The sequence below is a fragment of the Nuphar pumila genome, chromosome 15 (genome assembly GCF_984573655.1).
Source record: "Nuphar pumila chromosome 15, dmNupPumi1.hap1.1, whole genome shotgun sequence".
In the NCBI taxonomy this organism is placed as follows: domain Eukaryota; kingdom Viridiplantae; phylum Streptophyta; class Magnoliopsida; order Nymphaeales; family Nymphaeaceae; genus Nuphar; species Nuphar pumila.
In genome coordinates this window covers 35,848,409-35,992,587 of record NC_143263.1, presented here as the reverse complement: position 1 = coordinate 35,992,587, position 144,179 = coordinate 35,848,409, and the positions used below count along the sequence as shown (strand labels likewise).

The following is a 144,179-nucleotide window of genomic DNA, read 5'->3' as shown; positions in this document are numbered from 1 at the left end:
AAGAACACTTCACACACTCCTTCAACTTGGAGGTGATCAGGGTCTTCCTTGTCCCCAGAAATTGATAAAAATGTCTCTTTTTGATTGAAATCTTTTGATAATATGAATCCAATATCTTTTAGGGATTGGCGGGAGGTTCATCGTATCAGCCTTCAACTTGGCTATGATTTGAACTTTCCCTGGAAGGACACGTCATATACTTCTTCAACTACGAGATATTTCGAGTCTTCTTTGGCCCCGAGGGTCTAACTTGCATATCAGTCTTCAACTTGACGATAATTGAGATATCCCTTTTGCAGATAATCAATTATACTTGCTTTATTGAATGAACGTTTTATTGCTCAGAGTATTTCCATTGCTTTCTTGCTAGAAGAATCATCTTTTAAAATGCACCATATCTTTAATCAATATCAATCCGCTTCTGGCTTTTCAACATCATTGAATATTCTCTTCGCTTATTATACCAAGGATATTTCTTTCATCCTTTTGGTTGATCAATAGGGAAAAAGTTTTGAATTTTGCTCTTTTTCACAAAAAGCTTCACCTTTTTGGAAAGAATACTAGAGGCAATATGAGGTGATTCTTTTGTGCAGTAAAATATTAGAATCAATGAATGTTTTTAAGCAAATTGGCAAAGTGTTCAAGAATCCTTTGTAAAATAATTACTCAATATCAATCTTGATGGGGCCTTTGGGTTGAAACTTTGATTTTGGAAATCCCGACCAGTAAAACTGGATTTGGCAGCACTGATTGAAAATTGGGTTTGGTAAAGGGCTAGTGTTGAACTGGGTTTGGTTGAACCAACTCAATGTATTTTGGTAAAGAACCAGTGTTAAACTGGGTTTTGGTAGGACCAACTCAATGAATTTTGGTAAGGGACCAGTGCTAAACTGGGTTTTGGCAGAACCAACTCAATGGATTTTGGTAAGGGACCAGTGCTAAACTGGGTTTTGGCAGAACCAACTCAATGGATTTTGGTAAGGGACCAGTACTAATCTGGGTTTTGGTAGGACCAACTCAATAAATTTTGGTAAAGGACCCGTGTTAAACTGGGTTTTGGCAGGAACAACTCAATGAATTTTGGTAAAGGACCCGTGCTAAACTAAGTTTTGGCAGGACCAACTCAATGGATTTTAGTAAAGGACCAGTGCTAAACTGGGTTTTGGCAGGACCAACTCAATGGATTTCGGTAAAGGACCAGTGTTAAACTAGGTTTTGGCAAGACCAACTCAATGGATTTTGGTAAAGGACCAATGTTAAACTAGGTTTTGGCAGGACCAATGCAATGGATTTCGGTAAAGGACCAGTGTTAAACTAGGTTTTGGCAGGACCAACTCAATGGATTTCGGTAAAGGACCAATGCTAAACTGGGTTTTGGCAGGACCAACTCAATGGATTTTGGTAAAGGACCAGTGTTAAACTGGGTTTTGGCAGGACCAACTCAATGGATTTCGGTAAAGGACCAGTGCTAAACTAGGTTTTGGCAGGACCAACTCAATGGATTTCGGTAAAGGACCAGTGCTAAACTGGGTTTAGGCAGGACAAACTCAATGGATTTTGGTAAAGGACTAGTGTTAAACTGGGTTTAGGCAGGACAAACTCAATGGATTTTGGTAAAGGACTAGTGTTAAACTGGGTTTTGGCAGGACCAACTGAATGGATTTTGGTAAAGGACCATTATAGAGGGTTGCGCTGCTTCTATGAATGGTTTCAAGATTATCTCTTATTCTGAATGGGAAGCTCATGTTTATCCCTTAACATGAATAGGAGTATGAATATTTGATGAAAATTATTGGAAATTGACAAAGAATTGTTGACAAAAATATTTTGCTCGATCCTACCTGTATATGGGATCTTTATAGTGGGAAGAGGATCAATTGACAGGTTGATTTTAAAGAAAGATCAACACAAGGGTTGATTTTGAAGAAGGATCAACACAATGGTTGATTTTGAAGAAGGATCAACACGAGGGTTGATTTTGGAGAATGATCAACACGAGGGTTGATTTTGAAGAAGGATCAACATGATGGTTGATTTTGAAGAAGGATCAACATGAGGGTTGATTTAAAGAATGATCAACACGATGGTTGATTTCGAAGAAGGGTCAACACGAGGGTTGATTTCGAAGAATGATCAACACGAGGGTTGATTTTGAAGAATGATCAACACAAGGGTTGATTTTGAAGAAGGATCAACACGAGAGTTGATTTTGAAGAAAGATCAACAGGAGAGTTGATTTTGAAGAAAGATCAACACGAGAGTTGATTTTGAAGAAGGATCAATATGAGAGTTGATTTCGAAGAAGGATCAACACAAGGGTTGATTTTGAAGAAAGATCAACACGAGGGTTGATTTCGAAGAAGGATCGACACGAGGGTTGAATTTGGAAGAAGGATTAACATGAGGGTTGATTTCGAAGGACCAACACGAGGGTTGATTTTGAAGAAGGATCAACACGAGGGTTGATTTTGAAGAAAGATCAACATGAGGGTTGATTTGAAAGAAGGATCAACATGAGGGTTGATTTTGAAGAAGGATCAACACTAGGGTTGATTTCGAAGAAGAATCAACACGAGGGTTGATTTCGAAGAAGGATCAACGTGAGGGTTGATTTTGAAGAAGGATCAACACGAGGGTTGATTTCGAAGAATATCAACACGAGGGTTGATTTTGAAGAATGATCAACACGCGGGTTGATTTTGAAGAAGGATCAACACAAGGGTTGACTTCGAAGAAGGATCAACACGAGGGTTGATTTTGTTCATTTTTGTCCCGTGGAATTCATGGACAAAAATTTTCACAATAATCATGTTTTCCTCATTCTGTCTCGTGGAATTCATGTAATCCATTCCCCATTCAGGTAAGGGATAAATCTGAGATTCATTTTGAAATATTTTAGTCCCATCTCGGTCACCACTTCTGTGATCGTTGCAAAATTTTTCTCTTTCCTTTTTCTCTCTTTCCGCTTTCTTTTTTTTCTTGCATTTTTCCCTTTTTGAAGGGGAAAAAGAAAGAAGTGAGAAGAGAAAGAAAGAAAGAAAGAAAAGAAACCCTTTTGCAAGGGCTCACTTGACTTTTATTTGAAAAGATATTTTGAAAAATTAACTCGCCTTCATTTTTTAAATATTGCAGGAAAAATGGAGAGACGAGTTTCGCTCATCTGTATGAGGTTCAACCATTCCTGACGCCTTTACCAGGAGTAATTGAACCAAGGATCGAATCAGTGTCTTTTGCTTTGCCTAAATTTTTCTAAGTAATTAACCAAAAATCCTAAATGCACATTGAATCATGCTAGTGCAATGAAAATGCAAAGATATATGCTTTTGAGAAAATGCTTCAGAAATTTTGTATTTTTTCAAGTGAATTTGAAATAAGTTTTAAAAACATCTTTGAAGAAATGGTTTAAAAAGTTGAACTTGATGTAGAAAATTGAAATTTGAATCTAAACTTGAAATTTGAAGTGAATTCGAGATTTTTAAAAAGAGTGATTTGAAATTCTGAGGTTGAAATAATCAAAGATTTGAAATAGATTAGAATTTGAATTAAAGAAGGAAGATTTGAAGAAAATAAAATTTGGAACTTGAAGTGAAATGGAGATTGAAAATGAGAGTTGAATTTGGAATTTGATACTGGAATTGAGATTTAAACTTTAAAATGAAATTGGGAATTGAAATTAAAAATAGAATTTGAAATCAGAATGGAATTTCAAAGTTGAATTGAACCTTGAAATTAGATTATTGAATTGATTTTGAAGAAAATATTATCCTAACTTGAAATTGAAATTGGTACATCCATTCACGGTTTGCAGTCATTTTGTCTTATGATATTACGAATATTATCCTAACTAGTTAAAAGAGAATCATCAGAATGTTATGATGAAGAAAATATCAAATTTATCATGCATTTATGGTAGATGTAATGATTTGATATCACACACACACACACACACACACACACATATATATATATATATATATATATATATATATATATATATATATATATATATATATATATATATATATATATATATATAATGTCATTCAATCACAAGAACTATGATGCATGCATTGATAACTTAATATTTTCATGTGCAAAACCATTCATTCAACGCATGTTTGAAGCATTGCTAACTTATCATTCATTTTCATGTGCAAACTCATTTATAACACGATACATTCATTTGAAGCATGTTTTTATGATACAATTTCACATGGAAGTCATAATCAAATTGAAAGTAACTTTATGCAAGTATGGATACAATCACATCAAACATTGCAATACATTCAAATCATGTATATCAAAACAATGTCAAACATGTACCTGCAGCAAACACACTCCAATATCCTGCTAACTACTACCACGACTAGCATAGAATCCAAACTTCAAAAATAAGAACACTTCTATTTTCATACATTAAAATCATGCTCAGCATGATCTCCGAACTCTATCAAAGCAGTCCTAGATATCCACAACTAAGTGAGTGTGTGAACAAAAAAGTGTTGCATCCAAGAAATTAAATAACTTGTGATGCACATGCATCACTTACTCACCACGAGTATTTACCCGATTTGCATTGCTTTTGTCACTTACTTACCACGGGTCGCGGGGCACAAGCGTGATTCATTGTAGAATCTGCAGGAGACACTTTGTTAAAATAAAGTTTATTACCCGATGACAAAGAGAGTGATGCCCTATGTCAGAAATGAGCCCGAACAAGGAGACACAACCCTCTGTTGAAAATGAGACAGGCAGAGGCGCTGCCCCTGCCAGCAGTATGGTCAAGACAGGAAGCGAAACCCTCTGCTGAAACATTCACAGGAGGCAGGGGGTGGGATCCCCCGAAGAGAAGCATTGGGAGGCAGGGGCTGAGCCCTCTGCTGGGAATCAATCAAGAGGCAGTGGGGTTTCGCCCCCTATAGAGGCAAAAATTTTTGACAGGGAGATCTGCCCCCTGCCGGAAAAACAGACAAGGGGCATGGGGGTTTCGCCCCCTATCGAAATTATCAATGACAGGGTAGCGAAGCCACCCCCTGCCAGGGAAAACAAAAGGGCAGGAGGCTTCTCTCCCTGCCAATCATTCTCCGACAGCGGGGCGGAGCCCCACTGCAGGAGAATTCTAGAGGACAGGGGGGCCATGTCGGCATTCGAAAGGACAGAGACAAAGCCCCCTGTCCTGCCAGAGATCGAGGCAAGGGGAGGGTCTGGCATAGGCGATTGGGGCCTCTGCCAACCCCCGCCGACTACAGAGGGGTGGGGAGGGCCCGACAGATGTTGTGGGGCCTCTGCTGGCCCTCTAGCAACCATAGGGGAAAGGGGGAGGCTCCAGCATAGGAGAAAGGGGGAGGGTTACTTGCAGGCGAGCTGAGGTCGTCGCGGGCTGGGGTCGTTGGCCCTCCCTTAACTAGAGGGGGAGCAACGAGAGAGAGAACGGGAGAGGAAATGAAAGAGGAGGTTGCCAGATGGGGTTCGTCGGAAAACATAGAGGGGGAGCAATAGGAGAGAGAACGGGAAGGAAAAGAGAGAGGAGGTCGTCGGGAGGTCAACGAGTGGCGGGTGAGCGATGGGAGGTCGACGAGCACTGATCGGGCGGGCGACAGGAGGTCGACGGGCGGCGTGCGGGCAGGCAACGGGCAAGCGGACAGGTGACGGGTGGGCGACAGATGAAACAGAAAGGGAAAAGGGGCTCGCATTAGGGATTTATGAGAAATCTAGCGATGGATTCGCTATAGCAAAATTCCATCACAAATGTGCGACGAAGTAGCGACAGAAAAATTTTTTTGTTGAGCCATCGCGAAGTTGCAACGGAGTTTGAGACGGAATTGTTTCGTCGTGAATTCGCGACGGAATTTTTTCCATCACTAATTCCGCAAATAATTCAAATGTTAGCGACAGATAGTTTTCTCTAGCTAATCCATCATAAATTTGCCGTGAAAAAAATCCGTCGCAAATTTCCGTCGCTAATTAGAGTTTTTATTGTAATGGGGTGTCAACGGCTTGGGTTTACTTGGACCCGACCCTAACCAAACCCTATAGGTTCCAGGCATGGTGATAAATAAGAAGACCCGATTAAGACCTGGGTTGGATCCTGGTATAATTTGTGAAATTTTATACCAGACTCTAACCTGACCCGAGTTATGATTAAGACCCGCAATTTTTCAATATAAAAATGATAAAAAAAAATATGGTTTTGCCAGGTATGGTCCAGGTCGGGTTCATGTAGTTTTTATCGGGATCGGGTATGATTTTTCTTATAGTAGACTCAAATTGACACGGTTTTGGATATGATACCATACTCGAAAATTGGGTCCAAGTCTGGTTCTACCTGAGTCTGAACCAAACCCGACCTATTCAAAAGGTGCTTTTTATCATATATCGTGTTAAAATGCATAAGGTCACACACGTGTCTAATAGGGTGGTTATAAAGGCGAGAGATCTAACCCTACTGAAGCATGGGTGTGTCACTTAAAGACAGGGTGGTCATGGGCTCCACTCGGGGTTTGCCTCACGGGAGAGTGGGTTCTTTAAGTCACCCGATTGTCGGTGAGGGTTTTCATCACTATATAAAAAAAGTAGATGATATCTCATTTTTTCAATATAATATCAGACTTTAAACATCTCATGAAAAAAACATGTTATTTTCACAATAACTTGTTAGGCTTATGGTTTCTTTGCTTGATTCTGCCCAATACTCTCCCTCTTATTTAACGATTCAACTCAATAAATCAACCAAATAACAATCATAATTTTAACGATTCTCCCTCTTATTGTTGTTATTCTTATCACTATTTATGCAACTCGTGAAGAGAGATACAATACATGATACAACTGCTGAACCAATTGGATGTTCCATAATATATGACAAGTGAACAAAATGCAGAATTACAGATTCAATAATCATTAATCATTAATCATTAATCATAACCATGCCATTTGTTGAAGTAATACCATGTTACTGCTATTTAAGTTTACTGTGGCAATGAAAAAGTTATCACTACAAGAAACCTGTGGATTAGCGATGACCTAAATTCGTCGTCAATCCATCGCTAAATAGCTTAGCGACGGATTAGCATCGGATTAGAGACGGATAGCTTCCATTGCAAATTTTTCATCGCTAAGTAGCAACAAAACTTATCTGTCGCTACTTTTACTGCTAATTTACGATGGATTAGCGACAGAAATGATCTGTCGCGAGTCTATCACTATTTTAAATTAGCAATGGATAATATCCGTCGTGAGTCCTTTGCTATTTTAAATTAGCGACGGATAATATCCGTCACTAATTCATCGCTAAATTAAAAAAAATGCTCCTTGTCAGGCGGTATTCTGGCAGCAATAGGCCGGACTTGGACCGATTCGTCGGCGGCGGCGGAGGAGGAAGACGACCCACCACCGGATCCCAGTAATTCGTACTCCCTCAGCCCCAAGATCTCTGATTGGGACTTGTAGAGGTCGGAATGGATCGCCCGCCACCCGCATTTCCCCAATTTCGTCTCCCCCGGCAAGCCTCAGGTCTTTCTCATCACCTGCTCGTCACCGAAGGCATGCAAAAACCCGATGGACGACCATTACCTTCTGAAATCGATTAAGAACAAAATCGATTACTGCCACCTCCACGGCATCGAGATCTTCTACAACATGGCCCTCCTCGACGCTGAGATGGTCGGCTTCTGGGCGAAGCTCCCGCTGATTCGGAAGCTCCTCCTCTCGCACCTGGAGGTCGAATTCCTCTAGTGGATGGACAACGATGCCATGTTTACTGACATGGTCTTCGAGCTCCCCTGGGATCGCTACAAGGACTCCAATTTGGTGATGCATGGGTGGAACGAGATGATCTACGATCAGAAGAACTGGATCGGATTGAACACCAGTAGCTTCCTCTTGCAGAATTGTCAATGGTCGCTTGACCTCCTCGACGCCTGGGCTCCGATGGGGCCGAAGGGGAAGATCAGGACGGAGGCAGGGAAATTGCTCACAAGAATGCTCGTTTGGGAACAGTTTAAATCTCACATCAGTTTAAATTTCGAACGGGGGAGAGAGGGAAAATTTTGCGCCTTAGGTGGGACGGTTTAAATCGAAAAGTAGCGACGAAATTAGCATTTTTTGTAGTGTCAGCGACGGATTTGGCGACGGCCTACTTTCGTCACAAATTTACATGACCAGTTAGCGACAGAATATTTTCGTCGCTAACGTCATCACTACGTAGCGACAGAAAAACCTCCGTCGTCAAATTCATCGCTAAATGCCGCGGGTATTGCGACAAAAACCTGACATCGCTAAGTCATCGCTAATTAGCTACGGATTTGGCAACGAAAGTTTTTACGTCGCTATTTTCGTAAATATTACGGATTTTAGCGACGAATTTGTTTCTCTTGTTATTCTACCGTAAAGTTGCGATGGAAAAAAAATCTATCGTAAACTTCCGTCGCTAATGATAATTTTTCTTGTAGTGTATTCACTGTTATCTTATCATAGAACACATGTAGGTTGTCTGATGAGAACGTAACAAAACTGTGGAAAAGAAAAAAGAATTATTGGGACATCAGATGATCAGAAAAGCAAGATCCAAAAGAATATGAAATTACTAAAAGGAACAAGATGCAATACAAGTAAACAAAGCCAAAACTGCAGAAGTCATGACTAAGCTTATCAAACAGCTACCACTGATAATTAGAAGTTATGATCCTAAAGCATTTTGAAATTCTTAAAAAACTGCAGAATATAGAAATGTGTTGGTTCTGTGGGCAGCAACATACCATCAGAACATTGAAGTTGCAAAATTGCACATTGTCTATGACATGTTACCAGATTGTTCTTTCGTCACACCAAATTATGTAAGCTAACAAAGGTGATCATCCTTGGCCTTCTTTTCCTGTAAAGATTATTGCCTTCAGATTCCAAAAAGAGCATGGAAAATGGCAATGCGACTGGGAGTTAAACATGTAAAAGTTGCAATGCTGCTTGTTGCTGATGCTATTTCCATATATATCATGTAACTAAGACTCCTCAACCGGACCTTGCTACCTGTTTCTAAAGCTTGTCAGACACTTGTGGGCTCACATATGGTTTAATGTTTACAAACCTTACCCCAGTTCAAACCTCCCTTCATACCAAAAAACACAACTGTGATTTAAGCTCACCAAATCAAATTATGATTTTAGACATAATTTAGTAATTGGATCCGTATGTGGGCAAAAAACCATAATAAACTTGTTAAAACATTTAAAATGGTGGATGGATAGGATCATACGATCCAAAATGAAGTAATTCAACCCATTATCCATGACTGTCCAAGTTGTTCGCACATCATCATCAAACAAGGAACATTTGAAACATAGCATTTGAGTATGGTCCAAACAAATGTTGGACTTGGAACAATTACTAAACAGTTCTATCCTTTTTTGTTTGTTTGGTCTAATCCTGAACAAGCCATCAAATATACCCTTAAGGTACATTTTATTTCATGCTAAGGATGATACACTTTCCCATCTTTGGGGCCCACATTGAGAAGGGATTTTCACATGGGGGAAAGCGTGACTAAGAAACGACATAAAAGGCCAAGCTCAAATTCAAACAGACCATGGACAATAATTAGCTAAAGCAGCAGATGCTGTAGCTAGGGATGGCAGTGGACCGAGGGAAAGCGGGGGCCCGCCTCGCCCCATTTGGACCGGGGATGAAGGGTATGAATCGGGGATGGAGGCGGGAACGAAGGTTAAAATCCATACCCGTTCGGGGGTGGAGGCAGGGATGGACGTGCACTTTTCCCCGTCCCCGCCACGATCCCCTCCTCATCCCCGCCCCGACCACTTTTCCCCGCAATATCCTCGCCCCGACCATTTTTCCCCTCAATATCCCTGACCCACCCCGCCTCATCCCCGTTTGAACCGGGGATGGGGGACATGAAATGGGGATGAAGGTGGGGGTGGAGGATAAAATCCATCCCCGCCAGGGAGGCGGGGCGGGGGTGGAGGATAAAATCTTGAGGCGGGGCGGGGGTGGAGACCTTGTCCCCCGCCCCGCCCCACTGCCATCCCTAGCTGTAGCAAAACTGATACACCCTTAGCGTACGTTTCGTGCTAGGGATTTCCCATCTTTAGGTCCCACATTACTGTTAACATAGACCAAGAACGAGAAAGGATTTTCATATGGGAGAGACTTAGCGTAAAAAGAGGGAGTAGGTGAGAAAAGTTGGGGCTCGCACCTGCCAACCCATACTTTTCCTCTCCGTGGCAATGTTGTTTCTTTCGTCAATAGCTGTAAAAGTATGGACTTTCCCATAAAAAATGCCCTGAATTAGACACGTTTGAAAGTAGGAAAATGCTAGAAAAATATACAAGTTAAAAAGAAAAAAAATGGAAACTTTTCCAACCGTATGAAGCAATAGAATTTCCCTCCTTTTTCCCCTGATTTTGGTAGGAAAAAATTCTCCATCTCAAAGATGGAAAAAAATTCCTATTAAAAATTTTCAGATTTAAGGCTGTCACCATAATAAAAAAACTCTATTTTCCCAACCTGTTTTTTCTCATGTCACTCAAACATGAGAAAATATTTCGTAAAGAAAAGTTCTCATATGAAAACTTTTTATATGCAAAAATTTTCTTTTTTGTGAGATTTTTTCCAATTCAAAACTTGTCGTATGTTAGCAAATTTACATGGGAACAAATATCCTAGCTGGATCAATGTACTACCCCAAGGGTAGACTCTAGGCATGAATCCAACTGGAGGATACTTACAACAGCTTAGCTACTCTACAAACAACCAAATAAAACAGTATCACGTGTGGGCTACCAGGGGCAGGTTATATCCCCCCCCCCCCCCCCCCCCACAAACCCCCACCACGCACTGTACATGCATTGTAGCTACAGTGCGTGTTTCGGGTCCGGACTGAGCACCGCGTGGTGCTCAGTCAGGTGTACAGTCACGCCGTACACCTTCTGTATATCCTGCAGGTAGGTGTACGGCGTGCCCGTACACCCGACTGAGCGTCACGCGGAGCTCAATAGGGACCCCGGAACATGCACTGTAGCTAGAGTGCATGTTTCGGGGAAAACACGCAACACCCTCTCGTTTGGCCCGAGTTATTTATTAGTTTTTTAATAATATAAAAATAAAAAATTTAATTATTGTATAGTAACTTGGTAACTATTATTATTTACCTAATTAGTTAGGTTAATTTTATAAAAAGTAGAAAGATAATGAATTGGGTACATGAAAAGTTGAGAATTGTTAATTATTACTGTTTACAAATGGATTTGGGTCAGACCGGGCTGGACCCATCTTGCTTCACATTAACCCGTTGGACCAACAGGCCAAAGCCATGAGCTGCTCTTCAAACCCAAGCAAGTTAATAACTGGGCCAAAATCCGGTCAGTAAGTACACGGGCCAAGCCATCTCCGGGTCAAGCCACACTTAAAGTCTGGCGGGCCGAGTTCTAAATGCGCCCGATGCCCACCCCTACCATAGGATGCTTAGGTAGCTCTCAACACTAGATTATGTCTATGTCCTAATGCTATAATAAATCCAAATCCAGGAGCAAGAACACCTGAATGGTTCAAACAAGTTAGGGCAGACTTGGTTAGTCTATTGATCCTTTCTTCCAAGTGCGGCCTTAATTAACCAGCAAACTGGGGAAGCTCTTAAAATAATGTCATTTGGGCCCATTTCTAATGCATAGTAAGTGAAGTTTCCAAACAGGGGAGTTCGTGTGGGTGAGACCAACCCCAGCAAAACCAAATGTTCAGCATTAAATTAACCCCCAACTGGATATGCATACATAATTGCCACGATAGTCGTGATTGAAAATTGATTTAGAGGCAGTTTGGTGCAAAATTCATTTGCTTTATGATATATTCAAAATTGACATCAAGATTTTATTTTATAGTTTCATACTCTTTTTTTGTGGGTGGGTGTGTTTCTTCTAATAGAGGCATGTACTCGTCCATACACGTGAAACGGATCATGGATGTCCGAATCATGGTTACCGGAAGCACCTTCATAAGGAAGCAGATCAGGTCATGCTGAACATCCTTTAATCTCCCTACTTTGGTTCTTGAAAAGCTTGAGCATATCATGCAAACCTTCTTAAGGCAAGGTTCTCAAAACTCTAAGCATTTTGGTAAAGTTAAACTGTGGTTCGCAAAACTAAACTTGTCATTTTAAATGAAAATTTCAAAAACAAAACAAAAGACTTTTTCCGAAATGCTGGTAAATAATTACTTGTTGTTTTGAGAGAAGGATTTACAACACGAAATAAAATAAAATAAAAACATTTCATGAAAAACGCAAACATGAGCCCCCATTTTATCCCATCTCGGGTTTGGATCATATTTGAGCCTTGAATTTGGATCCCATATATGGTTCCTATAGGCTAGAATGATTTTACAAAAAAAAAAAAATTAAATCTCATGTTGACATCCGTTTTTTAAATTCAATTGTACATGGCCCATTTTTTAAATAATTCCTTATACCGCTTTTTTTCATACGAAACCTACAGCTTTTTTTGCAGCTTCACATAATGTGAAAACTATGAGCTTTGGCATTGACTGACTTGCCAGTATAGCTGCATGACCAAGCCCACAAGGGTTCTGCTCGTCTGGTAGGAACAACTTGTGAATGTCACTAAGTTGACTGGACGTCACAAGTTTGAAATCCATGGGTGGCATCCTTTGCCGCAAGGTCGAAGCTTGGCATATAAGGAAGGGGAGACCTCAATTATCAACTGGAGGCCAGCCAATGTAAATGTCCTGTCAGTGACCGAATGACCGACCGTAGTACTTAGAAGTCACAACACCCTTGTGGGCCCCATAGTTTAATTTTGGGGAGCCTAGTGGAATCTCGGTTGCCCAGGCTGTCCGGTCCGGGTGGACACCATAGTGACAAAAGTTTTTATCGGTAATTTCTTGTTTTTTAAAAACTCGTGAGAAATTGAAAAAAATCCATAAATCTTGCATTTTTTTGCCAAAATCTCTGCAATAAAAAATAAATTTAAAATATAAAAAATAGTTTTTATAAGAAAATATTAATAAAATTTATTTACAAATAAAAATGTAGGATTTTTTTTCAATAAATAGCTGTTTAAAACATAAATATCGTGTTTAAATCACGGTATTTATGTTTTTTCATAAATCTCACGATATTTTGAAAATCTCACGAAAAAAATGCCATTTTAAACTTTCAGGCAATTTCCCACGATATTATCGCAAGAATTTCATAAATCTCGCGATATTTGTCACACTGGTGGACACTCTGGCGGGATGAGTGACTAGGGTGCTAGCTGGTGTCTTGGTATGAGGTAAATGCAAGAGCGACACATGTCTCGTAGCTGTTTGTGGGGACCATGACAAGTGTCACGACAATGTAACCCACCACTCTACCTGATCTGCTGTCTTGAAAGTGAGAAAGACGTAGAAAAAGTGATACAAGGTGAGAAAAATAACACGGGTTTTTTCACCTTTTCAAATGAGAGAGCTGAGTGATTTTTCTAAAACAACACATTTTTTGATAGGAAGCTTAAAAGGGTGGAGGAATATTTCCTACCAAGAGAAAATGATAATTTACACTCTTAGCTACTGATCTCACCACCACACACCTGGCAAAAAACCACCCTGAACACGATTTTTCACCATCGATCTCACCACTACCACTACCATCACTCATCTTTCAAAAAGCTGCACCAAAAAAACTCCACCACCACCCTCCCAGCATCATCACCCACCTCCTAGAAAACTGCCCTCCTCACCATCCATCACCAGCCACTATCACTCACCTCTCATAAAACTGTGTCCTAGAAACTAAACCACCACCGTTTACGATGATTTTACACCACCATCCATCACGCCACCATCACCTACCTCCCAGAAAACCACCTCAGAGAAACTCCACCACCCTCCTAAACCTCTTCTCATTTTTTTTTTAAGATTTTTTATTCTATTTTTCTCATGATAGCTAAATAAGTAAAAACATATATATATATTTTTAAAAAAAAAATTATAGTAACAAAATTCTCATAGGAAATTTTTCTTTTTTTCCCAGGGTCTTTGATGGGGTTTGTTGAAGAGAGGCAGTAGAAGCCGTGTCAAGTTGCAGGACTTTGGACCATTTCACGGAAGCTTGCACGTTACAAGGAAGAGAGAGGATGGGGTTTGTTTGTATATGAACCCATAAAACGCCAATTGGATTTTGCATGCTTTTATGGTTTTGTGAGTACTTGAAAGGACATTGAGTGCAGGAGATGGAGAGAGAGAGAGAATGCAAATTTTGACACGAAAATAGTAACTCCATGTGATGGTTTGTACTTGGTCAGTAAATTTTTTTTTTTTTTTTGAAAGTCAAGCTGGGGTGGCGGAGCCCTGCCAGAAAACAGCCGTCTCATGTAGCAGAGGGCAGCTTGACACAGGACCCCGATTACCACCTTGGTCAGCATTGGCAGTCTCATTCATTCTCTTTTTGTGAAGTTGCTACTATAGTTTGGACCAATCGGTCCTTGAACCGTTGGGCCACCGATTCAACTGTATATGCCGATACCCATACTCAGGTGAACCCTTCTGCATCAACCAGAAAAAAATTTTAAAAAAAAATTTTGTGTCAATCATAATATGACACGTGTTAAAACCATCAAAATAATATTAAAATAAAAATATATTTTCGTACTTTTGTGTTTATTTAAAAAATAACCGATTCAAGGGTGAAGTGATTTTGTGCCGATAGATACGACAGTCTATACAAGCCGACCGATACTGATTAACATTGGTTTGAACTATAGTTAATTGGAAGGAAAATGGACACGGGAAGCAATGCGTGAAGCTGAATCATTTTGAAAGCATGTGAGAAGAGAGAAAAGGAAACTGGAAGAAAATGAATGGGAAGCTAAGGTGAATTGAAAAAATAAATAATAAGAAAAAAAAAACACAAAATAAGGGAACCAGGGAAAACGAGTAGAAAGTAAAGAAAAAATGAGTGGTAAACGAAAAAGATCCAAGAAGGAAGCGATTTGAGAAGCGAGTGAGAAGTGCACTTATCAAGCACACACTACCTCCTCTAGAGAGGCTTTTTCAGTAACTATGGTTTGGACATCCCATTATGGATAGAGAGCTGTCATTGTTGACCATGGTCTTATTTGTACTCCCTTCAACCCTATTATATATAGTTTCTTGTTACCAACGGCTTGTCTGGTAGGAGCAGCTAGTGCACGTCACCTTGTGTTGAGACATTGCAAGTTTCGAATCCTAATGGTATCGTCGTCCAACTGTTACGGGTCTTCCTAACCCCAGCTTGCCTTTCAGAAAAAAAGACAGTTTCTTGTTAACGCAACAAAGAACATCACCTCAGGTATCAAACTCTTGATACAAGCGGGACTCTGCTTGGCTGGTAGGAGCTGTCAGTGCACGTCTTCCAATAGTGGGGCATTGCAGGTTCAAAACCCCAGTGGTATGATTGAATAACAACTGGTCTGCCTCACCCAAAAACAAAAATATCAAACTCTTGATGTTCTTCAACTTGAATGCACAAGCCAACCCACCTAGCAAGGTAAGTGAGGACCTCACCTTGTGGGATCATTTTAGAATATCTTGTCTTTTTACTATCTCACAGTCTTAACAAATTTTTATATCTGTTCTAAAATTTCAAAAGTTAAGAGCCAAACTTTTTTGTTATGCTTTCAAGACTCGCTCTTCTTTTAGTTTCAACTATAGAGTTTTTCAAATGACTTTTATTGTTACGAGCTTAGCTTTTTCAATAAGCTAGTGCGGCATGATGGTCCTTCCTTACCATCGCAAGCCTTTCTATCGTTCTGTCACGGGCATAGATTACTTCGTAAACCCGCAACGCGCCAAGCTGCCTAAGTTGGCCAGCCTAATGGCCAAAGGCCGCGTACCAATACATTTTTATGTGTTGAATCATTTGCATTGGCCTTGTGCACCACCCCGTGCGTAGCTGCCTAGCGGTATCTGATCAAACACATTTTCAAATGTGTATTCTATATAGTTCATGCCGCTTAGTACATAGTCGTCTCATACCAACTATTACTTCTAAAAAAGACACAAACTTTGTCTTAGCCTTACGTGCCATGGAGCGTATTGTGACTCCATGAGCACAACACAGCAAAGCTTTGCTACCAAAGGAACAATACCTTACGGCCTTCAGTCCGAAGACCAGTTGATGATTGAACACTATAGCGAAGAGCACCACCCAAACTCATTCGCCAACACCTAGGCATTCACTCGTCAAGACCCGAGTCATCATACTCGATTGGAATAATCTAATATGATTTCTGGGAAAATTAACCCTAACCCACACACATCCACATGCATCCAACTGCTATGCGTGTGACATCTTATAAACCAAGAGGTCCTTAACCAAATCTCTAAAGGCAACATCCTCTGATCCGCTGGCACTGCTTAACCAAACAACGCTCCACGTCTGTGCCGCCACACAGGGATACACTAACGACGATACTATGTCTATCGCATATCGTGCTACCACTGCATGTCACCGATCAAGCGAACAAATATCACGTGTTCTTACACTCGATGTATTTTTTACTCAGTAGAGTTTCGCATTGCTGATATGTCAATTTTTTTTGTACTTATCTTTAGTTTATTTTTTTTTCAGCCTACTCAACTTATTCTGGTTTACATCCATTATTATAATAACCTTTAACATGCCAAATCTCATTCCTTAACGCATCATCGATCACTTAGGCAGCAGTCTTCTGCTTTATCAATATTGAGCATTCTCTACTCGTGAGACCTCAGTGTAGTTTCAAACACAATGGGTCATCCACGTCCGCACGACAAACTTATCATTTTTATGCTCATGTCTGGAGTACCTTCCAACTCCAGCAAAGGCAATTCCAAGCCCTTCGTGGTCCTTACAGAGAAAGACGACTATCAATGCGTATCGCATAAACATCAATTCCCTTAAGCACCAACTTGTGGTTTTACAATGATCCAAACTAGTCTTTAAGTGAGAAATACCTTCTTGCATATTACCCAAAAGTGGTCCTTCAAAGCGTCTTCCTGAGCACTCGTCCTTACATTGTCACTTTTTACCCAACATTGCAACTCCCCTCTTGAAACCAACATGCTGTAACACTTTCTCAAAGTCAGCAAAACGTTCCTGTAGGAACCAACGAGCCACGAATAATAACTTTTTCTACGTACACAATCCATTAAGGATCTGTCAACTCAAGGAACCAAAACAATGAACATTTTGCTCAACGTGGACATTCCGCTAACCCACAATTTTGAGAGAGAATCTAGAAATTTAGTTGAGTCTCTCATACCCAAAGGTGTAAATCCATTCAACCGAATCCAACGTGTATTCTTTGCATGCACAAGGTAAATGGCATGCTCTACCTATGAGCCTAATGCACAACTGGTAGGAATCTTTTGACTTATCTATGTTTCTTTAGCCAACTGAATAACAACCTTACACTTCTGCTTATCATCGACAAGATGTCTCGTATCATCTTACCAACATCTTACTTCTGTACTCGATCAATCACACTTCAGCTAAAAAAATTTGTGTAACAAAGATAAATTATTATTGTCCTCTTCAGTGTCACACACAATAAAGAATAAGGTTTTCGTGAATTTTTTTGCTCTGATGTCAATTGTCATGAGTGTATTTCTTCAACAAGCCAGTGCGATATGATAATTCTTCTTTACTATCATAAGCCTATTCGATTACTCGCTTGCCACTACGAATGTTTTAAGTATAGAAAGTATAACAGAGCGAAAGAGAAGAGAGAGAAAAAATTGCAATCACTTGACACAAGGAAGGTCAACAAAGAAAGCTCATTTTATTTGCATTCATTCGTTATTTTGCTTGTAAGCATCTTACCGTTCAGAGCCAACCTTTATGAATCAAGGTACAAAAGTTGCCTAAAAAAGTTACAAAGTGACTTAACACTTATTATGACTCAGACAAAACATTAGACACAATTATAAAAAGTAAGTCACAAGAAAAGATATATAATGCAATGTATAATAAAATGATAAAAGGGAAGAGTTAGAAAACATGTATAAGTCTTCTTTATATTTTACTTTAAATTCAGGTAGGATTAAATTTTTGTAAATATTGATTGGATTCTCTCTTGGTTAAAGAATAACCATTAGACACCACAGTAAAATTTTAAATTACTCAAATTTTAGATAAGAAATTGTGCTATTTAAATGGCCTTGCCACCTTGAACGTGCGGACTTGTCATGTGCAGGAAGCATTGTCTTTCCTAAAAGAAAGGGACAAGACAACATCATTTAGGAGCCCCCACTTAGTTTGTACCTTCTTCTTAATTAAAAATAAAAACGTTAATGTCCTTTTGTTATGATTACTCTCTTCCCACGATGAAATCCATGTCACGTTGTCAGTAGATCGATACGTGTCGTATTGGCAGAAAATCGACACAATAAGCTTGAATCGGATAAAAATATTTAAAATTAATTTTTAATATTATTTTAATGATTTTAACACCGATGCCGATACCGACAACATTGCCTGATATTATAGTCTCACTTCCAAGATACAACGAATAATAAAATCAAGGCGAATCACGCCCTATAGAGGATACTTTGTTCCATATCAGCAGGGTGTTTTTCAATTGTCATTGGAAGGCTGAAAATTTTGAAATCTATGGGCTCTCTCTCTCTCTCTCTCTATATATATATATATATATATATATATATATATATATATAGAGAGAGAGAGAGAGAGAGAAAGAGAAAGTAATGGATAATGAGTTGCTGCTAAACCGACTTTGTGCTAAATCTTGTGTTAAATGGGTTTTTCGAGTTTTTTTCATTTTATTTTTAAATTCTGACACATAATCTATGTACTTGATTTTATAGGGATTAGCTCCTGAAGAGTTTGATTACAGCATGGGTGAGTTTTTATAAAGTTTGAAAAATGAATGATCCAAAATCTTTATAAATTTTTTATGCTCCAAACATCATTTTTTCCATCCAAAACACATGATTCTGTGGATTCTTAGTAAATCGTTCTTGCCCAACACATTTGTAAGCCCTAACTGTGTAAAAAGCACCCAAGAAGCTGAAAAACCCATTTAGCACGCGGTTTAGCACTGGCCCATTTTCGTTATATATATATATATACTAGGCTCACTTTTCTCCCGTTAGGTTCAATAGTTTGAAGTGTTTTATGGTAGATCTACACTCTTGGACCATGTTTTTTTTATGAAAAAATGTGATTTTATGAGATTAAAAAAAACTGATGCCTTTTATAGCCATTGATTTTGGATCACCGAAAAACCCTGTATCCAAGTCAGATTCCTGTGATCCAAATGCAGGTTTCCACTAAACAGAACAAATCACATCTATGATGGTAGATGTGAGAAAAATTGCAAAAAAAAAATATGATTTTTGAAGAGGCCTAACGGGGCAGAACCATAAAAGGAGCAGCACCAGCTTATTACTCTCTCTATATACATATCCTTTGATATTGGATAGAGAGATCTCGTAGATTGAAAGATTGAATAGAAGCTTGTCCATAAAGATCTATTATTCCATTGACTCATGAAATAGCTTATCAATCCAATTTCTTCATTCTTATAATCTCTCTCAGCCATCCACCACCAAATTGACTCCCAGCATAGTTCATTAACATCGTGCAGGAAGGTGGCAAAGTGCCATTCAAGAGTGTAAAGGGGTGTGGAGCAGTACGGACACTGCACTGGATCCCGCTGGTGCCACCTATAAAAATGTGATATATATATATATATAGAGAGAGAGAGAGAGGGGTTAAGATTAATTGCTACAGTAGTTTTTATGTGCAAATAACCTAGCAAATAGGGAATAACACCATAAATGTGATCTGCAGATTTTGTTTAGTGCGAACTGACTTTTGAATTATTGAAATCTGGCATGCATACAGGTTTTTTTTATGATAAAAAAATAAGTGGCTAAGAAGGCATTGTTTTCTTTCAACTCATTAAAACAAGTTTTTTCATGGAAAAACATATCCAAAAGTTGATTCTCAGTAAATCGAGCGTGCTGAAAACATCTATGAGGTTAGACTGTGTCAAAATAACTCGCTTTATAAGCTTCAAACTTGATTGTAAGTACAATTGATGATTGTACCAAATATAAACCATGATTGCAGTCTTGGAAGGCCCGATATTTATCTTTTGCGGGACGATTGACGCTCATTCGTCATGTTTTGGTCAGATTATCAGACTTTCGTATGAGCATGTCCATTATACCAACGACAGTAGAACGAACGTTTAACCGTTTGCTTTCGCACTTTCTTTGGTCTGGGAATGCGTCTCACAAAAAGTACCCGCTTGTTTCTTGGCAGCAGATCGTTTTCTCGAGGCAGCGAGGCGGCTTGGAGATTCCGGCTCTGAGAAAGAGGAGCATCGTTTTAGTCTTGAAGTGGGCATGGGTCGCTTCCACATCTCCATCTTCTTGGGCTACGTTTGTTAGGGAAAAATATGGTAGTTTACCTGACTCTCTTCTTTCGACGCCCAGTTCAGTGTGTCATTCGTCCCTTTGGTTGGAGTTGCGGAAAACACTTCGCTCCTTCAGTGACAGGGATTTTAGGCCTGACCATGGCCGCCCGTGGCTTCACTAGGCCATGGCGAGCGGAGATAGGTTCTCCATTAAGCAAGTTTACTATTCCTTGTTGCCATCCGGGATGGACTGGTTTTCCATTGATTGTATATGGGGTAAGGGGCCCGCTCCGATGGCAAAAACGTTGGTGTGGCTAGTGGTTCTGGATCGTGTTCAAACCCAGATTAATGTCAGGAAACGGGGGCTTCAATTTTCCAACATGTGTGTTCTTTGCGAGAAGGCAGTAGAGGACACGACTCACCTATTTTGGTTTTGCCCAGTAGTTCTAGACCTATTCTTTCAAACTTGGGGTGCACTGTCTGTTCAAACTCGTTCGAGTTCTGTTATTCGGGACCTCTTGTTTGGTCCCATAAGTTTACGAAACAAAAAAAAATGAGATTATTGTGGCGGGTATGGTTGTTTTCAGCATGGTGGGTGATATGGACTGAAAGAAACGATATCTTTTTCAGGGGCATCAAATTCAATTTTGGAAGGCTACGTCAGCGGGTTATGTCTGATATGTATCTGGCTCTTAAATTACATAGTAGAGACGGGAGGTTGGATCTACGTGTACTCTGAACTGTGCACAATCACCATCTAGATGGTGGCTGTCTTACTCTTATGTTCCTCTCTCATTCAATATTAGGTTGGATGTATTTCGGTAACGTTGAATGATAAATGTTCTTTCTCTCTCTCTCTATATATATATATATATATATATATATATATATATATATATGTGTGATAGAAGCATTAGAATAAACGTATAAGCAGACAACCTGCATGTTGCAGCATACATGTTCATGCGTGCTATTGCTCAATTAAAGATCCCACTGCATTATTTGCACAAATTTTTTATTTTGCAATGATGCATTTAAAAATGAAGAGGGCAAGAAGAGAAGGCTTGTCGAGTCTCAAGATAAATAACTGACTTGGTAATACTACTCTCTCTCTCTCTCTCTCTCTCTCTCTCATAATTTAGTAATGGGAGTCGCAATCATACACCGTGTTTCCACGTTGCATGAAAATGGATTTCATGCATATGATGAAAACAAGGTAAGTTTGATATTAATTTATGCAACAAAACTGGCATTTAGGGCATCATGAATGAAAGTTAAATCTGAAGCTCCAATTTAATTACGAGTCCCTTCCTTCTACCATCAATTCTGTCTTATTTGGGGGCTCTTGGTGTTATCTAGGAATTGAAAAAAAAAATTGAATCACTTCCTCCACATGAATAGGGGTGGCAATCGGCTCGGGTTGGCGGGTCAGTATACCTCAACCCGAACCCGACCCATTTATTAAACGGGTCGGCTGTGGCAAACACGAACCCGACCTGTTTATTAAACGGGTAACCCGACACGACCCGCCAACCAGTTTAGCGGGTCGGGTAGGGTTGGCGGGTTGACCTGCCTGCCTAACCCGTTTATTAAATGGGTCAGCCGGGTTGGCAAACCCCTAACACGAACCCGACCCGTTTAATAAATGGGTTAGGTGGGTCAACCCGTTTATTAAACGGATTAGTTTAAGCCCAACCCTAATCGGCCTAAGGGGTGGGTTGGCAGGTAGTGTCAGGTTTTGCCACCCCGATCTGAGATCCGAGTGAAGGCTCATGAGTCACTGCTAGTGCACATTTTGGTATTTTGACCATAGTTGGCAAATTCGTACTGAAGGCCTCAGTCTGAGCCGTGCCAATTAGGAAAACCTTTTTGAGTTCAAACTTAGATCAAAACTAGTGGACTCCGCACACCTGGCTAGGTGGGTTGGTTTAAAGTCTTCAAATTGAATGATGTCATGAGTTCGATAACCTGAGTTGGTGGCTGACTTGCCTAGCAATTTATTCATTCATTCGACTTATAGGATGTAGGAAAAAATATTTTTTTACAAAAATAAAATTACTATTTTTATTAAAAATAATCATAAAATTATATAACAAGAGATTTTCTTGCTAAGAAGAATATCACTATACTTTCTAATTGGTGACAAATTAGTTTTATAATAAGAGACTCCTCAACTGATTGGGCCTTTTAATATATGGTGATTGGGTCGCATTCATAACTCATATCCAAAGATTTTCCAAAGATTTGAGCTAGCGTGGAGGTCACTGATGTGGCGTGGATCCTACACCAAAATCCTAATGCATACATCAAACAAAAAAAAATGAGGGCCCTTAAATTCCTAAAACAAAGGGCAAGAGAGAATCTTTAGTCCAACCCCCAAGAACCGGATGAGAGATCCGAGGATCTTCCTCTTCGATATCCCTCAAATATGAGCCAATTACACCCTTAATTTGGTATTACTTTCTTTCATCCAAATCCCGATCTAATTAAGCGATATCCAATCAGGTCACGTTTAACATACACTGACAGGCTTTGGATCGATAAAGCCTTCCAAGTAGCGGTGGCCACTGGGCCAGGCCAGCCCAGCCCGATATATATATATATATATATATATATATATATATATATATATATATATATATATATATATATATATATATATTCAGCCCCGACCTGCCCAACCCGACCCGTTTAGGTCACTGACCTAATGGGCAGACTGTGGATTGGCCCGAACCTAGCCTTTAGCCCCACCAACTGACTGGAGCCTGCGCCTTTCCTTTAAATCAAGCTCTGTTGATCATTCACTGCATAATGACAAGAATATCCATTAATTGCTCTTATCATCGAGTGTATGACAGGTCAGAGCGGCCTTCTTCGGTAATCCATCAAAGGTCACCATGATGCCGTTCATCCATGCGATGAACGGCATCCCAAACACGATGACTGAACACCATGTTTTAAACCGTTCATTTTGCAAACACCAGATGCCGTTCATCTAAGACATGAACGACTCCAAAAAAAATGTGGGGCCCACATATAAGAGATGCAAAGTCCAACCATGGTATTTTGTATGCCGTTCATCATCAAGGGTGATCTCCAACGGATGATGGATCCACATCCACCCTCACATCACATGTGGGTCTGACCTGATCCACACTCTCCATCACCGTCGATGGCTCCAATCCTATAGAGAGGGTGGTGTATGTTCGCCCCCGATGATTCACTGAATCCCACGTCTCTGTTCGGGGCTTTGAATGAGCACCACGTATACAAGCACATGGGGCTCGTATTCCCGTGTATGTTGACATAACTTTGCATCGGACTCTGGTGTTGTTGTAAAGACTTAAGTACCCTTTCTTGCTATTCTTCTCATAAAGTGATGGTTTGAGAAAATGACAAAAATGCCCTTCATTCAAAAAAGAAAAAACAAACAGTTCAAAAAAAGGACAAACATGTCCTTCATCGAGAAAGTTGAGGATGATGTTGACTCTTCAAAGTCTTCTTCTTTTTTCTCCGTTCAAAAAAAGGACAAACATGTCCTCCATCCAGAAAGTCGAGGATGATGTTGACTCTTCAAAGTCTTCTTCTTCTTTCTCCGTAAAACACTGTAAAACCATCTCTCTCTCTCTAGAGAAGAAATCAAGGGAGGCAAAGAGTTCTCCCTAGAGAAGGTCATGAACATCAACCATCTCACTCTCTCTCCCTTCTCTCTCTACTTCTGTGCCTCATTTAGAGTTTTTGCCCTTACAGGAGGGGGGTCCGGGGGCTCCCCCCGGCTACTATAGTGATTTGGTCCAGGGGGGGCCGCCCCTGATGGGGGCTCGGGGGACAGCGCCCTCCGAACCAATTTTTTTTGGGCCTTCCAACAACGATTTGTAGTATTATCGGGCTTTCCTACAATAATTTGTAGTATTTTCGGGTCTCCAACAAAACGCTATAGTGATTTGCGGAAGACACTACAAATCGCTATAGCGATTTGGGGAAGACACTACAAATCGCAAATCGCTATAGCGATTTGCTGAAGACACTACAAATCGCTATATCGATTTACGGAAGACACTACAAATCGCTATAGCGATTTGCGATTTGTAGTGTCTTCCGCAAATCACTATAGCGATTTGTAGTGTTATTCAGTAAGCAAATCATTGTAAATCGCTATCCGAATTAGGTCAAACTTGTCAGGGTCATATCTCCCTAACCAGAGGTCATATTTCAAATCTGTAAAAAGTGGTGTCTTCGTTATTGAGTCTAGTTTATTTCTGTAAATTTTCAGCTATTTTTATTTTCATTTCATTCTTCATTTTAACTAAAAACCAGACCCTATTATTTTGTGTTATTTGAGTTGCACAACACCATTCTCGCTTGATATCCACATCTTGATTATGGCATGCTCCTTGTTGGATTTTCCATTGATTTCTTCAAATCAGGCTCCACAACAGTCAATGTGCAGGTCAGCCGGTGCTTGATGGAGCAATATAAGATCTTCTGTTGGATGTGCATAGAAGCAGAAAGAGAAGGGAGAGAGAGAGAGAGAGAGGGTTGATATTCATGGCCTCCTCCAGAGGAGATTTCTTTCTCAGATAATCCTGCAGTGCAGAGACTGGGTCTTAAATAATCATCTTCGGGGCACAAAAATATGTTTTTCTCACCACGATACCCTGTGTATTTTTTTACCACGACACCCGGGACTCGTGGCAGGGGGAGCCCCCGGACCCCCCTCCTGTAAGGGCAAAAACTCTAAATCAGGCTCCACAACGAATCAAGTTGAATGATGCTACCCACGCTGGGAGGAGCCCCCAAACCCTCCTCCTATAAGCGCAAAAACTCTAAATCAAGTTCCACAATGAATCAAGTTGAACGATGCTATCCACGCTGGGAGGAGCCCCCAAACCCTCCTCCTATAAGGGCAAAAACTCTGAATAAGACTCTACAACTCATCAAGTTGAATGATGCTACCCACGCTGGGATGAGCCCTCAGACCCCCCTTTCTGTAAGGGTAAAAACTCTGAATCAGACTCCACAACTCTTCAAGTTGAATGATGCTACCCACGTTGGGAGGAGTCTCCAAACCCTTCTCCTGTAAGGGCAAAAACTCTGAATCAGGCTCCACAACGAATTAAGTTGAATGATGCTACCCACGCTGGAAGGAGCCCTCAACCCCTCCTCTTGTAAGGGTAAAAACTCTGAATCAGGATCTACAACTCATTTAGTTAAATGATGCTACCCACGCTGGGAGGAGCCCCCAAACCCTCCTTCTGTAAGGGTAAAAACTCTGAATCAGACTCCATAACAGTCAACGTGCAGGTCAGTCGGTGCTTGATGGAGCAATGTAAGATCTTCTCTTGGATGTGCATAGAAGCAGAAAGAGAAGGGAGAGAGAGAGAGTGAGAAGGTTGATGTTCATGGCCTCCTTCAGGGGAGATTTCTTTCTCAGATAATCCTGCAGTGCAGAGACTGAGTCTTAAATAATCATCTTCGGGGCACTTAAGTCTTTACAATCACTCATTTTCAAGAATCGTTATTTTTTTTTGCACCAATAGAAGAGAGGGTACTTAAGTCTTTGCAATCGCATCAAACTCTAATGCTAATTAATGCTGACAAACATGAGGATACGTGACGCACATGCTTACGTACGTGGTGCTCTTTGAGACCCCGAACATGAGATGTAGCTATCTGCTTTGTTCGGAGAACATATAACCTTCTTTGAGCCTTATATGCGTCAATCGACTAGTCACGAATGACTAGGTTCCACGTTGCTATCTGTCACGTTTCGTACACAACTGACACGTGGCGGTGATACCGTCTATCCACAGCGCCTATAAAAATCGCGACGCCTTCCCTAACAAATTGCGGCTTCCCTCCATTCTCTCTCTTCCTCTTTCTCCGGCTTTTCTTTTGCCCCTTCGCCATTCCTTGATCACAATCGGAAGGTGAAACCCAAATCCAAATTGGGTTCTCGTTTCTCTGTTTTTCGGCTTCTGTTTCCGGCGTTTGAATCGTTCCTCGGTTGGTTGGTTTGATTCCCCTGTTCGTATATAGAGAGAGAGAAAGAAACAGAGGAGAAAATGGTGAACAAATCAGGCGGTGTTTTGCCTCTCACCTCCCTGAACCATATTTCCCTCGTATGCAAATCCGTTGAAGAATCGATCGATTTCTACCAGAACGTTCTCGGATTCATACCCGTCCGAAGGCCGGGATCCTTCGATTTCGATGGCGCGTGGTAACTAGTTTTCTCCTCCATATAAATCAATCAAAGAGTACGTATTTCCATCATCTCTTCTGGATGAAAAATGTTGGGTTTATTTCTGTATATGGTCGTTAGGCTTTTCAACTACGGAATCGGCATTCATTTGCTCCAAGCGGAGGACCCGGAAAGCCTGCCAAAGAAGACCGAGATCAACCCCAAAGACAACCATATCTCCTTTCAGGTAAATTCCGCTCATGATTACTTTGGGTTCTCGAATTTGTGACCAAAAGATCATCGCGTTTTCTCTTTTAAGATCAAGAAATAATGGTGGGCTTCGAGTTCTACTAATTAATCTCATGTGGTGGGAAGTGTGAGAGCATGGGGGCGGTGGAGAGGAAGCTGAAGGAGATGGTGATCGATTACGTGCAGAGCATGGTGGAGGACGGGGGGATCTACGTGGAGCAGCTGTTCTTCCACGACCCTGACGGGTTCATGATCGAGATCTGCAACTGCGACAACCTGCCGGTGGTGCCGCTGGTGGGAGGCATCACCGCCTGCTCCAGGGTGAACATGGCGAAGCAACAGCAACTTCAACAGCAGATGAAGAAGGTTCAACACCAGCAGCAGGTAGCTGCAATGGTGCAGCGTCTCTCGGTTCCTTCGGCTAATGACATGGCGTATACTTGAGTTTGGTAATTTGCCCTGAGGGCAGTTGTAGTCATATACAATATGAGAATAATTGCTCTCATTTCCCCCCCTTGGTTCGGAAACTTTGTAGGGTTCTTGTTTGTTGTTATTTTTGTATCTTTACAATCAAAGGCAATAAAATAAATGGAAGTTTTCTTTCCTTTATTGTTTTATTTTATTTGGATTGATCGATGGTGCATAGCCTAACATGAAAGGTTGGCAGCAGAGAGAAAGAGACAGATCCCAACGTCCGTACCCTTGTAATTGTTTGTATGTCCAGAGGAGTCTCGTGTCGTGCCTCTTTAATTTGAGCGGGGCCTGAGGGTTTGGTAAAGGGATTAATATGAGGTACAACTTTCGTGTTTCTCGTGTACCGAGAGGATGGGATTGGACTATTTTGAGAGATGGAAGGGAACAGGAGGGCCTGATGTTGACCCACAAATTGAGGGTTTGCTCCAATTCTAGCACTTGGCATTGTGTTAGCATAGGTGTTAGAAGAAGTACAACTTCCTTGTTTCTGCCGTGTTAGAAGATGGGATGGACCATGTTGAGAGAGAGAGAGTAGGGAAGAACCCTGTACCAAGAAGATGGGATGGACCATGTTGAGTGTGTGTGTGTGTTGTGTATGTGTGTGTGTGTGTGTGTGAGAGAGAGAGAGAGAGAGTAGGGGAGAGAGTAGGGAAGAACCCTGTACCAAGAAGATGGGACGGACCATGTTGAGAGTGTGTGTGTGTGTGTGTTGTGTATGTGAGAGAGAGAGAGAGAGTAGGGAAGGGCCCTGTACCAAGAAGATGGGATGTACCATGTTTAGAGAGAGAGAGAGAGTGGCGGTCTGTTTTACCCAAGATAAGAGGCTTGCTGCATTTCTAAATTGAATGGAGTTGTTAATGAGAGAGAGAAGGGGGTTAAGGGTGGTGGTGGTCTATTTTTATTTTACCCAAGGTAGGAAGCTTGCTGCATTTCCAAATTGTGTAGTTGTGGAATTGAATAGAGTTGTTAATGAGAGAGAGAAGGCGGGGGTGAGGGTGGTGGTCTGTTTTTATTTTACCCAAGGTAGGAAGCTTGCTGCATTTCTAAATTATGTAGTTGTTAATGTGTGTGAGAGAGAAAGAGGTGGTGATTTGACCTCCAAGTTAGGAGCTTTGCTGCGGTTATAAATCGGATAGCCGTTGTTGATTATTTGATCGAGTTGAATGACAAGGCTTTAATCAACAATTTATAATTCAAAGTACCCTTTAACAACCTAAATGCTCCTGCTGAAAATTGCCACCCATCTTTCTTCCTTGAGTGTGGATTCCTCCCACTTGCTGTGGTATTATCTCATAAGCACGTGGCACATCCTCGTTACCTATAGGCTTAGGCGCCACCCATGGGCCATAGTCCTGATCCAAGTCTTGGGTCAGACCATCCGTTGGCTCGGCCTGGATGGGCTTAGCGCCTTGGTCTAAACTCACCTTGGGAGGCTTGGCCCACTCAAAAGCAGACATGGACTGAATTGGCATGTTTCTTGGAGCAGCTGACAATGTGTACAAGTTGAGGGTATCTTTTGCGTGTGGGGTAACAAGACCGGGGGTGTGGGGTACAACTCAACATTGGCATCTAGAAAGATCTTCTCTCCACTTCGGATTCATTTCATTTATGTATGGCTTACGGATTTCTCTTGACGTGTCCATTTCAATTGTATAGGTGACACGACCCCACACCTAACTTCATCCTTATCCGCCATTAAAGCTGGGCACCGATGCCCCAGGTGGCGGAGAGAGAGTGCTGACCTCTTCGTCCCAGTTTCGAATCAACTGGTAGGCTTTGCAAGAGCGAGGCTGGATCAGGTGCAATCACATTGCAAAAAGTATATGTGCCGCTGTACTCATTTTTCTTACACAGCCTGTGAGCTGTGGGACCCAACAACTGATGGATGGTGGTGGAAAGGTGCAACAGCACATGCACTTTGTGCGATGTGATTGCACCTGATCCAAATTCTGTAAGAGCTTAGGTATCGATGCCCATTAACTGACTCAGTTCTCGGTGAGGATTCTTCATCTTAAAAAAAAAAGATTGAAAACTGTGACCAGCTGCTCATGACTCGACATGCAAGAGCTGGTTCGAAGTTATGAAATAGGCTCTGCAAGTCGAAAGATGATGCAGTGCACAGGAGGATAGCTCTTGAACCTTGCATGAATCGGCACCTCAGGGCAGTTATGAATCTATGAACTATAAAAAAAACAAAAATAATTACAAAAACATAACAAATAACTAAAAACTTTCAGTTATACAATTATATCATAGGGATTTGAACTTGCAACGTCCCAACACAAGGTGACGTGTATTAATCACTCCTGCCACACAAGCGATCTCCCATTCGTAAGAAAAAACAAAAAGTATTTCAGAATTCATTCATTTCCTCTTTTTTGTCTCTATAATGAATATATATATAATAAAAAAAGGAAGACCCTAAAAACCTTATTAATATTATGAATCTAAGATAGATCTAACATGATTCTAAAAATCAATATGAATATGAGATAGATTCAATATTAAATAAAATTTAAAATATAATCATAAACTATGTAAATATAAAAAAACCAAATAATAAAAATAGATCCTCTAGACTTGGTAGTGACTAGCTCCCGCTCCTGCATCACTAAGCCAACAAGAGAGAGTAAGGAGTTAGTTACATGAGCATGGGGACGAGAGACCCAGCTTTTCTTACAGAACAGTCTAACTAAAATTGTGGCTCTTGCATTTTCAATTATTTTTTAGAATCCTATGAGTTATGGGCTTCACCACAATGTTTGTGATCCCTCATGATTCCATACGTGAGACCCTATGATTATATTGAAATTGAATCATACATTGAATCTAGTTTCTATGTTGAATCCAGTATCTCTCACTTGGCCATATGGGGTGAACACCTATATTATATCACAATCGGTGCATCATATATCATATATAGCACTTTATGATAAAATAGACATTGAATAAACTTGCACAATTCCTTAGGTTATTTATGATATTTTTCTCACATGTTAGAGGTTATTTTCTACATAATCATATGTATTTTTTCATCATTCAATTTCAAGTATAAGGTATTTAACATGTTATGAGTTATTTTCTTCATAGTTACGTGAAACTTTTCATCATTCATATTCAAGTATGAGGTTTTCACACATGCTATTAGTTATTTCTCATATAGTCACGTGAATTTGCTTCGTTTTCAATTATAATATTTTTTACACATGTTATGGGTTATTTCTACATAGTCATATGGTTTTTTTATCATCATATGAATCATGATACTTTCCACATATAGTATGGTTTAGCCATGATATTTTTCTTGCATGCAATAATTTTATATGACCATATAGGTTTCTCATAATATCATATTTTAAATAATAACCCTTAATGTGCAATATCATATTAGAATTTTACTTTCTTAGTTAGTCTATGGGGTTCTTATGAGTCTTCTATGACTATATGATAGGACATTATTATGTCTTCATTCACATTAGTGGAGTACTATGAATTTTATCAATTCTTAGATCCATGGTAAAACATGATTTGTCAAATATAGCAAATACTTTCACTTTTAAAAATTTCACCATAGTCAAATACTCTTACTATCCATGTGCATCATCATCACATATTTAAATTCTCATCAGGTTAACTACCACATGATCATCTTGAATCAATATATTTAACGAATAACCATGTAATATGAATATCACTATGTTGCATACCATGCACACGCTTCTAACGCATAAAAAATATCTTTTCATGCATTCATACAAGCATACCATAGGAAGCATTATTTATGATGATTATTTATTATCATATACAAATAAATATATCCACATGCATGTGTAAAAATATAATTCAACTGCTACTTTTTCAGTGCATTGCATTTAAGCAGTATGTAAAAGTAATTAAATTGAAGTCCTTATATCCAAATTTAATTTGGATATACACCAGATCCATATCCAATGAGAGTTATTATATTACCATTTAGATATGCCAAATATGATAAGCTAAGTTCAAGGCTTTAATCATATGATAAAGACAATAAAAAAAATAAGTATGCCTACATAGAAGTTCAAATATATTATCGAATCCACTAAAAAGTATATATCAAAATCTGACTTGAGTTGTTATTCATCAAGTACAACATGATCCATATTAAAAATTTAAATGAATCCACACCACACATCTAACATTGTACTTATCTAGATCTATCTGGGTCAAACCAGGACCCATATAAAATATATTATTAGGTTTAAATATATTGCTAGATACTATTCAGATCCATCATAAAACCTTGAGCAAATCTACATCTATATCCAATATATTCGCATTATCCTCTCTGACTCTAACATAAACTCCAAATCAAATCTGGATCTATATCCCATATCTATCAGTATATTTTTAGATCCATCTTTGGATCAAATCTGGATTCACAACATTATACTTTATCTAATCTCATTCAACACGATCTAAACTCATTCAATTGAATCCATACAGGTTCAACCAGATCCAAAATATTTTACTGGATCCAACTAGGTCTATATCACCTTACTAGATATAAACATCTTATTTAATACTGATCATATCCAATATTGATCCAAACATCAGATCTAATATATCATAGTTCAATTAAACTTGATCCATCATAAAAACTGGATTAATACTAAACCACAGTAGATTTAGATCTATATATAATAGGATCTGAACATGAACAAAAGTATATACTATATCAAAATCACTATGCAATTACATTAGTATTTCAGGATTCAAAAATATATACATATTAAAAATTTCTCTTCCATTCCAGGGTAGAGATCCAAAAGAGATCATAACTAGGTCTAAAAAATTTTACTAGATCCAACTAAGTTTATAAGAAACTACTTGTACCGACTTGATCCAATCCAGATCCAAACATGTTTGGATAAAACTCTGAGGGGTATTCCACAAGCAAAAAATACTTTTCTGTAAAATTAGAAAAGTCAAGAGGTAGTTCAACAAATCAGAACACTGGAACAAAATATTTAGAAATTTCTGAGTTAAACAAAAAAGCTCATGTGATTTTCTATAATTTTAGAAAGTTAAGAGATTGTTCAAATATAACTTTGTCTTATGTGTTTTTCAGAGAACATGTTTGTTTTTAAAATTTTCTAGAAAATAATTCATTGTTTGATAAAATAGAAGGGCATAGGAGAAATAAATTGAAAAGATCAAGGGTAATTACATAAAATTACTCAAAAACCCTCGTTTTCCTTTTTACTTTTTCTTTTTTTTTTCCTTTTCATTATTTTCTTTTCCCCTTTTTTTCTTTTTGCACTCTCTCTCATAAAAGGGAGCCCAGATAGGGTTTCCCCCTTTTACGAGAGGGAAGAGGGAGTGGCAACAGCTGCCCCCTTTTCCTTTGTTGTTTCCTCTGCGGTCGCCACTGCAGTTTTTGGCAACCGCTTGTTCGGCGGGCTGCAGGGGTTGCCCATTCGGTGGTGGTATCTTCACCATCTTTGGCTGCTCCACCCACTAGGGAAGGTAGAGACTGCTTTAGAAGAATGAACCTTTTGAAGCCTCGTTCCTCCCCTATCTGCTTGAGGATCACAAGCCTCTGCATCTCGCCCACCGTGTCCAGGTCCACCACCCTTCCTCTATTTCCCTCGTTGGAGTACCACTCATTGATGACCCTCACGGCTCCTGACGACCTCCCTTGCCCAGTCCCTGAGTGGTAGAACAAGTAGATCAGGGTCTTTATGCAGTGGCCATTGGAGGAGTCCCATATATGGTAGAGGTCATCGTAGCTGCTTGATATGACTCCCTCATCATGGTTGAAGTTGACGGTGGTAATGGGATCAGAATAGGCGACGAGGATCTTGAAGTACATGCCAGTCTTGACATCCTAGAGTCTGATAGTCTTGTTGAAAGAACTAGAGACTATCATGTTGGACTGGGGATTGCAGTTGGAGTGGCCCTGCAACATCTTGACGGGTGGTGTAAGTTTTATAAAATAAAATTTTAAAAGATTTTTTTTGATAAAAATGATTTATTCAAGCGAGACACCGAATAATAAAAACTGGCTCACACTAGTGGTGAATCTGAGCCGAACGTAGGGAATGAAAAAAAACTTTGTATTCCACAGAAATCTACTCTTTATTGCCTTAAAAATAAAAACATTTAATTAACTAATCAAATGAGAGTATGACCCTCTGCGGAGGACTTAAACAAATAATAATTAGTTGCAGGCCTTTTACAAGTTTAAATGAATAAAATAAATAAACTTAATCTAAAAGAAAAGAAAAACAAGGTCTTTAGTGCTTGAGCTTCTAGTCCTTCATTTCTTCTTCTATGCTTTAGCTGGTTTTCTTTCTTCTGAGGTCTTCCCGAGGAGCTCAAAGGGTCTTTTTGGGGAGCCTTTTGGGGACCTCAGAAGATCTTTGGGAGCTCATTTGAGGGCTCACCGCATGTTTAACCGCTTCCTTGCAAAACAAAATCACAAAACAAGAACAAAACACAGGGAAACTAAACAAAAATCTAATATTAGTTTAGGCGAAAATCACAAAAACAAGAATATAACTAACCTATAACAACTAATTACATATAACAACTACTTCATTAAAAGACAAAATAGCAAAACTAACTAACTAACAATCAAGAAATTAATCAACTACTAACCAATTATGAAACTAACAATCAAACTAACTACTTAACACTAAGAATTAATGTAACTAAATGAAAACAAACTAAACAAATTAATCAACTAATTAACAAGAAAGAAAATAACTAAAAGACTAAATGAATCCAACAAGAACTATATGTGGTCTGAATTTTCAAAATTAATCAATAAAATAGTAAAGTAAAAATTAACCTAAGTTATTCAATAATCAAATGAAATAAGCAAAAATTGGCTATCTATTCATTTAACTAAAAATGCATGATAAATAAAAAAATAAGTCTAAAGTGGTTAACGTGAATTGACTATGATCTAAACTAACTAAAATTAATTAAGAATTACTCTAAGCAAAACATGATTAAAAAAACATTCTACACTATAAAAAAAATTAAGAAAGAACAAAAATTGGGTAAAAATAAAAAAATTTAATTAAAAATGATAATTATGATTAACATTATTTTATAAATTAAATAAAACAAATACATGCTAGAATTAAAATAACATGAATAATTGATAAAGAAGAGCAAATCACATGCTCTCTTAAAATCTGTTGAATAAAAAAATCTAATTATTCTAATCTACTTTAACTATCGATTATCTAGATTGACAATAATTTAAGCAAAAACTAATTAACACAATTAAATTTACTAAACTAATATAAGAACGTGATCTAACTGAATATAAATTCACCTAATGAACGTAAATACATGTATAAAAAAACAAAATCTAATAATCTAATATTGAAAAGAAGCGAAGCTAAAACAAGAAACCCTAATCGGCTAACATGATTAAATCTAAACTAAATTTTAATTAAACTAATTTATGTCTAATGAAAGTAACTAATTAATTCTGATAAAAACAATAGTTGACGTGAATTTAAAATTATGAATTAATTATATAAAAAATACTATTATCTAACTTGGCATACAAATCGAGAAAAATGACTACACTAAACTATCTATATATTTTTTTTTATATTTTTAGATATAAAAAAAACTAATCTAATCTATATGCCAAGGTTTTAAAACTCAGTGACTCGGGACTCGACTCGTTCTTTATTGACCCGTGACTTGGCGAGTCAACTCGGTGACTCGGACCGGGTTTTGTTAACTTTTGATTTTAAAAGAAAAATAATATATAAATTATCATTTAAACATATAAAGGTTTGTAGAATGACTTAATTACTAGTTTAATTGATTAATAAGTAAAATAACATCAAGTAAAACTATATCTAACTTATAATTACTCATCTAATAGCAAGAAATTGAGCAATCATGCAAAACAATAATTCAATATTTTAATAGAAACAAGCCCTAAAGTAAAGTTAAGTTAAAAACTTACATGAGTAAGAGTAAAAACTAAAATAAAGATAACCATACTTGAGCAATCTGCAATGTATTTCAACAATCAACTTTTTTTTCAGTTTTCACTACAATTTGTACTCGTATTGTATCATATGTAATCTGTAAATTTAATGAGTGACAACAATTATAATTTTTTATGTACCAACTCTTAATATATTAAAAATTTAGAAATCATCACATGATAAGCTAAAGATGTTGAGTAAAGTTGTAAACCATTCACCATAATCTAGTACAACTTTACAAGTAAGAAATATAAAGTATAAAGCATAAGACCCATGGCCATATAACACAATTACAAAGTTTATAAGTATAAAATTAATAATCGTAACACAATGACAAAGTCTATCACCAAATTAATACCCAAAAAATCAAATTTCAAACATCTGCAATTCATCCACTTTTGCAAAATATGATATCTCAAGTCAAGAGTCAAATCTCAAATAGAGGCAAAGTGTTATTATTTATAACTTCATTTGAATCAATTCTTGAGTTGAAAGTAGAAATTAATGGCTGAATTGGAGTACTAGTGGTTACATTTTCATCTTTAACTCCATCACCACCTTCATCATCAATAAGATTAGCTTCTTCATTGTTTTCAACTTCCATCTTCAAGTCCCTTAAAAAATCCTTCATTCAATAAAATATGACACATTCTTAAGCATGCAATAGAGAAAGACAAAAATTTAAATTGAAAGAATTTTAATCAAGTTAAAATATCAAACAAACTTTTACGGTTTTACCTCATCTCCATCTAAAACTCCTTCTTGCATGACCCATTCATCCATTGGTGTTTGCTAATATATATTGTCCAAAGAAATTGGGTCAAGACGTGTTCTCTTTAATTGCTTTTCTCTCAGACCTAAATTATAATAGACAAACACTAAGTCATTAAGTTTCCTTTGAGCCAATCTATTCCTTCTCTTAGTGTGAATTTGGTCTAAAGTACTCCAATTTTGTTCACATCCTGATGAAGAACATGTTTGACTAAGTATACGAATCACAATTTTTTTGAGATCGGAGGTACATATTCCATGCATTTTTCACCACATTGCTGCATAAAGCCAAAATACAAAAAAATGTAAAGTTGATTAAAGAAATATCCTTTTGCACAACACAATATATAGTGTTAAAGATTTATCACCTGACTTGTGGTCATCTCTAGTCATAATAGCTATAGAAGTATCAAAATCTGCACTTGCGCCTTCAAATAACTCAAGTTGCTTGCATGCTCTTACTCTAGGTGAAATATTTGGCTTCAACTTCTCAATATATTTAATTAAACCACGCCTTACTTCAGTATGCTTTGTGAATTGCATAAAATAGTGCAAATAATCAAATACATTAAAATGATAATTGATAAAAGAAAGTTCATATTCAAAATTTAAAATAATTAATAAAAAGATATAAACAAATACATACCTTAGAAAATTGTGTACTATAGTGGTATTTGGGATTGAGATAGTATGTTGCTGCATGAAGAGGGTGATAAAGTTGATTTTTCCTACGATTGTCAATTATTTTCCAATAAGGTTTGTATTTTTTCTCCTCATTGTCATGAATTTCTTTTATAGCCTCTTTGGCTCTATCCATAGCTTCATAAAGATAACCTATTGTAGGATTTTCTTCTCCATCGACCATTCTTAAAACTTTGACTAGAGGTTCTATAGTTTTAACAGTTAATTCTATGACTCTCTAAAAATTACTATTTAATATAATATCCTTCATCTCTTTCCCCTCAGCATATGATAAATATTTTAAATTGTTCCATTCATCTGATGCTATCATTTTTCTAAGACCACTTCGATGTTCTAGCAAAGATTGAAGCACGATAAAATTAGTGGCAAATCTTGTAGTAACCAGTCTTAGAATTTCTTTCTTATTGGAAAATTGAGTCCTCATTAGGTTCAAAACAAAAGTATGATTGTAAATGAACTTCGTGATTCTTTTTCCTTTTCCCAGACATCCAGCTATGCTTTTTATCTTAGACAACTCTTCAAGCATGAGATCTATGCAATGAGCTGCACAAGGATTCCAAAATATGATTTTCCTCCTATCCTCCAACATCTTTTCAGTTGCTTGATAGTTGGCTGCATTATTTGTGATTATCTGCCATTTTTTAATTTCAAAACATTATTAACATACTAGACAAATTATAAATATCAATGTTCAATAGAAAATTACAAAAGAACAAAATGATATACCTGAACAACATGCTCTGCACCTACTGTTTCCACCACTTCATCAAATAATTTTATTAAATTTTCTCGATTCTTCACGATACTTGTTGCATCAACTGATTTCAAGAAGTAAATGCCCCTTCGACAATGAACCAAAAAAATTATCAATGTCTTTTGTGTTGCATCTTTCCAACCATCGGCCATAATAGAACAACCCATTTTAGCCCAAGACTCTTTGTATTCTTTGAAATAATCATCAATTTTTTTAATTTCTTCATGTAATAATCTTCCAAAAATCTCAGATGTAGAAGGCGGCTTCAATCCCATTCCTACTGAGGAACAAACTTCAATCATCTTCGTAAAGTAAGGAGAATTGACTGTGTTGAAAGGAATGGCTGAATGATAAAAAAATCTCGCAATAGTTGAACATAACCGATCTCTAGCTTTTCTATCCAAAATTGCTTTTATTCCAAGTTGTTTTATTGATTGAGACCCTGCTTTCACTTGAACAAAAGCATCAAGATTATGCTTTTGGGTATCATTCATCAAATTTTTTTCTTTTATATATCTTTTCTCAGTAGACTCATCACTTTCATTTGACAAGTCCATATCATTATCATTTACTTCGACAAAGGAACCAATTTCATTTACAGTATTTTTCTTATATAATTTGTGTTCCTTAAATGACTCCAAATTCTTACGAATTTTTTTCCTTACAGATTCTTCAACTTTGTCGCATGGTTCGACCTCTCCTTTAATGCCAGCAAGATTATACTTAAGTCTATTAATGCCACACTCATCTTTTTTTTACACCAAGTACATTGTACTCTCTTTTTTTTCTTATCAAGAGGTAACCCAAAATCTCACACAGGGTCCTTTCCTTTAGTGAATGTTGTTGGAGTCCTTGAAGATCCTTCTTGTGACATTTTTTTGATGATTTGATAAATTTATAACTGTTAAAAAATAAAAATAAAAATTTAAAACGTTAAAAACATATAAAAGTTAAATTTGAAAAGTTAAAAATATAAATACAATGTACGGTTAGTAGATTACACACAGTAATTATTGAAAGAACTAAAAAAATAAATGCCCTTTGTTGGAGACGACTCAAGTCATCGGAAAGTAGATAGGAAGGAAATCAATGGATTATAATATGTTTTATGTCATTTCTTCCCACTTTTGGTGATGGGAGTTCCTTGGCCACTAACCCTATGTACATACCACCAATCGTTGTTCACGCCGTAAAAGGGTAAAAGCAAAAGAGAAACAAGTCTCTCTTTTTGTTTCGTTCGCCTTTAAGAGAGGAGAGAGAGCAAAATGATTGGAAGAAGCATGCCATCGAATCATGGTACCCTCCTATTTCTAACAAACAAAAAGCAAACCAATCCTTTCTCCACTGCTACACTAATGGCATTGTCACCCACCATCTCCTCCTCTTCCTTGCTCGCCTTTGTTCTCTTCTTTCTATCGTTCCTCACCGTGACCATCACCACCGCCAATAATGACACAAAGAGCCTCATCGGTTTCATGTCGCGGATGGATGCCCACAGCAACCTCAGGCTCAACTGGATGACAGGCGACGCTTGCTCAGACTCGTGGAAGGGAGTTTGGTGCACCGGCGGGAGGGTCACCACCCTATCCCTCCCTTCCCTCAATTTTTGAGGCCCCATCGTCTCCCTTCGTCTCTTAGACCAACTCCACTTCCTAAACTTGCACAACAACCATCTCAGCGGTTCCCTCTCTCCGCTATCCGCCTGCACCAACCTCAAGCTCGTGTACGTCTCAGACAACGAGCTCTTCGGTGAGATCCCTGGAGACATCTCGTCACTGACCCACCTTCTGAGGATCGACCTCTCTGACAACAACCTTCGAAGCGGGATCCCGAGCGGGTTCCTCAACCTCACCTGCCTCATGACGCTCAAGCAATGTCAGCCTCTGCAACCGGGGCCCGCCAGGGCCTGCCGTTCCCGCTCTACTTTTTCACCGCCAAGGTAGCGCCTTTGTAGCAGAACGTTGCAACTTCCAACCTGACCCCGATGCCTGACTCAGGTGGGGGTTGGGGATGAAGGCCAAGGCCAAAGGCGGGCTGAGCACGGACACCATCGTTGCCATCGTGGTGGGCGACGTGTTGGTCTTGATCTTGGTGGTGGTCTTGCTATCGGTGTGCTACTGCAGGAGGGCTGGAGTTGCAGCGACGCCTTGCTGTTCACCGTCAAAAAACTGAAAATACAAAACGCAAAAAAAAAGCATGACGTACCTTTATCGGAGTTACTGTTCATGCCAAAAACTCCTTGCCGGCGTCACTGTTCGCGCCAGAGTTCTCGTCGGATGGCCGGAGCTGCAGCTGCACCGCACCTTCTCCTTCTCTTCTGTCAAGGCTTGAATAGTGAAGACCCTAAAGGGTTTTAGTTAAAAGGTAAAACAAATTTTTTTTAAACATGCCATTATCATGAACCGTCCGATTCTTTGTGACTCGTGACTCGGTTTGAGTCTCACGAGTCCAAGCGATCTAGCGCCCGAGTTTTGTCAAGCTGAAAGTGTTCAGAACTTGCCTGAGTCCAGTACGACTCGTGACTCGGCCGAGTCGTAGCCGAGTCTTCAGAAACCGAGTTTACCTTGTCAAGTTGACTCGCTGGAGGTCCGAGCTGAGCCAAGTCACCAAGTTGATTCGACGAGTTTTAAAACCTTGCTATATGCACTAAATATGCAATGATCAAATAAAGTATATGCAATGATATGATGTATGTACGCAGGAACTAAAACTACAAAACTACGGAGAGGTGGGGGAGAAGAAACGTACCTTTTGATCCATTTTTGAAAGAGGAGTTGAGAAGAAGAAAGTAGTCTTATCTTTGAGCTGCACGTGCCTCCGTCGAGAGGGGGTAAGAAGAATCGACTCTAGAAAAAGGTTAGAAGCAAGACGAAAATGGGGGAGAAAGGAAGAGAACGAGAGAGAATCGATTGAGAATGAGAAAAAGGAGGAAGAGAAGAGAAGAGGCATTCATTTTCTCAAGAGGGAAAAACGTGTTCCATGGCTGAAAACATACTATTTATACTAAAAAAATTAGGTTACATGTCTTTTTAAGAAAACTTTAATTTATTTTCAAAATTTCAAAATAGTACTTCTGAAAAAAAATGTGTTTTACAAAAAGGACTCTTCTAAACCGAATAAAATACTAATTAAACACTTATAAACTAATTAGACTAAGAATTAAAAAGTTCTAAACAAAACAAAACACTGAAAAATGCACGAAAGAACTTGAAATATGTGATTTTTTCTTTATTTTTAATTTAAAGCAGTTTCTCAAAATTACCGATAAGAATGAGTTTTTGATGCAATTTTTTTATAAATCATGCATAAAAAAGAATGAATAAAATGCAAAACTTATGCATAATCAACGAGCATGGCCTTCTAGTTGTTCAAGACCTCGACAAAGCAGTCGTCGAAGGTTATGCAAACATAGCTAGAGTCGGTCGACCAGGCGAAGTCGGAGATGCCCTCGGTGTGGTCGGCGAGCTTCTGGAGGAGGGACCTATCAGACGACAACCTGATGTGCATCATCTTGTTGGTGGAAGAGCTTAGCTGTGTGCCATATTCAGAGAACTTGACGCTTAATATCGCCCTCTTGTGCCTCGACAACATCTATTTTACCTTGTACTACTTCATTGTTTCTCCCACTAACTCCGTCACCATTCTCTTTCCTTCCTTCTTGTTTATTCTTTTGCCAATCGTTGACAAAAGAATAAACAAGAAGGAAGGAAAGCAGTTTGAGGGGTACATTGCATGGTCCAGTGTCGGCGCATGCCTATGTGGCATCTATGGTGCCAGAATTGAAAGGAGAACTAGGCAGGTAGGTCACTAACATTGAGAAAACCCCTTGGTCAACCCTTTATTCTGATTTTTTCACTCTGTAAATGCCACCTCTCGTTGGTGGCTTTGTTAGACAGACCGAGTTGATCGATAATGCTTGGTCATACGACAAAGTATGCACCCACTTTTTTTTTAATTTTCTTTCGAAGCCTTACACTGACAGTAAGGGTCATCAGACACAGTCGACCCTGTGTGGCTGCCTCTCTTCGACAATTGCCCAATGGAGGTGTCCTCTCTCCTCAACAGATGGTTTGGATTTTTCAGCAATGACACTATCTACATCAATCTTCAAGTTGTGACTCATCGATTCTTTGTGCAAAACAGAAACTGAGCTCTGATACCACTGTTGGGTTTCATAGGCTGAGGTGTGCGCAGTGAGGGTGAGCTTCAAGTCGATAAAGAAAAAGGGGATTGAAGATTTTGATTAATGGCCTACTTCAGAGGGGTTTCCTTGATACAGTTATCGAGCTCTTTTTCCTACAAAGGTTGGGTCTGGGTCTAATTATCCTCCCCTAGGTAGTTGTTACCCAACTATAAATGTCTGGCCCATCACTAATATTGTGGCTCTTGGATTCCCAATTGTTTCTGAGAATTTCATGAGTTGTGGGCTCCACCACAACGTTTGTGGTTCCTTGGGGTTTCATAAATGAGACCTTATGGTCACACTGAATCTAGATCCTACACTAGATCCAGTTTTTACACTAAATCCAGTTCTTGAATCCAAGAGTTTGTGGTAGTCTTGTGATGGCTCACACATATTCTAGAACCCAGTTCAAGTCTTTATGTATATATATATATATACATATATATATATCAAAATGTCTTGGGTGGTTTTTTGATACAATGAGAGAATGGATTGTGTAGAACATTGGGTTACAATGTTAATGTAAAAAGCTCACAATTCTTTAGGAAGAATTGGATCTTTATCCTCGTTCAAGTACCTTCTCCTTTCTCCCGCCATCCCTAAGGTAAGTAGGACCAATTCACGCAATATGTGACACCTGTCTCATTTGCATAAAATGTTTTAACATAAACCTAAATTGAATAATAAATGTTGGAAGTAATAAAGAACTGAATCTAACTAAAATAACTACAACAAGGATTAAAAGAAAATCACGATTAAGTATGCTAAAAAAATGATAATGCAATAAATAAAAGGAAATCAGCTAAACTATTTTTTTCTAATCTAATTTTAAATTATGCTAGTTTATGCCTAATAAAATTAACTAATTAATTTTGATAAAAAATGAAAATTGATGTAAATTAAATTTAAGAACTAGCTATATAAAAAAATACTACTATCTAACTCGGGCATGGCCTTCTAGATGTCCCAGACCTTGACAGAGTGGTCATCGAAGGTTGTGCAAACATAGCTAGAGTCCACTGACCAGGCGAAGTCAAAGATGCCCTCGGCGTGGTCGACGAACTTCTAGAGGAGGGACTCATCAGATGACAACTAGATGTGCACCGTCTTGCCGGTGGTGGAGCTGCCCAACAGCATGCTGTCATCGGAGAACTTGACGCTCAATATTATCGTCTTGTGCCTCGACAACGTCTGCTTTAGCTTGTACAACTTCACTGTTTCTCCCACTGACTCCATCACCATTCTCTTTCCTCCTTTCTTGCTTCTTCTTTTGCCAATCGCTGACAAACCCGACAAAAGCAATTGGAGGGCTACATTGCATGGTCCGGTGTTGGCGTGTGCCTATGCGGCATCTATGGTGCCAGAACCGGAAGGAGTAGGCAAGGATGTCACTACTGTTGAAAAAACCCTTTGGTCGACCCTTTCCTCCTTTTTTTTTCACTCTGCAAATGCCACCTCTCGTTGGTGGCTTTGTTAGACAGGCCGAGTTGATCGATAATGCTTGGTCGCCCGGCAAAGTATGCACCCTCTTTTTTTTCATTTTTCTTTCGTCACCTCACACTGGCAACAAGGGTCATCAGGCACGGTCGACCCTGTGAGGCTGCCTCTCTTTGGCAGCTGCTTAACGGAGGTGTCCTCTCTCCTATGCAGCTGCTTTCCTCAACCATCACTATCGACAGAGCCCAGTGATTCTTGAATTTTCAAGCAATAATATTGTCCACGTCGATCTTTGAGTTGTGATTCATCGATTCTCTGTGCAGACCAGAAACCGAGCTCTGATAGCATTATTGGGTTTCATAGACCGAGGTGTGCACAGTGAGGGTGAGTTTCAAGTCAACAGAAGAGAAGGAGATTGGAGATTTTGATTAACGGCCTGCTTCAAAGGGGTTTTCTCGATACACTTATCAAGCTCTTTTTTTTACAGAGGTTGGGGCTGTGTCTAATTATCCTTCTCTGGGTAGTTGTTACCCAACTATAAATGTTCGGCCCACCACTAATATTGTGGCTCTTGGATTCTCAATTGTTTCTGAGAATTCCATGAGTTGTGGGCTCCACCACAATGTTTGTGGTTCGTTGGGGCTTCATAAATGAGGCCCTACGGTCACACTGAATCTAGATTCTACACTAGATCCAGTTTTTACACTGAATTCAGTTCTTGAATCCAGCAGTTTGTGGTAGTCTTGTGACTGCTCACACATATTTTAGAACCTAGTTAGTCTTTATATATATATATATATATATATATATATATATATATATATATATATATATATATATGTCTTGGGTTGTTTTCTGATATAATAAGAGAATGAATCATGTTAGGACATTGGGTTACAATGTTAATGTAAAAGGCTCACAATTCTTTTGGGAAGAATTGAATCTTTATCCCCGTTCCAGTATCTTCTCCTTTCTCCTGCCATCCCTAAGGTAAGTAGGACCAATTCACCCAATATGTGACACATGTCTCATTTGCATAAAACGTTTTACTTGATTCAGTCTTGTATTGGGGGCTCAAATTTCTTCACTAAGGCTTTGTTTGGGAGCTGTAGTTGAGAACAACGGTGGGTGATTCATTAAATCCCCATTGTCTCCATCGATTGGGAGCACCACATTAAAAATCAGTGGACTTCAACAACATCCTTATGAGGATGTTGCGAAATCCGCTGATTTGGTCACCACTCTCGTTGCCCCTCCCAACAATGACTCCCAAACAGAGCCAAACATACATGATTTGTGTCTGGAAAGCTGCAAGTTGGCTCTGTGCAATGGACTGAGCCTTAAATTCACATATGAAACACCAACGGGGCTCCACATGTTTGGTAGGAGCTGTTACTGCACGTCTTCTTGTGGTGAGACATTGCAGGTTCAAAACCTCAGTGGGGGTCTGCCTAACCCCAGCTTGCCTTTCAAAAAAAAGTTCACATATGAAAAACTAGGGCTGGGAAACATGACAAGCAGTTGGTTGTTCAGCTTGGCTCGGCTCATAAAAAGCTTGGATCAGCTCGTAAATTGGGATCGATGAGCTGAATTACCAGCCAGCGCATTTATAAGCTGAGTTTGAGGCAGGCTTGGCTCGTATAAGTTCATTATATATATATATATATATATTGTACATATATTATATATAGCATATATTATACTTATGTTTTACACGTAAAAATCAGATTCTTTTAAGAAAATGAGGCAGCTTGTGAGGCTCATAAAGCTCAGCTAGTAACAACCTTGGGCTCTGTTTGGCTTGTGACGAGCTCACGAACCGAGCTCAAGTGGGGATGGAGACTTACCGAGCCAAGCTTGGCTTGTTGAGCTCGTTTGCCAGTCCTATGGAAAACCCTGAGGTAACTGGCAAACAAAGACTTACAATGCTGCTTATCTTAATCCGTACCCTAATCTTTATTAATCAAATCTTTAAAGTAAGGCTAATCTGTTTCAACTTGAAAAATTAGGCCTATCATTTGCTGATACATTTATTTTTCTCTATTTTTGAGAAGTGGTGTTGAAAGGTAAGGTGGACATCAGAACGACCTAGCCCAATTTTATTAGGGCTCGATATGGCCGACCCATATCCTGATTTGAGCATAGCTGTATTATTTTTTTTCCTAGTCTATTCATGGTAAGTTAGCGGGAGGTTGCGGGGGATGACACCTCCCGCCCGTAAGGTGGAGGTTCGGGGGCGCTAAGTCCCGAGGCAAATTTTGAATAAGCTTGGAGGATATTTTTATAATTTTATCCTAGACTTTTTGTAGGATCAAACTACAACTCTTGTAGTTTCTTTGTTGTATCCAACAATACTAATAGACTCCATGTAAAATTTGTAAACTCCTATTTAAGGAGGCATCCTCTTCTATATTGTGTATCTCAATGGAATAGAGAAGAAGTCTCAATGTGATTGTTATATACAAGAACAAGGTACAATAAGTTGATTGATCTGCTCTATATCTACCATATCTATATTCTCTATATAAATAACAGAATAATCAAGAACATTAAAAAAATTTGGGTGGCTTTTATTTTAGCACTTAACGGGTTGATTCCATTGTTGGAAAGTTGATTGGTAGAAACAAGAGATATATTTTGACCATTTCATTATAGTTGTTAGTAGAATACGATTACCGTATATGGAAGAGGCATTGAAATAAAAGTATTATGATCAAATAACTAAAATATTTCAAAAAAAAAATAAATTAAAGACAAAGGCAAACAAACAATCCTTGTTTTTGTGTGTGACTGCTCTTTCTCCTTTTTATTTTTTTGTGTTTGTTTCTTCCATCTAGTAGGTCAAAGCATAGTTCCCTAACACTTCACAATATCTTCTCTAATTATAATTTCACTTATTGTCAAGCTATGGCACATGGATACGGCTATGGATTTGAGCCTTCATCATGTTTGCATTTGAGCCCTTATTATGGGTCCGACTATATCTTACATTGGAAAAAGTATACTTGGGTCTGATAAGGATTACATAAAGCACACCCAGTCTATACCCAATAATATATGTATATTTTATATTTTTTACATTGAAAATTTGCAAATTTTAATGGAAATTCGGGTCGGACAGGGGTTTGGTATGAAATTTCATAATCCATGCTCCATATGCTAACCGGACTGCATGGGTCTGACCGGAATAGTTAGGCAGACTTCTTCCTTTGTTATCAAACCCTGACCTTATCACATCCAGTACAGGTTGGGATTGGATTATACCCGACCCATTGACACCCTTAAATGGGTGTCTCTTCTCATTCAAGTCATAGTTTTACCGAGTGGGTTATCCAATCCGAAGACTTTACATGCTGCTCATAACTGGATTCAAACTAGATGGAGTTTGAATCAATAATTCTATTGCTATCGAGAAAAAAATCGATAATTCTAATCTCAGTTAATTTTTATTCAGTTTTTTCCTTATTTTCTACCAAACAGAATTCGGGTGGGCCAGGTACCCAACTTTGGATCCGACCCGTTCACAGCAAAGATCGTTCGAGACAAGAAAGCAGTCAACACTCAACAAGGCAGGCCGTACACACAAACCCCGAGAAGCATGGCACCGATTCTTACACGGCCAGAGTTTTTTTTTTATTTAAATGTTTTTTTTTAAATGAAGTGGAAAGATTATGATAAAAAAACTTTTTGTTTATAAAAAAAAGACAATTATAATCTTTTTCAAGAGAATGATCAATTATCATATATTTGTGGTAACAAGCAATGTTGTCAACCCCAAAGGGAGGGGATGGGACCTAAGAGGCTAGATGGGTGGTATAGGTTCAAATCCTGTGGGCATCAACCTCATTGGGTTTTGAACTACCAGACAAGCGGAGCCCCCATTGGTAGAAGCAAGGTGACTCATGGAGGTGAGGGATGAGCTAGTGCTTTTATAATATTTAAAAAAAAAAAGTAATAAAGCATGTAACTTTGGGCACCAGGTGCTTTTATAAGATTTAGGATTTAAGATAGGATTTGTTTATTTTTTTATTTATCTTTTTAAAGGCAAGTTGAGGTTAGGCAGACCCCTACCAGATAAACTCTTCAGCCCCATGTGGCAGAGGGATTCGAACCTGGGGCTTCAGCTTGGCACAGGACCCATTTACCACATTGGAGAATTTCAAAAATACCACATAACGAGATTTGCGACATCATTTCTAACTTGGGATTTTTTTTAGACTATATCTGACTATATGCTTCCACGTTCCACGTGAGAGAGAGATTGATTGGGGGTTGAATTCTTTGGGCTAGGAATTCTTTTTACCGCTTTTGAATGACGCCTCTGACATCGCCTTCTGGGTTTCCTTGTTCATGAGAGAGGGGAGGTGGTAGCTGGTTAGGGTGGTTTACGCTAAAGAAGAGAACTTGTAGAATAATCACAAAAGAGAAGGAAAAGTTTGGAGAGAAAATGGGGCAAGAGGAGGGCGAGGACTGCAACTTAAAGCCATTCAGGAAGGTCAGGCAAAAGCTCGTTTTCCACAGAGTCAAGGTACGCGTTTGGTTCTCTTCCCCTCTTCCAGATTTTGTTGTGATTCCCCGATATTCATTTCCTTCATCCATAAAATGGTGTCGTTTTTTGATGGGTGATTTGGAATGATCCATGTCTCTAGGGATTGAAGACGGTGGTGCAGACGAAAGAGATATTATCCAAACAAGCAAAGAGAATCGCAAAGCAAGCCGAAGAACACGAACGCTTCATCAACAAGGTTTTCCTTTCTCTTCTTCCTCTTCATTCATCTTTTTCACCTTCTCCTTCTTCTCCTTGATACCATTGAGCTTTGAGGTCTTGAGCTGTATTGCTATATCTGATCATGCTCTTGGTGATCGGCAATCGCGGCGATCTCTTGGGATTCAGGTTACCCATCTTCTAGGGGTGCTGGGATTTGGTGCCTTTTGCTTCTTGTTGGGGTCCAGTAAGTTTGATCCATGTCTCTTTTCTACCAACTCAATTCACCCTCTTATGATTTTCAATGATTGTTTTTTTTTGGAGGTTTGCTTTGTTCTTTATTCTATTCAAATAAACAGGACCGCAGGATATTCCTTATGTGTACTGTGTCTTCTACGTCACCTTTGTCCCGCTAAGATGGATATACTATCGATTCAAGAAATGGCATTATTATCTCTTGGTATGTGTTGTGCTTCTTTAACTAATATGACATCTTGTTCTTTCCATTTGGCCCTTATTGAGATATAGTTATTTGATTGGTGGTTACACCAGAAGAACCTGTTTTGTTTAAGAAAATAAATGGAAATCAATCCCTGTTTGGATCTGTTTTTATTTATTGTTTACATGAATAAATTAAATCGCAATTTATCAGGTAAAATCTTGTCTTTATTTTTAATCAGGTGAATGTTTGGATCACCAATTATTTAAACTAAAAGAAAAAGAAAAAGAGGCAAGTATGAGTAGTGATGATGGTGATTAAGGTGGTGGTGGTGCTAATGGTAGTGATGGTGGTGGCGGTGGTGGTGGTAGTGATGATGATGGTGATGAGGTGGTGGTAGTGAGGCAGTGATGGTGATGGTGATGGTGGTGGGGAGGAAGAAAATACAACAACAACTACGCCTTCATCCCAAAACAATTGGGGTCGGCGATATGAACCAAAAAAGAAAATCATTCTGGGTCTTCCACATGAATCCTTCTCTTCCAATCATTTCTATCCAATGCCATGTCCTCGGTGAGGTTCAAAGCATTCATATCCTTTCCTATCACCTCCATCCATGTCTTCCTAGGCCGAAAATAAGTAAAAAAAATAGGTCTTTCCCTATTTTTAAAAACATAACATGATTTCTCACCAAATTTTTAAAATTTTGTTAAAAAAAAGTAGAATATCCAAACACCAAAATTTGCTATTGAAAATAAGTATAAATGGCATGGAATAATTTATAAAGGGATCCAAACAAGGGGTTATTTTTTCTTTTGTTGGTCTCTTCATGCTCATCAACATTCTTTCGGAGCTGTCATGTGGATACTTCATTTTGGCCACCATATCGTGTTCCCTTATATACTAGTCACATTGAAAACTTCATAAAAATGGCTGCATCCCCGTATCCGCTACCATATCCATCTGAGATAGTTGCAGAGATATGTGTGAGGCAGTTCCTTAGGTTCAATTCTACTGCAACAGGAAAAGAACTTGAGCTTTTTTTTTAAATCAAATGTAATTTCCATCAAGTTCTGATTTCCAAGCATCAGTGCAATTACAAACTAGGACAGGCACCTAGTGAGGTTGGAGACTAGTGTTTTTTTTTTTCAATTAGCTGGTCAATTAGAGGAACATTATTAGTCTCCAGCTCAGGATAAACTTTAAATCTGAAACAGCACACAGTTCAGTAGTGGTAAAATTCTAGACAAAAGTCAACTAGTTACAAAAACAAGTCATGAAATAACGTGCTTACTTAAAAGAAACCAAAGAATGGACAATGATTATCATGGTACATGGACATTAGAACTTCCACTATTGAATAAAAAAAACATCACGCTGACAAAAATGAAGCAGCTACTGCAAATATTTAAGAGTCCCACTGTTGGGTCACCATGAAAGACCATTAGAAAAGCTCAGCATGTCTGGAAGCACGGGAGAACGGGCTTAAAACCTTGTGGCCTTAAGAATTTCAGATATGGACATGTCAATTTGTATGGCAATACCAAGTTCCCAATTGTAAAGATATAATGGTGGATGCAAAGTCACTTTAGTGTTTGTTTTATCTTCCAAAATGTGAGACTTTGACTGCTCAATTTACACTTGCATATAGAAGAGCATGAGTTGAACAAAATAATGAATGAACCTCTTACTTTTAAAATTGCAGGTTGAAGCCCAAAGCTAAAATGTAAAGCAACTGAGATGAAGTATATCTTCCAGTAAGCAATAAATCTGAAGTAGAACAATTATACTATGGCATGCAATCGAAGTGACAACATAAGAATCAAGGTTTTTTGCCTACCAACTACAAAACTAATAGATGAATATGCATCAAGAATTTAAGCAGCAAAACCCAGAAACCCAAGTGGGACAAGACATTAATTTGATGACAATATCTAACTCCTATGACAAACCATCAGAGGATAAACAAATCATATAGAAAACTACTTCACTACTTTTTCCTATTTCTGGAGAACATTTATATCCATAAAAGAAAACTCTGACTGCACTTAATGCTGCTATTTATATGAAAAATGTCAACTCTTGGTGACACAAATCAGACACGCTCGGACATGTGGACACATACGAACAATATTTTAATATCATTTTATTGTTTTTTAATGTTTAATTTATTATTTAAATAAAAATACATTTTTTAACAATATCAAAAATAGTTTTTTATTGCTTAAAAAAAAATTTTGTCTTCGTGTCCTATTTTGCAAAAAATAAAATAAAAAATCAAACCTCCTCATGTCTTTGTGACATAATATTTCACATAAGAGCTTCTCAATCATGTAACCACCAAACTGATAAGGTCTGTGATATTTAGACCAGTTTTTTTTTTTTTTGTAGAAATGCATCACAAACAAATATGAAAATATGGGTGCCTCCCACCATAGCGTGGTCAACTATTTAAGCCACCATAACAACCTTACGTGCACAGCCCCAAATAGTTTGGTGCAGTGGAAGGGGCCTTGGCCACTAGGAGGTTTTTTAGCTATGTCATATAGGTGCGGGTGCGGCGATGCGGTACTTTAAAAAATCTTGGGTGTGGGGGTGCGGGAGGGTATATATATATATATATATATATATATATAACTTATCCATAAAAAAAGCTTAATAAAAAAATCTGTTTTTCACCAGAAACAATAAAAAATTTAAAAGTATTGCTTAATCAAAATTTTAATCGGGTATTGCTTATTCAGATTTGGATTTATATACATTTAATACAAAAGTCCATTCCAATGCGGTTTTCAGTTTTTTATTAATGCATTTAATATAAAAGTTTGACCTACTTGGTTCTCTCCATTTAATACAAAAATACATTTAATATAGAATCCGACCTACTCGGTTCTCCCCATTTAATATAGAAATTCATTCCAATGCAGTTTTCACTTTTTCTATTAATGCATTTATGACAAAGCTCTATAAAAAGTATAAAAGAATATAATGACTCAACCTTTTATGACAACTTTTTAAAAATAGTAAAATAATGTATGTGGCTCAAAACATTTAATGCACAACTTTTCAAACTTTCAAAGCTTTGTATATGGGACAAAACTTTAAATAATTTTTTTTTTTTTTAGTTTAACTATTTTGGGCAAAAATTGTGAAGAATCGTTGCAAACAATCAAGTTTTCAAATAACTTGATACTTCAAATACTCAAGACACAAAATAAATGCACAGTGTTTATAAGCTTTACACTACAAAAGAAGTGCAATAAATGCACAGTGTTTATAAGCTTTACACTACAAAAGAAGTGCAATAAATGCACAGTGTTTATAAGCTTAAGGAGACAACTTCTTACTGTAATACATACATTCAATGGGCTCACATAGCCCTTATTTATAAGCACACTTAAAGAGTCGTTGGGCTATTCTCAACGGCTCTTATTAGAGACGTTGGGAATCAGCCCAACGTCCATCTTTTTTAAACTGTGTACAATAGTCAGTGGCCGACTGTTGTACACTGTACACAGTCAGCCACTGACTGTGTACAGAAATATTACATAAAAGAACAAAAATAAGAAAAAATAAAAAGGAGGAATTACAATCATATTAAAAAACATGAATATGCGTAAAATGTAGAAATGACTAAAATACCCCTACAGCTAATACATTGTCTTATGTATTACAATTTAACAAAAATAACCAGGTGTGGCACCCGCACCCGCATTGCGTCGACACGGGTGTGGTGGCCTCTATGCCGAGTCCCTGTGACATAGGTTTTCAGGGTTCCATTCCCATGAGCATCAGCCCCTTGAATTAATGAGGGCAAGGGATAATCCCTTGCTCAGGCGAACCTTGGTGATTTCCTGGGGCCAAGAGGTGTGCCACAGGTTTACACTGTCGGGACAGCGACTGAAAGTATGGTAGGCTTAGCCAGTGTAACTAGGTCTCTGATTCCAAGGGCGGTTTCCCCGTTCTTCTTTGAAAAACCTCACTTGCACCATCTACTGAAAACCGTTTTCATCTCAATGAGCACCTTCTCATAGAGTATGTACATAGAACAAATCATACCAATCGGGATAAGAGGCATAGCATTTGTCTAAGCCAACGTAACCACTTTTACATAAACGAAAAGCCCAAGCTACGGATAAATGCTATTCTTTATCAACCTGTCCTAATGGCATGTATAATAAAAGAAAGTGGTAGTGTGACCGCATTTTCGTTTGATTTTTCATGAGGGGTTATGGTCTAAAGCTTTTTTGGATAATATTTTTGACTGACCTGCAAGATATGCTATGTCTGGATATTGTTCTGTAAGCAGGGTTATTTACATTTCATTGTTAATATCCTGTGTCCTAACAAATGACATTTTATTTTCTTGGTTATGGTAGTTTCATGTACATATCTGTTACTAATCAATGAGTTTTGCAGGATTTCTGCTACTATGCAAATACAATCTTCTTAGTTATGCTGCTTCTGTATCCAAGAAATGAAAAACTTTTCATGGTTTGCTTCTCTTTTGCAGAGGTGGGTGTATGCCTTTACTTTTGTCAATGCCCTTGTTACCAGTCATAGTGTGTTTTTGATTGATTTCTCTTCTTTTTGGAATCTTTTGTAGGGACCACTGGCATGGGCTTTGATTGTTTGGCGTTGTAGCCTTGTTTTCAGTTCAGTGGACAAGATTGTCAGTGTTTTGATTCATCTTTTACCTGGTAAGAGTCTTCCTACCTGTCACATCCAAAATGCGACTACTTGCTTGTTATCCTTCCTAAGGTATTTTTGGTTTTCCTGCATTAGAAATGCATGATCATTTTGTGTTTTTATGTGAGTAGGGGTTTGTTTGTTGGTTGAATTGCTAACAGTGGCACAAGAACTAGAACATGTTCCATAGCTGTAGTGAGAACATTGTTGACCATGTTGATGATGAGATGGGTGAATAGTTGCCATGATATTCCCCCAGTAATACCGTAAGAATACTTGTAATGAACATCAGTAACATACAGCGAATAGCGATGGCACAAGAACTAGAGCATGTTCCATAGCTGTAGTGAGAACATTGTGGATGATGAGATGGGCGCATGAGGTCAGGTTGCATCTAACAATCAACTTCAGCACAACTTCATTGGGTTTTGCAGGCTTTCTAATTGTTTGAGTGATAGGAGCTAACTTTTATTAGCTTATTTGATATCAAAGGGGCACTGTTGCTCTGTAGAGTTTTCCCTTGGTTCTTTAATCCCATGCTTTTATGCATCACAAAATATCTTTATGTTGCACTCTATCTGTTGGTGTTGGTATGTGCTAGTGAAATTGGCCCTCCTTTTTTATGCCATAACCAGGACAGAAGGGCGATTTAGCATCTCAAATGGTTTCAATTTGAGATGAACATAGTTTTCATGAAACTATTTTTTGGACTGAAAAGTGATGAACACAAGCAAGTTCACATCAGGTTGATGCTAGATTTAATCCACATTAAAGGCTTATAATACTTGGAGCAATTGGGTTGCACAAAAGTTTGAGGCATAATTAGTTTTTCACTATCATTTAAACTTAACATTCGTAACTCATGATAACATAAAAGACAATAAGGTAATAGTTGAAAACACGTAACATCCAAGCCAATTTGAAACAAAATTATCTAATCTTCTAAAGCTAATGCATCTTAAAGTGTTCTTTTTTTCTTTTCCAAATTTTTCTTAGGTAATCATTGATTTAATTCTTTTGCTTTTCATGCACTTGAGAACTTCCAACTTTATATGTGCCAAAAATTTTCACGATTTTGAAGCTGGTGGCAGATGGATATGTTTTTGGTGATAATGGTCGATCTTTTGGTGGCTCCTCTTTGTTTTCTTTTTTACTTCTAGCAATAAACTTGTCTTCCTATTTTACAAATTACCTATGATTTTGTACATAGTTTAACTGGAATGTTGGAAAAGCTGCATGGTTTCATAAATCTCCTTTTTACTCCCAAGATGACATTTAAATTTATATCTTCCAGTATTGATTCTACTGTTCTCCACAGGGACATGCCAAATAAGGGGCATGTCCCATATGTCACTATTGGATGTAGCAATCCAGCAGGGATATCATCCAACATTAGTTTAACACGTTTTTTATTTCATCTGACTTAGTCAACCATAGCTGTCTGAATCACACGTGCTTAAAACATCATCTAAGTCAAATTTTTTTCTTTTACTGAGAAAATAAAAAATTCATCCTCATAAGTAGCTAGAAAATAAAGCAATAAATGCATCCTTACTACTTTAATAAGAGTAGAGAGAACGTGAGAGGTAGCAATAATTGCATCTTTATTTTAGTTTTATGTTCTATTATTAAAGCACAAAAAACTCATTGACAATCCAAATATGAGGTTGAACCATTTTGTAATCAAGGATGGCCTGCACTTTCTCCCAATTGATACAGGTCTAGATTGTAACAGTACCTTCAGTAAGAGGATGCCATGAGAAATTATTCTTTTTTGCATACCTCAAAGCTGTAAGGTAGTGCATGAATTGACACACTTGATTCACTGCAATAGCAATGTTGCACCATAAATACTAGAAGCACCTAGCAACATTAGGAATTGTGCTTCAGAAATGGGAAGCAACACACTTTCAAAATTAAGCGGATTTAATTATTAATCAGGACTCCTGTTGTTGAGAATCATGATTCTCATGAAATAGGAGCAGTGAGCCCTGAGTAAAGGAATTATGATTCCATCGAGACAGGAATCTTGTTTTCTGATTTTAGGAATTGCGATATAATCCCAATTCTTAAGAATTGCAACTCTTGACAAGTGAAATCCTAGATGTAGTACCCTTACATACTTTTCACTACATCTGGATTGTGTTACACAATGTTGCTTGTGATGAATGTCCCACACTCTTACTCCCTTCGCACTTCAGTCAGGGTTTCATCAAACTGCATCCTATGTGGAGAACCTTATTTTCATATGATGTGGCAAAAGCTTCATGGCTTATTTATTGCCATTGACAATAGGCATCTTCTTTCAGTCCTGAGACTGGCATTAGTTAGCTGCAATCTAGCAAACTGATGTTCTTTTATATATTTATCCTTAATCTTATCTTTCTTTGTATCTCAATGAGTGCATATTAATACACGTGTCTTTACTTCATTTATTCTCAGTCCGTTTTCAGTTGCCATTATTTCTCTGAGAGCTTTGCTCAAAAGATTGAGGTAGTATTTTGGATAATATTATGTCCAAGAAAGAAGGATGTCAATCAAGAATTTTCTCATATGTTGGTTGTGCTTGTAACGCCCCAAAATTTTGAACTTGAAAACCTTTCAAAATAATTGAAAGAGACTAGAAAATTCTTCGTTTTTCAGAGTTTTTGTTTTAGTAAATCAGTGAAAACGGTTTTTTTGAAAATGAAAGACAAGTCGACAACCTTGGGCGCATTAGCTTAAAAACCTCCATAATCTTCGCAAAGCATTTAGAAAACCATATGCATTAGAAGAAAATATCAAATTTATACAAAATGGGATTTCTTGAGGAAACTCTTATAAAAAAATGCAACACTTCAAAATGTATTCAGGACGCAGAATGCAAGCCATCTTGCAATTGCATCATCGCCCGTTTTGTAAACCTAATCATCACCTGTACCCATAAGATGAGTCAGTTTCATGAAAAAACTGGAATCTAGCATAAACATTTAATTCAATACATGTTAAACAATTTAATAGGTAATACGAAAAATATAGCATAAACAGTTAATTAATATATGATGCACAATTCAACATGTAATACGACAAATATAGCATAAACAGTTAATTAATACATGATGTGTAATTCAATAAATAATGTGAACAATTCTAACACAGGCAAAAAAATTCATATATGATACGTAGTTCAGCAAGTAGTGTGAGCAAGATAACTTTTGTTTCGATATTAGCTGCCATGCGGGTACGTACAAACATGAAACATAGAAACAACTGAAACTAATTTGGGGGTTTATTATACCATGTATTTTTTATACCTCGAATAGCTAGCTAAGTCCGTTAATAAGGGAACGGTCGGTGATCGAGAAAGAATTTCCCAAACACTCGTTCAAGGGATGCATCCAACTTCTGCAAAAGTCCATGAGATCTACCACCTAGGATAATTTTTGGTAGTCCCATCCCCTAACTCCGATGACTGGGAACACCGAGCCTTTTGCCCTAGGGGTGGTTTTTTACAACATGTCCATCAGAGTTTTCGTACCATCCCATCCTCTCCTTTGACAGAAAACAACAGGGTGAATGAGTGTGTTAGGTTTATTTAACTGAAGACCCATTTTGCATGCTCTGGTCTTTCAAACCAGCTCGAGTATCTTGCCTGTGAAGGCGAATCGTCACCCTTATGTGATTCCTATAATGTGCCATTCGCACGCTTCGAGGTTACACAAACCTCTCATCTAATCATCGTAATACAAACATGTCGTGCATGTCTAAAAGTATGACTTCGATGAGAGGGGTATTAGTTTTTCAAAAGAAACCCCAACTCCATTTATTTTCTAAAAGAAATGATGTAACCAATTTAGTTTAACTTGACATGCTCTGGTCTTTTAAACCAACTTGAGCATCTTGCCTATGAAGGCGAAACATCACTATGTAAATGATTTTCACAATATAACATTCGCACGCTTTGAGGTTACACGAACCTCTCATCCAATCATTGTAATACTAAAATGTTGTGCATGTCTACAAATATAGCTACGATGAGAGGCATAGCAGTTTCTCAAAGAAACCCAAACTCAATGTTTTATAAAAGAAACGATGCAACAAATATTTGGTTTGACGTGATCTAGTCTTTTTAAAATACTTGTACATTCTTGTGTAATTTGCATGATATGAAATCGCCACAGATCTGTCATTCATTTATCGCAGTATCAACATGCTGCCCATGTCTTGTGATATTGTGCGATAAACGGGGTATGGGTTTCACAGCAGAAACCTCGTCCAAACATATGCTCATGCCCCTAACTAGGGTTATCCGAGTCGTATCGGAAGCTCAAACGAAGTTGTAAAACATTTCTCCCAAATGCGCAGACTTGAGAAAGCATAGTTGCAATTTCGTAACTTAAAAGCGAGCAAACTTTGCTTTGCAAGAATATGTATTTGGAAAGTTGGATTCTCGCAAGGAATCCCTTTTCTTTAAAACTTTAGCGCCCATGCGAAAAATCTATATCTTTGAAAAAGAGCAAATGAGAAATAGGTAGAAAAGAATACGCACTTCGTGTCTTGAGCAATACATGTATTACGTAATGCGGCCTATACACATTGCAGCACGACGGCAAGAATATAAGCAAATAAGTGCATAAGCAGTGCACATGGTACGAAACTGTACCCTGGCTAAATAAATGCGAAAGTAGTAGCCTGTGCACTAAAGCGTGACAACAAAGTAAATGACAAAAAACAGTAAATGCGAAAGCTATAGCATGTACATTAAAGCGCGGTGGCAAAGTAAATAACAGAAAGCAATAAATGCGAAAGCAGTAGCCTGTGCGCTAAAGTGTTGCGACAAAGTAAATGACATAAAGCAGTAAATGCGAAAGCAGTAGCTTGTGCACTAAAGCGCGGCGCAAAGTAAATGACATAAAAGAAAGGACAAGGATCGCAAAATTGCGTCCTTGAGTTAAAATGCACACACACACACACACATATATATATATATATATTTGATTTATTTCTGTTTAAATGTTTAATGTTTAATTTAGTTTGTCCATTGTCCTTTGCGCAACTTTCTCTTACCTTGGGGATTGTCGGATTCGTAGACGATTTCGAGCGTAGGTCTTTAAAAGTTGTGTCTAGTCTGTTGCGCCGATGGGGTGCGCTAAAAGATATTTTATGGTGCTGCAAAAGAAATAATGCAACAATTTAAATTAAATGAATAAGCAACGTTTTGTGTCGCACAGGTCGAACCCGAACCTAGTTCGAGCCGAACGGGCTAAGGCGAGCTCATGCCTAGAGTGAACCGAGTTGGGCTCGATAAAGACCGAGCCCACCTCAGTCGGGCCTTCTCAGCATGGCTGGGTCACTGCCGTAGGCAGTGGCCAGCCCACGGGTGGGTAGGTCACAGTCGAGCCAGGCTCGGTTCTCATGCAATTGGAGAACAGGGGGGGGGGGTGCTCGACGGTCAGGCCGAGCCTGCTCGGGCCCCCACCCTGGACAGGACCGAGCCTAGGCTCGGTTCTCCAGTAGAAAGAATCGGGCTAGGCTCGGTTCAAACCGAGCCCAGCTTGGTATCATGCTTTAGCTGCACACTGCAGCTGAAAGCAAGAGTGGTGTACGAGATGGAGCAGGAGGGTCGACACCCTCCTATTGTGAGCTCAACAGAGAAACGAGAGAGGGCAGGAGGGGCGACACCCTCTTGTCGTGAGCTCAACAGGGAGACGGGAGAGGGCACATAGAGCAGGGAGTGAGGGAGCACGAGGCATGAGGTCGACAACCTCTTGCTGTCGTCACCCAGATGGGTAAAAAAAAGAGGAAAAAGGCAGGAGCTAAGGTTAGGCTGACCCCTACTAGAACAACAGTCACCCCCATGTGGCAGAGGTGTTCGATCCTAGTCCTCCAGCTTGACACACGCCCCTACTTACCACATGAGATACCACCTCGGTGGTACAAAGAGAGAGAGAGAGAGATGGGGTGGGATCGGGGAGGAGAGAAGGCAGAGAGAGGGAACAGGGAGGGGGCGTCGCCCCTTCCTGCAAACCGAAGTGACAGAGGGCAGGGACAGGGCGGAGCCCCTCTCCTGCGATTCGGAGGAGAAGAGAAGAGCGGGGGACCGGGAGGTTACCTGAGGGAGAAGGTTGCCAGCGGTGGGGTAGCTCGTACGAGGATGGGCTCCGGCGAGTCGATAGAGGGGAGTGGATCGGGTTGGGGTGAAGCCGAATGATTCAGGCAGTAGGTGGGTTGGTGGTGGCGCTGGGGAGCAAGGAGGAGAGGGGCCGACGAGAGGTCAACGGCGACGGTGGCCGCTCCGGCGAGTTGAGAGAGAGGGCCTCCTGAGCGTAAAAGGGGAGCGCCCCCTCCCCCATGGGGGGATTTTTGGGTCTGGGTCTGGATCCGGATCCATGTAGTGTTGGCTACCATTGTTTGTTTTAGCAATTTCTTGTGGAATGGTGGTGAGGAAGTTAGTGAAAAAAACTACACAGCGAAATGGGGTGCCATTTGCCATCCGAAACTAGATGGAGCTGGTCTTAAAGGTATGGTAGAGACTATGTCACACGGACTCGGCTAGGGAGGTGCCGCACCCGAGTCGACACACCCCGACACGGGTGCGGCTTCGGACTCATCCCGGACTCGGTCAATGCCGAATCGGACTCGGTCAACGAGTCGAGGCTGAGTCCGTCCACATTTTGGACTCGGTCAACTTTGACCGAGTCCAAAACTGTCTATTTTTAGGACAAAAAAAAATCAATTTTTATATATCTTTTTTTTTAAAATATATAACCAGACTGTGCAATGCAGTTGCACAGTCACAGAATGTGCAACTGCACAGTCATTGTGCACAGTCTGTCACAGACTGCATTGCACAGTCTGTGCAACTGTTAACGTATAAAGTTTAAACATTTGAATGTCAAAACTGAACAGATCACAAAGATGTGAATGCTATAGTAAAGGGGTCATTTCAAAAATTGGACTAGTACAGATTATGGACCATTTCACAATGTCATAGTTTAAAGTTTTTTTTCCTTTAACCATGGCCCATAGATGTGTTTACCTTAATTTTAATTGTTTACTAGAATTATTGTTATATATATATATATATAGCCGAGTCCCCGTGTCCAAAATTTTTGAAATTGCGCAGCACCCGCACCCATGTGACATAGGGTAGAGATAAATAGGGATTTCATGGAAAAACTTGCTTGGGTTATTCTTCTATCACCTTCCTGACCTTGGAGATGCAGGGTCGATACATAGCTTGAAAGAGCTTATGGAATTTTGATGATGTTTTAAGAGTTTCCTGTGCATGAAACAGCATATGGTTAAAGTAGTCTGTCTCCTATGGTTTCCTCAAAGGTAGAAATGACTTAAGATAGGATTTTGAGCCGACCCATGGCATGGCAGTCCACATTGTTTCTCTGTTTCCCATTGGAGGGGGTCTTATTAGATCCAGTTAGAATGTAGTGCGGCAAAATGGTGTTCAAAGCTCCCTACACTATCCAATACCAGTTTCACTTGGAAGCATTTGAAATTCTATTAGAGCCACTACTTTGAGCCCTAAGAGATAATTATGTGGCAGCCTAGATTGGATATTATTGTTTTTAGGAAAATGTTATCATGCAACTAAGAAATCCTAATCTGCAAACTGAATGGACAGGAAGTCTATGCATCTACTTTTGCTGTTGAATATAGATTGTATCTCTTAATAGTGCTTGTTGCGAAGTCTGCATTTAATTAGTTGCATACCTTTCGGGATGTATAAATCTGTGGATTTTAACTTTTGCTTTGTAAAAAAGGTCAAAAATCTTGAGCTTGTTGAGATTATTTCTTTTATGAATTAGATATAAAGCAAAGCATACTCTTACTGGATCATGAATCATGTTCGCCATTTGCTGGAGCATGAATCAAGAGCCAGTACTTGAACTGAATAGAATATTGTTATTTATAATCCAGCGAAAATTCACTTGAAGTTTTAGGAAATTTCTGTTTTACTACAGTTTTGAGTGTCATATTGCATCTTCTATACAATAATTACATCTTAAACTTTACTAACGTCTATATCCAATAACTTTCAAAGTCAATGGATTGCTAATGGGGGTGGGGGACGAGTGATAGAGAGCTGGATGGTTAGGTCTCACTGTCATAACCGAGAGATCTAGGGTTCGAATCCCACAGGTTTATACCCCAGGCCCCAACTTGCCTATTAAAGAAAAAAATCAATGCATTCCTAATGCTGTAATTGCTTTACAGGGCTTGTGTTCTTCACCATCCGCTGGTGGGATCCAAGTACAGTTGCAGATATTCACCTTGAGCAAAAGGGTGGGCATAAAACTGCATGGCCTCATGTCGCAGATAAAACAACTTTATGGACATGGCTTTTTTTCGTTCCCTTGGTTGCATACACTTTATGGCAAGTTCTTTATTTTCTCATTGTTAATGTTTTGAGGCGACAGCGATTGCTAAGAGATCCAGAAGTCATGACATCTTACAGGTCTCTCTCTCTCTCTCTCATGCATGCAAATACACAAGTGCACAAGGTGCATATTCAAATAAAGTATATTTTCATTGTGTCTTTTGTCAAACTTTGGGATAATGTTTGATTATAGGGAACTGTCAAAGAAGGCAAAGAAAGCAAATAATGTGTGGTGGCGACTGAGTGGAGTGCTCGGGGATCAGAACCGTCTGCTTATGTATACTGTGCTTCAAGCCATTTTCACAGTGGCCACAATGGCCCTCACTGTTCCCATCTTCATGGTGTATGAGCTGCATGCAACCTTCCAAATACTGAAGGTTTCTGCTGCTGTATGGAATGGAGGAAGCTTCCTTCTGGATGTAATGCCCAGGCAGGTGGTTCTGAAGGAGAATAAGAGATTGGAGATGCAGCCTATCCTGAGTTGTGAATCGGCACAAGCACAAAAAGAAGTTGTTGTGCCGGATGGTCTGGAAAAGAGCGGTGATACTAACAATGCGCAGAAAGCTGAGGTGAACAATTCTTGACAGTTTGTAAAAATCCTTTGTAGTGTTCGTTTACTTACTCTATTAAGCATGCCCATTGTGTAAGTGTTCCTGCTTGTCCACTTCGTTTCTGTTGTATATGTTAATCATGGTGATCTGTGTGAGGTTGTGGTATTTTGACAATCCTTTCCCCTTTACTATAAATGCATGGATATCGCTGTAGATACCAACGGGACCAACGGGGGGCTCTGCATGTCTGGTAGGAGCAGCTAGTGCACGTCACCTTGTGTTGGGAACTTGGGACATTGCAGGTTCAAAACCCAATGGTATAGTTTATAACTGGTAGGGTCTGCCTGGCCCCAGCTTGCCTTTCAAAAAAAAAAAAACGATATGGCTGTAGATAAGGGGATACGGCCATTTTTGGTGAAAGTTTTCCATTACAATATACAAGTGGATGCGAAAAAGAAATAGTAGTATCTTCGAACACCTTAGCTATGAATGCGCAAAAAACATCTCTTATATATATATATAGTAGAGGTAACATTGAAGATCTAAGTTGATCGATGTTTTTCGGATGCATAGCAGTGATCAGCGTCCACTGCTGGAGTCCAAAAATGCCGTGCGATCAATGGCATTGGACACCTAAGGGGAATTTGACCATACCTCTCATATGTATATATATATAGCCACTAGAATATGTTAAATGGAGTATGAACTGAGATTATCATCTGTTTTACTTTTTTCTTAAATTTGACTGTACGGGATGTGATCTAGATGCTTGGTTTTATAGAAACCAACTCTTAGATCATCCAATTATATATAAGAATTTTTTAAGGCTTGAAAATCAACAGCTCAGAATTTTTGTAAATGTTCAAGCATAAAAAATCGCACATTTTCATCAAAATTACATGATCCAACAGCCGATTCCTAGCAAATGGACCATATCTAATACATGGTAGGGTTGGATTTGCAAAAAAAATGTATTAGAAATACATAGTTCATATTAGCAAATGGACCATGTCTAATACATTGTAGGGTTGGATTTGCAACATATTTTTAGTTAACATATTCAAGTGTCCCTAGGGGTGGACAACCAGCCCAATGGGCCAAGCCGACCTTCATGGGCCGGGTTTGAGCCATGATTTTAGGCCCGGGCCCATTAGGTACCGGGCCAGTACCGAAACCCAGCCCGTTATATATGTGGGCCAGGCTTGGGCTGGTCGGTGGGCTATCAGGCTGACCCGATGGGCTTGAGTTATTTATTAATTTTTTAATAATGTAAAAAAATTAAAAATTAACTATTACATAGTAACTTGGATAACTATTATTATTTACCTAATTAGTTGCATGGGAACTTGTTATTTGTTAATTATTACTATTTACCTAATTAGATGCACTAATTAGAAATTAGTTGCATGAGAACTTGCTATTCTCTCGTTAACTCATAATTTCAGTCAAGCATTTATGCATTTTAAGATTGGGCCGGACCTGAACCGCTTTACATTGGCCTGTTGGGCCAATGAGTCAAGCCATGGGCTTCTCTTCAAACCCGAGCTCGTTAAGAACCGGGCCAAAACTCGACCCATTGGTAAATTGGCAGAGCTGTTGACTGGGCAGGCCCGGACAACTTGGTCCATTAGCGGGCAGGCCTGGCCTGATGCCCACCCCTAAGTGTCCCTATATATTGATAATAAAATATTTATATTTTTACATCAAATAAATTTGAAAGAAAGCTCGTTTCAAAAAAATCTTGAAAGTATGATTTTCAGAGGATCTTAACGTGACCTAATGCAAAAAGCGGTAGGTCCATCCCCCCATGTGTTATATATATATATATATATATATATATATATATATATATATATATATATATATATATATATATATATATATATATATATAAGAAGTGAACATATTAGGCTCATTTTCTCGTTTTGCCAATTGTTATATGTGTTTAGCATGCTCGATTTAGTGGAAATCAACTCTTGGATCATATTTTTTTTGATGAAAAATGTATTTTTATGAACCGAGAAGAATTGATGATGCCTTCATAGCCGTTTATTTTGGATCACCAGAAAAACCTGTATACAGGTCAGATTTTGATGATCCAAAAGCTGGTTCCACTAAACAAAACCTATAGAAGTAATCAGAGACATTAAAGGCCAAACTCTCTTTATGACTTCCGGCTGATAAGTCTTCCTTAGACGTGTGGTTTGATATATTATTTTTTAGCCTACTCTTCTTAAGAGAGAGTAAAGAGAGATTATTCCTTTTTGTATCAGTGTCTCTCTGATAGGACAATGAGGAGGAAACCAGGTGTAATTGTTGTTTAGAAGGTTCAGATGAATAAAACATAGGACTTTTGTGATATTTCTACGTTCTTTCCTGGAATTTGCCTTGTACTCTCACCCCCTCCTTGGTAACATATTTGTGGACGGAAGACAATGAAAAAAAGCCGCAGATGGTGGACACACATCTATGGTTAGATGTGAGAAAAAATATGAAAAAACTCTGATTTTTAGAGGATAGAAGGTATATATATATATATATATAGCTGCTTACCACTTTTCTGGCCAACCGCTGGCTTGCTGAACTTTTGAAAGGTTGTTCCGTGTTTTAAATTTGTCAATATAGATGTGTTATGCATGCTTGATTTTATAGGAAATTAACTCTTGGATCATCTGATTCCAACGTAAAGGTAAGTTTTTATGAGGTTTAAAATCAACGATGTAAGCAAGACAAAAAAACATGTTTTTTATCAAAAAAACATGATGTGTTGTTTCTTAGCAAATCAACTATGCCGAATACATCGGCAGGGTTAGATTTGTGAAAAAACAACCTGAAAATGCCCGTTCACTCATGGTAGGCGGGCAATAGGCCAAAAAAGTGGTAGGCAACTGCCATTTTTTCATATATAGGGTAAATATTAATCACTATTTTCTTTAAAAAAAATAACTTTTTGTAGATCAAATGTTACATATGTGATCTAGATAGTTTGTTTAGTAGGAAACTTGTTTTGATTCATGTGATTATGACAAGTAAGTAGGTTTTTAAAGGGGTTCAAAAATCAATGGCTCACAATGTGCCAAAATTTTATCATTCAAAAGATCACGATTTTACATTAGAAAGGCATGATCCTTAGCAAACAAATCATGTTGAACACATCTATATTGTTAGATTAAGTCGATACAACTTGGACCTATCATTTTTAGCTCATTTGTTCTTTACCTTCATTAGTATCCAATATTATACATTATATATATATATATATAGGTGGTAGCAGCCTATCACTTTTCTGGTATACCGCTAGCCTATTGAAGGGTTTTTTCATGTTTTTCTTAAATCTGATTGCAAAGATGTGTTCTACATGCTTGATTTTATAGGAATCAAACTTTAGATCATCCAACTCCCGTGCTTAGGTAGGTTTTTATAATGTTTAAAATTTAACAATATAAGCTTTTCATAAATATTCAAGATTTAAAAGATCATATTTCTTATATTGAAAAAATATGTTTTTTCCTAGCAAATCGACCATGCCAAACACATTTCCGGGGTCAAATCTGAAAAAAACAACCTGAAAACATCCATTTGCTAATGGTAAACTAGTGGTAGGCAAAAAAAGGTGGCAGTCCACTACCACTTTTCCTCTCTCTCTCTCTCTCTCTCTCTCTCTCTCTCTCTCTATATATATATATATATATATATATAATGCGTAACTTTCCAGTCTCCTTTAAAACACATTTGCATGTGTTTTTAAATTAATCTAAACCTGTAGATGTGATCTCTATTTATCATATTGTAGAAAATGGTGCATTAGATATATTTTTAGCTCAACAAAAAGACCAAAGATTCATATAACACCAAAATTTTGATTAACTAAAATTCAAGAATTCGGGTTAAACAGATTTGATCTAATGCATAGTTCTTAGTGAATAAGTAATGATAAACACATCTATAGGTTTGGATTAAGCTGAAAACACATGCAAGCGTGTTCATATATATAGAGGTTAAAAGTTGCTACAATCCTTTGTTTCTACAAATGATTTAGCAACTTCCATTTTTTTGTCTAGTTGACCATATGGATGTGATCTAAATGTTTTTAGTGTAACTGATTTTTGAATCTCCATAATCTGACTTGTGTACAGGTTTTCCCAGCGATGCAAAAATGGACAGTTGTAAATGCACCAATTTCTTGTCTAAAAAGAACATGGTTTTTCATCTAAAAACATGATCCAAGGATTGTTTCCCACTAAATTGAGCATGCTGAACACATTTGCGAGGTTGGACCGAGTTCAAACAACTTGAATTGTGAGATTTCAACTAAATTGTAACTACAATCTACCGTATTAAATATATACCCTATATACAGTTAATCACCAATGAAAGCTAAACAAGCGTGGGTTTTACCGTGTGTTATCTACTGTCAGAAAATGGAATAAGCATGCCGCTCTTATTTTAACTCATTCTAACGCTAAGTTTGTCCCCACTTTAGATTTTTCTTTCTTCGTTAGTATAGCGAAGCTCTGCTTATGTTAACTATTACTAATATCAGACACAACTCAATAAATTGATTGATCTGCATCGACCATTCAAGGAATGCCCTAAGATCACATCTTTCATCAAGATTAATTGCCCTTAATATGATCATTCTTCGTGACAACGAGTATCTCATTCGCAATCATCGATACATGTCTTTTTCATCAAATCATTATCATAAAAACAGTGATCAGGCCATTGTCTTCAGAATATCACGAAAATGATATTCCTCTCGAGACATCTTGTGAATCTTTTGGTGAATGGTGATCAAAATTTTATATAAAAAATAATGTTTTTATTAGATAAGACGATTGGACCTGATTTTGCAAATTATTCACAATATCTTACACTTGAAAGTCAAAGAATGCTCAGAAACGAATGCAATAAAAGAATGACTTCATTTTGTGTAAGAATGAACAATGTATGACTGTATTTTGTGAAAGAATGAAATAAATGCAATAAATGAGTAATGAAAGAATAAAATGAATGCAATGAGCAACTTCATTTTCGCAAAAGAATGAAAAATTCTCACGCATATAAGCAAAATGAATGTAAAATTTTTTGCAATGATTGCAAAGATGTGTTCTACATGCTTGATTTCATAGGAATTTCCATCAATCAAACTTTACATTCAGATCCATCAATCAAGACATGATTTTCTCATTAAAAAAGGTTTCCTTTTCTCTACGAACACAAAAGCCAGAAATGTTTCCTATAACCTTAAAATGAATTCCCATGCTGGAAGATGAATAGAAGATGGAGATTTGAAACTGCATGACGAGGGCAGTACAATCCAACAGGCACCATATTTGGTTTTCTAAGTTGCTTTTCATTAACCTTAACACATTTTGACAAAACATTTGATTTAGATCAATTCATTGTTTCCCCAAAAGGAAATATATAGGATCTCTATGAAAACTTTTTCTCAAAACATGAATCCATGACATAGCAAGAGCACTTTTTGGAAGTAACCACAACAGTTAGCGAGCATTTTTCTGGAGCTCATCACGACCATCATATGGCCGATAAGGGAAACGTGCAAACTGAATCCTCAATAGTGGTGCATCTGGCTTCTTATCATCAAACATATATCCTGCCAAAAGAGAAAAACAAATAAAAACTAAGCAGCAAAATTGGATCTAGGCGTCCTCAAGGCATGCACAATTTTTTTTTTCTGTCAAGAAAATGTGATTATCATATTAAATGGGAAAACCTCGAGTTTATAAACCTTCACCAAAGATTTGGAGTTTCAAGTTTCAACTAGGAGGAATTAATGCTTCAGAAGGTGTGCATCTCTCAGCTAAATAAAAACTCCTAGGGGATGTTTGTTTCAGGAGTGAGAAAGAGAACCAAATCTCATGAATTTTTTGACACGGTGGTAGAATCCTGTCAAATAATTTTCATAAGAAACAATCTTATTTTGTGTAGGTTATGTTAAGTGGGAAACTCACAAGGTAAGGTGGGCCCCACATGCAAAAAGTAACATTTTTGCATTTATTATGACTTACCGTAAGAGTGGTGGTTTCATTTTGAATGAGAGTGAAAAAGCTAATGGGTCACACATGCAAAAAAGTAGGCTTTGGCATTTATGAAAGAAGCCCTTGTCAGAAAAGATGGTGGAAAATTTGTTCCCGAGGGAGAGGGGAGCATATGGAACAGATTTCATATGAAACCCACAGTCAACGGTATTTGGCTTTTCATTGACTGTGGACCCCACCAAACCCCAAGCTTCAGCGTGTTTGTTTCACCCCCTCAGAAAATGTTCATTTCATATGAAACAGAGCTGTTTCATATGAAAATAACGTGAAACAAATGCCCCTTAATGTTTTAGCTTGTTCAACCAGAAGTCATGAATGGGTGACCATCATATATGGAACATTTATGACAAGCACCAAAACAAAAAAGAATAGTTCATATAAATCGTATTGTGCAAATGTGAAGCCAAAGATATCACCAATCACTTTCTGTAAGAGGTTGATCTTTGAAACAAATAATGATAGTGCAAGGATGCAAATCAAAGCACTAGACTTAAGAGAAAATTTTACCAAATAGCATTAATTTTTTATTATTCCTTCTTAAGCACTGAAAGAAACTAGTATAAAAGTTGATAAGATAAATGCAGACAAAGTGGCTGACACTGAAATTTAAAATTCAAATACAGATGCATAATTCAAAATGCTGGTGAGAGTACGGATAAGAGGGAACTGAAATATAGGAACCTTAAATACTACAATTTTGTGATAGATTTTACTCCCCATGACTTGTCCACCATAAGCTTCATTCAAATGCGTAGTCTAAGATTCTAAAGCTTGACAGTCTATAGTTACCAGAAGCACATAGAAATGCAAGCCTTGATTTCTGGGCAGCGTGAAGCGAAAGAACTTGAGAATCTCAATTCTCAACCACATGGGAATCCCAATTCAGTCATAACACAATTTGGATGTCAGAATTTTTATGAATTTTAATATAATATGAATAAATTTTTTTATTACTTCACAAGTTTATCTTTTAGATGAAAGAAATCAAAGATAGCAAAACTTTAAAGAAAAACTAGACGTAAATCTAAGGAGAAACACATTATTTATGTCATCACATTCAGAGTTTCTAATTACATTTAAACAATGAATATTTCAGACAATCCTAGAAAATTTATCTTAGAACACACCTTGAAGAGCTTCCAAAGCAGTTCCTGCACATTTTGCATCCTTGAATTCCACAAAGCAAATAACAAAAGCTTTACCATTCGACTGCAATCCAATTATTAAACAAATTACACATCCCTCCACATGACACTTAAAACAGTTGAATGATGAGATTAGCTAGGAAGCTGAATATGACATCAAATAATGGCCATGAAGAAGATGAACACAACATGGAATTAAGGTCATTTTTATAAAATGTTAATCATTGGTAGATTTCTACTTAGACACACTGCCATATTGATTAGAAACTTTCACAATATATGCCTTCCGGGGAATTATCTAATATTTCAAAGGACCAATACAACCCATTTTTACCAAAAACAAAGCAGCATTATTGATGTAGATCCTAGTAGCCACAAGCTACAGAATTGTAGCAGTGGAGATATGAAGATGCAACACAAGTCATACTCCAATCACTGATATTGACTTGTTGCTTCAAATTATGGGCAAGTACATGCAGTGACAGCTTTAAAGCATGAAAAGCAATCAATTTCTCCATATAGAGTTAACGCCTTAACCACCAAAAAAAGATATAAACAATCTGGATTCTAAAACACTTATATATAGGAAATTTAAGAAACAATAAAAAACTATATGGACGTCTGCTGGAGGTGTAAACAAATAGTTCAGATGCAGCAACATAACCATTAATTCTTAATCATGTTAAATTTTTTTTATCTAAAACAGACTGTGCCATCTCTGTTATAAAAACCCAGAAAGGTTTTAGTTTAGGGGGAAGAATGCAAGAATGAGGTACTATTGCTAACAAAACAATTCATTTGATTAGGAAAGACAGAGAGCCAGCATTCAATCTGGATGTGGATTTAGAGAAGGCGTCCGCTGGGATTTCTTGCATTTAAGTTTCTCTCAAACAGTTCTTTTTCATCGAAAAAAATGTCTTTGAAAGAAAGTTATATTGAGACGTGATGTTTGAGTCTGGATCCAGATACAGATCTGAATCCAGACTGATGTCTTGATGTTAATATGTATTTTGTATATTGTTTCCAGCATTGCCCCTCTTATGTAAGAACCCTTGTATATTAGTCTCAGGGTTATTATTGTAAAGATGTCAATACACAAAGGAACCCACGACCCACAATGGGATTTGCATGGACTTTTGTGCTGCAGCCCTATCTTCTCCAAACTCTCTTCTTCTCTTGATTTCGGGTGATGCATCCCTGATTTACATGGTATCAGAGTGTGGTTGGGTTTCGATCTTCTCATTCTGGTAAAGTTCGGAAAGATCTTGGCTTGTTCCTCCTTTTCTTTCTTGCTTCTACCTTTTCATTATTCCTCTCATTTTCGTTTCAGATCTGGAAAACCCTAAATATTGTTTTCTCTTCTTATCCAAGGCCTTTCTTCTCATTGTTTCAGATCTGAATCTTGGTCAAGAGATTCAGATTTTTCTCTTTTTCCAAAACGTTATTTTGATTCAGATCTGCTCCTCTGATTCAGATCTAAATCAAGATTCAGATGTCTCTCCTTTGCAAATCATCCAGATCTGAATCTGAATCAAGATTCAGATCCGTCTCTCTTTTGCAAGTCATCAACCCATTTAGATTCAGTGTTTCAATATCCTTTCCCAGATGTGAATCTGAATCAAGGTTCAGATCTGCCCCTCATTTTCAAACCTCGATCAGGAAATTCAGATCCTTCAAAAAAAAAGGGGGGATCTATTTCTTGTTTTCTCAACAACAAACAACAACTATGCCTTCATCCCAAAACAATTGGGGTCGACGATATGAACCAAAAAAGAAAATCATTATGGGCCTTCCACATGAATCCTTTTCCTCCAATCATTTTTATCCAATGCCATGTCCTCGGTGAGGTTCAAAGCATTCATATCCTTTCCTATCATCTCCATCCAAGTCTTCTTAGGCCTACCCCGACCTCTTTTAACTAATATATTTTCCCATTTCTCCATCCTTCTAACTGGAGCATCATTAGGCCTTCGCCGAATATGTTCAAACCACCGTAAACGATTCTCTCTCATCTTGTTTTCAATGGATGCAACGCCTACCTTCTTACGTATCTCCTCGTTTCGAATCTTATCTTTTATTGTATTTTCACGCATCCATCTAAGCATACGCATCTCAGCTACACTCATTTTTTGAATATGATGTCTCTTGGCAGCCCAACATTCCGTACCATATAATAAAGCGGGTCTAATTGTCGTCCTATAAAACTTTCCCTTCAACCACAATGGCATTCTATGATCGCACAACACTCCAGTTGCACTTTTCCATTTCATCCACCCAACCTTTATCCTATGATTTACATCTCCATCAATTTCTCCATACTTTTGAATGATAGATCCCAAATATTTGAAACAGTCATCCACCGATATTTCTTACTCACCAAGCTTCACTACACTCCCATCACTACTTCGTTGCTTACTAAACCGACATTTCATATATTCTGTCTTACTCTTACTCACTACACTCCCATCGCTATTTCTTGTTTTCTCAAAAAAAAAAATCAATAAAGTTATTATTCCTGCACTGATATTGAAGGTATCATTTTGCTGTTGTTGATAAATTTCTTTTCGTGACTGAGTCTGCCTGCAAAAAAAAAACACAGACAGACACACCAACGTATTACTGAACCTATTGATTTCCTTTCGATTTATTTAACAACAATGTTTGAGCTGTGACTTTAGTTTATTCCTCGGTTATGGATTCTTCTTCATCTTCTTCGGCCATGTCATCTAGCTTTCTCAATCAGCTAGTTTCAAAAAAATTGTCTTACTTCCAATTTCCTCACTTGAAGAGCAATAATTTCTTTTATTCGAAGCCAAGATCTCTCGGGAAACTTGGATGAGTTGGTTAAAATCCCACCAGAATTTGTCTTGCAGGAAGAAAAAGATGAAAATAGCGTTGTTACTACTGTTGTTCATGTTCAAAATCCAGAGTAATAGAGTATGTATCATGGATGAAGCGTGATCAAGCACTTGTGGTCTATATCACATCTACTCTCTCACATGAGGGCTTAGTGAGCATCCCTATAGGCTGCACTTGTGCAAACATATTCACAGGTTTCAGAGACGAGTTAACTATTTGAAAAAAGAGTTTTTGAATCTTAAAAAAGTCTCTATGTCATTTATGGAGTACCTTAATAAGATGAAAGAAATAACTGATCAGCTTGCCATGGTCGGTTAGCAGATTCCTGATAAAGACAAAGTGCAACACATGCTCTCAATGGGCTTGAACCCGAGTATAGCATCTTCTATACCACTATGTCATGCTTTGATGAGTTGCCCACGTTCGAAGCCTTGCGTCCAAAGTTGCTTCAATTTGAGATGAATATGACAGAAGCATCAGAGAGTATAGCCATAATGTACTCATGTCAGGTACATAGTATGGAAGCTAAGTCACAGGGACTCGGCAAAACAGGTGTCGCACCCGCGTCGACGTGAAGCGACGCGGGTGTGGCACTGGGTGCGGTCAATGCACCTAGGGTCATTTTTGTCCACTTTTTGGCGTTAAAAAAAATCCCCCGATGAAAAGGAGGATTAGGGCAAAAAAAAAAATTGCCCTTAATCTCTCCTCTCCCCCCGAGCTCGAGTTCTCTCCTACCGACGCCCCAGCTCCACCACACAGGCTCCTCCTCTCCTTTCGCGGGTATGTACCCTCTCTCGCTCTCTTCTTGTGTCGGCAGGGGAGGGGCCGAGCCCCCCCCCCCCCCCTGCACCCTCTTGCTCTCTTGTTGGGTCAGCAGGGGAGGGACCGAGCCCCCCCCTCTCGCTCCCTCTGTTTTCAACAGGTGAGGGGTCGAGCCCCCCCCCCCCCCCCCTCACTCTCTTGTTGGGTCGGCAGGGGAGGGGTCGAGCACCCCCTTCCCTTCTCGCTCTCTTGTTGGGTCAACAGGGAAGGGGACAAGCCCCCCCCCCCCTCTCGCTCTCTTGTTGGGTCGGCAGGGGAGGGGCTGAGCCCCCCCTGCTCCCTCTGTTTTCGGCACAGGACTCTGGCTCTCTTTTTGGGTCGGCAGAGAAGGGGCCGAGCCCCTCCCCCCTCTCGCTCTCTTGTTGGGTCGACAGGGAAGGGGTTGAGCACCCCCCCCCCCTACTCCCTCTATTTTCGGTAGGGGAGGGGCCGAGCCCCCCCTCTCGCTCTCTTGTTGGGTCGACAAGGGAGGGGCTGAGCACCCCCTTCTCCCTCTGTTTTCAGTAAGGAAGGGGTTGAGCCCCTCCCTGTTTTTGGCAGGGGAGGGGTCGAGCCCCCCACCCTACTCCCTTTGATTTCAGGGGAGGGGCCGAGCCCCCCCCCCCCCTCTTGTTGGGTCGGCAGGGGAGGGGCTGAGCACCCCCTGCTCCCTCTGTTTTCGGTAGGCAAGAGGCTGAGCCCCTCCCTGTTTTTGGCAGGGCAGGGGCCGAGCCCCCCACCCTACTCTCTTTGATTTTAGAGGAGGGGCCGAGCCCCCCCCCTCTCGCTCTCTTGTTGGGTCGGCAGAGGAGGGGCTGAGCCCCCCCTGCTCCCTCTGTTTTCGGCAGGGGAGGGGCTGAGCCCCCCTCGCTCTAGCTCTCTTGTTGGGTCGGCAGGGGAGGGGCTGAGCCCCCCCTTCTCCCTGTGTTTTCCACAAGGGGAGGGGGTCGAGTATACATGATTTGAAATATTTAATGTATTTTTTTTTTGTGTTTTCAGGATAAAAATGACGGATAAAGGGAAGGGACTTATGTCATCCTCATCCCAACATGTGAATTCTGCTGCTAGTTTTGCTGATAGTTGCAGTGGGATTGATGATGTGGGGCCACTATGGGTACAATTAGATAAACTTGCAAAAACTGGAGAAGGAGGTGGTGGAAACAAGAGATTTCGATGCAAGCTCTGCGAAAGAGATTTTGTTGGGTCTTACACAAGAGTAAAGGCTCATTTGTTGAAGATACCAAGACATGGCATTTCAGCTTGCAGAAAAGTTGATGAGGCAATGTGAAGACAATACAAGAAAATACAAGAAGAATATGAGAAGAGAAAGGCAATGGCCGATTCTTCTGCAGTTAGTGTGCCATTTGCAAGCCACCAAGAAGATACAACAACAACAACAACAACACCTTCATCCCAAACAATTGGGGTCGACGATATGAACCAAAAAGAAAATCATTTTGGTTCCTCCACATGAATCCGTCTCCTCCACTCATTTCTATCCAATGTCATGTCCTCGGTGAGGTTCAAAGCATTCATATCCTTTCTTATCATCTTCATCCAAGTCTTCTTAGGCCTATCCCAACCTCTTTTAGCTAATATATCTTCCCATTTCTTTATCCTTCTAATCGGAGCATCATTAGGTCTTCGTCGAATATGCCCAAACCATCGTAAACGATTCTCACTCATCTTATTTTCAATGGATGCAACGCCTACCTTACGTATTTCCTCATTCCGAATCTTATCTTTTAGTGTCTTTCCACACATCCATCGAAGCATACGCATCTCAGTTACACTCATTTTTTGAAAATGATGTCTCTTGGCAGCCCAACATTCCGTACCATATAGTAAAGCGGATCTAATTGTCGTCCTATAAAACTTTCCCTTCAACCGCAATGGCATTCTACGATCGCACAACACTCCAGTTGCACTTTTCCATTTTATCCACCCAACCTTAATCCTATGATTTACATCTCCATCAATTTCTCCATTCTTTTGAATGATAGATCCCAAATATTTGAAACAGTCATCCACCGCTATTTCTTGCTCACCAAGCTTCACTAACACTCTCATCACTACTTCGTTGCTTACTAAACCGACATTCCATATATTTTGTCTTACTCTTACTCAACGTAAAACCTCTTGCTTCCAAAGTCTATCTCCATAATTCTAACTTAGCATTAACCCCAGCTCTAAACTCATCAATCAAAACAATATCATCAACAAACAACATACACTAAGGCACATTTTCTTGAATTGATCTCGTAAGTTCATCTATCACTATAGCAAAAAGGAAAGAGCTTAATGCAGATCCTTGATGTAACCCAACCGTTATAGGAAAATTGTTTGTCACCCCTCCATAAGTGCGGACATTGGTTACTACTCCTTCGTACATATCTTTAATTATACTAATGTACTTGAGAGAGATACATTTCTTCATCATTGTCCACCAGAGAACATCCCTAGGTATTCTATCGTATGTCTTCTCCAAATCAATAAAAACCATATGCAAATCTTTGTTCCCCTCTCTATATCTCTCAATAAGTTGTCTAAGAAGATGTATAGCTTCCATAGTTGATCTTTCAGGCATAAAACCAAATTGATTCTCCGATATCATGGCAACCTTCCTCAACCTATACTCAATCACCCTCTCCCAAAGTTTCATAGTATGACTCATGAGTTTTATACCACAATAATTTGTGCAATCTTGTATATCACCCTTATTCTTATAGAGAGGCACCACAGTACTCTTCCTCCACTTATTAGGCATCTTATTTGTCCGCCAAATCTTGTTAAAAAGATTTGCCAACCATACTAAACCTTTGTCACCCAAACATTTCCAAACCTCGATAGGTATACCATCTGTGCCAACTGCCTTTCTGGATTGCATTTTCTTCAAAGCCTCTACCATTTCTTTCTTTTGAATCTTGCGCATGAAGTCACGATTTATCTCATGAAAAGGAATGGAGAAGACTCCAAGATCCTGGGCATGTCTTCCATTAAATAGCTTATCAAAATAATCTTTCTCTCTCTCCTTAATCTCCTCATCTTTAACTAAAACCCTTTGCGTTGAGGAACGATACAAGCAACATTCAATACATATGGAAAAGAAGAATTTGATAGAAAAGTTGGGAGGTATTTTTATTTTGGTTCACTCCCATTTAATGCGGCTAGAAATCCTTATTGGAAGGATTTAGTAACATCCTTGGCAAATTTTAATTTGAGTGGTTATGTACTTCAAGTTCAGAAAAAATACGAACCACACTTCTTGTAGAAGAGAGGGCAAATGTGAAGAGGTTGCTAGAGATTAAAAAATATTCATTGGAGCAAAATAGAGTTTCTATTATGTCTGATAGATGGACAAATATTCAAAGGCGTCCATTAATCAATTTCATTGCTTGTTCGCTTAGTGGCCCAATATTCTTGAAAGTCGTTGATGCATCTGGGGAATATAAAAATGCAGAGTATTTGAGGGGATTGTTTACAAAAGTGATAAAAGAAGTGGGTGATCAAAAAGTGGTACAAATCATTACAGACAACGCTCCAGTTTGTAAAAGTGCAATGTTGAGTTTGGAGAGTGAGTACCCTCATATTTTTTGGACTCCCTGTGTAGCACACAGCTTAAATCTAGCCCTAAAGAGCATCTGCAACCCTAAATAAGAAGAAAATTCACAAGCATATGCTTTATGTTCATGGATTGAAGATTTAGAAAGAAATGTCAAAAGCATTAAGAATTTTGTTGTTAACTACCATCATGCTAATGCTATATTTAATAGGCATTCTGATTTGAAATTATTGAAGGTCGTTGAAACACGTTTTGCGTCCATCATTGTGATGATGAAGAGGATTAAAAGAGTGAAGAATGCTTTGATTAACATGGTGACTGATGAAAATGGACATTCTATCGTGTTGATGATGATATCAAGGCTCAAGAAATTAAAAAATTCATTCTTGATGATGAGTTTTGGAACAGAGTTGTTTACTTCCTTCAATTTACGCAACCTATTTGAGAAATGTTAAGAGAAGTTGATAAAGATGAGCCCATGCTTCACAGAGTTTATGAAATGTGGGATAATATGATTAAAAAAATACAAGTTATAGTTTTCAAGCATGAAGAAAAAAATCCTGCATTGGATGATTCAAATTTTTTAATCATATTCGTTCAATTTTAGTCAGAAGATGGCATAAGAGCAACACTCCTTTGCATTGCATGTCACATTCTCTTAATCCAAAATATTATGCAAATAAGTGGCGGGCTGGTGGTATTGGTCGTGTCCCTCCAAATTTAGACCCAGAGCTATCAAGACATAGAAATATGCGTATGACAAGACTTTTTCCATAAGCATATCTTCTACATCAAGTCACACAAGAGTTTGAAAAAATTTTATCTTCGAGATTATATGTACCGGCATTATTCGCGAGAGAAGAAGATAATATAGAGCTTATCACAAGGTGGTCAACATTTGGATCAGAAACATCTCTTCTCCAACATCTTGCATTAAGATTGCTATCAGAGCCTGCTAGTTCATCTTGTTGTGAAAGAAATTGGAGCGCATATTCTTAAATCCACAACATGAAGAGAAACAAACTCACCAGCAAGCGTGCAGAGGATTTAGTATATGTTCATTCAAATCTTCGATTACTTTCACGAAACAATGATGAATACAGGTACTAATTTGCTCTCTTAGTTATTTGATTATTTCTTAGTTTTCATTTAAATATACTTGTATTGTATTTATCATTTTCAAATTGGGTTTGTAACGCAGACAAGGAACATCCAAATTTTGGAATGTAAACCCAGAAGAGTGTGACTTCGAGAGAGAACATGATTTCAACATAACATGGATTTAGCTGAGCCGAGTATTCCTTCCAATAATACATTTGATGATAAAGAAGAAAATTATTAACATTCATTACTTCATCCGGATATACTTTGGTATGTAATTTAGTTCTTTTATGTTTTACTTATTTGATTGATATTTAGGTCAATTTATGTAATTGCTTTACTTATTTGATTGATAATTTGATATTTAGGTTGATATACTGCATGCATGATGAATGATATTATGACAATGTTAAATGTTAAATTGTTAAAACTTCAAAATTATATATATATATATATATAAATTTTTTTTTTACATTTTTGCCCCTGTCGCACCCCCGTACCCGGGTTTTTTGGAAGTGCCGCATCCCCGCACTCGCACCCGCACCCGCACCCATGTGACATAGTATGGAAGAGGAAGAGGTGGTGTAAGAGGAGGACGAGAACGAGCACGCAGATGAAATCAAGGAGGTCGTGGTTTGCTTCCTCTTCCCAATACTCCTATTCCCTATCAAGGCAAGAAAATTCTCACATGCTTTATCTATAGGAAACCAGGCCAAGTTAAAGCTTGTTTAAAGATTATCCAAAGTATACTGGAGACAACTCCTCACAAGGAAAGAATGTTGCAAAATTAGGGGGGGACAGAACAACGGTTACGATGGATAAGCAACTTTTCTTGGCTGTTATTGCAGGGCTGAATCTAAAACAAAATGATCAAGGAGCCTGGTAAGTGGATTCAAGAGAGACAAATCATATCACTGGGGATGCAAGTAAATTTAATAGCTTGACTCCTTTCTTTGATAAAGATAAAGTTATTCCTGGAGATGGAACTCGTCACCCCATTACACATAATGAAAAAGTACTTAGTCCCATGTCTGATTCCAATATTCAATTGTCTAATGTTTTTCTTGTTCCTAATATAAAAAAGAATCTTGTTTTTGTTTCTGAACTTATTTATGATATTAATTCTTGCATCGTTTTTACTTCTTTTGCTTATGTGGAGGATCTTCACATGAAGAGAATGTTCACTAAATGAAAGAGGCACGGGAATATGTATCTCTTCAAGGAAAATTTGTTTGTCAGTATTCAGAACAAGTCCACTGAAAAATCTAGAAACTCTTCTTCTCCTTGTTTCGTGAATCAGTCCGAGTCAAATCAGCTAAGAGTCTAGCATAGTCGCCTAGCACATTGTAATAAGGCTTTTATTGAAAAGCTTGTTTTTAGTGGTCTAGTTTCACGGTCAAGTCTGAGTCAAGAGTCGAATAATGAAATTTGTCCTAGTTGTAAAGTGTCAAAGAGTCATGTATTACCTTTTACTTATAAAAGAGCTTCTAAATTGTCTGAAATTGTTTATTTTGACGTGTGAGGATTGGCTCCTAATTTTTCTTCCTTTGGGAGTCGATATTATGTCACCTTGATCGATAATTTCTCTCGGTATACTTGGATATATTTTATGAGAGACAAACATGAAGTTTTTAAAATCTTTAAAACTTTCATGCTTTGATTCGTAATCAGTTTTCCCTACCCATCCTTAATTTCCAGTGTGATGGTGGGGCGAATACTCTTAGAATAACTTTATTGATTATCTTAAAGAAAATAGAATCAGCCGGAGAGTATCTTGTCCTTGAACACCTAAACAGAATAGGCTTGCTGAGAGGAAGCATTGGCAAATAGTGGAGTGTTCTTGCCATGATGCATGAAGGGAGAGTTCCTTTGTTCCTCTAGACTGAAGCATTTCATATAGCAGTTCATAGCATCAATATGTTGCCAATGAAAGTGATGCAAGAAAGCTCACCATATTATGAGTTATTTGGACAACATCCAGATTATGATTGTCTAAAGGTATACGATTGCACTTGTTATGTTCACACAGAAGCATCCTTGAGAACAAAGTTTGATAAGAAAGCACATATTTGTAAGTTTGTTGGATATGCTAACTATTATAAAGGATATAGATGCTATGATGTTAAAAACAGGTGCATTCGTATTTCACGGAATGTCGTCTTTGATGAGTTGAATTTTGATTACAAGGACAACAAGACTGAAAATAGACACGCATTCAAATCAGCTATACCAGCCTTGGTTGAGTGACAACTTGTTTTCCGTGTAATCAGTCACAAATCATGATGAAATTGATTGTGCTAATGGTGAGCTTGCCGATTCAAAAGGTAGATTAGAGGAGCTTCCCATTGCTGAACAACAAATCAGTGATGCAGATTCAATAGATGGAAGGTTCAAGGGTATTTTTGTACAACCGCAAAAATCAGAGTCCAAAACAGATTTTGGAACAAGGAACCGTTGAATTACAGAATGATCAACCTGCCCAAACAGTTCAAAGATCAAGAAGAATTCGACACCCTATAGATCAATGGGTAAGTTATGAGAACTTTGGTACTGAGCATAAAGTATTTTTAACTGCTACTTCTAAACAGGAAAAACCTCGGTCTTATAATCAAGTTGCGAAATCCAGTAAATGGGTTGAAGCCATAAATGAGGAAATGCAAGTGCTATATGAATGCAAGACTTGGGATATTGTCAAGAGGCCTACAAACAAGAATGTTGTTGGATCAAAGTGGGTGATTAAATCAAATACAAATAAGATGGCAGTATAGAGAGATATAAAGCAAGGTTGGTTACAAAGGGGTTCACTAAAAAACATGGCCTGGACTATGAAAAAACTTTCAGTTCGGTGGTGAAAATGAGGACTATTTGAGTCATTCTCTCCTTAGTTGTCGATCATGGTTGGTCCTTGAGCCAATTAGATGTTAAAAATGCCTTTTTGCATAGAGATCTCAAGGAAGAAGTATATATAGAGCAACCACAAGGGTACAGTGAAAAGGATGTTGTTACTTATGTGCGTAAGCTAATCAGGGTCATATATGGTCTCAAGTAAGCATCCAAATCTTGGTTTGAAAGCTTTTTGCTTGAAATTCAGAAACATGGCTTCCGCAGATCCTATTTGGATCGGTCTCTTTACATTTATAAAGGTCGGGATGGATGACTATGTTGCTAATATATGTTGATGATATCATAGTTTCAGGCAGAGTTACCGGAAGCGCCTAGGCAAAAGGGGAAGCGCGCTTCGGAAGCGCGAAACGTCGCGCTTCCGAAGCATGAGGGGAAGCGTCCCCTTTTTTTGGGAAGCGCGTCCCCCTTTTATGGGAAACGCGCTTCCCATAAATGGGAAGCGCGCTTCCCCCACGTTTTCCCCACGCTTCCCCCTCGCTTCCCCATTTTTTCCATTTTTTCGCTTCCTAGGTCGCTTCCGGTTCGCTTCCTAGGTCGCTTCCGAGACGGTTCGGAATTTTCTTCTAAGTGGTCCCACGCTTCCCCGCTTCCTAAATTTTTGAAAGTGCCTCGCTTCCCGCTCCCGCTTCTCGTATCGCTTCCCGCTCCCGCTTCCCGTATCGCTTCCCGCTCCCGCTTCCTCGACTGGTAACTCTGGTTTCAGGGAACTCTAAAGAGCATGTTAACAAAATTAAGAAAGTGTTGAGCCGAAGATTCAAAATGAAAGATCTAGGAGATCTCAAATACTTCCTAGGAGTGGAAGTTGGTCGAAAAGAAGATGCATTGTTATTGACTCAGCACAAGAATACCATTCAATTACTTAATAAGGATGGGCTGAAAGATTGTAAGCTAATATTAACTCCAAGTGTATTGCAACACAAACTTGAACGTGATGAAGGGGACATTTATGATGATCCTACACGATACAGAGGCATTGTGGGTATGCTTTAGTATCTCACCTTTTCCCATTCTCATGTTGTCTATGTCGTGAATCAAGTTTCTCAATTCATGCATTGTCCATGAACCACTCATGTGGAAGCCATTAAACGAATACTTAGATACCTTAAGGGTACACTTGGACTTCATTATCAAAGGAGGAATAGTGGTAAGGACATGATGGCCGTTTCAGATGCAGATTGGACAGGGGATTCAGATAGAGGAGATCAGTCTCCTGATATTGTATTTTTTTTGGCAAAAATCAGGTTTCATAGAGTAGCAAGAATCAAAAGGTCGTAGCCTGATCTAGCACTAAAGTTGAATATCAATCAATGGTTGCAGCTTCGTCGGAGGTAACCTGGATTAGGTATTTGTTAACTGATTTAAATCAACAGACACAATCCTCTATATTGTTTAGTAATAATCAAAGCGCAATTAAGATCTCCCTTAATTCAGTTCAGCATGGAAGGACCAAGCATATTGAAATAGACCAACACTTTGTCAGAAGCAAGATAGAGAGTGGTGAGATCACGACACAGTTTATTGGAACTCAGGATCAAGTGGTTGATCTATTCACGAAGGGATTAAGCAAGCAAAGATTTTGGTACTTGAAAAGCAAGTTGTCCATGGTCCTCACATGCACAACTTGAGGGAGGCTATTGATACGTGATGTTTGAGTCTGAATCCAGACTGACGTCTTGATGTTAATATGTATTTTGTATAATGTTTTCAGCATTTTCTCCTCTTACGTAAGAACCCTTGTATATTAGTCTTAGGGGTATTATTGTAAAGATGTCAATACTTAAAGGAACCCACAATGGGATTTGCGTGGACTTTTGTACTGAAGCCCTGTCTTCTCCTACCTCTCTTCTTCCTTCTCTTGATTTCGGGTGACACGTCCCTGATTTACAAGTTAGGTTGGATCAAGGATATTCTTTTTATCAACCTCAATTTCTAACCAATGGCTGCATTCAGGGATCTTCGACAAGGAGATCCTCTCCTCTTTATTCATTAACTTGCAAGTGAAGATCTCAACCAACTTATGAACAAAAGGCAATAGAGTCTGGTTTTATTGATGGATCTCTATCCTAATCCCAACCCAGATTCAACTTGCTTTTCTAAAGATCTATGTCTTTGCACTAACCAAGGGCTGATGAGTCTAAATGTGGATCAAGGCTCCGTTTGGGAGCCTGGCGTCAAAGAGCATTGGAGTGGATTCACGGAATCTCAATGTTGTTGTTTACAATAAAGGAAACAACTAAAATGGAAATGTCATGGGTGTTGGCAACTGTAAAAGCCCTGAAATCCTCATTTCATACTTTAGAAGCATTATTTGGCAAATCTTGTTTCCAATACCCATCCGATGGTGATTTTGCCTGTCAACTTATTTTGATTTTTTTTTCAGAACATTTTTTTGCTGCAAAGTGACTCAAGAAGGCCAGCCCTCTAGGCAGAAGCAACAAGTTCGCAGCGCCCCTTGGTAAGATGATGCAAAACTTATGGTCGAATCCCGACTATGACCTCGGCCATCGGAAAAAAGGTAAAAGAAAGACAATAAGAAAGGTAGTTTTGTGTGACAAAAGCATGTGTTGTCCACTTTTCCGTCCAAATGGGGCCATCTCTCTCTCCCTCTCTCAACAATGGGAAGGTTACGGAGTGTCTGGTGGAATTCCAAACAGCTTAAGAAATGTTCTACTAGAATCAAGCGGTACCCTTTTAGGTGCTTCCAGCAATCGATGTTCTCAAAACCACCAAACCCAACTCCATTTTCAAATTCATGGATTCCATATTTTCCACCCCAAGTATGAGCTTCCAAATAGAGTCTAATAGTCCAATGTGGATGAGGACATGAAGAAAGTGACAATGGCTTATGAATCTACATCATAATCAAAGAAGATATGGAGAGAGAGAGAGAGAGAAATTTCTCAATTTATTCATCGCCAATACAACAAATAAAATAATACAAGATCAAGATTGCAAAGTATTACCCTTGGTCAAGATCCAAGAAGAAAACATACATAATCAACATAAAAGAGATAAGCAAGATATTAAAAGTGCCTCTTTACAGCCTCAAGTTGAGGCAACGATGTCAATCTCCAACTTGTCGATAATCTTCAAGAGCCAATTCCTTTGGCCTTTCTAAAAATGTTAGATAATTGATTTAGTGACCTTACATATAAGATAACTTATCCTCAATCTTTTTACAAATGAAGTGGCAATCTATATCTATTTGCTTGACTGCTCATGGTAAACCGGATTAGAAGTTATTTTAATTGTTGTATTGTTATCATGGCACAAGTTCATGGAAGTTTTAATACCCACTTCACAAAGGATATATTTTGACTAACAAGCTTCATGTCCAATTAGAGATCTTATTCTCAAGCTAGTTACCTTAAGAAATAACAAGCCTCAGTTCCAAGTGCCGAGGTGTTAGCTATCCATGACATGGTGGACAAATTGGAAAGAAGGAACAATCAATTGTTCAGAGTGTCTTATCCTTCTGATAGTGCTCTATCAAAATATAATGGACGTACTACAATGTGCCACAATGAAACGGAAGTGTCTTGTCCTGGTTAAGACCACAGTTACCAAAGCAGAAATCAGAATGGGGAAGGGGTACAGGAACTGGAATTGGGGAACGGTCCTTTCAATTGTTTTGAGGATTGGAAAGTGACTGTTTTAGAAATAGCATGAACATAAGGATCAAGAATTTCAAAGAAACGAGATTCCTGAAGGAACCCCGATTTCTAAACATGGGAATTGGGATTCCCTCAGGAGTCTTGATTCCATGTAAAGGAACCTGGATTTTCATCTCATAAGAATCAGGATTCTTGAAAGCATCAGGATTCCCAATCATGAGAAACAGCATTTGCATGTCATAAGAAGCAATTTTCATCACTGAATCGCAATTCCTAACCCATTCTGATTCCCAGGAATCGTGAGTTCCAAGTAATGTAAGTGATCATGGTAACTACTGTTAAGACCATTTTGGTCTCTGACTCTTCCAATCTTACTACTACAGGTTGCCAACTTGTCATTCTTAAATAGTTGACTACATGTATTTGCTTTAAATCTAGATTAATAATGTTATCGAAAAAAAATTGATTAATAATACTTTTGTTTTCTCTAAAGAAAAAACTAACAATCTTTACAACTACAACTAAAACCCTCCACGAATCCCATGCACCATATCTCTATATTCAAACTCGACACTAGTTTGACATACCACTTTCTTTTACTTGCTTCTCCAAGAAACTAGATTACCTCCAACAAGTGCACAATATGTCAAGATGGGCCCTTTACCTCCTATAAAACGAGCCCAATTTGCATCATTATGTACTTGAACCAGAGTTACCGGAAGCTTCTTAGATAGGTGGGAAGCTCACTTCCCAGAAACTCGCTTCGGAAGCACGATACTCCTCGCTTCCGAAACTTGATGAGAACCTCGATTTTCCCATGCTTCTCATATGCTTTCCACACACTTTATCTATTCTTCTTATATGTTCTCTCACTTTTCTCGCTCACTTCCACGTGTTTTCTCTAAATTGGTAGTCAATATTTTTAAATTTTGTTAAAAAATTAATGTTTACACTAAAAAATATGAAATTTAATATTTTTCACTTTTATTTTAGTTTTTATTTGTGTTTCATTATGATTCCCATTCAATTCTTATATTTATTTATTTTTCATTCCTCGCTTCCCGCTTCCTATACATTTTTAAATGCATCGCTTTTCGCTTCCGCCCGTATCGTTTCCTGCTTCCGCTTGCTTCCTAGTCTGGCAACCTTGACTTGAACATTATGATAACCATGATTACCATCAAAGACTCTTATTTACAGTTTTAAAGTATATTAAATGTGTTTCACTTCTCAAAAAAAAAAGTGTTTCACAACTATCATATGAGAAAAAAGAGGGGCATGTGTGAAACAACTTTCCATTAACTACATAAACTACATCAAGTCATGATGGTTAGGTAACTTCGCTTACAAACTAACCTTTATTATCATCCAATTACATCATTCTTATCCACTAATTTACAAAGTTGGGCTCATTGAAGTATTCACTACCTTCTATCAAAACAACTTGGTCACTTTGAGAGGATCAGGAACATACTTTTGCTGAAATATAATAATTCCTTTCCAAGATCTTGCAACTTCCATACTTAAAAATTAATGCAATGCCCATTGGCCTTCTATGCCAAACATTTCATTTGGATACATCTACACTCTTTGAACGTCAATGTCATTACTCATTACCATAAGGTTTGAATCTTGTCCTAGACAAAGGAGAGATTGAGCAAGGAGAATAGAAAGAGAAAGAAAGAGAAATGGAATAGATATGAGACAGTCAAATAGCAAACATACATTTGCTATTTCTTGGTTGACGTCCTTTATATGTAATGTGTTATAACTTGAATTACATAAAGAATCCACACCAGTATTGTGAAAAGCGTTGAGGCGTAGAGAGGCGCTCCACCAAAAACCGAGGCGAGGCGTAAGCCTCGAGGCGTAAAGCGTAAGCCTCAAAAAAAAATTGAAAACTTTTAAAAAATTATAAAAAAATATCTAAAAATACAAATAAATAAAGAAATGCTTTATTGATGAAATAACAACCAATAAGAAATAGAAAATCCCAAATAAGTACTAAAAAATATAAGATTAACATATAAAAGTAACTAAAAACTGATTACATAACTAAAAAATATATGAGATTAGCCTACAAAGGTTAAAATATATGAGATTAACCTATAAAAGTTAAAATATATGAGATTGTTCTAAAAAAATATGAGATTAACATATAAAACTAACTAAAAAATTGATTACATAACTGGAAAATATATGAGATTAACTAACAAAAATTAAAATATATGAAATTATTCTAAAAAATATGAGATTAACATATAAAACCTAACGTCAAACCATGACAGTATATCATACACCTAACATCAAACCATGACAGTAGATGTAAATTTAGCCACAAAGAACTTAGTTATTGTATTGTGGAATAATTAAAGATTGATAAAATTGATTAAATACTTAGTATCAAGAGCATTTACTGAAAAGATGTGTATTCGGGTCTCAGGTCAGGGTCCAGACCCGAATACGTAATCACATGTTATACTATCTCATTAATGGCACCTGTGTAATTGTTTTGTATTATAAAAGGGTATTTTAGTACCCTAAAATCTTTTGTATCACTAATAGCATATAATGAGAGGTTCAATAGCCGATTCCTGTATTGGGAATTAGGTTTTCTCTGCAGCTCCTCTTTCTCTGTTCTTCACTCTTCACGCGTGATGAAACTTTGGGTTTTATGAAATCTAACATGGTATCAGAGCCACGCAAGAGTTGGATCTGGGATCGCTTCCAAAGGTATGTCTAAAAAGACTGATTGGCCTCACAAGTCAGAAAATCGATTTTGTTTATCTCCTCTTCTTCGTGCCTGCACTTTTCTTTTGTCTCCCTCGTCGTTATCGTCATCGTCGATATCACCATTTACGTTGCGTCTCTCTACTGCTTCTTCTCTGTAATCATCCTGCTTATTCGCTTATTGAAAGTTTTTGCATGATTCCCTTTTTCTTTTCTTAATCTTAGTCTGTTTTAAATCAATCTGTTGCTCAGAATCATATCGGATCAGGTAATCGACTGTCTATCAATCTCGTTTTTTCTCCCTGTTGATCAGATCTGACTCCATCTGTCGTTCGGTATTTTTATCATTTTACTCTTGAATGTGTTAAATCAAAATCGGGTCTGAGATTCATTTATGTGTTTCTCTTAAAATTTTGTTCTTAGTAATACCCTCTTTGAAATATTACATCTAAGTTGGATATCAGACTTGGTTTTATTTTCCAGTTCTTTTTCTTGATTATTGTTTATTGTTCTTCGCATAGCCCGGTATAGTTATTCTGCAAAAAAAGGGAAAAGAAGTTCTAGTTTTTTTTTGTCATCTTCGTGACTACTCTGTCAGTAACAGCAAAAAAAAAAGGAGGGGGGGGGGGGGGGAGGGGGTAAGAGACTGCGGAAATTACCTTGGAATTGAAAGTTGTCTTTCTATATACCGGCTTCTTAGCTATCATTGGGCTGTGTGTTGGACGCATTCTCCTTATTCTTATCATAAAACATGGATACATTTCCTTCTCAGTCTAGCCTTTCCTCAAGTTTTCTTAGCCAACTCGTGTCTGAAAAATTAAACAATTACAATTTTCTGACTCGGAAGAGGCAAATCATTCTTTTCATTAGGAGTCAGGATCTTTTTAGACATCTGGATGGATCTGTTCCAGTTCCTCCAGAGTTTATATCACGTGAAGAAAAAGACAAAAGGAGCATTTATCAAAGTATATGTTAGAAATCCTAAATTTGTAGCTTGGATGAAAAGAGACAAGGCGTTAGTTGCGTACATTACCTCTATATTGTCACAAGAAGTGCTTATGGAAATTCCAGATGACTGCACTGCCATGCAACTTTGGGACAGACTAGTTCAGACTAGAGTTACCAAAAGCTTCTTAGGTAGGTGGGAAGCTCGCTTTCCGGAAACTTGCTTCGGAAGCGCAATACCCCACGCTTCTTCTATGCTCCTCACACACATGGTTTATGCTTCCTATATGCTTTTCTCACGGTTTTGTTTTATGCTTTTCATATATTTCCTCTCACTTCCCATGTACTTTCTTTAAATTGGTAACCTTCATTGTTAGATTTTAACAAAAATTTAACTCTTTTAGTGAAAAATCAGAAATATAAGAATGATCAATTTTATTTTAGTTTTTATTTGTTTTTTGTTCGATTCTTATTCAGTTACCATATTGCTTCATTTTTTATTCATATTTCTCTTTTAAATTGATACTTCGCTTCCCGCTCCCTATAAATTTTAAAATGCCTCGCTTCTCGCTTTCACTTCCCGTATCGTTTCTCGCTTATGCTTACTAGTTTGGCAACCTTGGTTCAGACATATTCACAGGTTTCTCAGGCCAGGATTGTATTTCTTAAAAGAGAATTTCAGATGTTAAGAAAGGACTGCATGACTATCATGGAATACTTAAACAAATTGAAGATCATCACAGATCAATTAGCAATGGTTGGGTGTGCAGTGACCAAGGTTTTAAAACCCGTGACTCAGAACTCGACTCGTTCTTTATTGACTCGTGACTCGGCGGGTCAACTCGGTGACTCGGACCGAGTTTTGTTAACATTTGATTTTAAAAGAAAAACAATATATAATTTGTCTGAAACCATGTTTTTGAGTAAACATAGTCTCCAAATGTATGTAAGAATATAAAAACAACTGCAAAGAGCTATAGAGGTTTGCTTGAATAATTGAATTTGATATCTATACAAGCACTTTGACTAATTCTGACTTGAATTAGAGGATTTGGTCACCATGAGTTCAGTCTGCTACTACCTAAGGTTCCTAAAATAGCCAATCATATATGCTAGCTTGTTTTAAAAGTTTTAATTCCCTCTCTAACAAATCCATAAATGTAAAACAGGGATATATGTGCATATTGAAAGTTTACAGAATGCCCAATATCAACATAAATAAGCAATTTTCTCATGTATAAAACTATGCACGAAATATATTAATGGCACAACTATAAAAAGACTACTAATATTTGAATATGTACAATGCTTGTTCACATAACAAATGGATGATGAAACCTAAATGTGACTTCCCATAGGCACAGTTGACCCGCCATATATAGTGAGAATCATTTCTTTAAAATATTTTGCTAGAATAAGTTGATAACACAGGGTGAACAGTAGTTCGAACAACATGGCGATTTTATTCTATGGATTTAAATGCTTTTTTATCTTTAAATGATTTTTATTTTCTTTTTTATACAAAATCTGGGGGTAACCCTTGTTAAAATATATGTACTTATATATTTCGAAACTGTAATTTGAAACTCAAAAAACAAATTTCAAACATCCCAAAACTCGCCCGAGTCAAGCCCGAGTTTTGGCAAACCGAGTTTGCCTTGCCGGGTTGACTCGCTGGAGGGGCGAGCCGAGCCGAGTCAACGAGTTGACTCGACGAGTTTTAAAACACTGGCAGTGACTGATAAAGATATAGTACAACAAACTCTGAGTGGATTGGGGCCTGACTATCATATGATTGTTACTTCCTTGTTGTGTCTACCTGATCTGCCCAGATTTGAAGACCTGCGTGCCAAACTACTTCAATATGAGATGAACCTGAAAAGGTTTTCTGAAGAATCACATATGCATACAGGGACGCAAGAGGTCCTTGCCACAGGGGTAGTCTATAGACGAGGACGAGGAAATTATGTTGTTAATGGAAGAGGAGGACAAGGAGGTCGTGGACTATTACCTACACTCAACACACATCCCAACTCACAACGACAGAGGCCAATTCCTACTTGTTTTCTGTGTAATAAAAGGGGACACATCAAAGCTAATTGTTGGTTTAATCCCCTAAATAAAGGAAAATCAGCACAGACTGAAGCAAAGAGAGGAACATATAGCACAAAGGCCAGCGGAGAAGTAAAAGAATTGTTATTGTCTGCCCTAGCAGGATTAAACCTGAAACAGAATGAGGAAGGTACTTGGTACGTGGACTCTGGGGCAGCAACTCATGTTATTGGCGATGCAGGTAAGCTCCTAAACCTTGTTCCTTACATTGGTAGAAATAGTATAGTCACTAGGGATGGATCTCACCATTCTATCTCTCATATTGGAAATTCTCTTATACCCATGATAAAGTCCTCTCTCAGTCTTTCAAAGGTTCTTTATGCTCCCAACATCAAGAAAAATATTGTTTCTGTTTCCAAGCTTGTTGATGATACCAATGCTTCAGTTGAATTTACTCTCTCTTCTGTTCTTGTCAAGGATCTCTGCACGAGGGAGACGTTCGCTAAAGGGAAACGACAAGGCAATATGTATGTTTTTCAAGAAGATCCTTCCTCTCATGTCCACTCTATTGACCCAAACTTGAAGCTCTCCTCATCGTCATCCTTAGTGGTTCCTACATGTGTTTGTAGTGTCTCTGAATCCAATAAGCCAAATCTTTGGCACGGTCGTTTAGGTCATTACAATAGCAATTTCATTGAGAAGCTTGTTTTAAATAACCTCATCCCCAAGTCTAGTTTAGGAATAAATGTCAATGACAACAAATGTTCTAGTTGTCACTTATGTAAGAGTCATGTTTTACCTTTTCATTCTATCAATAAAAAAGCTTCAAGACCTTTTGAGATTATCGGTTCTGATGTTTGAGGGCTTGCCCTAGTTGCTTCTTTATCTGGAACTAGATATTATCTTATATTTATTGACAGTTATTCTCGTTATACTTGAATTTTCTTTATGAAATACAAGTCTGAGACCTTCAAGTTGTTTCTAAATTTTCACACCTTTGTCAAGAATCAATTTTCTGGAAACATTCTTTGTTTCCAATGTGATGGAGGAGGTGAATTCTCTTCAAGTGATTTTACTAATTTTCTTCAAAGTAATGGAATAAAGTGAATGGTGTCTTGCCCTCATACACCTCAGCAGAATAGGATTGCTGAAAGGAAGCATTGCCATATTGTTGAGAGTGCAATGAGTATGATACATGATAGTAATCTTCTGATTACTCTATGGACAGAAGCTTTTCATTCAGCAATTCATGTGATAAATCGATTACCCATGACTATTTTGGAGAACAAATCTCCTTATTTTTCCCTATTTAAAGTTCAGCCCAACTATCATGATTTGCGCGTGTTTGGTTGTGTATGTTATGCTCATATTGACAGTTCGATGAGACATAAGTTTCAGGACAAGGCCTTGAAGTGCAAGTTTGTGAGATATGCAGATGACTATAAAGGATACAGGTGCTATGATCACATGAGCAAGCACATCAAAATATCAAGAAATGTTATCTTTGATGAATTGAATTTTGATCATTGACGCATTACTCCTTCTGAATCAAATTCCAAAGTTGAGGTCTATCATCCTGGGTTGAATTCTGAGCTTTTCTCTGGTACTAGTGATATCTGTTCTTCAGATTGTGATCAAAAGGATAAAGAAGCTATGTCTCCTGATATGATGATTGCACAGGAGAGTACAGAGCCATCCTTGGGTCCAGATAGGTATAAAGGTCTTGTTTATACCCGACGAGAAAGGGATGCACCTCCTATCTTTAATCAGGAAATAGATACACCTTCTATATCCACTAGTAGACCCACCCGCTCTCGTCATCCGATAGAAAGATGGGTCAGTTATGAAAACTTTTCACTGGACTTTCAACTTTTTCTAACTGCCTTGAGCAAGGAAGATAAACCCACAACATTTTCTCAAGCAACAAATTCTAAAAGAAGGATTGAAGAAATGAATGAAGAAACGGAGGCTCTACATGAATGTGGTACCTGAGATGTTGTTCCCAGACCACCTGACAAAAATGTAGTTGGGTCGAAATGGGTGTACAAAATAAAGTACAAACCGGATGGGACTATAGAACGGTACAAGGCGAGACTTGAGGCAAAAGGATTTACACAGGAGCAAGGACAGGATTATGATAAGACTTTTAGTCCAGTTGTGAAAATGGGGACAATCAGAATCATACTATCTTTAGTTGTTGAACATCAGTGGACAATTAGTCAACTTGATGTCAAAAATGCTTTTCTCCATGGAAACTTGAAGGAGGAAGTATACATGGAATAACCCACTGGCTATGCAGAAAGAAATCCTACCAAATACGTATGCAAATTAAAAAGAGCGATATATGGATTGAAGCAGGCATCCCGTTCCTGGTTTGATAGTTTCTCTCTTGAAATACAAAAATATGGTTTTAGGCGATCGCTTCTTGACCATTCTTTGTTTATATTCAAGAACCAAGATGTGGTTACTCTGATGTTAATATATGTGGATGATATTATCATAACAGGTAATTCCAAAGTTCATATTGAGAAGGTCAAACATCTCTTGAATTAGAGATTCAAAATAAAGGATCTTGGGAAACTGCGATATTTCCTTAGAGTTGAAGTTGATAGTACCTCTGAAGGAATGACTCTCACCCTATGTCACACGGACTCGGCTCCAAGGTCGCCGCACCCGCGTCGACACGCACCGACACGGGTGCGGACATGGGTGCGGCTCGGACTCGGTCAACCCGACCCTGGGTGTGGTCAACGCACCCAGGGTCATTTTGGTCCATTTTTTGGGAAAAAAAAATTTTGAATTTTTTTTTTTTTATTTTCTGGGCTACAGCTGTAAGGAAAAAAACCCATCACAACTAAAAAACCTGTACACTTTCAAGTTTTAAGTACAGAATGGGCACAACTCAAGTTTTTGTGGTTTTTTCCTGTACGAAGAAAGTGAATTATTACAGTGTATGAAGAAAGTGCCCAAAAGTGAATTATTCTTGTATGAAGAAAGTGTACAGAATGCCTTCACAACTCATCACCTGTCCCCTAATGGGCACAACTTTGACCGAGTCTTATATATATATATATATATATATATATATATATATATATATATATATATTTAATATATATATATAGCCGAGTCCCCGTGTCCAAAAATTTTGAAATTGCGCCGCACCCGTGTGACACCCGCACCCGCACCCATGTGACATAGCTCTCACCCAACATAAGTACACTATTGATGTGATCAATAAGGCAGGTATGAAAGACTGCAAACCCTTGGGAACTCCCAGCATCCTTCACCAGAAACTTAGTTCTCAAGATGGAGATCTATATGAGAATCCTACAAAATATCGTAGCATCATAGGCATGTTGCAATATCTTACTTTCACTAGACCTGATATTGTTTACTCAGTAAATCAGGTCTCTCAGTTCATGCATGAGCCGCGTAAAGGACATATGGAAGCGGTTAAACGGATACTTCGGTACTTGAAGGGAATGGTTGGGGATGGCCTTTTGTACAGAAAAAGGACAAATGAGCAAAATGAACATAAAATTATTGTCTATACTGATGCAGACTGGGCGGGGGATCCAGATGAACGCAGATCTGTATCTGGCTATTGTGTGTTTGTTTGGATGAATTTGGTATCTTGGAGTAGTAAGAAACAAAAGGTTGTTGCTAGATCAAGTACAGAAGTTGAGTATAGGACAATGGCAGTGACTACTGCTAAAGCTACTTGGATTAGACACTTGCTGACAGAAGTGGGAGAATCGATCTCTCGATCCCTCCTTTTATGTGATAATCAAAGTGCCATCAATATGTCCAATCCCATTTATCACAGTCGGGCCAAACATATCGAAATAGATCAACACTTTGTGAGACAAAAGGTAGAAGAGAAGGAGATTGAGCCTGAATTTGTACAAACTACTGATCAAGTGGCTGATATATTCACAAAAGGATTGACTAAAGACAGGTTTTGGATGTTAAAAGGCAAGTTGTTTATGGTTCAAAACCATGCACAACTTGAGGGAGGGTGAAAAGATGTGTATTCGGGTCTCGGGTCAGGGTCAAGGTCAGGGTCCAAACCCAAATACGTAATCACATGTTATATTATCTCATTAATGGCACCTGTGTAATTGTTTTGTATTATAAAAGGGTATTTTAGTACCCTAAAATCTTTTGTATCACTAATAGCCTATAATGAGAGGTTCAAGAGCTGATTCTTGTATTGGGAATTAGGTTTTCTCTGCAGCTCCTTCTCTCTCTGTTCTTCACTCTTCACGCATGATGAAACTTTGGGTTTTATGAAATCTAACATTTACTTTATTATGCCATAAAATAAGTTTGTTTGCATGTGCACACAGTGTTCTGGCCAATGAATGGAAACTCTAAATAACGTAAAGTAAAAAGGTAAAGAAGACATGAGAGGGATCCCCAACATGAAAAGAGATCTGATATTTTTTTATCACATAAGAAGCGATCCAATACAATTAGCCAGAATCCTATATATTCGCAAACCTATACCATGTGCTTGAAGTTAGACTATTGGATTTGATTCCTGAATTAGTTATACTTGTCAAATTATGTGTTGAAAACTACGTTTCTATAAGCTAAGTAACCAGTGAAGCTATGGTTCTCTTTACTGATCCAACTGTGATTTGCATCTTTTTATGAGACAGCATGCAAAATACAACACTCCCAGTGTGGATACTATTGAGAAAGCAAGAACAGTTCAACTGTTACAGTTGTATAGACTGCAGCGAAACAACCCTAATGTAACTAATAGCATAAGATGGACTAACCAACTTTGCAGCAGAAAACTTTCAAAAGAATAAACATATGCTTCAGAAATCTTGTTGTAAAAAAAAAAATGTGCCTCAGGCTTGCTCCTTGAGGCACAGAGGGCCGCGCCTCAAGGCGAGGCGCACCTTTTGCGCCTCAAGACGTGTTTTTTATAACACTGATCCACACAGAATTGTTTTACAATAGTATATGCCATATGTAAAATACCAAATGAAATGATCGTCAATCTCAATGTGTTTGGTTCTACCATGCTGAACTGAATTTAATGATATTCTAATAGCACTGCACTTTGATTGTCACAAAACAATATAGACCTTGGTATTCTTTCTTCCAGATCAGTCAAAAGGTATCTTATTCAACTCAAATCTGATGTAGCTGCTACCATAGCCCTGTCAGTACTCAACTTAGCAATAGCTGGTTGTTTTCGACTACTCTAAGATATCAAATTTCTACCAATATAAACACAATAACCAGAATTAGACCTTCTCTCATCCGAATCTCCTGCCCAATCTGCATCAAAATACGTCATTAACATTAACATATCCTCTCCTTGTGATCTCCTCTTATACATCAACCCATCTCCTTTTACCCTTCATGTATCTCAATATTCTTTTTGCTGACTCCATATAACTGACCCTTGGTTCATGCATGAATTGAGACAATTGGTTCACAACATATACATATTTGTCCTAGTAAATGTGCGGTATTGAAGCATACTAACTACACTTTTATATTCAGTCGGATCATCATACAACTCTCCTTTACCAGTTACGCTCTAGTGCATCGGACTTTGTGTGGAGACAAGCTTACAATCTTTCACATCAGTTTTAGGAAGCATATCCAAAGTATACTTATATTATGTCAGGACAAGGTCACCGTTTTGGGACCTATCTACCTCTACCCCCAAGAAATACTACTTACTGAGATCTTTCATTTGAAACTTCATAGCAAAAACAACCATGATTTCTTTAATATGCTCATCCTAATTCCCTGAATGATATAATCAACATAAATAAGCAATAATGTCATCCTTCCTTTCTTTTTGTGAACAAAAAGAGAGTGATCAAGAGGAGACCGCTGAAAACCATGATTCTGGATTTCTAAAGAAAAAACTCTCAAACCAAGACATGGAGGCTTGCTTCAAACTATATATTGTCTTCTTCAATTTGCAACCATATGTCCTCAGGTCTTCAATATAGGACAGGTCTTCAATATTGTACCCTCATGTAAAAACACATTTTTCACATCCAATTGATTTAAAGGCCAACTATAGTCAACAGTAAGGGACAAAATTAGTCTTAAGGTGCACATTTTGACAACATAACTGAATGTTTTATCATAATTTAGGTCATACTCTTGGGTATAACCTTTTGTTACAAGCTTGACCTTATACCTTTTATCGAGCCATTGGGTTTATACTTTATCTTATAAACCCACTTCGAACCAACTACATTCTTCCTATTAGGTCTTGGTACAACCTCTCACGTTTGACACTCAGGAAGGGCTTCCATTTTCTCATTCATATCTTCCACCCATCTCTTATTTTTGGCAGCGTGATTATATGACCTCAGCTCATCATGTTTAGTTATCTCAGTTAAGAACAATTGATCTATACAAAAGTTGTCATCACTCACCTATGTAACAAGGATTCGGCTAGCAGGGTGCCGCGCCTGCGTCGACCCGACATGACTCGACGTGGGTGCGGTCAACCCAACCCTGAGTGCGTTGACCGCACCCATGGTCATTTTGGTCCATTTTTTGGATTTTTTTTTTAAAAATTGCCCTATGAAATGGGCTGCAGAATTTTTAAAAAAAATTCTTGGGGGGGCGCTGCCCCCCTATAACCCCCCGCCAGGGTCGGCCCCCCTGGACCGCGCCCCTGACCACGCAACGGGACCCGTGCCGAGGGGGAACCCCCGGACCCCCCTTATATATATATATATACATTTTTTGCCCCTGCCGCACCTGCACCCATGTGACATAGTAACTCACCCATCTCTCTATTGGGTGTTGAATCTTGAATCCCTCTTGATCTTCTTGGTTCAATAGTGCTTTCTTCTGCATGTTGAGTCCCTTGTTTTGTTGGTCCTGTATTTGTAGTCTTGGATTTTCTATAGTACACTGCACCTTTGTACCTTTGAAATTTAAATGAGGACCGATCAACAACTTCTTGTTGTATGCTGACTTGCTTAACATTTTCTTTATGTGGCAGACTCTGTTTTATATTTATTTCAGGCGGCTTCCAGTTTTCCTTTTGTGAGAGCTCCTCAGAATCAGGGCACGAATAAAATCCTGCATTAAGCCGCGACTTATAAGATTTTGTTTGGACATCTTTACCGGTACTCGCTATTCATTGGCCACATTTTTAAAGAGTAACTCATCAAACACAACATTCCGCGATATTCGAATACAATTTTCTGAAGGATCATAACAATGATAACCTTTATAATCATCCGCATATCCACCGAATCTACACACGAGCGCCTTGATCAAATTTGGTTCTCAATGATTTATCTACATGAACATAACATGTGCAGCCCCATGCCTTCAACTCTTCATAATACTGTGGAATGGTAAGCTTTTGTCCATAAGAATAAAGGCATATCACTCGCATGAATCATAGCTCAACCGCTCTCTACAATATGACGATACTTTTTTTTGCAATGCCATTTTTTTGAGGTGTATATGGGCAAGATATTCTGTAATTAATTGCATTATCATGCAAAAACTTAATGAATTCCTTCGAACATAACTCTTTGCCCCCATCGAAAATTGACAATAGGAAGAGAATTGATTCTTAACAAAGGCATGGAACCGACAAAAGATAGCAAAAACTTCAGACTTATGTTTCACAAAATAAATCAATGAATAACGAGTAAAATGATCAACAAAGATAACATAATACTTACATGTAGACAAGGAATTCTTGGGTGTCGGACCCCAAACATTAGAATAAATAATTTCAAGTGGTCTTGAAGTGCTATTGTCCGATAAAGAGAAAGGCAATACATGACTCTTGCACACTTGATAACTAGAACATAAAGAACCTTCAGACATCCTATCTAGACTAGACTTGAGAATCAAACAACTAGAAACAAGTTTTTCAGTAAAGAACCTACTACAACGAGTTAAACGATTATGTCATATTTCAAGCTTATTAGACTCATGAATACTAGAAACAAAAACAAAGGACGACATTGACAATGGCAACAACTCCAACTTTGATAGCACGTTCAAATTTGATTTAACATGCTTTACATGACTCTCCTTGAGTATGTACATATTCTCGCATATTGCCCCTTCAACAAACGTCTTCTTTATGAGAAGATCCTTCACATAAACAGGATTAGGGGTAAATACGATGCTAGAATTAGTATCATCCATAAGTTTGAAAACATAAATTCAGATTTTCTTGATTTGGGGAACATAAAGAACATTAGACAAGGAAAAAGACTTAGAATTAGACATGGGGATGAAAATTTGACCATGTGATATGGGGTGTTGAGTTCCATCACCAGTTATAACATTGCCTTTACCATGATAAGGAATCAATTCAGGAAACATACCCACATCATCGCTAATATGATTTGCGTCATTATAATCGATATACCATATCCCTTGCTCGTTTTGTTTTAGATTCAACTCAATAAGTGCGGATAACAACAAGTTCTTGTCTAAGGTAATGTTGGTGGAATAATTAGTCCTACTTGATTGAGCCTTTAGCTGCGCTTGATTTCCACCTTCCTATTTATTCTGAAGCATATTTGCATCTGAGTTGTACTTGAGATCATCTTTGTACCAGCAATTTGTCTTTATGTGTCTGGGTTTCTTGTATAAAAAGCAAGGACACCACGTCCTCCTTGATTATTCATTAAGGGAGGCCTATTGGGCTTGGGCAACAAACTACGCCCACCTCTAATGTTCCTTCCTCAACCTCTGCCTCCACAAAAATCGTAGTGTCTCCCACGTGAAGATCCCGTGAAGAGAACATCATGTGCATCTCCTTGACCTTTGTTAGCATTATCGGACAACCCTTTAAGTGACATCTCATAAACAAGTAACTTCGGCCTCAAACTATCAAAGGTTGAGAGCTTCTCAAGACATGACATGATGGTAGCAAGGACATGATACTCCGAACCTAACTCATTAAAGATTTGTTGTGATTGGTTATGCTCTTAATATTGTTCAAATAATCCAAGATGTTAGCATTGTTGTCCCTTTTCAAATTCTAAAATTCTTGCTTCAAATACATGATTTTAGACTCAGATATCTGAAAATACGACTGAACCAAATGTATCCACAACTGCATGGTGGTGCAGTCATTGGGTATCCCAATCAGAACTTCCTGAGAAAGAGTCGAAGTGATGTAAGCAACTAGTGTTTGATCCTAGAGTCGAAGTGATGTAAGCAACGAGTGCTTGATCCTTCAAACTCTGGATTTCTAATCTGCCTAGATTTAACAATTTGTTCTTTCTCATCTTTATCTTCCTACAAAACAAACACTGGCGGGACCGAGATAGAACCATCTAGGTGTCCCGGTAGATCCTGACTCCTTATAAAAGGAGTAATTTGCCTTTTCCAAATAAAAAAATTAGAATTGTTGAGTTTTTCAGAGACCAACTGAGGAAAAAAATTGGATGACAGATTTGGAGAAGATTGGAGGGTAAGATCCATGAGAGGGTACAGGTAATAAATGACCAAAATAAAGAAGAGTAATGCAAGAATAATTCAAAGATAGGAGAGAAAGTTGAGAAAAAGTAACCTACTCCACACAATCAATCATTATACAAGCAATAAATGGGATCATAAATACTGCATTTTTTTTTTGCAATACCAGAACTTAGATCCCTTGTAATGACAACTTTGTTTTGAACAATATGAGTGCAGCAACAAAACTTTAACGCAAGTGGATGTAGGTTCAATTAAAGTTGAAGAAAATACAAAGATTAGACTCGGGTCTCAAAATCAGATTGATGCATAATCATGGAAGAAAGGAATTAAGCAATGGACTGATCGCGAGAAAGGTGCACACATATCAGATCTAATATTTGTGACCCAATTTCTGATAACGCAGTACTCAAAATCAGATTTGATATGCAATATCTTAGATATATCAATCCGATCTGGAATAAAAGGGAGACAAAAAGCCTTAGCTTGAACAGCAAGACAATAGGATGTTATTGCTTAACCAACAAGAAAAGAAAAAATGATTGGGAAACAAGATAAAAACGTGATGAAGAATAACGATTATTAAAAGAAACAATGCAAGAAAGAAACATGGTGAAGAAAAGAGAACAAGGGCAGGATAGAAGAAGAGATTTGGAAAGGCAATCAAGATCTATAAGAACATAACTTGGATAACTCCCATGGAACTCGCTCTGATACCATAATAGATGTTTGGTATCTTGCTGTGATTTCAAAGTTGCTGCAGAGAAGAGGAGAATAGAAGATGGACAGATTTTTGAATTCACAATTCCCAATATGGGAACGTGTGCCTTGCTTTTTAATTTATATTCTCAATATGAATGAATTACAACATTTCCCTTGTTAATATACAATGAATACATAACTGATGAGGGGAAATAACGGAATATGCACAAAATAAAATTACATCCCTCTTTACAGGTCAATAAGGGATGGATCCAGATCTGAAACATATTGGATCCAATCCAGATCTAATCCCAATCATGCCACAATACATTCCAGTGTCACCATATATCACTGATATTTTGAAAACATCGTTATATTATCGGCATTTTCAGCTAGGCCGATAATATCATTAAAATATCATGATATTTTCAAAATATTACCAAAATGAAAATATCAAAATATTATTGTGATATTATCACGATATTTTTGTGATATTTTAAAAAAAAATCTTATTTTTATACAGTTTAAGTTCAGTTTTCTATTTTTTGTTTCTTTTGTATTTTAAAAACTTTTAAAACTTGTTTCTTTATATTTTTTGCAAGAAAAATAATAGAAAACCTATTATATTCCTATGTTTCTTATTATTATCTATAATTTTTTAATTTTTAAAGCTTCCCAGATTTTCCAGAGAAAAATCACATTTTGAAAATATCTCTGAGAAAAATCATCGTCGAGAAATTACCTTGAACGATATAGGTGACTATGGTCCATTCCATATGTTCCATTCATAGTGACCAATATTGTTGATGTTCTGAAAATATCGAGGATCTGCTTTAAGCCCTTTCCTATTTGCGATAGTGATGGATGAGCTTACGAGATCAATTCAAGAAAATGTACCGTGGTGTATGTTGTTTGCTGATGATATTGTTTTGATTGATGAGTCTAGAGTTGGGGTTAATGCTAAGTTAGAATTATGGAGACAGACATTGGAAGCTAGAGGTTTTAAGTTGAGTAAGAGTAAGACTGAATATATGGAATGTCGGTTTAGTAAGCAACGAAGTAGTGATGGGAGTGTAGTGAAGCTTGGTGAGCAAGATATACCGGTGAATGATTATTTCAAATATTTGGGATCCATCATTCAAAAGTATGGAGAAATTGATGGAGATGTAAATCATAGGATAAAGGTTGGGTGGATGAAATGGAAAAGTGCTACTGGAGTGCTGTGCGATCGTAGAATGCCATTGCGGTTGAAGGGAAAGTTTTATAGGACGACTATTAGACCCGCTTTACTATATGGTACGGAATGTTGGGCTGCCAAGAGACATCATATTCAAAAAATGAGTGTAGCTGAGATGCGGATGCTTAGATGGATGTGTGGAAATACAATAAAAGATAAGATTCGGAACGAAAAGATACGTAAGAAGGTAGGTGTTGCACCCATTGAAAATAAGATGTGAGAGAATCGTTTACGGTGGTTTGGACATATTCGGCGAAGGCCTAATGATGCTCCAGTTAGAAGGTTGGAGAAATGGGAAAATATATTAGTTAAAAGAGGTCGGGGTAGGCCTAGGAAGACTTGGATGGAGATGATAGGAAAGGATATGAATGCTTTGAACCTCACCGAGGACATGGCGTTGGATAGAAATGATTGGAGGAAAAGGATTCATGTGGAAGACCCAAAATGAATTTCTTTTTTGGTTCATATCGCTGACCCCAATTGTTTTGGGATGAAGGCGTAGTTGTTGTTGTTGTTGTTGTTGTCTGAAAATATCGAATATTAGTGTTTTCTCACAACAGCCAATAAAAATGTAAAAACATGGTGATATTTTAATTAAATATCATGATAACATCATGATATTTTCAAAACAATTCCTGTTTTTAGAATTTTAAGTATATATTTGTTATTCTTTGCTTATTTTATCTTTTAAAAACTTCTTTAATTACTTATATATGCATTCATTAGAAAAATGCTACTAAAACCCATTAGATCATATCTTTTTATTATTCTTTACAAATTTTCAGTATTTAAAATGCCAAAATTCTCCCACAAAGAACCCTCACCAGGGAATTGCAAAGAACGACACTAGTGATTATGTTTTCATTTTTCCATATTGCTCTGGTGAACTGCAGTCAAGAAATAATGTATTCGTAAAATTTGTGCACCGAGTAGCTCATGTCATTGTGCATAAATTAGGGTAGCTGCAAAGGAGGAGCAGCAGGAAAAGTTATCTCTACATGATCATTTAGATCTTCTGGACCACTACTCTTTCTTGATTGACATACTCAAAAGCAACTCGCTGCTAGTATTGTGTATAAATTAGAGAAATCAGCAAAAAAAAGTTCCAGGTTATGACAACAATGCAACTCATTTCCTAACATTACTTACTATCTTGATCCTGCCACCTCCAGCAACCTACTTAAAACATGACCATACGAGGCCACTATAATGGAAAAAATAAACAGTTCCATTGGATTAAAGCCAAGCAATATCAAGCCCTTTAAAATCAGAAAAATGACCCAAGATGTATACAGTGGAGTGGTGGATGAAACATGTATACACAGGAAACAAAAAAGAACAGAATTTACCAGCCACTAAGATAGACGATACAAAAATTTCCAAGAACCCTGTACAAGTTGGATAAAGCAGCCCGGGCTGGTTTGATGAAAAGAAATGCCATAGGCATAAAAAGCTATTGCTCCACTTTTAAGAGCATGAATGGTTTGGAATGGTGTAGAACCTACACCACAGGGTCACTCCAATTTATTCTCATCTATGTCACAGGGACTCGGCAAACTGGGTGCCGCACCCGCATCGCATCGACGTGGGTGCGGCACCCGATGCGGTCAACGGGACCTTGGGTGCGGTCAACACACCCAAGGTCATTTGTGTCCAATTTTTGGACAAAAAAAATGCTCCAAATTTTTCTTCCGGATGGAAAGAACGTGGCAGGGGGCCGCCGGCCTTCCGACGAACGCATAGAGAAAGGGGGAGGGCACGGCAGGGAACCGCCGGCCTCTTGTCGGCCCTTCGGCAAACAGAAGAAGGAGACAAAGAAGAAAAGAAGAAGGAGATGCATACCTGAGAGAGAGTTGGCGTCGGCGGCGGCGTCGGGGTTCGGTCGCACGCCGGGAGCGAGAGAGAGTGCACAATCGAGAGGGAGAAGAGGAGGAGCGCAAGGATGAGGGCTTCCCCCTCACCCTTGAGTGATTTAAAGGGCACGGGAGGATGCAAATCAGGAAACCCCAAAGGGGTTTCCCTTATCAGCGGAGGGGAAAAAGAAAACGAAGGCCCGCGGTTGCGCAGGTGTTAAAAAAAAATTAAAGGGAAAACCCTTAGGGTTTTCCCCGGACTCGGTTCCGGCCCGGGTCCGGGTCTGAATTTTTTTTTTTGTAAAATCGTGGGTTTTACACCAACCCCCAACGAGCAAAGCTCTCGGAGAGATGAGACAGCTGACCCTGGGTGCGTTGACGGCACCCAGGGTCATTTATTGTCCAAGTTTTAGACTTTATATATATATATATATATATATATATATATATATATATATATATTGCCACACCCCCGCACCCATGTGACATAGATTCCCATATAGTGTTCCATTCTGTACAATTATTAATACAAAAACAGTGCCTCTTATGCCTTTTTGACACATACATATCACACAAGGTAGCTTTCTTTATGCACATAAAGGTCATCTGCAGAAAGCACATAGTTGCAAAAAGTAAAGGAGATGATAATACAACATACCCGTCTAGGCTCCTTGTGGATCACTTTGATATCCTTAAAGCCAATAAAGGGGCGGAAAAGATCTAGAGAAGAATGTTGAGGAGTTCCAAAAGATATAACAATAATGAAGTGCATAATACCATAAGAAAGAAAATAATTGTCTCAAAGGATACGAGCCACTTCCCTTCTTGTACAGTCACTTGGAAGTCCTTCAACAAATAGCATGTTAGTGTGCTCAGAGAGAACATCAGGCTTTATCAGAGAAGTATCAGCCCTTTCAGGAAGTACAGGTGGAATGACAGGATTTATGCTTAGTGGATCCCGCCTTCTGCTAAGCAAAAGTGGATCGTCAAATGAACTTGAAAACCCTCCCAAACTTGTTCCAGCACTGACTCCACCTAGTCCTGGCCTAGGAAGTTCGCCAATACCCACAATATCATTGAAAGCATACGCACTAGATTTTAGTGATGGAATCTGCCGATATGTATCAGATGTTAGAAACTAATCCACAGAGATTACAATTCTAATCTGAAGGTAGAAAGACAATGGAAGACATCTATGTTCTGTTCTCAATGTAAGGTCAATTACATCATTCTGTCGGAAGTCTGAAGAAGGTAGAAGCGGATCACCAGTTCTCCACAAATGTTGGCTAGCCAAGGCAGATGTATCAGGGGGTACATAAGTAGGAAAACCAGCTGAAATTCCAGCTACATCAAGTTCTCTTCTAGCTGGCTGAAAACTATCTGTTGAAATTAACAAGAACAAGATATATTATAATTTGTTACAAGAAAAAAGTCATCATGAAACACTGCACTATGCTGAATCACGCATTGCAAGCAACAAATTCACAGTTAAGAAAATTCATCTATATCAAACTGCTGCAGAGAGATAACTAAACCAAGGGGATGTCTTGCTTTGAGAACATTATACCAAATGAATAATAATTTCAGGGTGATTCCCAAATTGGCACCTAGGTTTTCAGCATAATTAAAAAATGCACCCAAATTTTGTCATGGTTAATCAAAAATAAAAAAGAACAGCTTTGGCATTAAATTTATAGTGAAATCTCGAATATGATATTGAAACATTTATTAATCACTTATTTTCTCCTTCAAATTCTATTTTCTACAATTAATTGAACCGCTTTATTGTGGCATAGGGATAATGATGATCTAAATTTCAATACTTTTCAAGGATAAGTCAAAAACAAAAAAATCAGACATTGAGAGAGGAGGATGTCACAAATTAAAACCCACCTAATCCATAAGCCTTGTAACCAGTGTTGTGAAAAGCGTTGAGGCGTAGCGAGGCGCTCCACCAAAAACCGAGGCGAGGCGTAAGCCTCGAGGCGTAAAGCATAAGCCTCAAAAAAAAATTGAAAACTTTTAAAAAATTAGAAAAAAATATCTAAAAATACAAATAAATAAAGAAATGCTTTATTGATGAAATAACAACCAATAAGAAATAGAAAATCTCAAATAAGTACTAAAAAATATAAGATTAACATATAAAAGTAACTAAAAACTGATTACATAACTAAAAAATATATGAGATTAGCCTACAAAAGTTAAAATATATCAGATTAACCTATAAAAGTTAAAATATATGAGATTATTCTAAAAAAATATGAGATTAACATATAAAAGTAACTAAAAAACTGATTACATAACTGAAAAATATATGAGATTAACTAACAAAAATTAAAATATATGAGATTATTCTAAAAAATATGAGATTAACATATAAAACCTAACATCAAACCATGACAGTATATCATACACCTAACATCAAACCATGACAATAGATGTAAATTTAGCCACAAAGAACTTAGTTATTGTATTGTGGAATAATTAAAGATTGATAAAATTGATTAAATACTTAGTATCAAGAGCATTTACATTATTATGCCATAAAATAAGTTTGTTTGCATGTGCACACAGTGTTCTGGCCAATGAATGGAAACTCTAAATAAAGTAAAGTAAAAAGGTAAAGAAGACATGAGAGGGATCCCCAACATGAAAAGAGATCTCATATTTTTGTATGACATAAGAAGCGATCCAATACAATTAGCCAGAATCCTATATATTCCCAAACCTATACCATGTGCTTGAAGTTATACTATTGGATTTGATTCCTGAATTAGTTATACTTGTCAAATTATGTGTTGAAAATTGCGTTTCTATAAGCTAAGTAACCAGTGAAGCTATGGTTCTCTTTACCGATCCAACTGTGATTTGCATCTTTTTATGAGACAGCGTGCAAAATACAACACTCCCAGTGTGGATGCTATTGAGAAAGCAAGAACAGTTCAACTGTTACAGTTGTATAGACTGCAGTGAAACAACCCTAATGTAACTAATAGCATAAGATGGACTAACCAACTTTGCAGCAGAAAACTTTCAAAAGAATAAACATATGCTTCAGAAATCTTGTTGTAAAAAAAAAATGCGCCTCAGGCTTGCGCCTTGAGGCACAGAGGGTCGCGCCTCAAGGCGAGGCGTGCCTTTTGCGCCTCAAGGCGCGCTTTTTATAACACTGCTTGTAACCCAAGTACAATTGATATTCTAATCTATGTCATAGGGACTCCGCATAGAGGCTGCTGCACCCACGTCGATGCAACGCGATGCAGGTGCATGTGCGAAACCCGGTGCGGTCAATGTGACCCCGAGTGTAGTCAACCTGCACCCAAGGTTATTTTTGTCCATTAAAAAAAAGAGGGACTTGAGAATACCTCGAGAATGGGTAGGGGTACCTGGAAACACCCCCCCTCCCCAAAGGGCGTGCCTCGAGCCCCCTGCACCGAAGTTATATATATAATTCAAAATATATATACCTTCCCACACCCCGCACCCAAGTTTTTTTAAAGTGCCGCATCGCCACACCCACACCTATGTGACATAGATTCTAATAGTCTGAAGGTAAAATGGTACTTTACTAGTACAAACCCAAGACAGGTTAGTGATAACTGCAGTTTATTTTTAAAGATTTTTGTTTTTTATTTACATCAAGAAAACTCTCTTTGGTGCCCTTTTGACATTTTCCAAATGTCAGGTGCATTTTCCAATTATGCCAAAAACTTAGGTGTCATTTTGAAAACTTCCCTAATTTCAGCTATCAATCACAGACGAGTAAGAGAGCCGTTATCTCTTAATTTCACATGGAACATAAAGGGTGAAACTCTTTAGTGTTGAGAAGTGTAATATGGTTATATCATATTTGTAATTGTATGTGTATTCTTGTACATAATATTGTTTATGAGGGGCATTCTTGTATTTTAAACCATGAAGGACGTCCCCCTTTAAGATGTATCTTTTTCAGTTTTGCTAGCTAATGAAGTTTTATGGTTCTCTCCTATTCTTTTCTCCTTTCATAGTGGTTGCCTTATCTTCTTGAATTTGTATGTGGTATCAGAGCCATACACAAATCAAGATTAGGGCTCATTGGAGTGCAACCGAGGAGGAAAAAATTCATTCTGCATTGATGCAATCAGACCTCGGTTTGCATCCCCCCCTCCCCCTTGCTGACATCAGCACAGTTGAAGGGAAATCACTTAAGTGAGGTAAGGGATTGCTAGAGTATGATTTTAGAAGTCATCCAAATCAAAATTATCGCTGATTGGACAACTATTGGAATTTCTATGGTTTTTCTTTGAATTTTCTGAAAGTGATGATAAATAGGATTCTGTTTTGGATTTGTGCATATTCTGATCATATCAACGTCTGCTAGTAATTGGATTTGGGTGCTTTTGGGTCATTTTTACCTAAGAAATCAGATAATAGTCATTTTGTGTAGTGTTTTGGTGATTTTGGTGAAGTTTTGAGGCGGTGACTGAATTTTTTGGGTGCTGTCATAGTCGACTACTATAGAGACCTTATTTCTGTCTCATTTGCTGTTGTCTGTTGTGTTTACATGCATTGTGCTCGTTGGTGTTGAATCTTGGTGTTATTGAAGCTATCATTAACAATATTTTGGCATAGTTGATTGGTATATGCTGATTGTAAAAGGGCTATATCTTGGTTGTTGGTGTGAGCCCTTTGATAAAGAAGTGCCTATTCTGTGTGTCTTGGTGCTTATTTGTTGCTGGTTACTTGTGTTTGTGCAGGAATATCGTAGTTTGAGGATTGTTGGTGAAAATAAACAAGGGAAATATTCAAATCATACCCATAAAATTTGACAGGACTAACTTCTCATATTGGGCAGAATTTATGCAAACGGTGATTAAGGGGAATTGATACATTAGGTTCTTGGATGGGACCAAGTCTAAGCCTAATGTAGAAGATGCGAACTATGAGGCAAGTCAGATTGGGAAAGGAACAATGCTAAGGTGAAATTGTGGCTCTTGGGATCGGTAGAGCACAATATTTCAGTGAATATCATGAAGTATGAAAATGTCAAAGATGCTTGGGTCTATTTGAAGCAAGTTTACGAGCAATCTAATTGGGCAAAGAGGTACCAACTAGAACAAGAGTTGAAGTCTTTGAAGCAAGAGAGTGAGTCAATTTAAGACTTCTATGCTCTTTTTCAACAAGCATCAGATGCTTTGACATCCATGTTGAAAATATTGAAGTGTGATAGATGCAATGAGTGTGTTGAGTGATTGGTTTCCTTATAGCGGTTCGGCCCGAGTTTGATGGTGTTCGCAAGATCATACTTCATCAGTCCTTTATCCCTTCTATGGTGCAGACTTTGGCTGAGTTACTTGCAGAAGATACTAAGCTCAAGTCTCTCAGTATCCAGACTCCATTAGAGTGTACTTGCGGTAACCCGTCAGTTTGGGGGTCAAGGTGGTGGTAGAGCAAGAGGTCAGTCTAGTGGAGGTCATGGGGACATGAGTCATATCTAGTTCCATTATTGCAAAAGTTTTGGGCACATGAAGAACTCTTACCCAGTCCTCAAAATGAAGAAAGACAAGTTGTAGCTGTCTCCAGTAAGGAAGTCCCACTGCTAATGCCAGTTCAAATGATGTGAGCAGTATCAGTCCTCAGATTGGTGTCTCATGTGCAAAGTTCTGTTGAGCATGTGAGTGGTACTCAGCAGCTATTGGAGCAGGTGCAGCAGATGCAGTAGCAGCTTCACCAGCTCCTTGCGCAGTCAGCCACTTGTTAAAATATGTTCATATATATGTAACATGTATATATAGTAATATATATACATATTGTTATGTATATATTTTTATGTTCATGTATATATATGTGTGCATTCACATATATAACAATTTTTCTATCTTGTAATAGGAAATACCCACTAGGGGTATTTTGATAATTTCACCATGTAATAGGCTATGTCATGTAGGTAATTATGTACATGTAATAGGCTCTGCCCATTAGGGACAGAATGGTGTTAAAGTATGGTATTCAATTATTTGACAGTTTACCTGCAGGAGAAGAAGAAGAAGAAGATAGACAGACAGTCTGGAAAACACATTCCTCAATCTGGAAACGTGTGGGCTGCTCTATACTTTATAAGTTTATAACTTCCAAATGTAACTTTTGTTAGAAAATGATATTCTACCATTCAAAACACAAGATGAGGCATAGAGAGGAGAGAGAGACTCTGATGGCTGCAAAAGAACCCAATTAGGGTCTGCAGTATTGGCTTCCCATTAAGTATATACTGGTACAATTATTAGGGTACGAAAATACCCATTACATAACAAGTTAAAATTACAACATGTCATTAATGAGCATGTGTTTAAATAAAACCTAGTTAGGTTTGGATCCTGAGATCCAAGCCCAGTTGTGAATGACGATGTCTTTTCACCCTCCCTCAAATTGTACATGGTTTTGAACCATGAACAACTTGCATTTTAACATCCAAAATATGTCCTTGATAAGCCCTTTTGTAAACAAGTCAGTAACTTGATCAGCAGTCCGAACGTATTCTGGTTCAATTTTCTTTTCTTCGACCTTTTGTCTTACAAAATGTTGATCAATTTCAATATGCTTGGCACAACTGTGGTAGATAGGATTAAATGACATGTTGATGGCACTTTGATTGTCACACAAGAGAATACATTTAGAAATTGATTCTCCTACTTCTGACAGCAGGTGTTTGATCCATGTTACTTCGGTTGTAGCAGCTGCCATTAATCTATATCCAGCTTCTGTGCTTGACCTGGCTATGGCCTTTTGTTTCCTACTGCTCCAGGAGACAAGATTTAGGCCAATGAAAACATAGTATCATGAGACTGACCTACGTTCATCTGGATCTCCTGCCCAATCTGTATTTGTGTAAGTAAGAAGTTCATGCATGTGATGACCATGCATACTCTTTTTGTACAGAAGACCATTGAAATGAAATGGGGATCTTCGAAATACGAGCTTAGATTCACAAGGACAAGTGTCAAGAATGACATTACAGCATAACCCTTAAAAAGGGTATAGCTGGAAACAAAATAAAAAAAAAATGTATTCTTTATTGATATGAAAAACCAATTGCTTAAGAAGCATTGGAATAAAATACAAAAGGGGTTGCACCCCTTTATATAGACAGCTGAAAGAGGACTCAATAGAGAGCTCAGTCCAACAGCTCTATTGCTAGTCAAGTCTGGACAGGACTTGACTAGCAACAGTCATTCTAGTTCAAACTGAACTAGATGACATAAAGACAAAAAATAAAAATAAAGGAAAAATTACAAAAAAGAAAGAAATGAAAAATATATTTATATATATATATAAAATAATATTATATTATTATATATATATATGTACAGTTTTACATTTTAACACTTCCCCTCAAACTTACGGTACAATGAGCGAAAGTTTGTCTAAGAGAAAGTGAAATCGGGGAGCAGTGAGAGGCTTTATAAAGAAGTCTGCTAACTGATATTCTGAAGTGACATATGGCAGATCAATTATCCCGTGTAGATATTCATCTCTGACGTAGTGACAATCCATTTCGATGTGTTTGGTGCGTTCGTGGAATGTTCTGTTACTGGCAATGCAGATCGCACTTTTGTTGTCACAACACATTTGTGAAGCCTTTGTTGCTTCAGCTCCCATGTCAGCAAGCAGTCGTCAGAGTCAAACTACTTTCATGGTTGTGGTTGCCATGGCTCTGTATTCAGCTTCGGTGGATGAGAGAGATACTTTATGTTGCTTTTTACACCTCAACGAAATCAATGATTCCCCTAAAAAGACACAAAAGCCAGTGGTTGAGTGTTTGTTATTGGGATCACCTCCCCAATCAGCATCAGTATATGCAATTAAATCAAGAAAAGAAGAGGAAGATAAGAAAAGTTCTTGTGAAAGAGAGGACTTGATGTATCTGATAATACGCATGACTGCTCTCATATAAACAGAAGTAGGAGCATGTTGAAATTGACTTTCTGTGTGAACAACATGTGTTATATCTGGTCTGGTAATGGATAGATAGGAAAGTGCTCCGACAAGCTGTCTGTAAGGAATAGGGTCTGCAAGAAGTTCACCATCATCAATCTTCATTTTAACATTAACAACTTCGGGAGTGTCAACTTTCTTATCATCAGTAATACCAGACCAGAAAACAATATCAAAAGCAAATTTAGTCTGAGATAATAAATATCCTCTAGGAGAATAAGCAACTTCAATGCCTAAAAAATATCTCAACAAGCCCAAATCAGTCATTTCAAAATGAGATTTAAGAAGTCTTTTGATTGTTTCAACTCCCTGTTTATCGTTTCCGGTGATAATCATATCATCCACATAGAGAAGAAGCGCAATGATCCCTGCATCAGAATTCTTAATAAACAAAGCAGTGTCAGTTAAACAGAATTAAAAACCAATATCAATCATAACACGACTAAACCTATCATACCAAGCTTTTGGTGCTTGTTTAAGTCCATAAAGAGCTTTTTCTAAGCGAAGTACTTTACCCTTAGGAATACTTAGACCAGGAGGGGGTTCCATGTATACTTTTTCAACTAGCTTTCCATTTAAAAAAGCATTTTTGACATTCATTTGAAAAATAGACCATTTTTTTATAGCAGCTAAGGCAATTAAGCTTCGGATAGTTGTCATACGATCCACCGAAGCAAAGGTTTCTTCATAATCAATCTCATATTCTTGGGCATAACCTTTGGCTACTAAACGGGCTTTATATCTTTCAAGAGTACTATCACTCTTGGTTTTAATTTTATAAACCCATCGACATCCTATAGTTTTCTTCCCTGTAGGAAGATCTTGAATATTTCATGTAGAAGTCTTTTCAAGCGCATCTAATTCAGCTTTCATGGCTTCTATCCATTTGATATCATTTTTTGCTTGAAAATATGTGAATGGTTCATTATATGAGTGAATTAACGCAATAAATGCCCTATATGTGGGTGAGAAAGACTCGTATGATACAAACTTTTCTGGAGGCCTCGAGACTCTGGATGATTGTTTAGTTGGAATGTTAGAATATTTTTCAAGTGCACATGGAGGATTAGACTCTTGTCGCCTGGAATATTGAATACTAGTATCTCTATGAACTTCTTCATTTTCAACATTAAGGTCAATAATTCTATGATCATCATCAAAATTACAGTCAAGTTCATATTCTTCAGATGTTGATGTTAGATTTAGCAAAAAGAAGTACTCAGTGACGTCTTTTAATTTTCTAAAATCAAAGAAGCTCTCCTTTTCAAGAAAGGAAACATTTCTAGACACATATAGTCTATTATTTTTTAAGTCAAAACATCTATAACCTTTCTGTTTTTCAGCATATCCTAAAAAGGCACATGGAATCGCACGAGGAGAAAGTTTATCATTTTTGTCAGTAAATATGAAACATTTGCACCCAAATATTCTTAGTCTAGAGTAGTCTGGAGAAATGTTCATAAGCTTTTCAATAGGAGTGATATTTTGTAACGAAGAAGATGGCATCCTATTAATGAGATAGGTGTCAGTTAAGGCAGCTTTTGCCCAAAAGTCTTTCGGGACTTGATTTGCTATTAATAAAGTCCTAGTGGTTTCTATAATATGGCGATGTTTTCGTTCTGCCAGTCCATTTTGTTGAGGTGTATAAGAACAAGATCTTTGATGTGTGATGCCATGCAATTTAAGATAATTTTGAAAATTTGTGGATAAAAACTCTCCCCTTGAATCTGTGCGAAAAAAAAGTAATAGCATTTTGAAACTTGTTTTTAACCATATTATGAAAAGTTTGAAAGTATGAAAATACTTCAGACTTATGTTTGAGAAAGTAAATCCACGTATGTCGGGAGAAATCATCGACAAAAATAACATAGTAAACAAATCCTCCTTTAGAAATTACTGGTGCAGGACCCCAAACATCCGAGTGTATTAATTCAAGTGGTCTAGAAGAGAAAAAGGTTCTGTTCTGAAATGGTAATTTTTTCATTTTGTCGAGAATACAATCTTTACAATCAAATGATTCAGAGTTACAAATTTTCCCTAAATTTGGAAAATGTTGGATTTTGGCTATATGTAGGTGACCAAGTCTCTTATGCCACAATTCCAACTCTATTTTTTGAATATTATAACAAAAAACTTTCTTCGGCATTTCAAAAAAATCTATGTAATAGAGTCCTCATTCTCTATGGCCTTCCCCAATCAGCTTGCCTGACTGGCTACCCAACAACCATGAGAAGAAAAAGAAATATTACACCCATAATCAGAAATTTGAGAAACAGATAAAAGAATTAAATTTAATTTGGGAACATGTCTAATTTCTGGAATAGAAAATTTCTTTGTTTTATAAATTTTTTCAAAATTTCCTATTCATTCTATTTCAAGAGAAGTCTCATCAGCAGTAAATACCTTTGACACACTTGTTTTATTTTTAACACATTTGGATAGACTTTGATTATTTGGGGTCATATGAAAAGATGCACCAGAGTCAAGGAGCCAAGAAATTTTACCTGGATCAGAAAAAGATGAGGTTGCTGCGTCGATTGAAGCTTCAGATGAGAAAGAGGCACCTTTGATGAGAGGCTGAAGAATCTCCATTAGTTGGGCCAGAGAAACTGGTGCATCCTGATCTTTAGGCTCCGATCCAGCAATTGCAACTCTTTTTTCTCTCAACTCCTTAAGTTTGGGACATTGTGGCCTGTAGTCTATGTCACAGGGACTCGGCTAGCATGGTGCCGCACCCGCGTCGACGCGACTCAACGCGGGTGCGGCACCGGGTGCGATCAACCCGACCCTGGGTGCATTGACTGCACCCAGGGTCATTTTGGTCCATTTTTTTGTTTTTTGTTTTTAATTTTGCCCTATGAAATGGGCTGCGGATGGTCCATTTTTTTGGTTTTTTTTTTTTTTAAAAAATCCCTATGAAATGGGCTGCAGAATTTAAAAAAAAAATTGAGGGGGAGGAGGGCGCTGCCCCCTATAACCCCCCGCCAGGGGCGGCCCCACCTGGACCCCCGCCCACTGACCGCGCAGCGGGACCCGCGCTGGAGGGAACCCCCGAACCCCCCTTATATATATATATATATATATATATATATATATATATATATATATATATATATATATATATATATATATACACACTTTTGCCCCTGCCGCACCCCCGCACCCGGGTTTTTTGGAAGAGCCGAATCCCCGCACCCGCACCCATGTGACATAGCCTGTAGTGTTCTGGTTCATGACACTGATGACAAATAACTTCTTATGATAGTCACCATTTTGTCGGTTAAAGTGAGGAGGCCTATATGATCGAACATGATTCCCTGGTCTAGACACGGCTAAAACGAAATCATCTTCAATTTTTAAAAAACCTTTCCGGAGACGATTTTCTCCCATTGTTAACTCTTCAATAGTTTCAACAATAGAAGGAATTTTTTCCCAGTGAAGTAGGGCTGATTTAGTGGTTTCAAATTCCGGCCTTAATCCAGTGATAAACTGGTAAAAATGTTCAGCATCGAGTTGTTTCTAACGAAGCTCGATGTCTTCAGCACAATGCCACTTTGGTTCTAAAAGGGAAAGTTCTTCCCAAAGTTCGGACAACCCATTGTAATATTCACGAATAGTTTTGTCTCATTGTGTCATCATTCAAACTTTTTCTTGGAGGTTGCACACGTGTGCAATATCTTTAAGGGAATACATATTCTTAAGGTATTCCCATGTCTTATCGGCATGATCAAATTTGGCAAGACTTGAGCATTTTTTAATGTCAACGCTATTGATAAGCCATGAGATATTCTCCATTCTTTTCATTTCTTCTCGTATGAGGCAATAGCCTTGATTTTCTCTTCTTCCAATAGAGGGACCTTTTTATCTCCCTCCTTTTTAATAAGAGATAGCATAGGTTCCGAATCGGAACCATCCACAATCCCTCATAGGCCTTTTCCCCATATATGGTGCTTCATGATTGAAGCCCATGTTACATAGTTCATTTCGCTTAGTTTCATAGGCATGATGGTGACTTTATCATTGTCATCCAACAATTACAAGGAGAGAAAGAATAGGGATAGAAGAGAAACAAGAAGAAAAATGAAAAAGAAAGAAGAAAAAACAATACAACAAGATGTGAAATCTTCCCCAATGAAGTGATAAAACACTTCTCTTCAAGTGGTGAACACTTTTGCAAACAGGCACGGAAATCGAGGCAGCTTTTCCTCAAGATTTAGTACTTTCGCAGCTCTGATACCATGAAATGAAATGGGGATCTTCGAAACACGACCTTAGATTCACAAGGGCAAGTGTCAAGAATAACACTAAAGCATAACCCTTAAAAAGGGTATAATTGGAAACAAAATAAAAATAAAAATGTATTTTTTATTGATATGAAAAACCAATTGCTTAAAAAGCATTGGAATAAAATACAAGAGGGGTTGCACCCCTTTATATACACAGCTGAAAGAGGACTCAATAGAGCTGTTGGACTGTGTCAATCCAACAACTCTATTGCTAGTCAAGTCGGGACAAGACTTGACTAGCAACAGTCATTCTAGTTCAAACTGAACTAGATGACATAAAGACAAAATAAAAATAAAGGAAAAAAATTACAGAAAAGAAAGAAATGAAAAATATATTTATATATATAATAATATTATATATATATATATATATGTATAGTTTTACATTTTAACAACCATCACCAATAGTTCCCTTCAAATATCAAAGAATGTGCTTAATAGCTTTCATATGCCCAATATACAATTCATGAATGAACTGAGATACCTGATTGACAGAATAGACAATGCCAGGCCGAGTGAAGGTAAGATACTGAAGCATTCCTACTATCCTGCGATCTCCTGTAGGGTCCTCATACAAATGTCTATCTTGGGAACTGAGTTTCTGATGAAGTACACTGGGTGTGCTTAGAGGCTTGCAATCTGTCATCCCTGCCTTGCTAAGAACATCAATGGTATACTTATGTTGGGTAAGTGTCATGCCTTTAATAATCCTGTTAACTTCTACTCCAAGAAAATATCGCAGTTTACCAAGATCCTTCATCTTGAATCTATGGTTCAGAAGTTCTTTAACCTGTTCAATATGTTCATTAGAGTTACCTGTAATGATAATGTCATCTACATATATCAATAACAGAGTAACTATATCTTCGCATTTGAATATGAAAAGAGAATGATCAAGAAGAGACCGCCCAAAGCCATATTTTTCTACTTCAAGAGAGAAATTGTCAAACCAAGATCAAGATGCCTTATTCAGACCATATATAACTCTCTCTAACCTGCACATGTATTCTTTGGAGTTCCCTTTTGCATACCCAGTGGATTGCTCCATATATACTTCCTCCTTCAGAGTTTCATGTAGAAATGCATTTTTCATAGTTGACTGAGAGTCCACTGGTGCTCAACAGCCAATGATAGTATGATTCGGATAATGCCCATTTTCATGATCGGACTGAAGGTCTCATCATAGTCTTATCCTTGCTCCTGTGTGAAGCCCTTGGCAACCAATCTAGCCTTGTATCGCTCAATAGTATCATCTGGCTTATACTTTATCTTATACACCCACTTTGACCCCATCACATTTCGATTGTGTGGTCTGGGGACAATATCCCAAGTGTCACATTCACGAAGAGCCTCCATTTCTTCATTCATAGCTTCAATCCATCTCTTAGAATTTATTGCTTGATAAAATGTTATGGTTGATCTTCCTTACTTAAAGAGGTTAAGAAGAGTTAAAAATCCATCGTGAAGTTGTCATAACCCACCTATCAATAGGATATTGAGGCCGAGTAGACCTTCTGTGAACAGGGGATGAAATAGAAACAGAAGGAGAATTCAGCTTCTGATTAGAGCTGGAGAGCATCTCCTTCTCACGTCGAGAGTAAACAATGCCTTTATACCTTTCGGGGGCCAATACTGGTTCAGAAATCACACTTTCCTGAGTCCTTTGTGCGGCAATAGACACGTTTTCTTTATCTCTTTAATTACATTCTGAAGAACAAACATCATCAGCACTAGAAAAGAGATATGAGTTCAACCAAGGGTGATAAACTTCAATTTCAGGAGAAGTATTAGCATTATGATCAAAATTTGATTCATCAAATACAACATTTTTTGATATTTTGATACGCTTGCTTACGGGATCATATGTCTCATTTATAATCATCAGCATACCCCACAAATCTGCACTTTAAGACCTTACCCTAAAACTTGTGTTGCATTGAACTGTCAACATGAACATAACATACACACCCGAATACACGTAAATCATGATAATTTGGATGCACACCATGCAAAGAGAAATAGGGTGATTTGTTTTCCAAGATGTTCATGGGCAATCGATTTATGACATAGACCGCTGAATGAAAAGCCTCTGCCCATAAAGTAACTGGAAGGTTACTATCATGCATCATGCTCATTGCACTCTCGACAATATGGCGATACTTTCGTTCAGCAATCCCATTATGTTGAGGTGTACGAGGACAAGACACCTGCTTAATTATTCCATTTGTATGAAGAAAATTAATAAAGTCATTTGAAGAGAATTCACCCCCTCCATCACATTGGAAACAAATAATGTTCTTAGAGAATTGATTTTGAACAAAAGAATGAAAATTCTGAAATAACTTGAAAGTTTCAGATTTATATTTCATAAAGAAGATATTAATGTATATCGAGAATAGTTATCAACAAAAATGAGATAATATCTAGTGCCAGACATGGAAAGAACTAGAGCTGGACCCCAAACATCAGAACATATAATTTCAAATGGTCTTGAAGCTCTTTTATTAATGGAATGAAATAGAAGAACATGACAACTAGAACATTTTTTATTATCGACATTTAAATTTAGACTTGACTTGGGAATAAGACTGCTTGAAACAAGCTTATCAATAAAATGGCTACTATAATGTCCCAGACAACCATGCCAGAGATTCGGCTCAATACATTCAAAAAGACTAAAAACACTCTCAGGAGGAACTGAAGAAGGTGGTGATGTGAGCTTCAAGGTGGAATCAACAGGTCGAACACGAGTAGAAGGATTCTCTTGGAACACGTACATATTCCCTTATCGTTTTCTTTCAGCGAACGTTTCCCTCATGTGAAGGTCCTTGACACGAACAAAAAAAGGAGTAAACTCAACTGAAGCATTAATGTCATCTATAAGTTAAGAGACGGAAACAATATTTTTCTTGATGTTAAGAGCATGAATGACATTTGAAAGAGCAATAGAAGAGTTGGACATAGGAATTACAGAGTTTTCAATGTGCGAAATATGGTAGTGAGACCCATCTCCAGTGACTATATTATTTCTACCAACATAAGGAACAAGATTTAGGAGTTTACCATCATCACCAGTGACATAAGTAGCTGCACCAGAATCAACATACCAAGTGCCTTGATCATTTTTTTTGAAATTCAATTCAGCCAAGGCAGATAATAACAGCTCTTTGACTTCTCTACTATTCTTCAATGTATTTGTTCTCTTTCTTGTCTCTGATTGCTTGCCTCTATTTTGAGGGTTAAACCAGCAATTGGCTTTGATGTGCCCATTTTTGTTGCATAGAAAGCAAGTAGATATTGGCCTTTGCCTCTGCAAATTAGGAGGCATACTGGGTGTAGGTAATATTCCACGAGTTCCTTGATCATTCCTCTCTTAACCTCCCATTTTCCAAGGCAAGAACGTCTTGTGCTCCAATGGGAGTGTGAATACCTTCAGAGAATCCCTTTAAAGTCACCTCATACTGCAAGAGCTTAGCACAAAGATCTTCAAATGTAGGTAAGTCTGGCAAATATAATAAGGAAGTAACCATCATATGATAATCGGGTCTCAGCCCGCTCAAAGTTTGTTGCACCATATTTTTGTCACAGACCGCGCAACCCACGATGGCCAACTGATATGTGGTAGTTTTCATTTTGTTAAAGTACTCCATGACAATCATGGAGTCCTTTCTCAGCATTTGAAACTCTTTCTTTAAAAATAGAACTCTAGCCTGAGAAACTTGAGAATACGTCTATACAAGACGATGCCATAACTGCATAGCTGAGCAGTCATCTGGGATTGCCACAAGCACCTCCTGTGACAGGGTGGAAGTGAGGTAGAAAACCAAAGCCTGATCTCGCTTCATTCAGGATATATACTTTGGATTTCTAACAAAAGTAATAGAAGTGTCACCCTCTCCAGTCTTGTCATCTTATGATATGAACTATGGAGGAACAAGAACAGAGCCATCTAGATGTCCAGAAAGATCCTGACTTCTTATGAATGGGATAATTTGTCTCTTCCAGGTTAGAAAATTAGAATTGTTCAGTTTCTCAGATACAAGTTGGAAGAAAGGCTAGATTAAGAAGAAGAAAAGGAATCCATAGGTGATTGAAGGCGAAAACAAGGTAGAATTAGAAACAAGAGAGGAGCAGAACAAGGAGTAAAAGACGAGAAGGTTCACTTTAAAGCCAATAAATAAAATTCAGAAATAAAAGTCAGAACTGATATTCTAATTTCAGAGAACTCGACTGCCTTTTTTTTTTAATACCGCAGACCCGAGACAGAAACCTAGGTTATGCAGTAAACTGATCGGAATAAAAATCAATCAATAAAAAAAATATGTTATTTGAATGTAACATGTTTTCCTTTTCAAAAAATGCAAAGAAGAATAGAAGAAAAGAAATTCGAGAAGAAAGAGATAATACTAACTAATCAAAAACATATCTGATATTTTACTCAGATCTACTTTAATCTAAAGAAAGTGAGGAGGAACAATATGGACGTGATATCAACTTATGAAATAACGCAAAAGATCAAATTTGCTCTTGCGTGATTATAAGAAAATGTTAAGTGAGATTATCACGTCAAACAGTGTGAAAAAAGAATAAGAAGAATAAAGAGAGAGATCTAATATAGATTTTAAAAATAGGAAAATATGTTGGCTTAAAAGGATTCAGAAAGAATAAAGAAAATAGAAGAATAGGTAAGATCAGATTTGAGAAATACCTTGGAAGAAAATGCTGGAGAGGCTCATAAGAAGGATATGATCTTCAGAAATTGATCTTCAGCTCTGATACCATGTTAGAAAATGGTATTCTACCATTCAAAACACAAGATGAGGCATAGAGAGGAGAGAGAGACTCTGCAAAAGAACCCAATTAGGGTCCGCGGTATTGACTTCCCATTAAGTATATACTGGTACAGTTATTAGGGTACGAAAATACCCATTACATAACAGGTTAAAATTATAACATGCCATTAATGAGCATGTGTTTAAATAAAACAGAGTTGGGTTTGGATCCTGAGATCCAAGCCCAATCGTGAATGATGACGTCTTTTCAACTTTTACACAATTGACCCCATGTCTAATACAACATTAAAATAACTGATGGGGTTAAAACATGAATGCAAAATAAATACAAACAACAGATTACGTCTCTATGAATGATTATGTGGATATGGATATGGGTCTGAATCCGAGTTGTCACTCGAGGAAGCGGGACTGGAAAGCGAGACACTTCCAAAATTTTAGGAAGTGGGAAACGCAGGATAACTTAGAAGCGAACTAGGAATCGTCTCGGAAGCAACCTAAAAAGCGAGGAGGAAGCAAAAAAGAGAAAAAAAAAATAAAATAAAAACACAAAAAATCGAAAAAATAAGAGAAATCAAGAGGGAAATGAGATTCCCATTTAGGGAAAGAGCAGGGGGTTATGCTTTGCCCCTCCTAAATGGGAAGCACACTTCCCAAATTTTTTTGGAGCTTTTTAGCACGTTTCGGAAGCACCACATTTCGTACTTTCAAAACACGCTTCCCCATGTACTATGGGTTGTAAGATCCGGGTTTAAAAAAAAAAAAGGTTTTGGATCCAGGTTAGATCCCAATCAAACCCCCACCCCCCAATCTTTCTATTTAAACCCCCATAGGGGGGGGTCCCTTTAACGAAAAAAGGAGAAATCTCCCCCTTACACCTTCTCTCTCCCCCCAATTTTTCTCTCCACCCTGTGCCTTTCTCTCTCTCCGAGATCTCCCTGCACTCTACCCCTCTCTCCCAGGTACTCCTCTCCTCTTCTCTCCCTCCTCCCTAAGCGGCACCGCCAAGAGGGCATCAACCCTCCTGCCTCCCCCTTTCCCCGAGCGGCGTCGGCCCTCCTACCTCCCCCTTTTCTCGAAACGGTACCGACAAGAGGGCGCCAACCCTCTTGCCTTCCCCCTTTCCCTGAGTGGCACCGATAGGAGGGCACCAACCCTCCTGCCTCCCCCTTTCCCTGAGCGGTGCCAGCAGGAGCGCACCGGCCCTCTTGCCTCCCCCTTTTCTCGGGACGGCGCCGGCAGGAGGGTGTCGACCCTCCTGCCTCCCCCTTTCTCTCTATGTTTGCGCAGGAAGGAGGGGCGGCCCGCTTTCACACTCTCTTTTCCCCGAGCCCCTTCAAATGCAGTAAGATGATGCAACTGAGGGGACATACCGAGCTGGGCTCGGTTTGAACCGAGCCCAGTCTTATTCTCTACACTGGAGGACTGAAACTAGGGTCGGTCCCGTCCAGGTAAAGGGTCAGGCTTGGCCTGATTGCCGAGCCCACCCCCCCCCCCTTTTTTTGTTTTCCTCAGATGACCAGAACCGAGCCTGACTCGGTTGGGTCCAACCGAGTCTGGCTCGGTTGTGGCCTGCCCAACCATGGGCTGGCCACTGCCTACGGCAATGGCCCAGCCATGTTGGGCAAACTAGACCGAGTTGAGCTCGAACTTTACCGAGCTCAACTCGGTCCCCGTCTCCGTCCAGTCAATCTTAGCAGAGCCGAACCCGGGTAACACCGAGCCCCAGCTCGGCTCACCTTGATTCTAGACCCAGCTCAGTCGGTCGGCTTGAATCAGGGTCGAGTTCAACCCCTGCGACACAAACATGGCGTAATTGTATAACTTTAAAAAGAGTTACCTTGTTTTTACTTTCGCAGTACGACAAATACTTTTAGCGCACCCCATCAACGCAACGGACGTGCACACACACACCGAGGCACGAGCCTCAGTAAAGCTATATTCCTTTTACTTGCTATGAATGTAAGTGTATTTTTTAAATTATATGCAATAAGTATTTAATATATGACTTTTTATTGAAGAAAAAAGAAAAGGAAAAGCAGTGATTGAAGACGCGGAGGAAGAAAGTGTAGATGATGATGAGACAGATAATGAGAATGAAGAAGAACTCATTTATATGGATTCTTCAGATGATGATATTGAAAGCTTGGATATTGATGATAACGAGACATAAGATCCTAGACCCTAATTTATATCATAGGATTATGTTTTTTAGGTCCTTCATTTGAACTTATGAATGTTGTCACGGGCTTACTTTTTTTAATAAGCCAATGCGGCACGACGATCCTTCCTCACCGCCGCAAGCCTTTCTATCGCTCTGTCATGGGCATAGAATGCATCGCAAACCCGCGACGCGCCAAGCTGCCCAAAGTTGGTCAGCCTAATGGCTAAAGGCCGCGTACCAACACTTTTCAATATGCTGAATCATTGTCATTGGCCCTGTGCACTACCCCGTGCGTAGCGGAAGCTGATCAAGCACATTTCCAAATGTGCATTCCATGTAGTCCATATCGCTTAGTACATTGTTGTCCCATACCAGCTATCACTTTCGAAAGAGACATAAACTTTGCCTTAGCCTTGCGTGCCATGAAAGGTATTGCAGCTCCATGCGCACAACATAGCAAAACCTTGCCACCGAAGGAACAAGACCTTACAGTCCCCTGTCCGAAAACCAGCTGATGATTGAACACCATAGCGAAGATAACCACCCAAACTCATTCGTCGACGCCTAGGCATTCACTCACCTAGCCCTGAGTCACCATACTCGGTTGGAATCACCTAAGGTGATTCTTGGGGGAATTAGCCCTAACCCACACGCACCCTCGTGCGTCCAACCGCTACACGTGAAACATTCTTGCAAGCCGAGAAGTCCTTAACCAAATCTCCAAAGGCAACATCCTTTGATTCGCTGGCACTGCTTAACAGAACAATGCTCCACGTCTATGCCGCCACACAACGATGCACTAACAATGATACTGATGTCTATCGCATGTCATGCTACCATCGCACGTCACCGATCAAGCGAACGCATACCGCGTGTTCCTACACTTGATGTATTTTCCACTCAGTAGAGCTCTGCATTGCACATGCCCCATTCCGAAAGATCGGCCCGAGACATTCTTCCCCACCCAAATTCATTGTCATCCTCGACAATGTTTGTGCAAGTAAGAACACAGTCTTCACTGATATGTCAGTTTCCCTTTGTACTTATCTTTGGTTTACTCTTTTTCTTCAGCCTACTCAACTTGTTCTGAATTACATCCACCATCGTCCCAACCTTTAACACGCCAAGTCTCATTCTTTAATGCATCTTCGATCACTTAGACAACAATCTTCTACATTATCAACATCAAGCATTCTCTGCTCATGAGACCCCAGTGCAGTCTCAAACACAACGGGTCATCCTCGCCCACACGATAAACTTGTCGTTTTCATGCTCATGGTTGGGGTGCCTTCCAACCCCAACAAGGGCAAGTCCAAGCCCTATGTGGTCCTCACAAAGAAAGACGATCACTAATGTGTGCCACAGGGATATCAACTCCCTTAAGCACCAACTTGTGGTTTTTCAATGGTCCAAACTAGTCCTCAAGTGGGGGATGCTTTTTTGTGTATCACCCTAAAGTAGTCCTTCAAAGCGTCTTCCTTGGCACTCATCCTCACATGGGCACCTTTGACCCAACGATGAAACTCCCCTCTCGAAAGGAGCATGTTGTAACTCTCTCTCTCAGAATCAGTAAAACGTTCCCGCAGGAACCAACGAGTCACGAACAACAACTTTTTCTGCACACAATCCATTGAGGATCTGCCAACTCAAGTGATCAAAACAACGAGCATTTTGCTCAACGTGGGCACTTCGCTAACCCACAATCTTGAGAAAGTATCTAAAAGTTTAATTGAGTCTCACGTACCCTGTTAAAATATGTATATATATATATACATATACTTATATATATATATATATATATATATACATTCGTATATATATAAGTATATATATACATATATGTATATATACTATTTAGTGAAATACCCGATAGGGGTATTATTGTAAAACCACCAATGTACTTTTCTATTTTTTCTTTTTTACTTTTTTACTTTTTTCTTTTACCTTTTTTTCTTTTATTTTTTCCTTTTGTAATGACCACAAGGGGCCCCACACTTGTAGTCGTTGGGGCTCCAACGGTCAGATTTTTGACCGTTGGGGCTCCCAACGACTACAAGGGAGCCCCCTTGTGGTTCCTTTTTAGAGCCTCCCTCCTCTATAAATAGAGGAGGTATTCTCCTCTTGTAAGCATGGGTTTTTACACCCTTCTCTTCCTTTCTTCAATAAATCCAACTTATGACTTTAAGTCATTTTCTATATTTGAGAGTTTTGTGTGTGCACATTTGGTGTTTGTGTTCTTGGCTCTAGTAGTCACTCTTAAAGAGTGACTTTTTGCCCTATTGGTGCTTCCGCCTCTTTTCATTACATGGTATCAGAGCTCGGTTGGTGATTGGGCTTTTCCTTTGTCATCTTGGAACACGTGCCTCTCAAAGTTTTGAAGAAAGGAAGTATATTTGGTGCCGATGGAACGTGACTCTAAAGTGGAGCTTTCTTTCAAGCTAAATGGGTCCAACTATCTCATGTGGGCCTCCGCTATGGAAAATCATCTAAGAGGTAAGAAACTTTGGGGCTTTGTTATGGGAACTACTCCCGAACCCTCTCTTGTTCTTACCAAAATTGAAAATGAAGTTGAAAAAGCTTTAGATGGCGATGAGCGCATCAAAGCCATTAATGAACATCAATCCAAAATTGAGGATTGGGAAAGTAACCATGCCAAAATTTTGGCATGGTTTATGAACAATGTAGACCTTAAAAATTGTGCTAATATTGCCAAATTTAGAAGAGTCAATGAGGCTTGGTTTTTCCTTAAGGGTATGTATACCCAAAAGGATCTTGCTCGGCAATTTTTTTGTCAAGAAAAAATTTGTTCCACCCAACAAATAAATATGAGTGTCCGGGACTATTTTAGCTCTCTAACCCCTCTTTGGGATGAGCTTGCCCTTCTTGAGCCTAAATGGGTTGCTCCACAAGATATTGAACTAAGAAGGGAATAAATTAAAAAGGAGCACTTTTTTCAATTCCTTCATGGACTTCGCCCGGAATTTGAACAAGGGCATCTCTTCTCCATAGAAGCAAAGCCCTACCTATTGAAGATGCCCTTGCCGAGATTTGTCAAGAAGAAACTCGACTTGGCTTGAGCATTAGGAGAGATGAAGTTTTGGCCATTAATAGGCCTGGATCAAATGTTAAAGCATATAGACCTCCCCACTTTAACAAAAATAGCAATGGGCCTAGAAAGGGAATTATATGCCACTATTGTAATGAACCGGGGCACATTAGACCGGTTTGTCCAAAGCTTAAAGGAAAGGTTGCCGCAGTTGGAGAAAGTTCTCCAAAGAAGGAAGAAAGTACCAAAGGAGGAGATATCAAAGAAACTCTTAATCATATCTCCGAAGTTCTCCAACATCTTCTCAAGTCTTCTCCTTCAACATCCGGAGTCGCCATCGCCTACTCTTCATCACCTCCAGGTATGTGGATACTAGACTCTGGTGCTTCTTTTCATATGACATCTCATAAAAACTCTCTTTCAAATGTTTTTTCCGAACCCATGTCCTCCTATGTTTCAACGGCCGATGGAACGTCATTGAAAATTGAAAGTATTGGAACACGACTTCAAAAATTCTCAAAACTTTTTCGTTCCTAAAGTAAGAGTCGTTCCAAAAATTAATTTAAATCTCTTTTCCGTTTCCCAAATCACCGACCATGGATGCCAAGTCTCTTTCTCACCTAAAGATTGCACCGTGCAGGATCTCCAGTCAGGGAAGCTGATTGGGCAAGGCCATAGAAGGGGTGATCTCTATTTTATGGACTTTTTGACGCTTCCATCTAAGTCATCTTGCAATCTTGTTAAAGACAAAAGTATTGGAATTTGGCATGAGAGACTTGGTCATCCAAATTTTGTAAAAATGTCTCTTTTTCCTTTTTTAAACAATACTTGTAAAGACAATCACATGACTTGTAAAGATTGCATTTTTGGGAAATCTAAAGCTACTCTGTTTCCTCAAAGAAGTTACTTTACCACTCGGCCATTTGAACTTGTTCATTCCGATGTGTGGGGACCCTCCCCAATTTTGTCTAAAGGAGGTTTTTCGTATTATGTGGTCTTTATTGATGACTTCACTAGATTTACGTGGATATACTTCCTAAATCGCAAATCTGAAGTCTTCTCCTTCTTTAAAGAATTTCATGCAATGGTTAAAAATCAATTTTTGGGAAGTCTATCTATTCTTAGGTCCGATTCGGGAGGTGAATATATGTCTAATGATTTTCAAAGTTACTTAAAGGAAAATGGAATTTGTCATCAACGTTCGTGTCCCAACACTCCGCAACAAAATGGTCTTGCGGAAAGAAAGCATAGGCACATAATAGAAACTACAAGAACATTATTGATTTCAAAAAATATCCCAAAATCCTTTTGGGCCAAAGCGGTTCTAACCTCAACATATCTCATCAATAGAATTCCTTCATCCTCTTTGAAAAATCTTTCTCCATTTGAAAAACTCTACAATATGTCTCCCGATTATAAAAGATTAAGAATTTTTTGATGTAAATGCTTTGTTTTAACTCGCAAAAATGATAAACTTTCTCCTAGGGCTATTGAATGTATTTTCTTGGGATATGGCGAAAAACAAAAAGGATATCGATGCTTTGACATACTTAAGAATAAACTTTATATCTCAAAAGATGTCACATTCCTCGAAGAAGAAAATGGTTTTTCGCATCAACCAAATGAAAATATTGACTATTTTTTTTTATTTGACTTGTTACCTCAAGAAAACATCATAGATGATCATGTTGATCCTAGTGAACCTCTTAATGAAGATCTTGTTGAACATTCAAATAATGATCAAAACTTAGAAGAAAATGCTTACAAGTCTACTCTAGAAGGAATGAAAGAAATCCTCCTTGTGCCCTTGAAAGATTTTCTCAAAATGAGTCGATAGAAGAAACCTCTCAAAGAAGATCAAATCGCATTCCCAAGATACCAAATAGATTTGTTTCTTATGACTCTTTTTCTCCTAATTATCGAGCATGTCTTCTTGCTCTTCACTCCTTTCATGAACCATCTCATTACAATGATGCTAAACAATATGCTCATTGGAATGAAGCTATGGAGCTTGAACTTAATGCCCTTAAAAAGGCGCAAACTTGGGAAATCATTGATCCTCCCAATGGCAAGAAACCCATTGGATGTAGATGAGTGTTTAAAGTAAAAACTAAGAGTGATGGTTCATTAGAAAGATATAAGGCTAGGTTAGTAGCCAAAGGATATGCCCAAGAGTATGGGGTAGACTATGATGAAACTTTTGCCCCAGTTGCTCGAATGACTAGTGTTCGAGCCCTTATTGCTATAGCTTCTGTTAAAAAATGGTCAATCACGTTAAAAATGCATTCTTGAATGGTAATTTAAAAGAAGAAGTTTATATGGAACCACCTCCAGGTATGAATTTAAATGGAAAAGTTTTAAAATTAAAAAAGGCTTTATATGGACTTAAGCAAGCTCCTAAAGCTTGGTATGACAGGTTTAGTAATGTATTAATCAACTTAGGTTTTTCTTCTTGCTATACTGACACTGCTCTTTTTGTTAAAAGAACAGGTGACTCCATGATTATGCTTCTGTTGTATGTTGATGATATGATCATCACTGGGAATGACAAAAAGGGAGTAAATGATGTTAAGTCTATGCTAAAAGATACTTTTGATATGTCTGACCTTGGTTATTTGAGATATTTTTTAGGAATTGAAGTGGCTTATTCTGCACGAGGATACATCTTATCTCAAATGAAGTTAGCTGCAGAAATTTGTACCAAATCAGGAATATCTGATGAAAAGAAAGTTGAGACTCCCGAAGTTATCAATGCGAAACTAAGACTTGAAGATGGTGTTCTTCTTGAAGATCCAACTCCCTACCGTCAATTAATTGGATCCCTCACCTATCTATCCATCACCCGTCCTGACATAGCTCATGCGGTTCATGCAGCAAGCCAGTTTCAGCACGCACCTACCACGGTTCATATGGCGGCCGTAATGAGAATTGTGCGATATATCAAAAATACCATCTCCAAGGGACTCTTCTTATCCACTTCCTCATCTCTTGAATTGACTGCTTTTATTGATGTTGACTGGGGAGGAAATCCCAATGATCGAATCTCAATTACGGGTCTTTGTATTTTTTTAGGTGAATCACTCATCTCGTGGAGATGCAAGAAGCAACAGAAGGTCTCCTTATCATCTAGTGAAGCTGAATATCGGGCTATGACGATGACAACTACGGAAATTGTATGGCTCAGAAGTCTTCTTGGTGACATGGGCGTTCCCATTTCCACTTCCACCAAGCTTTGTTGTGATAACAAGAGTGCGATATACATTGCCAGCAATCACACCTTTCATGAGCGGACCAAGCATATCGAAATGGATTGTCACTATGTTCGAGACGAATATCTCAAAGGGACCATCACATTGCCATATGTCACTTCAGAGTATCAACTGGCTGACTTCTTCACCAAGGCGCTTCTAACTCCACAATTTATGTTCCTCCTTAGCAAACTTTCAGTCTTCTCCCCGTAAAGTTTGAGGGGGCGTGTTAAAATATGTATATATATATACATATACTTATATATATATACATCCGTATATATATAAGTATATATATACATATATGTATATATACTATTTAGTGAAATACCCGATAGGGGTATTATTGTAAAACCACCAATGTACTTTTCTATTTTTTCTTTTTTACTTTTTTCCTTTTTTCTTTTACCTTTTTTCTTTTATTTTTTCCTTTTGTAATGACCACAAGGGGCCCCACACTTGTAGTCGTTGGGGCTCCAACAGTCAGATTTCTGACCGTTGGGGCTCCAACGGTCAGATTTCTGACCGTTGGGGCTCCCAACGACTACAAGGGAGCCCCCTTGTGGTTCCTTTTTAGAGCCTCCCTCCTCTATAAATAGAGGAGGTATTCTCCTCTTGTAAGCATGGGTTTTTACACCCTTCTCTTCCTTTCTTCAATAAATCCAACTTATGACTTTAAGTCATTTTCTATATTTGAGAGTTTTGTGTGTGCACATTTGGTGTTTGTGTTCTTGGCTCTAGTAGTCACTCTTAAAGAGTGACTTTTTGCCCTATTGGTGCTTCCGCCTCTTTTCATTACAGTACCCAAAGGTGCAAATCCATCCAACTGAATCCAACGTGCATTTTCTGCATGCACAAGGCAAACGTCACGTTCTACCTATGAGCCTAACGCACAACTGGTAGGAATCTTTGGCTTATCTACGTTCCTTTAGCCAACTGAAGGGCAACCTTACACCTCTGTTTGTCATCGACAAGATGTCTTATACCATCCTACCAACATCTTGCTTCTGTGCTAGGACAACCACACTTCAGCTGCGAACATTTGCGTAACCAAGATAAACCATCATTGTCCTCTACAATGTCGCACACAATGAAAAACAAGGTCTCCGTGAATCTTTATGCTATGATGCCAATTCATCACGAGCTTACTTTTTCCTTCAATAAGTCAGTGCGGCGCAACGATCCTTCCTTATTGTTGCAAGCCTTTCTATCGCTTTGTCACGGACATAGAATGCATCGCAAACCCGCGACACGCCAAGTTGGCCAGCCTAACGACCAAAGGTCGCGTACCAACACTTTTCCATATGCTGAATCATTTTCATTGGCCATGCGCACCACCCTATGCGCAGCTGCCTAGCGGAAGCTGATCAAGCATATTTCCAAATGCGCATTTCATGTAGTCCATGCCGCTTAGTGCATAGTCATCACATACCAGCTATCACTTCCGAAAGAGGCACAAACTTTGCCTTAGCCTTGCGTGTCATGAAGCGTATTGCAGCTCCATGCGCACAACATAGTAAAACCTCACCACTGAAGGAACAAGACCTTACGGCCCCCAGTCTGAAAATCAGTTGATAATTGAACACCATAGCGAAGAGCATCAACCAAACTCATTTGTCAATGCCTAGGCATTCACTCGCCTAGCCCCGAGTCACCATACTCGGTTGGAATCACCTGATGTAATTCCTGGGGGAATTATCCCTAACCCACACGCACACCCGTGCGTCCAACCGCTACACATGGGACATTCTTGCAAGCCGAGAAGTCCTTAACCAAATCTCCAAAGGCAACATCCTCTGATCTGCTGGCACTGCCTAACTGAACGCTCCACGTCTGTGTCACCACACAGCAATGCACTAACGACGATATCAATGCCCATCGCATGTTGTGCTACCACCGCACGTCACCGATCAAGCGAACATATATTGCACATTCCTACACTCGATGCATTTTCCACTTATTAGAGTTTCGCACAACACATGCCCCATTCCGAAAGATCGGCCCAGAACAGTTGCAAACTTGTAATATTCTCATTTTGGACAGTTTTGGACAAATACACTAACATTTTGTTGTTAATGCTAATATGCATTTTCTGATGATGACATAATGTTGAGAAATTTGATTGTTAGTGATTTTGTTACTTAAGTTTTTATTGAATGCTCATATTTTATTTTTTAGATAATTACATAAATCAAGTTGTTGCATTAATATTACTTTTACACATTAATCTCATATTTTTCGGTATTCATTTGAGATTTTTTATTTCTTATTAGTTGTTGCTTCATCAATAAAGCATTTCTTTTATTTGTTTGTATTTGTAGATATTTTAAATGTTTTTTAGGTTTAAAAAAAATTTAAGGCTTACACTTTATGCCTCGCTTTAGCTTTTAGTGGAGCGCTATGCTACGCCTCAACGCTTTTCACAACATTGGTTGTAGTACTTAGTTACTTCGGGATGCTTAGCAAAGTTAAAGTTTGTAGTTTCTAGTCATGTGCAGGAGTGTGAGAATTGTATGTTGGCAAAAGGTAATGCCTTGCAATTTGGTTTTGAGAGAGAAATCGAAGAATCATTTGAACTTGCACATTCAGATGTATGGGGACCATCTTCTGTCTTGTCTAAAGGTAGTTCGTCATATTTTGCTACCTTTATTGATGAGTATACTAGGTTTACATGGATTTACTTTATGAGAAATAGAAATGAACTCTTTAAAAATTTCAAGAAGTTTTGTGCAATGGTTGAAAATCAATTCTCTACTGCAATTAAAGTCATTTGTACTAACTCTGGTGGAGAGTATATTAGTGGTATATTTGAGAGTTTCTTGGAGGATAAAAGAGTTTAACATCAAAAGATTTGTCCATACACACCTGAGCAAAATGGTGTGGCAGAAAGGAAGATCATGCATATTTTGGAGACTACTAGAACATTACTTTTTTATAGAAGGGTACCAAAAGAATATTGCACATATTATGCAGCTTGTATGGTAGTATACCAAATCAATCGTACACCATCAAGTGCACTTAAAGGTATATCTCCATTTCAAAAGTTGTATGGATTCCTTCCTTCCATTTTTCTTCCCTTGTCGCAAGGCAGCCGCCGAGACCCCCCTGCTATCAAGAGTCAAGACCTAAAGTACCCTTTATGTTAAAAGTTAAAACCCTAAGGGGTCTTTTAAAAAACTGATACCAAAAGTACCCTTTTAAAAAACTACTAACGGCATATATATGCTCCTTTTCGAAAATCCTGAAATACCCTTACACTAACACTTTTGAAAAAAACTCCCAAAATGTCCTTATAGTGAACTTGGAGTTAATAAATATATATATATATATATATATAAATTGTTGATATTTTCAAAATATCGCAATATTTTACCTTTAATATTGTTTTTCCATTTTATAGCTTTAATATCGCGATATTTTTAAAATATCGACGATATTTGTGACTATGGGATATACCTTATTTCAACAAGATTGAACCTAAGGAAAAGGTCTCTGATGACTTCTCCTTTCGTCTACCTTTTCTTGAGTCAAACGGGGTGGAGAGGAATGTAAGAATTTAGGGGGAGATAACTCAAGCTACATCTTCTCCACCTCAGGCACATCGTAGCTTTAGAGTTTCTATTCCTCCCACTCATTTTGTGTCATATAAGCCTTTCTCCCCTCAGCATCGCACTTTTCTTTCTTTAATTCAATCATATAACGAGCCTAGTTGATATGCAAAGGCAATCTCAAAGGAGGAGTGACATGATACAATGGCAAAGGAGTTAAAAGCTCTTGAAAAAATGCATGCATGGGACCTTGTGGAATGGATCTTCCTTCTAGAAAAAATGTAGTAAGGAGTAAGTGGGTATACAAAATCAAGACCGAGGTAGATGAATATTTTGAGAGGAGGTATAAGGCGAGACTTGTGGCTAAAGGCTAAAGGCTATAGTCAATAGTTTGGCATTGATTTTGTTAAAACTTTTGCACGAGTGGCGCATATGACCTATGTAGTCAAAGGCGTCTACTTGGGCTAGTTAAAGGAAAAACTAGGAATCAGCCAGATTCCTAGTTTTCCCATTCAGGGGTACCAATTTTCCTGCCTAGGCGCCGACTAGGCGCCATCGGTACCCTGCAACTTGTTATGTGCATTTTTTGCTTTTTTTAATTAATTTGTTATGTGTGTTTGTTTATGTAAATGTGACATTGAATTGTTGTGTGATGTGTCTTATTTTTTGTCAGGTTTTGTAATATAACAGGTTTACTATGCAGCTATGCTTCACAATAGTGGTATTTTGTACTTTGTGCATTTGTTGATTAATTTTATGTTGGATACATCTTTGTTGTTAATCTTAACAATATTTGGGCAGGTTTTGTAATAATAACATGTTTACTATGCTTGACGATAGCAATATCCTATGCTTCGTGCATTTGTTGTTGATTAATTTTATGTTGGATATATGTTTGTTGTTAGTTTTAGCACTTTATTTTAAGAATTTAGATTATTTTTAAATTATTTAGCATTTGTTGATAGTTGTTTGCTTTGCTTATTAAATTGTTTTTAATATTTGGGCGGGTTTTGGAATGTTCGACATGTTTTTTTTGGTCTATTGCTTATTGTTGATTGATTTTATCGTGCATACATATTTGTTACTAATTTTAGCAGTTCATTTGCATATTTTTTTAATTAAGGTACTGATTAATCCTCCTAGTCTTCGACCAGGTTTTTTAGGGGTCCACCGACTAGGCACCACCTAGCGCTTTTGACTACATAGCATATGACGACTATAAGAACTTTACTTGCAGTTGTTGCAATTCTTCAGTGGGATCTTTGGCAACTTGATGTGAAAATTGTTTTCCTGAATGGAGGTTTGGAAGAGGAGGTTTATATAAAGCTTCCTCAAAGGTATTCGGATCCTCATAGCTTTGTATGAGCTAAAGCAAGCACCACATGCATGGTTTGAGAAGTTTAGTAATGCAGTGAAATCCCTTAGCTTTGAGCATAGTCATCTTTGTTTTTATCCTCTTCCCAGCATGGAAAATGTATACTGCTTTTGTATGTTGATGATATGATCACCACTAGAGATGATGTCAGAAAATTGTTAACACCAAAAGGCCACTATATTTGAGATGAAGGATTTGGGATATTTGAAGCACTTCCTAGGCTTGGAAGTAGCATACTCTATTTGTCTCAACATAAGTATGCAACAGATCTAGTGATGAAGGCTAGGTTTGCAGATGATTGTAGGTGAGTGGCTACTTTTATGGAAGCAAATGTCTGGCTGTGAGCCTTAGATGGTGAGAAACCTGATGATCCTGTATTCTACGGGCAGCTTGTGGGGTGTTTAATATACTTATCACCAGACCTGACATTATATATGCAGTGCAGATTCTGTGTTTTTCTTGGTAGTTCCCTGATATTTTGGAAGAGTAAGAAGCAACAATGTGTTGCCTTGTCTACTGCTGAGACAGAATACATAGCTATGGCACAATTTACTGCAGAAATCATTTGGATAATATGGCTTCTTAAAGAACTTGGAGTGGAAGTTTGTGGAGGTACCCTTGTATTGTGACAACATTAGTGCAATTCATATTACCAAAAATCCTAAATTTTCCGAAAGAACCAAACATATTAAGATTGACAGTCACTTTACAAGGAAGGCTTATGAAGATGGTGTTATTTCGTTAGAGCATGTGAGAAGCACAAACAATAAGAAACCAAATTGCTCGAGTTATAATTTCAAAGGGAGAAGCACAAACAACAGAAAGCAAATTAACACAATGGTCACAATTCCGAAAATAAGCATGAACACAACTAACTCTGAAGCTATTCATTTCATCCCGAGGTCAGATTAGCAGCGCAACCAAACAAGGCCCTTGGTCTAGGGCTTCTCCTTCCTTAATGGACTAGAAAGAACGAAATAAAGAGCAAGCCAAAGAGGGCATTAGCAAGCAAAAAGCTAAACAAACAATACAAAGAATCGAACAATCATCAAGACCAAATTGGTTTTCGCTCGAAGAATAAACGCGGAAACTTTCAGAAGTGAAGAATATGAATCACCAAAGAATTTCAACAAGATGGTGGTGACGAAAAAAACTGTGGTGAAGAACCAAACCAACAATCTAACATGGGTGTGAATGTATTCCCAATTTTTTGCGGTATCGAGGCCGCGAAAGGAACTGAACCAGTGAATGAACTTGCAATTTCAGTGAAGGAAAAGTAGTTGGTTGGTGGTAAAGAGTGGTGATAGAAGGGATCGTGAATCACAAGAGGTTAAGAAAAAGGGGGGAAGCGCAAGGACCTCTTTGTGCAGCGTATCTCCAGTACCCGTCCGCCATATCAAGCTTCCTTCGTCCTTCCCTAAAGTTTTTCACAGAGAACGGTGGGCTTTTCAGCAGTAGCCCAACTCTCGCTTCCGAACTCTCTCCTTCGTCTCTTCTCGTTTCCGTAGTATTCCCTCCCTCCCAAAGCCAAATTAGTCTCACATAGGTTTTATTAGACTGCGTTTGGATACCGTGGAAAAAATTCTTGAGATTGTGAATTCTAAACAGCTCAGTATAATATTGTGAATTCTAAACAGCTCAGTATAATAAAACTAGGGTTGTGAACGGTTGGGATTCAGATGGGGATGTAGCCAATACCATGTTCGACCAATCGGATATTGGCTAAACGGATTCAAATTTGGTTTTGGATGTTGAAAAGCTCACACCAGATCCGCTTTTTATATGTAAATGGATTCCGATATCCATTGAACTGGTATATTTGTCAGTAACAAAAAATCAAAAACATATTCGATTATAATCCGGTATGAGTTTAGCTTACGAAATGTACCTAAGCGTAACTGAATTTGGACAGATATTGGATAAAATCCGATCCATTAACATCCCTATTCTTTTAGTCTCTCTCCTTTTTCTCACGGAAAAAAAACCACTTTTCCTTGTACACTGGAGAGTACACCCAGCTTCAGCCTCATGGCAAGGGACTGGCAACTATGGGTTTTGAACTTGTGACATGTTAATGAATCACTTATATTAAATGGAAGGAATTGTCCTAGTCCGGAGCAGGTTATATGTTACCCCCCCCCTCGAACAGGGCCGGTAGCTACATCTCATGTTCGGGGGGTCCCAATGAACGCCACGTATAAGATGCAGACCGGCTAGTATCCCCACATGTGTCTGCATCACACAGCATCGTAATTTGGTGTCGTCGCAAAGACTTAAGTACTCTTTACTGCCATTCTCTTCCTCTTCCTAGAACGAACCTAAATGCCCTTCATCTAGAAAACGAAAATGGCGGTTCGTGAAAAGGACAAAACTGCCCTCCATCGTGATCGCGCCAAAATTCTCAGCAAAGTTTGCATATGTAGCAAGCAAGCCTTATGTTGTAGGATTTAAATAGTTCAAAACAATCAATTTTCGCCCTAAGCAGAAAAGTTTACCGGAGCATACTTTGCCTTCATTTGTTGTCGCCGGATCATCTGTTTCCTTCATCTGTAGTCGCCGGATCATTCGTTGCCGCCGAAGCATCATTTCCTTTGCTCTGCTACCGCCAGAGCATCTGTTTTCGTCTTACGCGCAGTCGCAACATCGTTGCCACCATCTGTTGCGTATACGTTCTGACTGTTTCTTACTCTACAGTTGGAATACCCAAAATCCTATCATTTCGGTGAGTTTCGTGTAAGGTTTCGCTATGCAATCTAAAGGTTGCGATTTATACAACGATTTGTAAGTTTGAATCGGCGACGATTTATACATTCAAAGCAATAGCGATGTATGTTTATTAAGATACCTAGATTTGTACATAAGTTTGCTAAATCTTACAGCGATGTATACTTATGAAGCCAAATACTACGACGATTTGTAATCATGATGATCGTTTAATGTGTTATGAGGTTAGCAATGTCTGCGACTCATTAGAGAAGAAATACCCTGTCGTTCTATGGGTTGTGTATTAGAGAAATGATCCGCCAGTCCTATCTATCTCAGTTTTTGAAAGGTACCAAAATATACTTAAGATTGAGAATGATAAAGACAGGGGAAAAGCGTTGGAATTGTAGTATGCAGAGGATTATCCATCAGATATCGAGGCTGCGGACCAAAGGAAGAATGTTGAAGAACTAAAGATGCAAAGGAAGGATGACCAAGAGAAGGCGAAGCAAAGAAATAAGGAGGAGAATGAAAAGAAAAGCCAAAGGAAAAAGGCAGAGGAGAGGGAAAGGCAAAAAAAGAAAATTGAACAATCTAAAGGAGGATGCTAAGATGGAAACGTGGAAGCTGTTATTGGAGCATATAGCAATACGAAACATAGTAAAACTACTAAAGGAGGCGGAGGAGAGGCGAAGGCAATTGAATTAGGAGGATGAAGAGAAATAACGAAATAAGCTTCAGGATGAGGAAGAAAAGGAAAGGCGAAGGAGGGAGAAGGAGTTTGAGGAAGAGAAGGAAAGGCAACGGAAGGAGAAGGAGTTTGAGGAAGGGGAGGAAAGGCAAGGGAAGGAGAAGGAGGATGAGGAAAAGAAGAAAGAGAAAGGAAGGTGAAAGAGAAGGAGGAGGAGAAAGAAAAAGAAAGAGAAAGGAAGAAGCAAGAGGAGGAAGTGGATGAAAGAAGGAAACAATATGAGGAAGAGAAAGAAAGGCGGCGGAAGGAAAAGGCGGACGAGAAAAAGAAGGAAGGAGAAAGTGGAGGAGGAAGAGAAGGAAAGGGAAAGGCAGTGGGAGGCAGTGGACCAACCAGAAAGGCCTAGGTTGGAGGGATTGGTTGAACAGAAAAAAAGTGCGACCAAGGTAAATAAATCTATCATGTTTGTGAAGATTTAATAATATGTTTAACGATTTTTTTATAGTGATTATTGTGTTAGGTATTAATATGTACAGCGATTACTGTGATAGTGTGTGTGCAACCAATATTATTTATAACGATTAGTAGAATATTATTTATAAGTACAAATGGTACTAATTTACAATTGGTAGAAATAATATGTTATTGTGTGTTACAGTGAGGTCAGAGGAGAAGTAGAGCACCAAGTGAAAAGCTCGGAGGTTGGTATCAGTGCATGTAGTTCTGTCGTGGTATGGTGAGCTGAGTGCATATCAGAAGGACCGATTACGAAATATGCACTTCGGTGGCCTTTTGGATCAACAATATTTTAAAACTTACTGGAAGACGATGACCCACTTGGTAAATAAGTGAAATGATAAGACGAACACATTCCAGTTTGATTTTTTTGAGATCACCATGACCCTAGAAGATGTGGAGTGGATAACTCACCTTAATTGTGTTGGCAGTGTTGTCCTATTACGGGATTCAAACTATAACGCAAGGGAAAAATGCATGGCCCTTCTAGGAATGTCGATAGACGAATTGAGTTAATGTATTTCTGGTGGAATCAATTCCACATCAATTAAGGTCTTATCTTTTCGTAATAAATGGGAAGGTCGCTCCGCTACTTGTGCATCTGAAATAGATGACCAAGAGTTGCGCGGCTTCCTTCTTTATTTTTTTGGTCTTTATTTTCCCATTGTTCTGGTTCAAGAACAAGTTACATGTGGTTGTAGTACCTAAAAGACTTAGACGAAGTCAACAACTATACATGAGGTGCTGCTATGCTCCCACACTTGTACAGTCAACTCTACCGTGCGAGTAAGGGTACAAAAATAGTCGGGGGATTTTGGCCATTTGTTCAGGAATTTGTTTATTACATACTTAGTAATTGTAGACTAAGTTCATTGAAGGTTGTAGTGTTACTAATATATTGTTTTTGTTAGGCTTGGGCGTGAGAACATATTATCTCATTGCGTCCACATTGTGACCCTACAATTTATGGTTTTTCAAAGATCGGTCGTTGGGCTAGAATAAATGTCACAATTCATAATGCTAAGTCCATTTTAGATGGGTTGCAACTAAATGAGGTAAACGTTCTAAAATTGTTTACAATCGGTTCAGCATTTATCATTTAGTATTATAAATCGTTGTAATGTTTAGCATTTTTAAGTAATTATCGCTGCAGGATTTTGTATTCCTTAGTACATATCGTTGTCGTCATATCATTCTTAAGTAAATTGTAATATATTTGTCACTCGTTATTAAAAAGAATTAACAATATACAGGTTTTGTGGAGATCGTATGAAGATGGGGAGGACGATGACCAAGACGTTGTTGCAGAGGCTGCTAGATCGTCTGACCGCGATTTGTGGCTGTTTTGCAATTATGAAGCCGACTTGCAGCATGGTAGTCGAGTTCTCCTACAATCTGACTTGGGGCAGTTTATCCCAAATAAGTCTTTGGAAGTGAGAATGAAGATGAATAGTGGTAGGGGCAGGAACGTGAATTGGTGCAAACGATACATGGACGAATTATTAATTTGGAACACATGTGGTGTTCGTGATGTATCGTATGATTATAAAGGACGATAATTTGATCCCTTCTATTTCCAAAGGTATTGGAAACCTATGCGGCGAAATCTGGAGATTGAGAAAATTGAGAACCCATGCCTCCCAACTGCCCCCTTTCATGTTGCATCCCAACATCTACAACCCGTCTGTCACCCCCCTTCGGTTACAAAACGATTCCCGTAGTAAAAAATCGCGATAAAGAGCGAACACTTGTTACAAAAAAGAACGTTGTCTCTGCCGCAAGGTTCGAACTGATGAAAAGGGAGAATAAGAAATTAATGACAGATGTAAGAAATATGGGGAGATAATTGAACTCAGTGGTAGAGATGATGACCGGTTTTTTTAATCAGATGGACGCAACCAAGAGGCCACCGAGGATAGATAGTCCACCAAGAAAAAGAAAGAGACAAGTTCTCTATCATATTTCATCTGATTCGTCAAGTGCCACGGAATAAACCCTATCTATTATTTTTTATCACGATAGTTATTTGTTATAATTCTAAAAGTAATTATCGTAACGTGACATTCTTTTCTTATTTAAATTTTTTTTTATATCTAACATACATGTTTCATCTATGGATCTCGTAAATAAATAAACTGTAATCGAAAATAGATGTCTGTTGTTCAGAAATCGTGGCATTGACTAACCTCCTTGATTGAATGAAAATCGCAATATAACTCACAATATAACTCATCGTTTTTTAATGAAAATCGTAATGAAAATCGCAATAGATGTCTGATTGACACAAGTAATATTGTTCACAAATCGCAATATAACTCATCTTTTTTTAATGAAAATCACAGAACACATGTGATTTATGCGGTCAACAAGGTCCCGTAATCGATGTTAGGAAATGATTAAGGTCAACATCAATATAATAGATCATTTTTGTTCAGCAATCACTATATTTGTCTTCGTCTTGATAGAAAATCACAAAAAAGGATTTGCGATGTATGTCGTAAACAATAATTAAACAAGTTCTGACGTCGTAAATGATAACAATCAACAGCGATAAGAAAAGTTTTATGCTTAGAAATCGCTATTGATGATCATCAGTAAATTCAAATCGCGCAATAGGTTGTCGGCCAAAAGCGGTACGATATGGTTCCTGCTCATAAATCGCTCATTTGCAGGGACACCTTAAATGCAAACCGCGAAATAGGATTATAATTCATGAGGTCAACAACGCCTTATAATATTCGACTTTTGTAAACAAAATAATTGGTAAGAAGATTTTGTTGATCGCAAATGGTAGTATTGCTGAACAACGTGCACAAAGCATTAATCGAGGTCATAAGGCATTCTCATCCAATCGTCGTACTACTGACACGCCTTGCATGTTCTAGAGTACACTAAGTGGAAAGGGATATAGGTCATCAATAGGCTGGCTATGTAGGAAATGGAACGTCTGTTGTTTAGAAATCATAATTTTCCTCGTCGCCAATAAATAAAAATCTTAAAACTCATACGCGATTATTGGAGCAAAAAATGAATCCATTAGCTCAACCTCCTTGAATGCGACGTATATTGTCAACAATCGTTGTACACATTAATTTCAATTGTATGCAATTAACAAAGGTTACTAATGTTTGGCCAAGTAATAGGTTAGCGATTCATGCAACCGCCAATGGCTTGTAATAATCGCCCTTTGTAAACGGTGTAAGTCAACATCGATTTGCGATATATGCGGACAATAAGATGGAACAATTTTGCCAGTGTTAAATGACAATAGTCTAAAGTGATAATGAATGTTTGTTGTTAAAAAACCGATAAGGAAAGTATATGGCATGAATATATCGATGTATCCATATATGATAATCAATACAATAATCATCAAAGATTATACATACCTGGACACCGGGTTTGGTCTGGTCGGGTCAATCTCCCACTCAACTATTATTATAATATGCAGTCGAAACGACGTTTTTTTATTTATTTAAAACACAATCAATTAATATGCAGGCGGTTTTTGAAAAAGAGCGGTATGTGAAACAACGTTTCCTTTATATTTGACTGACGCTGTCGATTCCGTAGCTGCGTCGCAAAGGGGTCATCGATATCTTTGTCCAGGCATGCCGCCGAAGAAGAGGACGATGGGAGCTATACAACCAGACATAGCGCCGAAGAAGAAGACGATAGATAGACAGTCAGCGTCGACGACGAAGAAGACAACCATATCTACAGGACCAGCACTAGCGCTTAAGGCGTATATTTTTTGAACCTCATGACCGGTTTAGGTAACATTTGCCTTTTTATGTCGTATATTCGATTTATGTTGTTTACTATAGAAAATAATTTCAAGGGTGAGCGACAATGCCCTAAAGAGTTCGAAAAGAACATCAATCAGATGCAAGATGAATTTGCAGACGGGAACACTATCGATAATTTTGTACATATGTAACCACTATCATTTTCTAGGTCATCGGTTAGTATGTTTTGAAGATCATAAATTTTTGCAACCAGGCAATGTGTGATTTCGTCAATTATATTCAAAGCAACGCAATAAGCAATATCGTACGCATTATCACCCCTTATTTCGTGGTATGTCTGTTCTGCTGTTGTTTTATTTGCTTTTATGACTTATTCATGTTTCTTGGTGGTTAAACCTTACTATTTCGTGCAACAGACATATATTCGGCGAAAGCCATACACCAGTGGATTCGTAGATGCACTACCTTGTTGGAATACCGATGATCACTGCGTAGACTTTTCGAATTTTGAAAAGGTGAGTGAACAAACCTCTTCTCCAAGGTTTAGTCCTAACATCTCCATCATGACATGTCTATGGATTTATAAAATATTATATCGACTCGCAGATTTTACTTCCTACACTTTGGCAAAATCCCGAACATTGGGTCTTATACGAGATGAATTTACTGGAAAAACAACTATGGTGCTACAACTCATTGAACTGCCACAACGGTGTAGAACGTGACGCTATGCATTTGGTAAGCTTCTGTCCATAGGTGAATCACAACTATTTGCGGTGGACCGGATTTTACTATATTCTTCATTTATCACAGGCGGGATTCCTAAACGACCTTTTGGGTGTCGACATTGACGAGTGGATGCTGCTTTATGCTGACGATGCTCCTTTACAAACTAATGGGGTCGATTATGGCATATTCATAATGAAGCATATTGAAGCAATATACAATGGAGAAGAACCTTGTTTCGACGTTGTATGAGGTTTGTATCCACTGTTAATGGGGAATCCTTTTATATATTGGTTTCACATTACATATTTTGTTGCAGGAAGATATACCGGAAGTACGTTATGAACTATGCCAAAATTTGATTGAGTTTAAAAAGTCGGCAGACATAAATAATAAGCCAACAAGACTACTTACAAAGGAAACAAACGACACGATCCAGAAAAGTTTAAAAGGATGTAAATAGATTTTTAACAGATTTTGGAGACTGTCTACACCAATTTTCGTAGGCAAATTTTGTAAGACTACAAATTTTGTAAATCTATCTCGGTTGAAATATAATTTGAACTTTACTAAATACGCTTGTAAATCGTTGTATAGCTTCAGCTACGAAAATTAAATCGTAACGACAAATAGTTTTGTGTTGTATGCAGTGAACCAATGCTAGTAATGCTGCTCTTCAGTAAATAAAAATACTGCACAACGAAAAATATTTGTTGTTGTTCCGAAATCTTTGTATAACTCACACTCCGTGAACGAAAATCGTGGAAATAGATTTCCACTTTATGTGGTCCACAAAGGCACATAATGTTCACCCTTAACAAATGGCAAAGTAATTATCGATAAAAAAGGTTTGTTCCTCAGAAATCGTTGTATTGTTGAACTTACAAGAATGAAAATTGTAATATATATGCCCCATCGTGAACGAAAATAGTGCATAGCTAGAAGAGATGCTTGATGCTTAGAAATCATTCTATTGCTCAATGTCATTGAATTATAATCGCAAATGGTAAACCAGTCTGAACAATGTCTCATTTTATGTGAATGGATTAGTTAAAAGAGTGACTCAGGCCGACCCGTTGTCAAGGTGTAAATCCATAATCTACACCTAAGGCAATTTTTTTAGACAAGGGTGGACAAAGTTGTGAATTTATATAAGACCAAAAAATATTTCTAAAATCAAACCCACACGATACGTGCTACCGTGATTTGAAATACTATGTCCAATCGTATTGATTAGTTTTGTATACAGCTGTATGAAATGACATTGTTTAATTTCATTAATGCGGAGTGCATTTTATTTGAGATTTGCTCACTGTTTTTTAAAACTGTCGTATTTATTCGAAAACTGGCAGAGGGTGATAGGATGTTTCATTTATATATAAATGACACATCACACAGGTTAAGAATGTGTTCCACTTTGCTTCATGAATATGGAACCGACAAACCGTCAATTCCTGCATAAACGACTTGTTCTTGAATCGAGTGTATAACCGGCTTCGTCACAATTGAGGTATTCGTCTAGACTTATTTCAGATGTCCGCAAACTCATAATTAAAGGAAACGTCGTTTCACAGTCCAAAATTTTTAAAATTATTACACAAGATTTCATGGTAGTAGCAGTCAAGATGACATTAGACCACGATTTCTGAACAGCAAACATGTCTTATCGCTGTGTACTATTTCTAATTATGAAAGTGACATTAATGGCTCTTGCTGATCGCATTCATCGCGAATCTCTTTTGTGATTTTCATTCTGTGAGTGTCAGCAATAAAGTGATGTGTAAACATCAAGCATTTCCTATCGATGTCAACTATTATCATTTTGAACATTAGAATCCTTTGTTGATTGCATACATCATAATCTAGTTTTTCAATTGTCAATCATGCAGGTTGAGCGCACATCTTTTATCAATTAAAAGATTTCATTACTTGCGCATGCTGACCATATAAATCGCATATTTTTCTTGCGATTTGCATTTAATGACGATGAATAATATTGTAGTTTCAGAACAACAAACGTTCCTTATCGTTGTTGAGTATTATTATTTTAGGGCGAACATATACATGTTTTTTTAGAGCATGCATAAATCAAGTTTGTTGTAAGATATGCACTCATGATAAAGGTCAAAAGCGGTAAGATATGTTTGCTGATCAGAAATCACTCTTTTGCTGAGATACTTTAAATGCAAACCGCAAAATAAGATTGTGATTCATGCGGTCAACAACGGCTTGTAATATTCGGTCAACATAGGATTGATTGCACACAAGTTGCTTGTACCATCTCTAAAATCTACTTGAAATAAACAAACATGAAATTACTCTGGCGTGGTGGGCACCGCTGTTCGTTGCCTTTTAGATCCTCGCGGTGGTTCCGTTAGTTTCTCCTCCGCAATTAGAAAGGTCGTCAA

General features: G+C 38.3%; 3 protein-coding genes across 3 annotated transcripts; 2 read left to right on the top strand and 1 right to left on the bottom strand.

Annotated features, from left to right (window-relative positions):
* Window positions 1–26,258: 26,258 nt before the first annotated feature.
* Window positions 26,259–27,445, top strand: LOC149815127 (glyoxylase I 4-like). Its single transcript, XM_089989190.1, has 3 exons — window positions 26,259–26,628; window positions 26,731–26,836; window positions 26,965–27,445. The coding sequence occupies exons 1-3, from the start codon at window positions 26,474–26,476 to the stop codon at window positions 27,280–27,282; spliced, it is 579 nt and encodes a 192-aa protein (XP_089845316.1). The 5' UTR covers window positions 26,259–26,473; the 3' UTR covers window positions 27,283–27,445.
* Window positions 27,446–47,488: 20,043 nt separating this feature from the next.
* On the top strand, window positions 47,489–62,144 carry LOC149815126 (glycerophosphocholine acyltransferase 1). The gene is made up of 8 exons (XM_089990307.1): window positions 47,489–47,693; window positions 47,815–47,910; window positions 48,060–48,117; window positions 48,230–48,330; window positions 52,729–52,824; window positions 52,916–53,009; window positions 61,210–61,450; window positions 61,566–62,144. The coding sequence occupies exons 1-8, from the start codon at window positions 47,613–47,615 to the stop codon at window positions 61,954–61,956; spliced, it is 1,158 nt and encodes a 385-aa protein (XP_089846433.1). The 5' UTR covers window positions 47,489–47,612; the 3' UTR covers window positions 61,957–62,144.
* A 5,114-nt stretch (window positions 62,145–67,258) lies between these two features.
* Window positions 67,259–134,911, bottom strand: LOC149815125 (RNA-binding protein 1-like). Its single transcript, XM_089990308.1, has 6 exons — window positions 134,745–134,911; window positions 104,178–104,332; window positions 103,763–104,063; window positions 103,611–103,672; window positions 69,116–69,197; window positions 67,259–67,543 (listed from the first exon to the last, which is right to left on the bottom strand). Exons 1-6 carry the CDS (start codon window positions 134,779–134,781, stop codon window positions 67,431–67,433), a joined length of 750 nt encoding a protein of 249 aa, XP_089846434.1. The 5' UTR covers window positions 134,782–134,911; the 3' UTR covers window positions 67,259–67,430.
* Window positions 134,912–144,179: the final 9,268 nt, after the last annotated feature.

Coding starts and splice junctions, on each gene's coding strand:
- LOC149815127 (XM_089989190.1), top strand. CDS start 26,474: ATGGTGAACAAATCAGGCGGTGTTTTGCCTCTCACCTCCCTGAACCAT. Junction 26,629..26,730: donor TTCGATTTCGATGGCGCGTG/GTAACTAGTTTT, acceptor TATGGTCGTTAG/GCTTTTCAACTACGGAATCG. Junction 26,837..26,964: donor ACAACCATATCTCCTTTCAG/GTAAATTCCGCT, acceptor TGTGGTGGGAAG/TGTGAGAGCATGGGGGCGGT.
- LOC149815126 (XM_089990307.1), top strand. CDS start 47,613: ATGGGGCAAGAGGAGGGCGAGGACTGCAACTTAAAGCCATTCAGGAAG. Junction 48,118..48,229: donor TTGCTTCTTGTTGGGGTCCA/GTAAGTTTGATC, acceptor TCAAATAAACAG/GACCGCAGGATATTCCTTAT. Junction 53,010..61,209: donor TTTGATTCATCTTTTACCTG/GTAAGAGTCTTC, acceptor ATTGCTTTACAG/GGCTTGTGTTCTTCACCATC.
- LOC149815125 (XM_089990308.1), bottom strand. CDS start 134,781: ATGGCGGACGGGTACTGGAGATACGCTGCACAAAGAG. Junction 103,673..103,762: donor TACAAGAAGGGAAGTGGCTC/GTATCCTTTGAG, acceptor ATTCTTCTCTAG/ATCTTTTCCGCCCCTTTATT. Junction 67,544..69,115: donor TGCTTTGGAAGCTCTTCAAG/GTGTGTTCTAAG, acceptor CTCTTTTGGCAG/GATATATGTTTGATGATAAG.